Source organism: Ursus americanus, chromosome 3, assembly GCF_024610735.1.
Source record: "Ursus americanus isolate L20-20 chromosome 3, mUrsAme1.1.p, whole genome shotgun sequence".
Classification (NCBI taxonomy): domain Eukaryota; kingdom Metazoa; phylum Chordata; class Mammalia; order Carnivora; family Ursidae; genus Ursus; species Ursus americanus.
In genome coordinates, this window is record NC_142129.1 from 469,650 (window position 1) to 572,985 (window position 103,336).

At 42.5% G+C, this 103,336-nt stretch overlaps 1 protein-coding gene across 5 annotated transcripts; it reads left to right on the forward strand.

Moving 5' to 3' along the window:
- The first annotated feature begins 1,532 nt into the window (after positions 1-1,532).
- Positions 1,533-82,527, forward strand: ESYT2 (extended synaptotagmin 2). 5 transcript variants are annotated; one of them, XM_087860646.1, is made up of 24 exons: positions 1,533-1,936; positions 30,355-30,396; positions 31,291-31,425; positions 34,360-34,436; positions 38,272-38,344; positions 38,588-38,677; positions 45,446-45,501; positions 50,555-50,675; positions 53,915-54,091; positions 55,099-55,181; positions 56,557-56,605; positions 57,701-57,790; positions 58,457-58,552; positions 60,423-60,524; positions 64,170-64,232; positions 67,426-67,500; positions 68,274-68,360; positions 72,593-72,742; positions 73,964-74,349; positions 75,526-75,624; positions 76,956-77,087; positions 78,829-78,934; positions 79,637-79,686; positions 79,783-82,527. In XM_087860646.1, the coding sequence occupies exons 1-24, from the start codon at positions 1,625-1,627 to the stop codon at positions 79,826-79,828; spliced, it is 2,697 nt and encodes an 898-aa protein (XP_087716772.1). In that variant the 5' UTR covers positions 1,533-1,624; the 3' UTR covers positions 79,829-82,527. The 5 variants fall into 5 exon arrangements, with proteins under 5 accessions (XP_087716772.1, XP_045648160.1, XP_045648161.1 ...); XM_045792204.2 differs by lacking the exon at positions 64,170-64,232; XM_045792205.2 differs by lacking the exon at positions 60,423-60,524 and having other exon boundaries at positions 1,534-1,936.
- Positions 82,528-103,336: the final 20,809 nt, after the last annotated feature.

Here is a 103,336-nt window from a genome sequence, read left to right on the forward strand (position 1 = left end):
GCTTTCATTATCCTCAGTACATGTGTATATTTGCTAATAGAACCAGGCTGATGAGTCCGCCTGCCACTTCAGGAAGGCCATTGCCTCCTCCCTGGCGGGGAGGGATGATGTCTGTGGAACTTTTAAAGGGCAGGATTAAAGGGCTACCAGTCAAGTAAGAGATTTCTGTAATGGTCTGAGCAAGCAAGGAAGGACCAAGCCTTTTCTGATTCTTTTGGCTGCATAGCACAGAAACCCACTTGGGTGGCTCAGGTAAAGAATGTGGTTGTGTCACCAAAGGAGCATCTTAGAAAAGATAGGAGTCTTGGTGAGTTTGGGCAAAAAGAGTCCTGGTTAGTAGTATGAAAGGAAGAGAGGCAAAGTGTGGCTCCCATGGTCTACAATGAAACCTATGTAGAGGTGATACTGAAGGAGCTAGAACAGGAAGAGGTAGAAGAGGTGGACAAGGGAAGAAGTGTGACACGAGGTACACACACCAATCAAGAGCTTAAGAACATGTGACTGTGGCCTAAGTCCCTGCCCTTCCTAAAGATGATCAAGGTGGCCAGTAACAAAGATCTGAACAGTAAGAGGGGAAAAAAGCTCTATTGTTATTCACTGAATTAAAGTTTCCTTGGAATTCGGTATGCTCAAAAATGCTTAACTGGGAATTACTTTGAGTTTACTGGAAAATAATCACAGGGTGTGAGGTCTTCTCAGAAACCGCAAGCAGGGTCTAAACTAGTAAACATAGTCGGCCAGGACGTTCACACCTGTCAAAGAAGCTGCACGACATTATGCTTCGAAGTACGGGTGCTGGGTGCGAGGCGGAGTTGTCCGTGCTACACACACACGAAGCGGACGGACGCTGCTGTTTTCCGCCCCTCCGGAGCAGCACCGCCAGAACGGCGCCTTCTTTGCTCTATGGCGCCACGCGCGTTTGGCTTTTTAGCAGAGTCGAAGTACATCAAACAGTAACTTCTACGAGTGGGCACGTGTAACACACACGCGGGGACGTGCGCTTCTCGCTCCACGCGAGCCCTTCTAGCAAACACCCCCACGAGCCGGAGCGGCCCGCCCCTACGGAAGCGTAACGCAGTCGGGCGCGCTCACGCAGCGCAGCTTCGCGCGCTACACGCAGGGCCCGTCGGGCCGCCGCAGTGACGCACCCCGCCCCGCCTGCCCCACGTGACGACGCGCCCGGCCTCCTCAGCGGGCCCGCGCACGCTATCCTCCGTGTCGGCCCCACCCGCTCCCGCCTCCGAAGGCGCCCGCCTGCCCCCGCGAAGAGGTACAGTCCGGCCCCGCCCACCCGCCGTGAATCCGTGACTCGGGTCCAGGGCCACCCGGGGCCGCCTGAGTGGCGCCCCACCCCGCGTGATGACGTTTGCGTCGACTCCGCGCTTACTCCCGCCTCAGGTGGTGTCCGCACGATGGCGTCACCCATCAGCCCCCGCCCACCCTGCGTGGCGACCCAGGCTCAGGGCCGCGCCCGGCTGCTGCCCCGCCCGCCCTGCGTGCTGACGTCGCACGCCGCCCGCGGGCGGAAGCGCGGGCGGGCCGTAGCGCCGGCGCGGTCCCCTCAGAGGGGCGCTGGTGCGCGGGCTGAGCCTCCGCGGCTGGGTTGGGACGCGAACGCGAAGCGATGAGCGGCGCCGGGGACCGCGGCCCCGAGGCCGGCGCTGCCCGGGCCGAGCCCCAGGGCGCGGCGCTGAGCGTGGATGTAGCGGGGCTGCTGGCGCAGCTGGCGCGCAGCTTCGCGCTGCTGCTGCCGGTGTACGCGCTCGGCTACCTGGGCCTGAGCTTCAGCTGGGTGCTGCTGGCGCTCGGGCTGCTCGTGTGGTGCCGCAGGAGCCGCGGCCTCAAGGCGACCCGCCTGTGCCGCGCACTGGCGCTGCTGGAGGACGAGGAGCGCGCCGTGCGCCTGGGGGTGCGCGCCTGCGACCTGCCGGCCTGGGTGAGTGCGGGCTCCCCGCCCGGGCCGGGGTCGGCCAGGACCCCCGCCCGGGCCCGCGGTCCGCCCCGCCGTCAGTTTCCGCGGGCTCCGTGCCAGGTGTCCTGAGCGCCGCCGGGCTCCCTGGACTCTCCGCCCCCCTCACCTGTCAGATGTCCCCGCCGCCGGGGCCGCGCCCGCCCCCTGTCCCTGTCTGCAGAAGTACCCGCACCCTCCCGGAGGGGCGCCCTCCTCCCCCCCCCCCCCCGCGTCGGGCCCGCTCGGAACCGCACAGGTGAGGAGCGCGCTGCGGCTTTGGCCGCGCCGCGGGAGCCGGGCTTTTCCTCTGGCGCGCTGGCGTGACTCGCGCCTCAGGAATGTGCTCTGGGAGGCGGCGGTGGCGGGTTCCGCTCGCAGCGCGGGAGCCGACCCGGTGCCGCCGCCCCTGCCCAGGCCTGGGGACCGTCGGCGCTCGCTCGGGTTCCCGGGGAAAGGGAGCGGGCGGGCTTTTTCTTCTGACAGCCGGTGGGGGGAGAAGTTAGAGCTGCGTCCTCCTCCGCAGACGCTGTCGTCCCCGCACTGTCTGGCACAACTGGGCAGGGAGGGTCCCCCAGAGAGGCTGATGTGAAGATAGCCGACTGAAAGTTCGTTTCAGTTTTTTTCCATAGTAAGCTATGACTCAGTATAGGGTGAACTTGATTCCAACGTGAATTTGGGAGGAGGGGTCGAACTTTTGGAAGAGTTGCACTGACAGCGAGAGTCGTGATATTGATTATTTTATTTTTACCCAAGGCCGTTGTCTGCATAATTCATTTCTGCAGTAAGGAAATGAATGCAGTTGGTGTCCTCCTCTTTTCTCCTCACTCCCTGATTCCTTCTTAACCAGGAGTTGCTGTCACAGCTTCAGACCACAGGGAATAGTGCTCATTTTAAGATAAGTGATGTTCCCATTAGGCTTGTTGTGAACTTGGTGTGAAAATGGCCAGCCAGTGAGTTTCCCAAGGGTCATTTTCTCTTAGAGTAGAAAAGGGCTTGGAGAGTGATCGAAGTTTCCAGTCATAAGACACCTGTGAAGTCAGGCGTGGGGTGTAGGCACAGGAGGCAGACAGCCAGAGGTTGGGACGCGGGGGTACCCGAGGCCAACAGGAATCTAATGGTACTACTTCGTGAAGGCAAATACCCGTCTGTTACTTTTGTAATAAAACTGGTGAATTACAGTGTCTAGAAGTGTGCCTGCAACAGTAGAAGCAGCCTTGTATGGGAAAAGTTAGGATTTCTGTATTAGTAGTATTTTAACTTTTACTGTACAGACTTTGGTTTGGGGAGTTCCAAACTTTGGGGTGGTATCTTGCTGTAAATAAGATATATTTGTACATGTTATCACCGTGTCATTGACAGCTATGATTCATCGCAGGGTGAAAGCATAGGAAAACATGAACCAACGTGGTACCCACTTCCTAACCCCACTTGTGGATATGTTCACTGACAGTTTTTATCTGTAAAGTAACAATATTGGGTACGGAAGATGAGATAATATTACTACTTTGAGGAAGAATCTAGACCGTTTTAAATTAAGGCTACTAGGATATGAAAAATGGTTCTTACTTAACCATGTGCTAGTTCTATGAAATCTTGGTCCTGTAGCTTTTATATAAACCATATCATTGTTTGTTCTTCACTCTTTTTTCCCCATAAACAGGGAAAGGGCCTGACAGCTTTGGGTTGATGAATTGAGGACTGGCCTTTTGTTGTACCAGTGTCTCTCCACCCTGTGTTAATTGGGCCCTGTAAAATTAGACCATGGGTGAAGGAATATTCTTGATGAGTTTTTATAGAATTGAACAAGGACAGTTTTCCACTGCTATTTGTATATTTGAAATATTAAAACTTGAAGTCTGCCCCTTTCCTGCTTTTACGACTGCCAATAAATGCTGATTCTATGGCTGCAAATAAGTAGAGATCCAAATATGTCATATACAGCCCTACTTAACTGTTTTGACAGTTGGTCTTTTATTGCTCTCATACTTTAATGATTAAGATTTAAAGCAGTCAGCTTCCTTATTAGGTTGTTCTGTATTCTTATGTACAAGCTTTTCTTCAGGGAGAGCATTCTTCTTCCCGTAGTTCTTCTCGGAAGTCCAGGAGAATTTATGTCTAGCCAAAATTGAATATATATAGGCTAAGAACCAAATGAACAAGAAAAAAGAATACACTTTGGTCTCATGTGAAGGAAGGGCAAATATTATGTTAATTATGTTAATCTTTGACTTATACTTTAATAAAATTTGGTGAAGACTTGTAACAAAATAGTTCATGTAGCTAAATCGGGAACCATGGTTTAGTTATTTTAAACTGCGGTTGCAACTTTAGCATTTAGATCCTACAGGGATTATGTGTTTTGAGATGTTTAGAGACCTCCTCATGGCTGTGAAGGGGATGTGGATGCTGCTTTGGTTTTTTTAGTTATTACAGTGCTGCTGCTGTAATTCAAAGAGGAAGAGGACTGTGAATGTTGCATTGCTCTGAGTTGTGTGGTCTAAATGCTTCATTAAGTTAGAATAGAATGCCTCAAGTTGCTAGACATACAGCAGTAATGTCTGCTTTTTAGTTTAAATGGTTTTAGAGTTAGGATATATGCATTCATCAACTTGTATGCTGTGGTTTTAATAATACTTCTGTTTTAGATTAATATTAGTCTCACTTTACATTTTAAGACGGGAGACTATAGAGCTAGGACTGAACTATAAATTAAATATATGAATTAGAAATAAATTAATGTTATATTAAATATGTTTATGTAATACAGCTTTCGATCCTGCGAAGAACCAATTATGAAAAACTGACCAGTAATGCAGTGTTCTTTTTAGGCCCAGTGAATCTTTTATCTTTTCTGTAGGTTTTCATGATCTTTACATTGGTCACAACATTTAACTTAAAATAATACCACAGACATTGTGAATATGCTAAAAACCATTGAATTGTACATAAATGAGCAAATTATATGGTATGTGCAGTGTATCTCAATGCTGCTGTTTAAAAGTATTATAGACATTGAATTTCTTTTAAAAATAAATGAAAAAGGGAATTAGTTACAATACATAGAAAACCATACATATGTCCTTGCTTATGGAATTCCAGCTACAGCTTACTTTTTAAAAAATTTTATTAAGCTTTTTATTTTAATTCCAGTATAGTTAACATACAGCGTTAAATTAGTATCAAGTGTACAATATAGTGTAAAACTGCTACAACTTTTAAAAAATTATTGTTCCAACTTAACTTTTAAGGCATTTATGTTTTAGAGAATATTTAATGAAAAGTGTGTGCTTATGAATGAAAATCAGCAAGATAAATATTTTTTACCTTAACCCCATTACTGTAAACATTGATACCATAACGGCTAGAAAAACAAATTCTATTAAATGAGATAGAAATCATGCTTCAGAGATACAAATAGCTTAAATGTGTGTGTTTCTGTGAGTTATTAGAAACTCTTCCCTTTGATTCAAGGTATTGACACATAATTATGTATGTTTAAGAAGTTTAGGGTATAGATTGGTTTGTTTTATATTAGATTCATTTTATCAGCATAATTTTTGAATGTATTGTTGTCTTTTTTATGTTTTTTAATCTTTATTTAAATTCAGTTAATTAACATAGTATATCAGTTTCAGATTGTTATGGTCTTTTGCATTCTATTATATTTTTTAAGTTATTATCTGTTTTGGTTTCAATGACACAATGCTGCCTCAGATGAATTTTCTTTCTCCATTTAAAGATCTGAGGACCTACTATATGCAGAAGTAGAAGAGGTCATCCTGCCTTCATGTGTGTGCTGTCTTTCAGGTAGATACAAGGCAGGATGTGATGGCCCCATTGCCATGGTGGTCAAAACAGGATGGGAGGTGGTTAGTGGTGAGGGAATGCGTATAGACATATTTATGAACATTTAAGAGTGAAAGGACATGGCATTATACTCTATGGGGACAGTAGGATAAACATGCAGGAGCAGGAAATCAGGTATATCCTGTGGTGGGGCCATCAGAGCCCACCTGGACTGTCCCATCAGGAAGGAGCTATATGGAAGGTGATGAATTGAGGCTCAGGGGTGAGGAGTAGATGTACTCCATCCAGCTGGGGCCAGAGTTCTCAGGGCGTCTCTCCCAGTCCACAGGGATCTTTATACTGGGCATAAATATAAATACTACTCTTAAGACTCAGAGTGTTTTGGCATGGGAGGAAGGGGAGATAGTGATGTATTCAGAATTCAGCGTCTGAAATCAGAAAGTGGAAGCGCCTGTGCAGTGGAGTAGAGTTCTTGTCTTCTTCCCTCATCTGCCAAAAAACAAGCCAAAATTATTGCTGGATTGTTATGCTTTGTACCATGGAGGTAGCTGGAAGTACCCGCCCATCTTCCCTCAAATAGGCCATTCTCTTTCACTCTTAATAGTCTTACTGTGCTTAAATACTGAGTCACCTTGTGTTCTTTTGGAGTTGGGTGGGGCACAGTTCTTACATAAACAGTATCAGTGGTTTCTTTTGTGTGGAGTCATTTTTCCATTAAACATGTTTTATTTGAGAGTTTTCTTATGATCTTTCTGTGTGTCACTAACTTCATTTATTTTTCTTAACTGTTACAAAAGTCCTATTTTTTTTTTTAAGGATCCATTTATTTTTTTGAATTTTTCCTAGAGTAGATCACATTTTAAGGGAGTAGCTCAACTTACATGTAGGCATTAGAAATTAGCCTTTATGGATTCATCTGTTTACTCAACCCACATTTATTAGCATTTGCTGTTTGAGGTCTCCTGCTAAGTGCTAGAGATGAACATGTATAAGATAAGGCCTTAAAAATTCAGTAATTTACCAGCTGGTAAGAGCACACAGATCTATGTGTAAATCCTAGTTTTAGTCATTTGCAGTTTTTTTTTTAATAAAAGTAATACTCATTTTTTTTAATCCAGGAAAGAAATGTATTAAAAACATCATTCGTAATTGCAAACCACCCATAATAGTAGTTGGTGGAAAATTACAACAACCTTGAATGGAATTGTTATTGTTCTGTTTGTGATAAACCATACTAAAAATCATCTGTTCAGGAAAATGTGGTTTAGAATTTGTTTTCTTGACATTTAACTACGTATGGAAAAAGGAAAGGTAGACCTTTCTTAGGCCTTTCTGTTGGTGAAGTGGTATGTTCATTTTCTTAAAAATTATGCCATTTAGAGTATTTTGTACATTTACTAAGGTAACATCTAAAGTCTTTAAAATCAATCTATTTTAAAGCAAAGATTTTATTGATGAGGATTAAAACTATTCTGGGGTTTGTTGATCTAGCTATCCATAGAAGTCCAGTTTTATGCTCTGCTGTCTTTGCCTGCTTTGTGAAAGGCAGTTTTATGATTACTCCTGGTGAACATCTCTGTGACCCACAGTTCAGCCCCTGTCGGATTACAGCAGGGTGTGCAGACGAAAGTATCAGTGCAAAATAACAGCATACCTTGAGTGCACCCATGTGTCAGGAGCAGTGCTTTCCTGATGACTACGTGCAGGAATTGGTGACAGCCATACCATCAGCACACGTGGAAATACTAACCTAACAGGTCACACTATGCTTTCCTTTTTATTATTTGCAAAATTGTCATTGAAGTTGAATTTGAAGTTTTTTTGTTCACTCACCTAGTGAAGTTCCTCTTACCTATTTTTAATGAACACACAGTTGTGTTTTTCTTTATTTCCCAAAAACACATAATCTTTCTAGTATGACAAGAAAGCATCCTCACTGTAGAACATTCCAAGCTTTGGAGAAGAGTAATGAGGAAAAAGTCACCTGCATCCTGCTAACTAGCAATAACCATTATTAACTTTTTGACGATTTTCCGAATCTTTAATACATATGGATGTGTGTGTGTTGTATCCTCTTTCATTAAGCATTAAATTGTGGACATATGTCATTATTCAGAAATATGACTTTGGTTATTGCAATATTACCTATTTTATGGGGACACTTTAAATGATGTCTAATAGATTTCAAAAACAAGGTTGTTAGATATTATATGGTGAGAAAGATTAAAGCTAGAGTTTGAGATATATTTACTATTCTGCTCTTTTCAAGTTATGAAAGATTATTTGTTCGAGCTATATATCAGATCTGTTCCAGGATACATGAACTATTTTTGAACTCATGAGAGTAGCATGATAATTTTATAGACAAAAGTCTCACTCTGGAGGGCAATATTTCTTTTTGTATGGTGTTGATGTTCAAATGCACAGTTGATCCATCCAGATCTCCTCTTAAATAAATGACGTTGAGAAGGAGACCATTCCCCCCATAAGGAGTCACGACTTTTAAGTAGCTTTCCTCCTTCTGCTGTGTTGGGATATTAAAGTTTGGTAACAGGAGGAATGTTTTAAACTGAAGTTGCGGCTTCATGTAGTGCAGTGTTGTAAGGGCTACTTGGAGATTGCTAAGAAGACTCACTGGATCGTCACTGACTTTGTGTTCCTAGCCATGTGACCAGTTACTGTCATCTGTCAGCCCTTGGTCACTGAGTGGTGTGTGCCACGAGCAGATGAGTGGGCTGCCCTCCCGGTAACCAGGTGTTGCTGCTGAGGCGCACGCTCAAGAAGCAGGCTGTAGACCTGGTAGCTGTGAGTTCCTGTTCGGGTCCCATCCCTTCCTAACTCTGTGCATTTGGGCAGGTCAGTCACACCCTTTAGACCCTCAGTTTCCTCATCATTAGGTAAGCATTGAAATGAGCCATGAAATAAACATGGTGTGGTTATGAGGCTGGTATGAGGAAAGGCCAAGGGACATGCTGGGCCTGGGAGGGCAGTGGCAGCCAGTGGTGCCCTTGAGTTAGTGATCTGAGTGGCTCATGCTCCCTTTCAGTTGCCCTGGTGTTGCTGCCAGTTTCCTACTGCCTGCGTCATTTCTTTTACCCCCCCCCTTTACCTCTCCTCCCCCACTTCAACTAAGAGGGCAGATGAGACCTGGAGTTTCTCTTTGTTTCTGTTTCAGTGTGGTTGGTTTGTTTTGTTGCTAAGGGTTTATCTGCCTTAATGCTTTGTTTTTGTTCACAATCGAAAGTACTACTTATAATTTCTCTCTCTTCTCTGTATATCCCTAAAATGATAGCCAAGGAACCTACCTTATTAACTCTCGTCCTGTTGCTGCTTCCTTAAATGCTACCCTGAGGACATGGTTAATTTCCCCTGTTCTGCTTGAAGCAGCTGGCCTGATGCAGTAGATAACCATAGTTAGTTACATTCTGACAGTATCATGTTGTAAAATTTTTTCATTCTAACACTCCTTCCCTTCCTCTTGTGAATAAATAAGTGTTGGTTAATGACTAAAATGGGGGTTCGAAAATGCACTTCTATTTCTGAGTCAGTTGTAACAGTTTAACTTAACCTGTGTTATCTGTGGAGTCGTTTCCTTCTCTTTGCATCTGAGGGGTGGTATGTTTTAGATTTCCTCAAAATAAGGTAGAACTGTACAAGATAAATCCAGTGATGTGGGAAGAGAACATTGTCCGACTTGGTTCATGCTGTAAATACTGCACTGGATACGTGTTATATGGCTGGTTTTCCCTTAAGGTGCTTACATTCTGAGATACCAGCATCAGATTGCTACAATTAGTGACCTGAGCAATACTCTTATTTTCGATTTTCTTACTAAACTTTGCTTACGTATTCGTCAAAGCATTTAGTTAAATCTGCTTTGTCTTATACTTGTGTGTAGAATTAGGGGTTTGAAGCAAGGACTTTTAATATCCAGTATAACGTCTAGCAGAATGCATTTACATACAGTTTACCAGGTAAACCTAACAATTGCTTGTTTTATTAGGACTTCCTACACTCAGTTTGTTATGTAATGCCCATGTTGCCATTATTTTACATTTTTGAGGTGAACTGTCAAATGGGTTTGTTAATTTATTTCACTCGTGCTATAAATATTTAATGCCTGGCAAGTGAATACATAAAATCTGTTAATACTTTCTGAGTTAATGTCTGAGTCCTGGGTTTCTAAAAGCAAAAGCCCAAATGTAATTCAAACCATAAATGACAATATAATTTCTAGTTACTTTTTCACATGCATAAAGATCTTGAAATCTACCCAGTACCTAATACGTAGTGTTGATTTTATGTAATAGCTTGAGTCAGCCTGTGGTTTTACATTGGTAGAAATAAAGGAGTGAACGTTACTATGCTTATGAAGTAGTTTAAAAGGAATTACCTGTAGATTGTAATTTCGTAGTGAATGGAGCAAGTGGGAAAAAGTTACAGCGGATCTTTGCTTGCTGCCTGCCCTGGGACCACTATAACAAAATACTGCAAACTTGGTGGTTTAAAACAACCCAGGTTTATTTTTCACAAGTCTGGAGGCCAAAAGTCTAAAATCAGTTTCTTTGGGCTGAAACCAAGGGGTCAGCAGGTCTTTGCTCCCTCCAGAGGCCCTTCCCAGCTTTTAGAGCTGCATCCCCGAGCTCCTGGCCCCCTTTCCATCTTCAAAGCGAGTAGCTGTTTCCATCATCACGTTCCTTTCTGTTTTCTGTTTCAAATCTCCGTAGGCTCCCTCTCAAAGGGATGCTGTGATTGCATTATGGCCCACCTGGATTATCCAGGATAATCTCCCCAACTCAGGATCCCTAATTTGTCACTTCTGAAAGTCCTTTTTTGCTATATAAGGCAACATTCATAGGTTCTAGGGATTAGGACATAAATATCTTTTGGGGAGCCATTATGAGCTGTCCTATGTCGTGGGATACTTGGGAGCCAGGATGGCTAAACGACAGTAATTATGGCTCAGCCATATTTCATCAGTTCTGAAAGACACTCCCACCCCCCACCCCCACTTCATATCTGTGGTCTCCGATTCATCTCACAACCATGTGTCATTGTTGAGTTAGCATGCTCTTTCCTTCTTAGTGGCACAGAGAGTAATGGTGTGTTTTAAAATTGATCTCGTCTTGGATTCAGCACTGTGGCTGTTCCTCTTTCCCTCTGTCGCCCTAGTGCCTGAGAATTATGTGTGGTGTTGAAGAGATGGAATAAGCAGAAACAAACAGGAGAAATAGGAGCTGAGCCTTTGGAGGAAGGGCGGCCTACAGGTGGCAATGTTTTTGCATTTTTGCATTGTAGGTGAGGGGATAAGCACATGAAGCAGGGCCTTGCGCTGTGTAAGTGTAGGAGTTTGGGCTTGATCTAATAGACATTAGGGAAGCATCAAAATATTTAAAAGAGTGGTGTGTCCCAAGTTTAAAAAGAACACGTACTGGGTGATATATGAAAGTGTTGAATTGCTATATTGTACTCCTGAAACTAATATAATACTGCATGTTAATCAGTTGGAATTAAACTTAAAAATAATTAAAAATAGTAAAAAATAAATAAATAAAAATAAAAAGGTCATGTATAACAAGATAAATTTTGGAGTGATATCCAGACAGGCCGAGGGGACAAAGACTGTGGCCACTCTGAGCATAAGGAAGGAGTGCCTTGATCTCGCGGAATCACACTGGGAACCCAGGAAAGAAGGAAGGAAGGAAGGAAGGGAGGGAGGGAGGGAGGAAGGAAGGGGGAGGGGGAGGGGAGGGAAAAGTGAAAGATGACTCCAGGTTACTTGCCTGGGCTCCTGGGTAAGGAAATGATAGTGCCATATACCAAGTAGAAGACATAGGAGCAGCAGTTTGGAGGCCTAGGAGTAAGGATGGAAGCTTAGGAAGCCTAGGGGAGTTCCAAGAGGTATTATCCAAACAGCAGCCAGTGACACACATCAGTATGTGTTCAGTTCACAGGCGATGGGTAGCTGAAATCATGCTTGAAGTGGGAGATGGAGGAAGGGTATGTAGATAGCATAACAAGCGTGGGTGGCCGAGGGCAGACCCTTTATGTTTGTGGAGGAAATCAGGGGATGGGAAAATAAGAAAATGGTTAATATATTTAGTGCTTACTCTGTGCTTACTTACTCTGTACGTAGAACTCATTTGACCCCAACAGACGTGTTACCTTCTTCCTACAGATGAGGAACCTGACACCATGCTAACTCTTAAGAGGTTCTGTGACTTGCCTTTGGTCCCAGAATCGGAAGTGACAGGTAGAATTTCAACTGGGAAATCTGCTACTTGTTGAGCCATTGTTTCTCTGCTCTCCACCTTCTCTTGATGGTAGTGAAAAAAGAACTCGGGATTAGACATCGTCTTATCTAGTCATTTTGATAATTTCCACTTTCCAGAGGAAGAAGCTAAGGCCCTAGGGGTTCAGTAGTTACCCACAGTCACACAAGTACCAGAGGCGATGCTGGGTTGAGGTCAGGTGTCCTTGCCTGCCACGCCCTTTCCACTGCTCCTCAGTGCCGAGAGAGCTGGGCCCGGCCACAGTACCTGCAGGGTGGAGGAGGCATTGCTGCCAATAGGGCACACTAACACAAATTCATGGCCCATCTCAGTAGCAAAATAGATCTTCAGTTTATATTGCATTAACATTCTTGTTATGTTAGGGGTAACAACTGGACAGTGGCATGTATTTCATATGTTTTTGATCTATGTGAGTATTTGGGACAAGTAGTAGATGTTCTTTCTTGGTCTTTGTTCCTGCTTACATTTCCAAGTTTTTGTATGAGGTCATTTTCCTCCTGCCTGAAGAACTAACTTTGATATTTCTTTTGGTGCAAGTCAGCCAGCAATGAATTTTCTGTTTGTGTTTGTTTACAGAAAAAAATAAGCAAATAATGCAGAATTCCTATATTCCAACCCATTTACACTTTCTTATATTATTAACATATTGCATTAGTGTGGCGTATTTGTTACAATTACTGAAACAGTGTTGATTCATTTAGCTGAAGTCCACAGTTTATATTAGGAGTCTCTCCCTATTTTTTTTTTTTTTAAGATTTCTTTATTTATTTTGAGAGAGCACGTGTGTGCGTGGGGGGAGGGGGGAGGGGGGAGGGACAAGCAGACTCCCCACTGAGTGCGGAGCCAGATGCCAGGCTCAGTCCCAGGACCCTGAGATCACAGCCGCAGCTGAAACCAAGAATTGGATGCTCAACCTACTGAGTCACCCAGGCGCCCCAAGAGTCTCCTTATTTTATAGAATAGTATCAATGCCCTAAAAATCCCCCCATTATCTCCCTCTCCCAACCCCCTGGGTGGTTACTGATCTTTTTACTGTCCACAGTTTTGCCTTCTTCCAAATGACAGATACTTGGAATTACGTAGTAGGTGGCCTTGTCTCAGATTGGCTTCTTTAACTGTAGCAGTATGCATCTAAGGTTCTTCATTTTTCCTGGCTTGATAGTTCATATCTTTCTTTTATTTTTATTGCAGTAAAATTCAAATAACAAAATTAACTTTTAAAAAATGTGCAATTCAGTGTCATTTAGTTCCTTCACAGTGTTGTGCAACTATCACCTCTGTCTGGTTTCAAAACAACCTCATCACCCCAGAAGAAACCCTGTGCCTGTTAGCAGTCCCTCCCCACTTCACCCTCACCCTGCCCATGCAGCCACTAATCTGCTTTCTGTCTCTGTGATTTTCCTGAATATTTCATATAAATGGAATCACAATATGTGACCTTTTGTGTCTGGTTTATTTCACTTTGCATAATATTTTCAAGATTTTACCCTGCCGTATACATCATTTCTTTTTATGGTGAACAATACTCTGTTATGTGGATATACCACAATCTGTTTATCTGTTCACTTGTTTATCATTCCATTCATTGATGAACATTTTGGTTGTTTGTTTTGGCTATTGTGAATAGTGCTTTGAACATTTGTGTACAAATTTTTGTTTGAATACTTGTTTTTAGTTGGAGGGGGTTATATACCTAGAAGTGGAATTGCTGGGGTTGACTTTTTGAGGAACTGCCAAACTGTTCTCCACAATAGTGGGACTATTTTACATTCTCACCAACAATGCGGAAAAAGTTCCAAATCCTCTACGTGCCTCCCAACACTTGTTATTTTTTTAATCTTTATTCAACTTTTAACCATCACCAGTGGGCACTAACAAAGGTTTTTTTTTTTTTTTTTTTTTTTTAAGTAATCTCTCTGCCCAACGTAGGGCTCAACCTCAAGACCCCCAGATCGAGAATCGCTTGCTCTACTGACTGAGCCAGCCAGGTGCCCTGAACACTTGTTATTTTTTGTCTTTTTGATTACAGCCATCCTGGTGGATGTGAAGTGGTATCTCATTGTGGGTTTATTTACAGTTACATAATAACTAATATCACCTTCATGTGGTTATGTGCATTTCTTCCCAACTCTGCATTTAGTGAGTTGTTTTTTTTTGGGGGGGGGGTGATAGCTTTAAATTGACTGTGGGAATATTTGTATCCCAGAGCTGGCAATCTCAGAACTGGTTGTAAATGTGTACCAGCATATCACTGCTCTGAATGATGTTCCCCTCCTCCAGAGAGCGTTCACCCTGTCCTCTACGGCAGAATGAGACCAGATCACCTTAATCTAGTAAGGTTCTGAGTTAGACCTAGAGCAAGTTGCAGGGAAAAGCTCTATCTAGTCTGGTCTCACCCACTTTCAGGCCTGGCCCTCCAAATGTAACTGAAAACATGCAGTGTTGACTAAATACCTCTTCAGTCAATCTCAGGGTCCAGGTTATGCTTTCTCAATACAAGGGGCCTGCCAAAAGTTCTATTTTTCTTGTTAGAGGCTAGTTCCTTGTCATGAGTAACTTAAGAATTTGGCCGATACCTCAAGGGTAAAACTAAGAGTAAGTCCACTTCCCTCCCCCAAGGATCTTGGACCCTAGAGTCTGTTACTCAGCCGACCCCATCTCCCAATTCTTGTCTCTCTGGTTTTGTGAGATTTCCATTAATTCTATGGCTTCTCTGCTTCTTAGCTGCTTTCTCAACCTTTTTTTTTTTTTTTAAAGATTTTATTTTATTTATTCATTCAACAGAGATAGAGACAGCCAGCGAGAGAGGGAACACAAGCAGGGGGAGTGGGAGAGGAAGAAGCAGGCTCATAGCAGAAGAGCCTGATGTGGGGCTCAATTCCTGAACGCCGGGATCACGCCCTGAGCCGAAGGCAGACGCTTAACCGCTGTGCCACCCAGGCGCCCCTGCTTTCTCAACCTTTTATACCACACCCTTGGGGGAAAACAGCCTCAGAATGTCAGCTTACCACTCTAGTGCCTTCTCCCCTATATTTTAGCCCCTCTGGCCCTTCATGCCTTGGCAGATTTCCAGTGTCTTCAAATGTGTATATGCACGTGTGAGAGTGTGAGCACGTGTGAATGAGCGTGTTTCATCTGGCTTCTGTAATTCTCAGCAGCAGAATTGGTCTGCTGTGAGGTTCTCCTATCCTCATAGCTTGAAGCCAATGTTATTTTTAGGGAAAAATATACTCCTAGTATATTGCCCTGTGAAAGGTAGAAGAAAAAGTATTTTCTTTTGTTGACTGTTCGATTTGGCAAGGGGATGGGAAGATAGATTCAGGAGAAAGTGATTAGATGTCAAGTTTTATTTGTATAATTTTATTTCAAAATGTTTCCCTGGGTATTTTACATTTATTTGAGTTTAATGATACTTTCCCCCCCCAAGGTTCTGTTTAAATTCCAGTTAGTTAACATACAAGGTAATAGTAGTATCAGGTGTACAATTTAGTGATTCAGCACATCCATACACCACCCGGTGCTCATCACAACCAGTGCCCTCTTTAATCCCTATCACCTATTTAACCTGTGCCCTCACCCACCTCCCCTCTCGTAATTCAGTTTGTTCTCTATAATTAAGAATCTGTTTCTTGGTTTGCCTCTCTTCACCCCCACCCCAGCCCCCCACCATGTTCATTTGTTTTGTTTCTTAAATTCCACATGAGTGAAATCATACAGTGTTTGTCTTTCTCTGACTGACAGAGAGTTCCCCTTTCTCCACATCCTGGCCAACACCTGTTGTCTCCTGTGTTGTTTATTTTAGTCATTCTGACCAATGTGAGGTGATAGCTTATTGTAGTTCTGATTTGTGTTTCCCTGATGTTGAGTGATGTTGAGCATCTTTTCATGTGTCTGTTGGCCATTTGAATGTCTTCTTTGGAAAAATATCTATTTGTGTCTTCCGCCCATTTTTTTTTTTTAAGATTTTATTTATTTATTCAACAGAGATAGAGACAGCCAGCGAGAGAGGGAACACAAGCAGGGGGAGTGGGAGAGGAAGAAGCAGGCTCATAGCGGAGGAGCCTGATGTGGGGCTCGATCCCATAATGCGGGGATCACGCCCTGAGCCAAAGGCAGATGCTTAACCGCTGTGCCACCCAGGCGCCCCTTCCACCCATTTTTTAACTGGATTATTTGTGTTTTGGGTGTTGAGTTTTACAGGTTCTTTATATATTTTGGATACTACATGGTACTTTTCTTCTATTTTTTTAAGTAAGCTCCATGCCCAATGTGGGGCTTGAACTCATGACCCTGAGATCAAGAGTCATACGCTCTACCGACTGAGCCATCCAGGCACCCTGACATGGTATTTTTTTTTTTTTTAATGAAAATACTGTTACTATTACTGTTAGCACTAGGTGTGAGGTGACTTGTAAATTTTAAGCCGTAGAGCTTGAAGTAAACAGATACAGAAAAATTCCAGTTTGGGCTTCACTTATTTTCCTGTCAAATGGTACCTGACAAGTTTGGTAAACTTGGGAAGTACCTCTTAAACATGACCATTTTAGTGAATTTATGTTTTTATGAGTCCCGAGCACCGTTTCATTTATTTTATATTTTATAACTTCAGGAGAAGGACAGGCTGAAGACACTGGGAATGTGAATGATTAAGAGGAGAAAAATGGATTTTAAAACTTTCACAAGGGTCCCATTTGTGTGTAAGGAGGGGTGGAAAATCTGACTGCCCCACAGAACAGTTTGGCCAGCACTGCCTCAGGCAAGCTTGCCTGGTGTATGCTCTGGATGTGGAGTCAGGGTCAGAGGCCAGTCCTTCTTTGACCCCAGCTCCGTGGCTGCTGGCCAGCATCAACCTAATGGGGCTCAGATCCTTCACCTGCAAAGTGATGAAGTGCAGCCATTGGTCTGTCAGGCCCGTGCAGGCTCTTACTAACAAAAATGAGCCAGGAGCAAGCGATGGGAGTGAAAGGGTAAAGGCCTAAGGCAGTGAGGGAATGAGGGACTGAAGGGGTGAAGGAGTGGGGGGTGAGGAAGTGGAAGAGTAGGTTGTGCTGGGGAAGTGTAAGCATTGGTTGTTAAATACACAGCATATGATGTAGTAAAACCGTTTTTCATGTATCTTTATGGCCTCCCCAAGTATTTTAGTTCTGGCATATATACAGGTTTTTAACTAGCTTCAAAAATAATTTAGGGCCGTTAATGGCATGACTCTGTGTTCCTTCTTCACTAACGATTAGGCCAGGTGCCCTTTAAGGGCAAATAGATCACTAATGTGTCTTTGTTTGCTGGCTAATCCACTAACAGGGAGCTCTCACTCAGGCTACTAATTTATCTCTAAGCCTCTGGAGTTACTCATTTGGTTTTGATATTATTTTGGGAAATATCAGAATAAAATAAATGAAGTGTGGTAACACAGTGTGTATTTCAGGGAATGGTATTTTTGTTTCCCTTTTATTTTTTAACTGCTATGTTTGAGATATAATCCACATACCATACAATTCAGTCACTTAAAATATATAATTCATAGTTTTTCAGTAAAGCACAGCATTGTGGAACCATCAACAATACCTAATTTTAGAATGATTTTGTCCTCTGGTAAACTCCAGACCATGGGGCACCCAGGTGGCTCAGTCAGTTGAGCATCTGCCTTCAGCTCAGGTCCTAATCTCAGGATCCTGGAATAGGATTGAGCCCCGCACCAGGCTCCCTGCTCAGTGGGGAGTCTGCTTTTCCCTGTGCCTCTGTCCCCCCACTTGTTTCCCTCTCTCCCTCTCAAATAAATAAATGAAATCTTAAAACAAAACAAAACAAAAAAAAAAACTCCATACCCACTAACACTTACTCCCTGTTCCCTCCACATTTCTCCGGCTAGCCCTAGGCAACCACTGATCCATTTTCTGTCTCTATAGACTTACCTGTTCTGGACAGCCCATGTAAATAAAGTCAGACTATGTGGTTTTTGTGACTTTGACTATCTGCGTAATATAGAGGTAGGTCGGTGATAGAAAATGAGAGAGGGTGATGGGTGATTGATGGATAAGTGGTACATACCATGTCCACCTCCTGGTTTTGAGGGTGCACTGTAGTTGTGTAAGATACACCCATTGGGGAAACTGGGTGAAGTGCACATAGGGCCATTCGGTGCTTTATGCAATGTCTGTAATTATTTCAAAAGAAAAGAATAGAAATTCTTGAAGGTGATCTTGGGATCTAGTTATTATTTCTATATTTAGTTACACACATATAATGAATAAATTAGTGATCTAATTATCGTTTCTGTGTGAAGTGATGCACTTATAGTGAATAAGCTAGTGGGTTTTCTAGGGAGAATTGTGGAGGGCCCAGGATTTGATTAAGAGATGTACAAAAGTTTTTGTGACTTTTTCCCCCTGAGATTCCCTGTCATTAAGTCTCTTGTATGGAAAAGAAAGAATAGTAGAGTGAGCCATGGTGTTTCTCCCTGGGATATCACTGTAACACCAAAACTGAGGGTCTGGGTTTTTTGGTTTTTGGTTTTAAGTATTTCTATATTGCATGATCACAGTTGATGACAAACAGGCAAAATAGGGGGATGTATCAGAATCTTGGTCTCAAACATCCAGTAAAAATATTATATTTAAGAAAAAGCCCTAAAGTTTTCAGGTGCCTGATTATCTATTGTTCTTCATTGCATACCAATAAAGGAATAAAAAGAGTAAACAGGTAGATTGTGGGTTTGTAAATATCTTTGCCATCATTCAAAACGCTTCAAATACATACTGTTTGTGAGGGAGAATAAAATTAAGTTCTTAGAAATGTGTAAACCTGTTTCTTGAAAATGAAAAATTCATAGTAAAATTTCAAACATGAAGTGACTTCTGAGTCGGTGCAGATGTTTGGTATTGCTGTGGGTTCTGTGCTGCAGGGGTTTCACCCTGACTTCACGGTCTCCTATGGTTGTTGCTGCTGCTTTTTCTTCAAGAGTAGAACAAAGCTGGACCGATGCCACGTGGTCTACAGAACACGTGCAATTAATTCAGCGCTACAATTACGTATCTTCTGGTCCATTTTCAGTCAAAACATAAGCATATAAATATGAATAGTAGCATTTGATTTGAATTTAAGACCAAAAACAACCAGAATGTCTTAAGTGTTTGAGTGAGAGAGATGAGAAGACATGTTTGCTATTCTTGGACTCATTTTAATTTGTAAGATTGATGTAATTTATGCCAGAACCTCAACTCTAAATCAAGATTTGTCACAAAATTTGTATGACTTTTCTTTAGCAGTTGCAGAAGGAATGTCTAAATGACTAGAATTTTGTTAAAATATGCTTAAAGTCTTTGAAAAATATCCATGGATCTGCATCTATATGTAAGGCATTAAATAAATCTCTTGACATTAGTATTTTGATGAAGGGATATCTAATTGTTCTCCTGGATAGAAGTTATGAAGTATCCCTGTCTTGACTGTGCCATTGAATATTAGCCCTGGCTTAAATTCTCCTGTCATTCCATGCATGCACTGAAACTTAAGCCTCCCTTCCCCTTCCAAAATAAATGGATGAACAAATAGTACATCTAACATGGCAGATATACTACATGAAATTACAGAAGGCCTCATAGTAAAATTCCTTTAAAGTGTATATTCTTTTAGTGAATTAGAAATAAGAATTGGCTTTCAGATGATTCAGACAGCTTGGTTAGTTATAGAAGATGTGCTGGGATAAACCTAGCTTTTTAGTTTTTATTTTACTGTTTCCTGATCTACAAAAGTAGGTAGTGGTCATTCATATAACAAGAGTAATGAATTATTGAAGATAAACACGCTTTAAACAAACATTTGTAAGCAGTGTATGTAGGTACTTCCCCTCCCTGCCGTTGCTTGAGCGGGAAGAGTCTCGAGACCATGGAGCTGAGGTTTGGTCCAGGCCTGTGGCTTTCTGTTGGGGTTTTAGCCAGCCTTCTTTGGTCAGCAGCCAATTCTTATTTCTAACTATTAAGAGTTTGAGACCACAGAAGAAAGCAACAAATTTGCCCTGTTAGGTCTGTGGTGAGCATATAAAGAAGTGATTGTGATCACCCCCTTTGGTCTAAGGTAAACACTGCAGGAATATTAGTGCTTCTCAGAGTCCCCGGTGAAATTTCTTGTTAATGTAAAAAGCATCTAGAAGAGAGTTTTGAAAATGTTTCCCAGTAGAAGGCCTTTAAACAGGTGGATTTTCCAGCATCGTCGTTGTATTTTAATGTCTTTGTACTGTAGCGCTCTTTTTGGTGTATCAAATCACACTGTTCCGCAGTAGTCGAAGTCCACAGGAAGCAAACACAAACTCCTGAGAAGGGTATAACTGTGTGGATTTTGAAAAAGGTTAATTGCTTTATTTACTGTGTGAATTAGTTGATTGCTTACTTTTTATGTAGACTAAAAACAGGTAAACCCAATTATTTCGTGCAATTTCTTTTTACCATCCAAATGACTAATTTGACCATACTGTTAACATTTTATTACAAGATTGACAGGTTCTAAGATAAACATTCCTCTCATGTTTTTAACCTTGAATACTTTCTTTGTAGAAGTAGCTTTTAGGAGAAAGCATCCCAGTATCTTAGAAAAAATTATTGTCTTAAGATTTCTTGACTCTGGTTTTTCCAGTTTGCATGCATACTGAGCCTCTGGGGAAGGTGGGAGTAGGGCAAATTGGAATTGATCATTGTGAGGAAAGATAGAGGTAGTTTAAAATAACCCTTCTGGGAAGTAGGTAAAGAAGCTTAAATATAAAAAAATTGGAAGGCACAAATTTATGCTGGTACCAGTTTTCTTTTTTTTTTTTTTTCTTTTTTTTAAAAGATTTTATTTATTTATTTGACAGAGAGAGAGAGAGACAGCCAGCGAGAGAGGGAACACAAGCAGGGGGAGTGGGAGAGGAAGAAACAGGCTCCCAGCGGAACAGGGAGCCTGATGCGGAGCTTGATCCTAGAACACCAAGATCATGCCCTGAGCCGAAGGCAGACGCTTAACGACTGAGCCACCCAGGCACCCCTGGCACCAGTTTTCATCTGAGTTATTTTCTCGCTGATATGTTCAGCAGCCAATCTGTCAGAATGCTCAGAGCTCCTCGCTGATATGTTTACCAAGAGATAACATGTACACTGCAAGATACTGTTGACTTACAGTTTAAATTCTTTGAAATCCTTTCATTTGGAAGTTTGTCCAATGTCAGTACTTAATACCTTCCCTAATGCTTTTTTTTCTCATCATAATTATTCGAAGAAATTGTGATTTTTTTTTTCCTCCAGATCCCTTCACGTTATCTCAGCAGGCCATACATATGTTGTTGTTTGTGTCTGTCAGGTTGGAAAGCACCGACGTGGAGAATTGTAGATGTCCACTTGATCCAAGTTCAAGAGAGTGAGAACGATTTCTGACACTCTTGCATTGGTGTCCCATACTTCCACCTTCTTCGATAGCAGTTCCAAATCCTGGGTTCTCCCAAGTCCTTCTATACGCTGGAACCTTGGATTCCCTTTGGTTGATTTGTGAATTAACCAAAATTTTTCTGGGCAATTTTAACTTGCTGCAAGTCTTTTTCCATTTGCATTGGTTTTAGAATTAATCAGTATGCAGACAAAACAATATTAAACATTTGAAAATTTTTAGTTAGTATCTCCCCAGTTTGTGAACTGTTTGAATGCAGGTTAGATCTGTTTAAGTAAACCTGCTGTGTACTTCTGGGCAGAGGTATGTGTTGATTTCTTAAAGGTTTCCTGAAAACAGTTTCTCTTGTGATATAGTGAATGAAGTGTAGGCATCTCATGTTTTCTTAGAACCTATGGTTCTGTTTTCCTATTCTTGCCTCATTTGTGCTAATTTTTAGAGGTAAGTGTTAATTTTAGATAAGGAAATAAAACTCCTGCTTAGGTCTTTTCAATTTACAGACTTAGGTAGAACTCATTGCATGGTGTAGGAAGGTTGGTGTTTTGGGATAGCCGAGTGTGGGCGACGCTCACTCGTGCTGGGTGGCTGCTTGGGTTTGTGCTGGTGGGAAACACCCCCACCACCCCACCACCCCGGTTCCAAAGGCATGCTCAGAACAGCAGTACCAGAGGGATTGAATTCCTTTTTCCTTTCCCCCAAAGTAGTGAAAGAATTCTTTCACTGGAACGAGTTATTGCTCCAAGTACGAATTTGGTGAGTTTTTTGGTGTTGGGTGCATTTTTGCTGTTGGTTTTTATTTGTTTGTTTGTTTTTGAGATAGTGCCTAAAGGATGATGCAGAATTGAACAAAGCTCAAATCTCTTGGGATGAAGAAGAATATGATTAAGTGAACTTGATGAACTTAATCGGCCAGTTTCCTGTTTGAAGTTTAATGACATTTCGTTTCCAAAATAATCATTTTATTCATTTATCTTTTTATGAATTTTTTTAAAGATTTATTTATTTATTTATTTATTTATTTATTTATTTATTTATTCGACAGAGAGAGACAGCCAGTGAGAGAGGGAACACAAGCAGGGGGAGTGGGAGAGGAAGAAGCAGGTTCATAGAGGAAGAGCCTGATGTGGGGCTCGATCCCATAACGCCGGGATCACGCCCTGAGCTGAAGGCAGACGCTTAACCGCTGTGCCACCCAGGCGCCCCCATTTATCTTTTTAATTTTACTTAAAAATATTACATCAGTCATTCTTCCGGTGCCATAGATATGTTTCTTCATATTTTCCAGACAATGATTACCTTATTCTAGATTTTTTTGAAAAAGATACCGTGTCTTTTTCCTTTTATTTTTTTTAATTTTTTATTTGTTAGAGAGAGAGTGCTCAAGCGCACAGGTGGGGGCAGGGGCAGTCAGAGGGAGAAGGAGGAGCAGACTCCCCACTGAGCAGGACCCTGGGATCATGACCTGAGCCGAATGAGCCACCCAGGCACCCCTTGATTTTTTTTTTTTTTTTAAGTAAATGGAGGAGTCCCCAGCATTTGTACTGCATGTTTCAGTCCTGCTAACGAAAGTGGAATTTGAAAGGACTCCACACACTTGGCGTACTTCTGTGGAGTTGCAGGTGCCCAGTCCTCTGCCAGCGTTGGATTAAGCAGTGATGGCCCACACAAGTGCTGAGTGTTCACATTGTCTTCAAGGGGAGTGCTGTTTGAAGAAAAAATGCAGTCCTTTTATTTAACTTCATTTTTAACCATTAGCCCATATTTTTAATTTTCAGAAATGGGGAAAATGGATTTGATTAGAAAAGTTTGGCTGTGCTCCAACTTGCAGCACCCCTTGTACTTCAGCAGGTGTAATGGGGGAGGGTGGCGTTAGAACCCTCCAGTCTGGGTCTCCTCCCTCCAGCCTATTCCCCTGTGTCTTTGAACAAATTAGTCTTCCTTTATGAGTCTGTTTCATGACCTGTTGGTTGGAACCACTCATTGTTCAAAGTGTTGTGAGGATTAAACAAGATACTGTATGTTCCTGGCACACAATTAATGTTCTGCCTTGTATATTTGGTTTAATATTTTTTTATACAAAACAACTTTGTAGTATCAACATCATATTAGAATCCAAAATATGCCTTTGTTCTTTTTAAAGATAAGATGAAAAAGAGATTTATGTAGTGTTGACTTTTAAATATAATTCAAAACTTAAGTAATAATACAATGGTTCTTTCTAGTTTGTAGAGATAATATAAATAATAAATACGAAAACTTGTTTTTAATTGGACTTATAAAAGAGGTTTAAGTGGTTTTTGTGCTTTTTTTTTTAAGTTCAAAGGTAAGCTTTTGAAACCAAATGATATGTGTTCATGGACTCTTCTGTGATTTAGGAATGTGTTTTCTATCTTCTCTGTATATCCCAGTTTTTATCTTCGATGTTTTTGCTACTTTAAATTCTGTTTGGTGGAACATAAGCAAATGTTTATGAATATGTATTAGTGAGAAGCAGATTTTTTGACTTAGTAAACAGAATTAAAATTTGGTAACAGATTTCTTTCTTCAATTTTGATATATTTTTCTTTGGCACTTTGAAATAATCCCTTATAAATTAAAAACCTCAGAATTACTGAGTGCCTTGGGATTCTGCTACAAGGAGACGGCTTGACCTTCAGTGCCAGCAGGTTCACTTGTGTTGAGAGTTTATTTGTGCAGGTGGTTTCTCTCTGCCTTCTTCTTTCTGATTGTTTCAGAATAGAATGGGGTACTGCACAAGTGTTTCGTGGAATGCCAGTCTTCATCATTTCTCTGTTGAACACTCCAGCATTGACCCATTGCCTGTAGAATAAAAGCAGCACTCCTTTGCATGGTATAGAAACATTTCAGGCTGGGGCGCCTGGGTGGCTCAGTCGTTAAGCGTCTGCCTTCGGCTCTGGGCGTGATCCAGGCGTTCTGGGATCGAGTCCCACATCAGGCTCCTCCGCTGGGAGCCTGCTTCTTCCTCTCCCACTCTCCCTGCTTGTGTTCCCTTTCTCACTGGCTGTGTCTCTCTCTGTCAAATAAATAAATAAAATATTAAAAAAAAAAAAAAAAGAAAGAAACATTTCAGGCTGGTCTTGACCTGATTTTTCAGCTTCAGCATTTACCATTCTTCCCATCTCCAAATCCAGCCAGCATAAGTTGCATATACCGTTATTTTTGCTTAGAATAGTTTCTTCTTTGAATGGCATACCCCAACTAATTTTTCCAAACCCATCTCACACACTATATTCTTCCCAAATTTCTTAGGGCAGTTTGGCTGTGCTCACAGGGCAGCATCAGATCCTCTCCAGGTCTTCCCTCACTGACCAGTGATCACACCTTTCCACACCAGTCCACTCCACCAGCTGTGAGCTTCCCAAGGACAGGAGTGTGTCTAAGTGTGTGTCATATCCCTAGCTCTGAGGACAGAGCCAGAAGTAACTGCTCAAAAAATGGCTGCTTCAGTGTGTCCTTCAACAAGAACAGTCTACATGTGTACGGTAGATTAAGGAATAGCATAGTGACAAAAATGCAGTAACAAAATCAGAATTCACACTAATCAAACTGTATTTCTCTTCTGGTGCATGATGGTGAGTAGAGAAGCCTTATTACATAAATTTAAATTCTGTAGGTGATTTGTGGGACTGGTATGTATTTTGCAGGAAAGAGGCAATAGCTTTTTGGGTTACTCTGTCTTTAAGTATGACAGGATGAGTAGGAATTTGCTAGCATACCAGCCGACCTAATTTGAAAAATACCAGTGAACTTAGAGAATCCAAATAATGTTAGAGAAGGCACGTGTTTTCATTTGTAACCTTTTTTGCAGAAGTCATTTTATCATATTTAACCAATTGCTTAGAAATGGGATTGCTGGGTCACAGGGGGAATATATATGGAATTTTATCATCACTACTTAAATATCATAGCCCTTTCATGCAAATGTTAAGTAAAACCAGTCTTTAAATTGCTCTCTTCTTAGTCTTGGGTGAAATACTGGGTCTAGTAGTTGTGCTTCATTGTGAATTGCTGTCGTGCTTGCTGACTTCTGTTGCAGGACTTGTACTATATTTGACCTTTAGAGTCTAGATAAACAGATCACTATTTTTTTTTAAGATTTTATTTATTTATTTGACAGAGAGAGACAGCCAGCAAGAGAGGGAACACAGGCAGGGGGAGTGGGAGAGGAAGAAGCAGGCTCCTAGTGGAGGAGCCTGATGTGGGGCTCGATCCCAGAGCACTGGGATCACGCCCTGAGCCCAAGGCAGACGCTTAATGACTGCGCCACCCAGGCGCCCCTAAACAGATCACTATTAAACACAAAATTCTCTACTTCTGACTTAGTACTTCATACAATTTAAGGCCTATAACTTGAGTTTTGAGCTTTACTCTTTGATGGGAATCTGTTTGACTGATAACTCGATGGACTCTGTGGATTGACTGTCTCCACAGCACTTTTTCATCCCTCAGTAATGAAGTGGTCAACAGCAGGGGCAGACCAATCTGATTTTTCATCCCCATTCTGTCAGTTAGTAGTTATCCTGTAAATTGGGGATGTTAGTGGTTCCTCTTTGTAGATTTGTTGTTAAGAACTAGCTCAGATAGAGATTTAGAAGGAAGAGCTGACCAGGCAGGGTTAGGGAGTGCAGGAGAGGCAGTAGTAATGGTGACTCTGAGATTTCTGGTTTGCTCGACTGGGTGGATAGTTCAAAATAGTTCAGGTGCAATGTGGGGGAGAAAATTAACACAGGATCCATATGTGTGACTTGGGAGATGGAAAGTTTCTTGGCCTCATTGACATAATTCCTTTTCTACTTTGAAGGCAGATGGATGAGAAGGAGGAAGAAATACGATTTATGAAGTTGTGTTGACACACGTGCACATCTGCACAAATGCCTGGGGACAAAGGGTGTGGATCGGTGTCCTGGGTTGTGCAAGCTGGTTGTCTACCTTATTAAATTCAAGGTCTTTTATCCACAAAAAAGAGAAAAGAATGAGCTCAGAGAATGTGTGTTGATAGCTCACCACAGCACCGGCCACACACAAAGCAGCACATAATACTGCCCAGCAGTTACCAGTTACTTTTATTATGTCAACCAAGTATAATCTTCGAGGAACTCAGTTGGAGGGAGATTTGCTGTCTGTTCCTCAGTCATCCAAGGATGGGGTCTTCAGCATCTGTCTTCACTCAGGTTCTGCTTCTCCAAACCTTTTATATGAAGGGCTTTGAAGGGAGCTCAGGCTTATCGATCGCCTCATTATATATGTGATCTTAACCTTCTTGGTTTTGTGGACTCTGAAAATCTGATGATTTGTCTCTAAGTAAATTTGTATTCATACAACTTTGTGCGTATAGACTCCCAGACAGCACCCTAATCTTTGAGCCTTCCTTAAATTTGAAGTGGGCGGAAAATGTAGATTAGTCACAGCTTTCTCTGCGTGAGGCATTATACTTAGGATACCTGGTTATGGGCTTTTAGAACTTAGCAAGAATTCAGTTCTTCAAAGAAACGAAAGAATCTTAAAAAAAAAAAAAAAAAAAGAAAGAAAGAAAGAAAGAAAGAAAGAAAGAAAGAAAGAAAAGAAAAGAAAAGAAAACTACTGCAGACACATTTTACCCCTCAGTAGTAGAAGGAAAACCTTTGCACGTAAACTACAGAGAAAGTTTCTCTGAAGTATGTAGGATTAACAGGTGACTCTCTACCAGTTAGTGACAAGGAACTGACCACTTACCCCCTGCTCACTGGAAAAAGATGCAGCCCATCTGGCCCAGGTGTTTCTGGCAAGACCTCAGTCTGTCCTGTCTCTTGGTTACTGAGGAACATGGGATATCCATCTGTAGAGGTGCTGGTGCCAGCCCCCCAAGAGCCTGCTGTGTTCTCAGGGGGGTGGGCATTCTGATGTCTGCCTTGAGTGATGATTTGTGCCATCACAGACTAAAATCGCAACAGGCAAAGTCTTTGTTTTCACAGATGGTTTCAGTTGTTAACTGGGGCATATCCTGTCACTTCATAATGTTTGGGAGCAAAGAAAAGATCTGAAAACAGGTAAAAGGAAAACTTAAGTGACAGATTAAACTCATCTTGCTGTAATTTTATTAAAGGACACTTGACATTGGGAATATTTCTTCATGAAGCAGAGCAGCAGTTTAAGATTTCTAGAATTGAAGCCATGGATCACCTGTGTGGGCCCCTCTCACTCACGTCCTAGCATCATGTGTTCTTGCTGTCATCTGTAAGCCCACGTGGTCCTAAGGATTATCATGATGTGGATAGTTGTTATTTTTATTCAATGTGGAATGATACAGAATGTTAATCTAAGTCCAATACCATATTGAGGTTTTACACTTCACGTAACATTCTACATTAAAGTAGAACCCAAAGAACTTACAGTAAATTCAGTAATATTCTAAATAGTCACAAATATAGATGTCTCTGAAAAAGCAAAGTCCACACAAAGACTCAGGAGTAATGTTATTAGGTTGAGTGTTGAGCATTCTGTCAGCTCTGAGTAGCATCTCTTTAGAGCATCTCTCTAGAGACAGTTCATTCCTTTGTACAAGTATGTAGTGCACTGGGCGAGAGGGAGGTGTTGGGTACACAGAGCAGCTGAGGAGCCTTAACAGAGTTATGTGTGACGAATGCAGATTTCTGGAGAGAACCGGAGTGTGACTGCTGTGGGGCTGAGGAGTGATTGTGAATGGTGGCATGTTTGGGAAGTTGTCTAGAATGGAGGTGAGCTGATTGTAAGGAAGAACTGGCAGAGAGGGGAAGTTAAGAAAAAGGTAACCAGTAAATAAAGAAGAATATATTTCTGTGCAAAGGAGCCATTATTGTTCGGTTGAATTCCACAGGACTGTGATCAAGACAAGATTTGGGGGCGGTGAGTCAGAGAAGATATGATTTGAGGCAGGTATTTGATGTCGCATTTGATAAACATGTAGGAGTTTATGGCCTTGAGTGAGGTAACTAAAATGTGGCTCCTGTGTTCTAGAGTTCTAGAGCTAGACTTCGTGTGGCTGGGAAGCTGAGCAAGGCCTCCAGGTAAGCGAGTGTCGGCAGTCGTAGCGGCACCAGAAAAGGCAAGCCTGCGGAGAGAGTTGTCAGTTCTGTTGGTTACTCAAATTACAGGAGAAACACATCTACAGTGAAAGAGTTCTGGCTGTCCCCAAATAGGTACTCTGCTTGTGCTTCTGGTCCTTCCTGTCGCCGTTGTGGCTAGTTGGATTCAGAGGGGCAGGGGCAGAAGGGAAGACAATCTCACAATAAATCGCTTCCTGGGACCACAGCTGAACACCTTCTTTTTAAGGCCTGGTACCCTGGAGTGGCAACCACGCGTTGCATTCCTGATCTGATGTAGAGTACTGGCTACTTCACGATAATGTGGAGAAATAGCAGAATACAACCTGCAGGGGAGGTGCACGTGCTTCATTTTGCACCCTAGTCCAGCTGGTCTACCAAGCCCCCAAATGTCTCAAGTTCTTGGCAGAAAGTACAGTTCCACTCAGGTCAGATAGGCCTCTCCACAGTGATATGTCCTCTGGATTTAAGCACTCTTTGCCAGCAGTTCTCTTCCCCAGATCTTTGCCTCCTTGAGCATTATCCTTCCCAGCTCTTAAGCCTTTTCCTTAATTCTGGAAGGTTGCCATCCCTTTGCCTTTGTCCCTGAATGGATTCAAGCTGACTAACTTAGAACACATTATGTCCGTTCCCTCTGGCCCACCCTCATGATTCAGGCATGTTGAACCTGTGGTGTGAAGGAGTGGGCAGCTCAGGCACGTGGACACAGAGGAAAAGGAGGAAACTGCTGTGGCCTCTCTCATGGAGCAGTGTGGCTATGAGAGGGTTCAGTGACTGTGGCCTCCTACCAGGAACCAGCTGCTGCTGCTCATTTGTTCCTCAGGGCCAAGCTTGAGAGGTGGACTTGGTTCTTAAGAGAACCATCTTCTTGGAAACTTCCCTGCCCCCACCACCATAATATTCCCTGGCCAGCTCCTCTCAGCCAGAGTGTGGGGTAGGAGGCTTGTCTTTCACTGGTTGCTGTGCCTGTGTTATTTAGGAACATGAGTGTGGCAGTTCCAGAAATGAGAACATTTGCCTGACCATATCACAGTCACCCTTACAGAACTGCCTGTGACCCATTGTACATCTAAACCAAGAATACGCTTTTCAGAACATTAGTATGGCCTACATGCTGTTCTTTCTTTGAGGGAGTACATAGCATTTCTCAGAGGAAAACTCTCTGCCCAAAACAGCTTTAGCCTTCCTCTGCAAGGGGTTTTTATTTTAACAGTGAAGAACATACTTTTCCACCTTTTTTCTAAATAGGTTTGTTTGTTTCTCTGCAAACACTCATTTTCTCCAATATACAGGCCCTACTCATGGAGGACTATAATTATAATATTCATTTGGGAGATGGTGTGAGAGGAGCCAAATGCAGAAAAGCATTTGCCAGCTGGTTTGGGCCAAAAGAGGAAAGTAAGAGGGAAAAGTGGGTTCTTGAAGAGTCTAGATGTCTAGAGTACTGATGGCAATGCTGGACATGGAGTGGAGAAGCACATCTCTTAAAAAGGAAGAGCTCACAGTGGAATACTCTTCCCAGTGTTTCAGATGCCAGTGAGCTTTCCTCTGGACCTCAGAGATACAAAGAAGGGACTGTGGCATTGGTTGTCACTGGACTTTTCTGCCTCAAAGTGTTATTGGGATGTAAAGAGCCAGAACACCACACATTTCAGTTTCTCCTCAGAAGCCCTTGTGCAGAGCTTCAGGGCCCGGCATTGTAAAGAAGCGTTAGGTAAACAATTGGCATACAATAAGAATATTAAATAGCCTGCATGACATTTTATGTACAGTTGCTGGGAGTCCATAAGTCATGTGTATGTTTTTCTCTTAGGTTCATTTTCCAGACACTGAAAGAGCAGAATGGCTAAATAAGGTAAGAGTAGAATATACTAAATACCAGATTATCAGTGGGAGTTAGAGGATGAGATGCCCTCTTTCCATTTTTGGGAATTTGGATGTTGACAGTACGTGAACTCATTTGGACTTAGTGGGCTAGCTCCTGCTCTCAAAAAAAACTGAGTCATAACTGATACGTTACTTTCCTAAGTAGTGAAAACTGTGTCTTTAACATGAAAAAAATCGATGATATATTCATTGTTGTGTATTTGGCCTTGTGTCTACTTCCCTGGTTGGCTAATGCTCAAGTTAATTTTATAATAATTACATGCAAAATTTTTGAAAATATTATGAAAAGAGAAATAATTCCCAAGAAACCTAGTAATAGATGAATAATCATTTTTAATTTAAAAAAGGTTATTTTTTAAGATCATATGCTTTAAAGTAGATGTTTGTCCCCATACTTTATATACCCTTAACGCTATAGAGTAAAAACTAATGTAGAGTAAAGATTTGCCTTACAGCACCGGAAGTTAGTCCATCATTCAAGAGAACTTATTAATGTTTATTAAGATCTATACAGTTTTACGTTTTTAGAAATGGGCTAAAACCACAGGGTTTTCTGATTTTTTTTCCCTAAGGAACTTTAAATGTGCTGATATGCTTAAATGGAATGCTTAACCAAAATAACTAATTTCTGCAACATATTAGTTAATCCGTAGTTTATTGTCATAGTACATTTTTGAAATTCAGATCATGTTGATTTTGCGTAACAAAAAGGAGACCTCCCCCTTTTAATTTTCAAAAATTCTGGTAAACTGTAGAGGTGTAATTTTTCATGATGACGTAAATACATTCTTACGTGTTAGTGCGTCACACATTATTACTTATTACGGCATTTTGTTTGACGTGAGTTCGTTCTTCTCTACAGACTGTAAAACACATGTGGCCTTTTATTTGCCAGTTTATAGAGAAGTTGTTTCGAGAAACTATAGAGCCGGCTGTGCGGGGAGCAAACACCCACCTTAGCACATTCAGCTTCACAAAAGTTGACGTGGGTCAGCAGGTCAGTTTCTTCTTCTTCTTCTTCTTACTTGTGCGCACAGTGGAATTGGTGTGAAAATTTCAAAAAATATATGAAGGTACTTCAGATTACTTTCTAGAGAAAAAATTGCTCCTGGTGAGGGTCTAGCAGGCTGTCTCTGCAGCTCATCCTAGTTCTGCCTCATGTGAGACGCCTCCCCTTGCCTGTTGGGAGGTCCTCACGTTGCACTCTTTCTTCCCCTGTGGTCTTTGGCCCGTTCAGTTTCCTTCGGTGGTTTCTCTCAGTTCCTATCATGTCTTTCTACCCCACATCCTTCTGTCAGAATTACCTTTGTACAGTTTTTCACAGTCTGTCTAGTTGGAAAGGGAGTTTGATATGTGAATTCATACTAAAAGTATAGTAATTGACAACAAACTTAAAGGTGTTTACCCCCTCAAGATGTTTAAAAACAATAATTAAGGACTCCAGTTCCAGGCTTACAGAATCGCATTAATTACATAGATGAAGGGAAAGATATATTTTGTTATTAGAATCATATACCAAGAAAAACTGCTAATTCCTAATATTCCTTCTAGTGAAAGCCTCAAGACAACATCTAAATTAGTTGATTATGGTTAGGTGCTGCTTTTATTTTTTTAAGTCAGTGTTTACAGTGATTAGCAACAGTTCAGGGTAACGTTTTTTTTAATTGATGTATAATTGACATATAACATTGTATTACTTTCCAAGGTAACATTGTTTTGTATGCCTAATGAAAATTCAGAATTCAGTAGTACTTTAAATACACCTACACAGTTTACACACATTTAGTGCACGCACAGTAGAGCCACACAACATGCCATCACCATATGCTGCAGTTCACGTGTCCTTGCTTCAGACCATCAGGGTTTTAATAATGTGGCCAAGGAGTGTCTGACCTGGTTGCTGTGTTGTGTTTGTCCATGCCCCCGGGCTCATTCCCATCCTGTAATCCCAGAATGCTCCATTTTAGCTACAGTTACTCAAAATCTGGGGTCTCCACTGAAGACACATGTGCTGTACGTAGTCACTTTTCCTCTTAGCTGTGAGGTCTTCAGATCATCCTGTTGTTCAAGTGCCTGCACAAGACCCCTATGTAATACTTACCTTTCATATGTATTTTACCTTCTCTGACCTAAAATGATAACAGATAGGAAAACACAATTACAAGGTAGAATGCTATGTGAATATGAAGCAGGGGTTCACTTTTTCTGTAAAAAGCCAGGTACTATGTATTTTAGGCTTTGACAGCCCATAGGATCTTTGAGGTATATTCTCCTCCCGCCTCCATTTCTTTTATAATCATTTAAAAATGTAAAAACCATTCTTAGCCAAAGGCTAAATTTAACCTGCAGGCTATGTTTGCAGTCCCCTAATGTAAGATGATATGCTTGTGTTTGTGGAGATTTATAATTCTAACCCCAGCTGGATTTGTTTTAGGGAGAATTATGTTCACTTCCTATTACACGTTCTTTAAGTTTGATACTAAGATTATCCTTGGAGAACAGGAAGAATGTTAAGAGTAGTGCTGACTCAGCAAAGGCAGCTTGGCATCATTATTAACTGCACTGGTATCTTACAAGTACAGGCGAACTCGGGCTATCTGAGGAAGGAACAGGCCAGAAGAACATGCAGAGCCTTGAGCAGGATTCTTTGTACACACCCGATGTGCTGGCTGAATCCCTCAGTCAGCTGAGTTCTGTTGCCTTCAGGTGTTTGTCCTATGTTGGATAATGCTCGGTCATCTGGAGTGGGGTTGGCCTTGCTGCTTCTCCTAACCTCAGATGTCATGTTAAGTGGAGGAAGAGAATATTATCTAATGCAAACATTTAAACTAAAGGTCTTAAGCCACCTATACCCCATTTTCACTCAACATAGTGATTTGAACTGTGTTCTCTGTGATTCATAGTCTGTGCATGTCTGAGCCAGTATCAGGGAAAAGGCCAGGAACCTAGGATAGTAGGAAATGTGGATGCTCAAAGACTTAGAGTTTAGTTTTGTTTTTAAGATTTTATTTATTTATTTATTTATTTGTAAAAGAGAGCACAAGCAGGGGGAGCAGCAGGCAGAGGAAGAAGCAGACTTCCTGCTGAGCAAGGAGCCCCATATGGGGCTCAATCCCAGGACCCCAGGATCATGACCTGAGCCGAAGGCAGACACTGAACCAACTGAGCCAGCCAGGCGCCCCCAAAGACTTAGAGTTTAATCCTGCAGCTAGTTGAGGGGTAAGATGTTAGGGCACCTAAATGTCACAGTAAGCTGTAGTACTCCAAAGGTAAGGAATTTCTTCAGCTTGAGTGTTTGATGCTCAAATAAGAGGTTGAGAACATTCCTAGAAGCAATCTCAAAGTAATAAAATGGGAGGGTTTGAAATGGTGTTAACAGCTGGGTCCTTGAAACATGACATTTATTATAATCTGCCTTTTCTTTTTACAATCATGTTTCTATCATGTATCAGATTAAATTAAGATTAGATTAAAATTATACCTACAGCCAGTATTTTGATTTACTCAAAAGCCCTGTTTTTGTGAAAATTTTAAGAAATGAAAAATTATAAGACATAAAGGGAAAAAAAGGAAGTTATGTTTCAAACCATGTAAGAACAGAGTTAGAGGGAAAGGATCAAAGTAAATTGGAAGAAACAAAGGGCCACGGGGTTTGACCTTTAAGCGCTCACTGCACACCAGACACACTCCTTATGTCCTTCGATTTCACAGTAACGTCATTAGATAGATGCCATTATTATCCACACTTCACAGATGAGAACACTGGAGAACGAAGGCCTACTAACTTGCCCGAAGTGAAGCAGCTAGTATGCTGTGAAAGCAGTTTAGTCCCTGTAGCCTCGTGCTACGCTTGTTCTCATCCTATACTGTGTGTAAAGTTTGGGTTTATTTTTTAAATAAGTATTTTAAAATAAGCTGCCTCTTATTTCAGCCCCTTAGGATCAATGGTGTTAAAGTGTACACTGAAAATGTGGACAAAAGGCAAATTATTTTGGACCTTCAGATTAGGTAAGTTCTTATTTGTGTTATATTTGTGTCATAGTGAATGACCTGTAATGTCCTTTGGCTGTACCCATTAAAGTGGGAGATACAATGAGCATATTTCTTAGCTGATATTTGGTGGAATTTGACTAAATTGTTGAAGACCCACATTTATTTACTTTCTGTGTCTTGATTCCTGATAGCCTAGATAATTGCCAATCATAAGCATATTTAATTTAAAAAATTAAAGACACTACAAGAAAACTACAGACCCATATCTGTTATGAACACTGATGCCAAATTTCTCATCAAAATATTAGCAAACTGAATTCAGCAATGTATTAAAAGAATTATACACCATGACCAAGTGGGATTTATTCCCAGGATGCAAGGATCCTTCAACATAGACAAATGAATCAAGTGCCACGTTAACAGAATGGAGGGGAAAAAGCCACATGATCCTTTCAGTTGATGTAGAAAAAACATTTGACAAAATTCATTATTTTTCCATGATAAAAACACTCAGCAAACGGGAAACAGAAGAAAACTACTTCAGCATAATAAAAGGCATATGTGAGGGGCGCCTGGCTGGTTCAGTTGGAGGAGAGTGCGACTCTTGTCTCGGGGTCATGAGTTCAAGCCCCACATTGGGTATAGTGATTACTTAAATAAATAAATATTTTTTAAAAAGGCATATGTGAGAAACCCCAGCAAACATCATCCTCATTGGTGCAAGACTAGGCTTTTCTTCCAAGATTAGGAGCAGCCATGTCCACTTCAACCACTTCCATTTAACATGGCACTGGAAGTCCTAGCCAGAGCCTCTAGGCAGGAATAAAAAGACAAGGCATCCAGGTTGGAAAGGAGGAAGTAAAATTGTCTCTGTTCGCATGTGATATGATCTTATATGTAGAAAACCCTTAGGATTCCACAAAAAAAACTAGTAGAACTAATAAATACAGCAAAGTAGCAGAACATAAAGTCAGCACACACAAGATCATTTCCATTCTGTATGCTAATAATGCACAGTCCAAAAATGAAATCAAGAAAGCAGTCTCGTTTACAACAGAATCAGAAGGAATAAAACTCTTGGGAATTAACCAAGAAGGTGAAAGACTTGTACAAAGAAACTATAAAACACTGCTGAGAGTAACTATAGAAGACGTAAGTAGATGGAAGGCGTCCCACCCATGTTCTTCGTTTGGAAGACTTAATATTATTATATGTCAGCACTAAAAGCAATCTGTAGAATCAGCGCAATCCGTGTGATCACATGTCCAATGAGCGTTTAATATCTGAAGGTATAAAGAACTCCTGTACCTCAACAACACACAACCCAATTCAGATATGGACAAAAGGTCTTAAATAGACATTTCTCCCTAGAAGATGTACAAATGGGCAGCCAGCACATGAGAAGATGCTCCCCTCATCGGTAAGCAGGGAGCTGCGAATCAAAACAGTGAGCCACCACCTCATACCCATTAGGGCAGCTGCTGTGAAACGAGAAAGCAGCAAGTGTTGGCATGGACGTGGAGAAACTGAACCCCTTGTGCAGTGTTGTTGGGAATGTAAAACGGTGCAGTTGCTGTCAGAACAGAAAAGTTGTTCCTCAAAAAGTTAAACAGAATTACCATAAGACCCTGCAATTCTGCTTCTGGGTCTGTTCCCAAAAGAACTGAAAACAAAGTTTCAAAGAGATGTCTGTACACCTACATTCGTAACAGTTCACAATAGCTGAAATGTGGAAGCAACCCAAGTGTTCATCGACAAATGAATGGGTGAGGAAAATGTGGTCTGTACGTGCAGTGGAATTTTAGTCACCTTTAAAAAAAAAAAAGAATTCTTCATGGTGAGCATCAGGTGATTAAAATAAAAACTTAAAAAAAAAGGTGACTTTGGGATATAGCTGATTATCTAATACCATTCTAAAGCTAAAAAAAGAAAAGGCAGTTCTGATAGATGCTACAACATGGATGAACCGTAAGGATGTTATGCTGAGTGAGGTAAGCCTGTCACAAAAAGACAAATACTGTATGATTCCACTTACATGAGGTACTTAGAGTGGTCAGACTCAGAGAGAAAGAAATTGGGGTGCTCGGCACCAGGGCCTGGGGGAGGAGGAATGGTAAGTGGTTTCATGGGGACAGAGTTTCAGTTCTATAAGATGGACGAGTCCTGGAGACAGTGGTGGTGATGGTCGCACAACAGGGTGAATGTGCTCGATGGCACTGAACTACACACAAATGGTGCACATGGTCCACTTTACGTTCTGTATATTTTGCCACAATAAAAAATAATTGGGAAAAAGATTAATTGACAGTCTGCCAGGTACCACACCTGCAGATAAAGGTGGTTTTGTTTAGTTCCTGTCCTCATTCTTTGTGAACTTGCTCATGGCTTCCTGCATCTCTGCGAGGCCTAGTAACACAGCTGTGTAAGGGGCAACTGCTGAAGTGTGTCCACTGACAGACTGGGTTCATAGTTTTGTTTCCTATTTTGATCCTTGACTAAGGATCCTTTTATTTTATAATGTTGTGTTTGAGCTTCTGAAGTGTATAAATGTAGTAAATGTACAGAGTTGGTACCAATTACCTTTATTTTAAAAAGGAGCATTGACTGCCTCTAATGATATGATGGAAAATTCTGCATCTTTAAAATATCAGGCATTGCTGCGAACCTTGTTGTCATCAGTGGGATAAAAGGAAGCTCCACTGTGTCTTCAGCTCAGCTGTACCCTGGGACTGTCCACTAGTCTGATAATGAGCTTCATGAGGATGGAAACCATGTTCTCATTCCAGCACCAGGAGAGGATTTCATGCACATTTCTTAAATAAACATTTGAATGCGTCAGTTAATGGGTGGCATTGTGAAGACGCAGTCTGGCTTTCATGTTTTTAGCAGTCACAACAATGTATGCAGATTGTGCTGCTCAGATATTTAGGTCTCTAGAGTAAATCATTCCACTTTTTTATGTGTTCCAGACTGGGACTTTAATTAGGTTATAGGCGGTAGAGATGGGGAAGGAGTAGTTGGCATATATTAGGAAATAAAATGATCAGGTCTTAGGGTGAAGAAGAGGAAAGTTTTGAGCTGGTTTTTTAACAGCTAGATACAGAATCATGCTCCATAAGAATAATCTATAGGTGCTGGCTTTCGCACCAGGACGTAAATATTGGAAGAATTCATCCCAGATGCCCTTCATTAGTATTTTACTTGTGTGCTTAGACACTCTCTTTCCAGCATTCATCAGACTGCCCCCAGATGTTCTCGCTTTTGAGGGTGGGAGTCAAATCACGGAGACCCCGCACAAAACAGATGATGTTTCATGTCCGTATTAATAGATGTAAGCCTGACATTCGGCATCATACTATATTCTTGTTTCGTTTGTTTCATTTTGTATTAATGATTGAAATGGCTTAATCACTGAGTAAAATTGGTGCCCCCAAAACGCATCATTTCTAACCTTTGATGTCACAGCTCTGGGGCGCTGTTGTTAGTTTTCTCACAACCAGGGAGCGTGGGCGCAAAATTTACTTCTGGTGAGATATAATCTAAGCTTTTTTTTTTAATGTTTTAAACCAACACAGTTGTATATAAAACAAATAAAAACTACATTCCAACCAGAGACTGATGCAGAAGTTGCACTTTGAGAAGTGATATGTGTAATCTGTGTGGCAATGTCGAATCTGCTAGCCAGGGACATCTGCTATTCTGGACAGTAAAATACTCGGACATGGGGCTTAGGTTACAGTTTTGCCTACAGGCTGGTTTCGGTTGTTTTGCTTTCATTTTACTTAGATTATATACCTTGCAGGTCTGTGGTGATTAAGAGGCAGTAATACAGAACTTTTTTCTTTGCTAGTTTTGTGGGAAACTGTGAGATTGACTTGGAGATCAAGCGATATTTTTGTAGAGCCGGTGTGCAAAGTATACAGGTAAGGTTTTTAAAGTTTCATAGTCTTCTAAAATTCTTTATGCTCTATTCAAAAAGTAAAGTGAAGTTTTTATTAACTCAGAATTTCTTTGAAGTTAAGTTTTTTATTTGTAGGTTATACTTGAGAGAAACATGAAGTCAGATGCTCAGAAGTCACTAAGATGATCATGTGTCCTCCTTGCATCAGTAGATGGCCTGTGGAATTGTCTTCTATGACATGTTTTGGTTTCCCATTTGAATTTAGATTCATGGTACGATGCGGGTGATCCTGGAACCGTTGATTGGAGACATGCCCCTAGTGGGAGCCTTGTCTGTCTTCTTCCTTAGGAAACCAGTAAGTCAACATTAATTTCATTTTTCCCATTAACTGACAAGGATGTGTAAAGCAGAGAAACATAGTCTGTCCTTCTCTCACATTTCCCTTTTCTGATACATGAATCCTTTGAGTGTTTTTATACTTCTTATGCTCTTAATGGAGGGCTTCATCTCTTAATAGACAGCTTTTTTTTCCTGATTACGAAAAATAATATGTTTGTTACAGAAAATTGGAAAGCATAGACTTTTTTAAAAGTGTAGGTTGTAACTAACATTCAGCGCCTGTCACCAAGTGTGATTTATAGATATTTGCTCATCTAATCCTTATTAACTTTACAGTGAGTACTAACATAGTTTCCTTTTACTGACCAGGAACTGAGAGTCTAATTTGTCCAAATCACAAAACCAGTAAGTCGAGGAGCCTAGGCTGACAGAGTTGCTGTTCTCATACTAACCCGTAAGCCTCCTTGCAACCCCTGCCAACAAAGGCTGCTATCATTCGCATACAATGCCTCTCTGTCATGGTGTGTTTATATATGATTATTTATGGAATATATATATATTCCACATTTTCTTATAAGTAGTCAATACTTGTCATTATTAGCTCAAAAATAAGACAATAAAAATATCATTCCTACCTAGACTGACTCCTCACTTTAGCCCCTCCCCCTCCCTTTGACTCTTCCTAAGGTTCCCCCCTCACCTGGGTGGCTCCTTACCTACAAGCCTCTTCCTTGTGTGGATCCTACAGCCTCTGACTGGCTTCCTGCCTTGGCTCTGTCCTCAGTACGCTTCACCACTAGGGTTATCTTCCCAAGGTGCAAACTGACCCACTAGGGAGCATCTCTCCCTTGTAGACAGTCATCATGGTCTAGGTGGGCTCTCTCTCTAGCCTCATGTCCTGGCACTGCCCCTGATGAGCATACCGATTTCCAGCCACAGGGAGAAGTCATAATCCAAGGATAGTACCAACTGCCATCATCTCTCAACATCTCCCTTTGTCTTTTCCTGCTCCCAGAACACTGTCTTTGTCCCTTTGTGTAATCCCTTCCAAAGACACAGGTAGTTGGCTTCCCCTTGTGTTCCTGGTGCCATCCTGCCCCATATGTTGTGGCATACTTCTTGTTAACTCTTTGAAAGCCACAGCCATATCTGTCTCCATACAGTTCAATAAATGTCTGATGGATGAATTGACCTGCTTCTCAGTTATCTTTTCATGATATGCCATTTTTATAACTTTTGTGAGTCCTTTTCGGAGGTACCATTAACATTATGTATAGTTTAAAACAGGAATATTAATTCTTACGATTTGATTTAAATAACTTAATACAAATTATTGTTGTTGGGTTTTTTAAAATATGGGTTTATTTAGACCAGACTACACGTGGTATTTTTTCTGTGTAAAAATGAGAGAATTAAGTGTCTTCACTTTTTTACCCCTAAAAGTACTTCTCTGATTTGCTTTTTATTGCTTAAATAACAGGCTTATTTTGAATGTATTTTAACTACATAAAACAGTAAAATTAAAAAAGGCATTAAAGAATCTCTGTATTAAAATTTAATGTATTAAAATTTTGAAAAATGAAGAGCTCCATAAAAGATTTAAAATTCGTGTCTTTTTTTCCCACATACCAGTTGTTTAAAAGCCATTATATGCTTAAGAAACTTCCTTCATTAATGAATATTAAAAACTAATCTTTAGTAGATGGCTAAGTATTTTTGATTTACAGGAAACTTTTTCACAATTAAAGACTTTTTTTCTGTTCAGAAAATAAATCCAAATCTTTAAGTCTCCCTCAAAACTTAGTAGTACTCTTCCTTAGGTTGGATCTTCCATAGGTATATTTACTTTAAAAATAACAGGGGCGCCTGGGTGGCTCAGTCATTAAGTGTACGCCTTCGGCTCAGGTCATGATCCTGGGACCCTCAGATGGAGCCCCTGAGTTGGGCTCCCTGCTCAGCAGGAAGCCTGCTTCTCCCTCTCCCGCCCCCCCCCACCCGACTTGTGTTCCCTCTCTCGCTCTCTCTCTGTCAAATAAATAAAATCTTTAAAAAAAAAAAATTGTAATGTAACTTCCAAACAAAATCTTAGTGTCAGAAATGGATGAGGCTGTGAAAAGTTCGGAATCATTCATTTCCTTATATGGTGAGTAAAGTCGCCAAACATATGCTTTGGAGAGAAGGGAAATTTTTTTTTCCAGTTATTTTCGACTGGAAAATATGAGAACAGAACTCACTACTGGTTGCCAAGTAATTCTTCCTCACCCCTAAGGAAAAATATAGCTACAAAGATTTGGGGGTTTTTGGCTATCCAAATGATTTAGAAGAGTAGTGCCAGAGACTCTTTTTGAAACCTTTGCACATCTTTGTTCTTGTTGATTTGTTTCAGTTAGTTTTGATAATGTGCTACTTATTTAAAAAAAAAAAAATTTCTAAAGCAACAAATTTTCAGAGTACCGCGAAGGTGGTATGTATAATGGTTAAGTGACAGACTTGGGTTTCTCCAGTCTGGTCTTCCACACCTGGTTTTTGTCTTCTGACCGTATGCCTTGAACAGTTTTTTTAATCCTTCTGAGCCCAAGTCTCCCCGTCTGTGACACGGGGACTACTGCCTCGCAAGACGAAATGTCAGTAGATCTAAAAGAGTAGGTGCCTGGCTCATAGTAAGTCCTCAGAAATTAATTAAACCTACACATAGGTTTAGCATTCTGGTGGGTCTTAACACCAGAAGTCAAGTGTTGGTAAACACAAAAACTTGGGTGAAGGTTCTGGTAAGAGCCAGAACCAGCCAGTGTCTCCCCTTGGCTGTTTTGCAGGGAACTGGCCCACTCATGCTAACCTGACTGTTGAAACTGCCTCTGGCATACACTCGGAGGGGTGTTTCGGAATCCCCAGCTTTATTCCAAGAGCACAGATTAGCCTCAAGTAAATCTAGCAAGTTTCTTCCAGCGCTCATACAGAAGATGATCTGGGGCATGCCCACAGTGTGTTTATCCTAAGAGTGTCCTCCCCGCTAGCAGAGTCTTTGAACCACAGATTGCATTTCTCCATCTGTAAAAATGGAAATACCTTCCTTTTACAGTGACCATGAGAAGAACTTGAATCCTGTTAGCTATAGGTCCAGCAACCGAGATACCTTAATCAAAGGAAGGGAAGAAGGAAAGGCTGTACTTAAATGAAAATAGCATGTACTGCTCTCTCATGAAACCTACTGGAATGCAGAATTTAAACCCTGAGTGACTGTCACCCATGCCTGATGTGCCTTTGCTCCATTCTCTCTTCCCTCTGAGACTGGCTTCCTCTGTCCTCTAGTTCATATGCGGGAAACAGAACTGCCAGTGCACTCAAGAGGTAGGGAGTCTTCCTGCCTTCCCTTCTTTGTTCCATCTGTGTCAGGTATGGACCCCTAGACTGGCTGGGAGGAGGAAGCTTGCAGTGTTTGGATCAGGCTCCTGGAAGCCAATTCCTTCAACCCTGTGTAGAAGGCAGCAGTGAGGTGGAGAGGCAGACAGGTCCACCAGAGTGTACCAGATTGGAGAGGGTGCACACTTAGACCACACATCAAGCACCTGGGAGCTTCGGAGGGGCTATTTATCCTGCCAGGTGTTCTTGGAGTTTCCTGGATTGTGGTTTGATATCTTTCATTAGGGGCGCCTGGTTGGCACAGCGGTTAAGCGTCTGCCTTCGGCTCAGGGCGTGATCCCGGTGTTCTGGGATCGAGCCCCACATCAGGCTCTTCCGCTATGAGCCTGCTTCTTCCTCTCCCACTCCCCCTGCTTGTGTTCCCTCTCTCACCGGCTGTCTCTATCTCTGTCGAATAAATAAATTAAAAAAAAAAAAATCTTAAAAAAAAAAAAAGATATCTTTCATTATTTTGGATATTCTTGCCCTATCCCCATAGTTGGAACAGGGGAGCTCCCCACTGCTCTGACCTGTACTGGGTTTCAGGGCTAGCGCCCTTCCAAGTGACCTTGCCTTCTCCTTGTGCTTATGTCTTCGGTGGGTCTTAATGCAGGAGTGAGTCTGCATACCTGCCTCCAGGAATACAGGATCTAACAGGGCCTGGGATGGTGTCCTGCTCCCCCAGACTTAGAGGGTATTCTTCTCCTCTCCCCATCTGCAGTGAGCCTCCACCTATGTGTCCCTTTTCGCAGTGGCTTCTCTTCCTTACCATGGAAGGTGGAGTTTGGGTCTTTCCAGTAGCAGCTGCTCCCTCCCTGACCTCACCCCTGTAAGAAGTGTTTTCCCCAGTCTCTGTAGCACACACTGCTCAGCCCACCTACTGGGTTTCAGATGCCCTGTGACTGGATTTCAAAGGGCTTTCTCTGTCTCACCTGCACCTGGCCTTTAGCAATTAGGATTTAGCTAGAACCTCTCAGTTGCCCTGTGGTGGCCTTAGCCACTCTTGGAGCTGCCTCTGAGGAAGCATTTCAGGCTGGTGGCCCTGTCACCTCAGCTCTTTTTGTGCATTTGTGATGCTCTTGCCAGTTTTTTACATCCCAGCTGGAAGCTGGAAGTCCCAAGAGTTTCTTGGTCTTCACCACCAGTGAAAATTGACTGATTGAAAAACTCTGGAGAAGGGTGGGAGCCACCAGTCTGTATTTTTAGCAGACTTCCCAAGTGATTCGTGGTCTCTGCTGTACAATTTAACTCACCTAGAACACCTGGCATAGAGTAAGTGCCGAAATAAACAGTTGAACTCTACGTTTCACTACATACATCAGACCATGCATTCATGGAAAAGCAAAGAGGAGAAAGGCATGTCTGTTGTTTTCATGAAATACACAGATTCATTTGTGTTGTTCCAGTGCAAGTGTAACCACACTACTGATTCCATTTCTCCTAGGAGAACTGCAGCAGCCCAGAGAGGGGATTGGAAAACATCTGCATGCTCAGTTTCTCCCAGAGGTCTCCGTGGTCCCCGTGCAGTGGTTGGGGTGGGAACAGGGGACACTAAATTTAGTTGCTTTTCCCAAACACTGCCTTGCTCCCAGCCCTCTTGTGGCTTCTCCTTCTGTGTGCTCACTTTCCAGACCTCTCACACTTACTCATTCTCACATTCACACTCATTCTTCCTTGTGCTTTCACACTCACACTTGTTCTCACATACACTCACTTATTCTCATGTGCTCACGCTCACATGCTCACTTTCTCACACTCGTCCTCACACATGCTCTCACACTCACGCACTGGTTCACACACAAGCTCTCTCGCCCCTTTCTCGCCCCTCTTCCTGTCCCTGCTTCCCTTTGTTCAAGGACAGGCTAGCTCCTCCTTCAGGGCCTCCAATGGGTCCCTTCCCTGGGAACTTCTTTCTTGGCATTCACATCTCTTCTCAGACCCAGCTGAATCCTGTTCCTGCCTCCCTGGTGTCTGGTTTCTCTGAACTTGGGCGGCATTTAAATGTATCTCCTCATTTTGACAAGGGTCCTGAGAGTAAGCCCTCTGTCACCTGACACTTGATCATCTGTAGTTAAAGTCCCTTCCAGGGGACCCACCTTTGACAGGACCTCTCATTCATCTTTGAGTGTTTCCTGAGCTTTCTGATCCAACAAGATGCCACAGGTTCCTCTCGACAGTTTTTGCCCCAGTCCTGCAATCAGCCGCTTCTTCACAATCCCTTGGAAGATGTATTGAGAGGTCGTGATCAGGGTGCTGGCCAGTGCTGGTTGCCCCAGATTGCCATTGCTTCTACGGCTGTTCTTGGGGTGGGTGGGTATGAGGGCACCAGTAGGAGTTTTTACTGATATTTGCAATAAATTTGTATTTCATTTCTCTTATTCTAAAAAATCTTAGTCTTTCAGGACTTCTTTAAAAAAATTTTTTTCAGTTTTGGTTTATCCAGAAGAATCTTGACTCTTCTAGTTTGTATTTATTTATAACTATATACTTCCCAAAGGGATTTGAGCAGTTTTATTACTACAACTATATGGGTAATTGAGATCATGCAATTTCACTTAGCATTTCTTCTACAAATATAAAGTACAAGTAATTTTATTATGTGCAGTGTGCACTTTGATAAGAAAGCAGTTCTAATCAAGCTGTTTTTTTTTTTACCCGTTTATATCCACTAAATGGAACCTTACCTTAGCCAACTATGTAGGAATTATTCTAAGTAAATACCCAAATAGCCACTAGAAAATTGAGCAGATAAAATACAAATGTTGACTGAGTGAATAGAACATGTTCCACTGATATCAGGAAAATGTAAATTGAAACGGATAAAGTACCATGTTTAAACTACCAAACGGACTGATTTTCAGTATCTGTTTTGGGGGAGGTATAAAAAAGAGAAATTATAGATATTCTTGGTGTCCATGAATAAGAGCAAAGGTATATAAATCATTAGATTTTTACCGGAGGATGCATACTAGGAAAAACAACATAAAAAAAGAGATAGCTCTCCATTTACCAACAAAGGACAATGACTGGTAGTTTACAAAGTGAAAAGCAAGGTGTAGGACAGTATTATGAACTAACGTATTTTGCTTATAAAGAAACCTGTATGGGGGCGCCTGGGTGGCACAGTGGTTAAGCGTCTGCCTTCGGCTCAGGGCGTGATCCCAGTGTTATGGGATCAAGCCCCACATCAGGCTCCTCCGCTATGAGCCTGCTTCTTCCTCTCCCACTCCCCCTGCTTGTGTTCCCTCTCTCGCTGGCTGTCTCTGTCTCTGTCAAATAAATAAATAAAATTAAAAAAAAAAAAAAAAGAAAGAAACCTGTATGATTTGATTTGGTAATTGGAAATAATTTGGAAACTTAATATTTGCCCCTTTTTTTAAAACAGCTTATAGAAATAAACTGGACAGGACTGACTAATCTTCTTGATATCCCTGGATTAAAGTAAGTATGATGTCATGTCCTGTGGTTACTTGGTGGTGGTGTAATGTGCATTTCTGGTGTCATGAAAACAACACAGAACGGGTAAGGCCAGTGTCCACCAAGCAGAATCCGTGCCTCTCAGCAGGCTGTCGTGTGCTGATCAGGTGAAGACACTGGCTAGGCTCTGTTCTCCTGACTGCGTCTGAGACACTGGGACCAAGTGAGCAGAAGGAGAGTGGGTGAGGGTGTTAGAGTGGGTCACTCACCCTTCATTTTACTTTTCATTCATCATGAAGCATCTTTCCAGCTTTAGTGTTTTCTTTTTAACTTTTTATTTTTTTATTTTTATTTTTTTTAAGTAGGCTCCATGCCCAACATGGTGTTTGAACTCATGACCCTGAAATCAAGAGTCACATGCTCTGCCAACTGAGCCAGCCAATTATCCCAAGCTTTGGTGTTTTAGAAAAGTAGCAGCCTTTTAATATTCTGCAAGTTAATTTTTAAATTTGGTTTTTCTTATTTTCTCAGAAAAATAAAGAAAACTTTAAAAATAAATATATGTTTCAGAACTAGCTCTTTGGGTTCTTTTCACGCTGTGCTACTGCCTCCCATGCCTCCAGCAGCTCCTCCACAGGGGGGTAAATGTATGTCCTAGACCTAGGAATGTGTAGGGTCACCCCAGGGCCTGGGTGCGAGAGCTGAGAAGCCTACAGTTTCTGCCTCACATCACTGGGAGTCCATTCATTATTCTGTAGCAATCTCACATCTAAAACATGAGGAAATATGCCCATAGTAAGCTTATGAAGCCATGAACGGCACATCCCTGCTGTGAGGAAAGTGAAGTCTTCCTCAGGTCACAACCATCCATCTCACCTGATGGGAGGTGACTGTTTGCAAAGGACCTATTACTTGTTGCCAAGCAGGAAGTTCTGGAAACCTGCCTTTGCTGTTTACTTTTGTAGTATTTGAAGGTTGAAATGCATTACCTATTGGTTACGGTTATACATGTTCCTAGTAGATAATGTTCCTAATCTGGGTTTTTTTCCTAAAATAGTTCCGAAATTAAATTGGTCTGTTTTTTTTCTATTTCTGTGTGTTTATGTCCCTAAAATGGCCATTAGAAAGAACTTTATATTGTTTCATTATCAGGGAAAATTTAGGACTTTAATAAAATGAGGCATAGTCCTAATAATAAAAATCTTTTTTAGGCACTGTGATTTTAATGGATATAGAAAGTTCTGTTATCTTTAAAAGATCTTTACAAAGAAAGGAGAACTTAAAGAATTGTTTGAGTACTCATTAGGGTACTTAGTTGCAAGCAACAAGCCCAACACAAGTGGTCTTAAATAAGAAAGTAAATAAATGAGTAGGGGGTGTTTGGTTGGCTCAGTTGGAGGAGTGTGTGACTCTTGGTCTTGGGGTCTTGAGATCAAGACCCACATTGAGTGTAGAGATAGCTTAAATAAATAAACTTAAAAAAAAGTAAATGAGTAAATAAATAGTATTTTTTAAGACAGCTTATTCATTTAGCCAACAAATGGGTATTGTACGTGCTCTGAGCCAGCCACTGTTCTTAGTGCTGTGGTGTAGCTGTGCACAGAGCAGTCACACCTGCTGCCACGTAGCTCCCGCTCCTGTGGCTCATCCCGAGCTCATGTCGCTGAGCAGGCTGGAGCGTTGTCAGGGTGGAGTCATGCACAGGCTGGTGTTGGTGTTCAAATGACGCCCTAAGGGCTCTCTGTCTCGCTCTGGACTCTGCTGTTCTCTGCGTGGGTTGTTGTCAGGCGGGCCCTTGCTGCGGAGTAGCAGCTTCTAGCTTCTGTTCATGCCTAGTGACTTCAGTCTGAGAAGAACCTTATTCTGCTAGTTCCAGCAAAAGTTCCAGGGCTGACTTCTGTTTGTCCACCCATCCTTGGACAAACCCTGTGATTCTGATGATCATGTTTGGGTCTCTTGCCCACCCCCAGAGGAGGAACAGGGGGACCAGGGTAGGGATGTGGGAGAAGCAGAGGAAGAACTTTCACCAGTACTTTCTGTGGGAACGGATGCTGGTTAGCCAGCCAAATAACAAATCCCTGTTGCCATTTGGTGTAGAAAATGTGTTTGGGATGCGGGGGGAGAGGGTGGGCTTAGTCAGTTAGGGTTGATTGCAGCTTGGGTCATGATCTTGGGGTCATGGGATCAAGCCCTGCGTCAGGCTCTGTGCTCAGCGGGGAGCCTGCTTGAGGATTCTCTCTCTGAAATAAATAAATCTTTTTTTAAAAATGTGTTCTACTTTCCTCCTCTTGTATCACAGGAGGACTGAAATAAACACGGGCTTGTCAAGCAGCTACCCTGTAAATAGCATTGTATTAGTTCCCTTACAGGGTGAGCCAGAGGACATATGCTGCTTTTGGCAATCCTGCAGCTGGGGGAATCAGTTCTAAATCATTTATTTAAAAGAGAGGTACAGGGGGGCACCTGGGTGGCTCAGTCGGTGGAGCATGCGACTTTTTTTTAATTTTTTTTTATTATAATATGTTAGTCATCACACAGTACATCCCTGGTTTTTGATGTAAAGTTTGATGATTCATTAGTTGCGTATAACATCTAGGGTTTTTGAGTTCAAGCCCCATGTTGGGCATAGAGCCTACTAAAAAATAAAAATACGAAATAAAGTAAAAGGAATATATATATACACACACACACACACACATATGTCTATATACATTGAGATACATACATATATACACTCCATTTTATTTAATGATATTTAATGATAATGACAGGTTCTCTTTATATAGTAATAGCTTTTAGCTATTTTATATATAGATTTCTATGCAAGTAGTATATAAAATATATATTCTTATAGTTAGTATATAGAAAAATATACATATCATTTAAAATGTATTCTCATGTGTATTAGAAATATGGGGGGAAATACACACCAGTCAGAAACAAAGCTGTGGGGGCGCCTGTGTGGCTCAGTCGTTAAGCGTCTGCCTTCGGCTCAGGGCGTGATCCCGGCGTTGTGGGATCGAGCCTCGCATCAGGCTCTTCCACTGTGAGCCTGCTTCTTTCTCTCCCACTCCCCCTGCTTGTGTTCCCTCTCTCTGGCTGTCTCTCTGTCAAATAAATAAATAAAATCTTTAAAAAAAAAAAAAAGAAAAGAAACAAAGCTGTGGTATAAAAGGTATATATAAAAAAATCTCTTAAATGAAATTATATATTAATACAGGATATATATAATTTATACAAAATTATGTTAAATTTATATAACAATTTATGTAATAAAATATATACATATATACTTAACATAAAATTTGAGCAGTGCTTTCCTACTCAAAGACTTTCTATCAAATCACAGCTATGGCGAGTTTTATGTTATAAAGGTAAATATTCAGTAACTGTGAACCTAACAAATCTTGCCTTGAGCTTTGCAAAATGAACATCTACATGCTGTATTCATTGATAAAAAACGGAACCCAAAGTATTATAAAGTAGCAGTAATACCTGAATTACTGCACTTGACCATAAATTTTGGCATTCCCTATATGTTTCAATGAAGAACCCTAAACTGAGTGGTAAAAGTATAAGAAGGGGTGAGAATTATGATAGAAACAAAACTAAGGTGATGAGCAGGCAGTTCCGAAGGACAAAGAAGACTAGACCCAAGAGCCGCTCTAGACCATGACAGCAGCCAGGACAAACAGAGGGGCCAGCCATATGTCGATGCCCCAGGGAACGGTTAGGAGCAGCACTGCAGCCCTGGTAATTCAGGAGGAGACTGGGCATGTACACAATAGGATAGACAGGTGAGCAGGGATGAGGCACCAGAGTGGGCCTTCTGCTGCTTTCCTGGGTGTTAGGCCTCTCCGTCTGCATGGCTAGGGTTGGTGGTGAGGCAGTTGGCCTACCACCATAGCAGTTAAGGGATTCTTGAAAGCATATCATCAAAGGGTTTCCTGTTCCAGCAGATTTTTCAATGTAAACAAAACCAGTATTTGGGGGTGGGGGGAATAGCAAAGTAAGAATATGCTTAGTGACCATATATCCAGTGTCTGCCAGCTGAGACCCTGTCTCTTTAGGGTGTTAACATCTAATTCACTGACGTATTCATAAATAGAGCTGTGTTGTCTGTGGGGTTGTGGGTTTTTCAGTCTTTTTTCCATCTTGGACTGGGAAGTCCTAAGGTAAGACCCCTTCTCTTGTCATTGCATTTGGATACCCAGCTTTGAGCGAGTGTTCAGCTGTTAACGAATGATGGTGACTTTCACTCCTAGTGGGTATTTTTATATGTATGATTACTTTACGTATATCTATTAACAATTTTAACATCTGAGAAGTATTGGCAAGAAGTAAGATTCTCTTGAAACTTCTTAGTTCTGGTTAAAGGTGTTCTTCCACAGCAATGAAACTTCATTTAAGTATGCTTTCAAAAACATTGTCACATACATGTTACTTAATTCTCACATTTACCCCAAAGAATAGGCAAAATATGAAGTACATTTGTTTCTTTATCCTCCCCAATTTTATTCACATTACTGAGTTCTCTGTGCAGTGGTATATAGAATTTCAAAATTATTACAGTATTCAGTACGCAAATACAGTGTGAAGAGAGAATAAACTGTAAATTCTTTTACTTGATTGAAAGCTATGCAAAAATAATGAGAGAAATTTAATGTAAGGAACATGGAACGGGTAGATGGATGTTTGTTTCGGTATTCTTTGCACTTTTCTGGCTGTTTGAAATATGCTAAAAAAACAAAATGTAATGTGTCTTACATTACGTTGATATAAGTCAATGATGAAGTCACACAGGAACATATGAAACATTATTTAGAATATTATGAAATGTAGCCAGAATATTACCATGTATTCTCAGCTATACATATATCCCACATAGTAGTTACCATAGCTATATTGCAGCTAAAGTTTTGAACTGCTGTCTTAAATATTGTCTTTGAGAAATTAGACAATTCTGACTTTGTAAATGGGGTGTTGTATCATGTTTGTGGTAAGTTTGCTGTTAAAGCGATAACTAGTGTTGATACGCCTGATAGTTGGTTTGTTCTTTTTACCACCCACCTCATAGTGGTTTGTCGGATACAATCATTCTGGATATAATATCAAACTACCTGGTGCTTCCCAATCGGATCACCGTTCCTCTAGTCAGTGAAGTTCAAATAGCTCAACTGCGGTTTCCTATACCAAAGGTAAGTTGCCTGAGCACCCATTAACACTTCCATAGGGAGAAGCTTATCACATACTTGGATGTTGTGACTTCACGTGGTTCTCTTAACGGTGACTTTGCCATATGGATCTTTTTTTTTTTTTTTTTAAGATTTTATTTATTTATTTGACAGAGAGAGACAGCCAGCGAGAGAGGGAACACCAGCAGGGGGAGTGGGAGAGGAAGAAGCAGGCTCATAGCAGAGGAGCCTGATGTGGGGCTCGATCCCAGGACCCTGGGATCACGCCCTGAGCTGAAGGCAGATGCTTAACGACTGAGCCACCCAGACATCCCTGCCATATGGATCTTGATGTGGTAGTTTGTTTTATCACACTCCTTAGGAGATTGGCCATTGTGCATCACAGAGACTTCAGGGCTATTCTTAGACCTCAACCATGAATGTCCAGGGTGCTTATAAGGATTTAATTTTGCAAATATTATTGCAAGTCATAAAGGACTGCTGCGACAGCTTAGTTATCTCAGCACATACTGTTTGCATTATCAAAATGTAACAGCTTTATCTAGGTGATGGGCACTTTGTATAATGACTGGTACAGATTTTCTCTCAGCAGTGAGAGTGTGGTTACCTCTGGAGTCATTTCATAAGCACTGTGGCAGAAACAGTGCTGCTGTTAAAACTGCCCTGGATGGGATGGAAAGGGCAGGGCCTTGATCTCCGTCACGGCCCTGGGGTCTAACAGCAGCTTTGCTTTTTGGGCATATTACTTGGCTTGTGTGGACCTCAGTTTCTGTAAATTGGGGGTGATGCCTAGCACACAGAATTAGGTCACAGATACTGGAGTTACCTTCATTTGAGTAAACTATGTAACCTCAGCGGAAGACTGAGAAATGCTGGTCAAGGACATAGAATTCCCTCCACTGATCAGAGAAGAGGTGCTTGGAGTGGACGGGCCCTCACAGGTTAGTGAGAGCTGTTAACCTTAAAAATAAAATCCCCAGGGGTGCCTGGGTGGCTCAGTACATTAAGCATCCAACTCTTGATTTCAGCTCAGGTCATGATGCTAGGGGTTGTGGGATTGAACTCCACTTTAGGCTCCTCACTGGGTGTGGAGCCTGCTTAAGATTCTCTCTCCCTCTCCCTCTGCCCCGCCTGCCCCTCTCTCTCTCTCTCTCTCTCTCTCCCTCCTTTTCTCCCTTTCCACCCCACCCCACCCCCACCAAAAAAATAAAAATAAAACTGCCAGTTACTTTACCAGCAAAAATGGGTTTATTCGGGAATGGCCGAGAACTGCAATCTGGGACAATTAAGCTATGGCAAAACCATGGGTGATTCTGCAGAACAAAGGAGAGGAGGCTCTTCTACAGAGGAGAGGGGAGTTGGGAGGGGCTGCTATAAGCTGAAAGTCCATTGGCATAAACTGGGAGCTGGGAAGTGTAGTGGCCTCTCATTGGCTGAGCTGTTGCCAGGGCAGGAGGAAACCTTCCTTCCTCCTGCCGGGATAGTAAAATAGTACCCCTGGGAGATGCATCTCTTCCCGTTAGGTCTGCAGTGGACAAGGAAGTGGTAGAGCCTGCGCGCTGCCCCTGCTGGCCTACCGACTCCATTCCAAAGGGGGTTTCCTTTTACCCTCTTTCACAGAGCTTTTCGCACTGGGTCCTTCAACCCATTGCATGTGCGCACTCCAGAAGTGGAGCAGGCAGCCTTGTTGTGTGGTTTCTGTGATGAGTGTGACACTGACACGCACAGGACACTTCCTTTTATTAAACAGAAGATGTTGAGTTGGTCCTATTTCACTGAGCATGTTGTTTTTAGTTTGTTGGCTCAAGCGGAAGGAGACAACTTTCCTTGATGCTTGTTACTTTTTTGTGGTTAAGTTTGGTCTCAGTAACAGTGCACAAATCATCAGACATGTCTGAGCTTTCTTAATTTTTTTTTTAAAGTACCAACACCCCAGCTAATTGATGCCCAAACTAGTTATATTGTTGGCATTCAGATTTAATGGGACCGTGCATATGAGAAAGGCATATCTTTTTTCCTTCACTTAAGATTTTCATCTCTGAAAGCTCAAGAATTATTTTTCATGGAGAAATCCTCATGCTCCTTTGCCACTTACACTTTTTATTCTCTGAGCGTGGTGAGCACTTAGCCCAAATGCAACCTTCCTTAACCTTGTGGGGTTTAAAAGCCAGCACTACTTAAACATGTTGCCAGATTATCTAAACTTTAGACACATTTCCTGTAAACAGGAAATTCTCTAAGTTTTTTAAAGCGTATTTATCTGTAAAAGTGCATGTCTTCCTAGCTGATTGGGTCAGGACTGTTACCCAGTGATCTTAAAAGGGTTTGTAGAGAATGCTGCCCCATGCTAACTTACCAGCATTGTTTGCCTTGAAAGAAGTGTGAATGAACATTTTTTTATTTTACCAATTTAACAGTATTTTAGGAAAAGAAAACTGTGTTTAAAGTCTATGAGTAGTACGTATTTCAAAGTTTCAGTTTCCTATCTACAAAATAAATTTAATGACGGTATAGTTGACCCTCGAACAACATGGATTGAGCCGCCAACCCCCCGTGCAATAGAAAACCTGCATCTAACTTTTGATTCGCCCAGAACTTAAGTACTAATAGCCTTGTGTTGACCAGATGCCATACCAATGACATAAACCATTAACACGTATTTTATATGTTATATACTGTATTCTGTGTATTCTTACAATAAGGTAAGCTAGAGAAAAAATGTTACTAAGAAAATTAGAAGGAAGAGAAAATACATTTACAATACTGTTCTGTATGGAAAAAATCCGTATATAAGTGAATCCATGCAGTTCAAACCCATTTTGTGTCAAGGTCAGTTCTGTTTCATAGGATTGTTCAAAAAATTGAAGTAATGAGTGCCTGTCAAGGGCTTAGTGACATGTCTGAGACATCCTGTATTGGTGGTTCTCAGTTACTGTCGTACTAACAGAGGACTGTTTGGTGACTCACGAGACCAAGTCAGGCTCCTGAGGCTCCTGGAGCACACTTTCTGTAGGGCCTCACACCTCACTCTCCTCCCTGGTCTGGTCTCCCGACTAAAAGTAGTGATACTCAGACACTGTCATCCTGCCCTGTTTAGTTTTCCCTCCTCACTGCCGCCAGACAGCCCATGTTTCCTTTCTTTTTTGCTGCGCAAGAAGAGGGTCTTCGTGTTGACCACACAGCCGCTGTTCCACGTGTGTCAGAGGAACCAGTGAACAGTCCATGATGCTCCTTCTTTTCAGGGTGTTCTAAGGATACATTTTATTGAAGCTCAGGATCTTCAGGGGAAAGATACTTACCTTAAGGGACTCGTCAAGGGAAAGTCAGACCCCTATGGAATTATTCGAGTGGGCAACCAGATCTTCCAAAGCAAGGTCATCAAAGAGAATCTCAGTCCAAAATGGAATGAGGTATACGAGGTAAGATTTGTCCAGTGGCGTCAGTTGGCTTCTCCCCAACTTCTGATTCCACGCCTGTTCCACAGGAGTGTGGTTGGTTTAGAGAGTCATTTAAATCACTTTTCTTTAATTTCCCATCTTTAAAAGTATTGTACCTTCTGTCCCTACCTCACAGCATTCTTGTAAAGCCAACACATAAACAACACATAAATTTTAACTTTAATTACATTAAACTATCACAATAATTGACAATGATTTCTGTGGTTGCTAATGTATGTAACATTTACAAACATGAGATTAATTATGTACTGTTTTGTAAATTCTTATTTAATAAGTCTAGAATCTCTGTGTCAGTAAACATAGATGGATCTGATTTATACTTGCTATTCACTGAATAGATTCCATCATTTCTTTACCCAAAGAGATACTGGCTATTCATTTCAGCGTTAGAACCACTGCTATTACCCGTGTCATGTGCATGTATTTTTCTTCCCTTGACCAAGTTCTCTCCAGGTAAGCTCCTCAGAGTGGAATTGCTGCATCATCGATTATGCTTTTTTGAAAGGAATGATACAGTTGTGCAAAATTGTTCATCAGAACAGTGGTGCAGCCTGTGCTCCACCAGCTTCCCATCCTCCCAACCCAGTCTGTCGCCACATTGCTTAATCTCTGCTTGGTGGTAAATGGATCACTTGTCGGTGCCCCAAGAACAGCACATGAACAGAGCCGCTTCAGGACTAGAGAGATGTCCCAAGCCCTGCCAGTTTGTGGGTGCTGTCTTGTGCCTTCATTTTGGAGCAGTGGAACTTGACCCAGTGAGACGACTCCCAGACAACTGCAAACACAGTAGACTGTTACTGTGTGGGCAGATGGTTTGGAAGGGTCTCCCATGGGTTGACAATGACACAGCGTAAGTGCTTTCCGACCACTTACCGCGGGAGACGACGACAGGGTGCTGTTTACTACAATCATATTCAGCAGCTGCTGACATTAATAACACTGTAAGATAACTCTTCTTGTTTTTTCAGGCTTTAGTCTATGAACATCCTGGACAGGAATTAGAGATTGAGCTCTTTGATGAAGACCCAGACAAGGATGACTTCCTAGGAAGGTAAACCCTCAGGGAAGGAGAGCATAGGGTGCTCTTTCTTCTCAGTAGTGACACTTAGAACTAATGCAGCTTCAAAAAATAGGCTATTTATGCGTTACCTGTATTTTTAAGTGGATCTTAGACATAACGTTTCACCTTAGACTCCTTAAAGCATACTTTATTCCTATAAAGTTTCACATTTAAGTACAAGAAGGAAAAACTGTAGATCTGTGTTTGTCCCAGCAGTCACTGGCCACATGTAGCTATTTAAGTTAATCGGTTAAAACTAAACAAAATTTTAAATTCACTTTGCTGGTTGTACTTGCCCCCATTTTAAGTGCTCGTAAGCCGCGGGTGGAGTGTGGCCCCAGATGCCAGAGCAGCTGGTCGCTTTGACGCTGTGCAGGCTTCACTCTAGATTGATTGAGTTATTTAGGGAGCAGGGGGGATAGTAATTTCCATTGTGCCTACACTTTGGATAAATAAATATTGTCTTATTTACTTAAATTGAACAACCAGTACAGCTGAAAAACATGAGCTTTTAAAAAATACATCTACCAACCTTCATTATTTAACTGAATCTCTTGTGACAGAAAAGATACAGGGATAGATGACGTTGGACACATTTGGCCTCGTCAAGAATGGCCTGTGTATTATGCTGTGACTTTAGAAATCATTCATGTGATGGTTTAACAAGGAGTGACCGAAAGGTTGTAAGCAGGGCAGTGATAGATCAGATTTGCATTGTAGTAACCACTGTGTGGCTCAGAGTAGCAGGGACTGAGACTGGGGACTATGGTGGTAGACCAGGAGAAAGCTCTGAGGGTCTCACCTGGTGTAGGCGCAGGAGGAGGGGCAGCTGCAAGAGAAAATAGGAGTGCAGTCGTCCCAAGCTCGTCATCCCTGGCTTCTGCAGGAGGAAGTTCCATGCTTTGCAGTAGAGCAGGACTTTTAGGGGAAATGGAAGGGGCTCTCCGGTAGCTGAACCAGAAGCATCTGTGGGGACGCTCCAGAGCTGTGGAGCAAGGATGGGAAGGGGGCTTGGATGACTGAGCTGTAGTGACGGACAGCAGTGCTGAAGGAGAACATGTCAGACAAGAGGGCTTGAATATTTTTGAACATTTTCGTCACATTGTAAATAGCTTTACATTTTTTACAACTCTGATCCCGACTTTGCCTGTCCTGACCTCCCAGAGACTCACCCCTGGTTTTTTTTCCTTACTTCATAGTTTTGGGATAAGCCTGAGGAAGCTTCTGGAAGAAGTCTGTTTCTTGATAAACTGTAGCGTTTTGATGTATTTCTGGAGTACTTTTTCTTAGACGAATGTTTAAGGTTATTTCAGTTGTAAGAAGTGTGTTTCTATGTTCTAAAGTTGTTGTGTTGTTATTTCTATAGTCTTATGATTGATCTTATTGAAGTCGAAAAGGAGCGCCTTTTAGATGAAGTAAGTTTTCTTTGAGTATTATTCTATCTCATGAGCATTGACAGACCTGCTGCTCCCCTACACAATGTTCCGAGAACTTTGGCCTTTTGATAATAGCCAAGTGAATAGAACTAAGTTTAATAGCCCAGTCAGATACTGTGTATTGAGTGCCCAACACATGCTAGAAATTCATAAGCTACAAGCACAAACTGTTTCAGGTAGGCATGTGCTCTCCTTTGGGAGTCAGGGCAGAGGCCTCTGAGAAGCTCCCTAAAAGTGGGCTTTTTAAAGATAGCTGGAGTTGATAACAGAGCTAGCACAGTGCGGTTGATGAGAAATTGTCACGTGAAAACTGCCTATAAGTGCAGTGGGAATTGACAGCAAGCACACACTACTTCAAGGAGGATATTGCTATCAGAATAAAAAATATTAAAAAAAGGAAAATTTTGAGGTGGCTTCTAAAAGATGGGTATAATTGTGATAATAGGGCATAATTAACCAAATAAGTGTTGAGATTCACTGCTTTTAAGTAACACATTTTCCCTCTTATGCAGTCCTCGGGGCCGTCTCTTAACACCGAGTGTTTGGGGATTATCTCCGATGAATTGTTCTGTGGTTTTTAAGCTGAAACACTTGTATACTATTTCATTAAGTAGTACATAGTGGTGAATAAAGACAAACATGTTAACTTCTTTGATAATGAAATTCAGCATTTGGGATCAATGTTACATGATCTTCTGGCTCATGACTTCTGTTAAAGTCCATACATAGAAGCCTGACAGTACTGAACAGTACTAGAAGACATTTGAATCCTTGTGTGTAAGAGATGAAAATGGTATCGACTCCACAGTGGTTGTGTTCATGTAAGTGAAGCGCTCAGCACGTCCCCTGGACAGCAGGCAGTGCTGGGCAAGTTCCAGCCCACTGCTCTTGTCATCCTCTGGGGCCATCGGCTCATTCAGAGCGCAAAGCGAAATATGGTAGGACTTGGTCCTTCAGCATTAATCAGGAACTGTTGGTCCCTCACAGTGAGCAGCTTGTGACATTTGTGGAAACTGCTTGACTGGAAAGGTTGGCTCAGGAGAACCTTTGTGAACGTTCACCTTCTCTCTTCAGTGGTTTGCTCTGGACGAGGTTCCCAGAGGAAAGCTGCACTTGAAACTGGAGTGGCTCACGTTAATGCCAAATGCTTCAAACCTCGACAAGGTGCTGTGAAGTGTTTCCCATGACAACCACCACCCCTCACAGCTGAGATTAGTGTCTTTAGGTTGTGTTGCTACTTGGCTTAGAAAAATAACAGCAATAATTTTGATTATTATGCTGAAAGTCACTGCAGTCACATCAGGGGTAAATTAAAGATAATTTGTTTTGTTTTGTTTTTAAGAAAGATTTACAGGTCATTCTGCCTGGTTTATGAAATCTTCATATTTTGTACTTGATATAGAATGGAGGTTTGGAGAGCCACAGATCACCTCTGCTTTATTTAATTGAGTCATATAGATTCTTGTCATTAAAATATATTTATTTTTTTAATATTTTATTTATTTGACAGAGAGACAGCCAGCGAGAGAGGGAACACAAGCAGGGGGAGTGGGAGAGGGAGAAGCAGGCTCCCAGTGGAGGAGCCTGATGTGGGGCTCGATCCCAGGACCCTGGGATCACGCCCTGAGCCAAAGGCAGACGCTTAACGACTGAGCCACCCAGGCGCCCCTTAAAATATATTTATTGTGTTCGTTCTCTCTGTGTTGCACGTAGTGGGTGGTTTATTTCCCCACCCTTCTTCTTTTCTTGAGCATTACAGACCTAATCAAGTAGAAATAGTCAAGTCTTGTGGAAATACATCTGCTGAGGCTTTTCATCCTTTTTTCATAGGTGCTCACAGACATCAGGGCTGACAAAGACCAAGCCAATGATGGTCTTTCTTCTTCATTGCTGATCTTGTATTTGGATTCAGCAAGGAACCTTCCGGTAGGTAATGCCGTGGGAGCTCCCTTGGGTGCTCCTTTCCTGGTAGCAAATCTTGCTGCATTCAGCCACACTGTGTCACCTGTTACTGTTCCTCTGTCTTCACTTCACTCCCACCAGAGAGAGCCGCAAAGGGGAGGGAGGGATCAGTGTGTATTTGCTTCATGAGTATAATTTTTGTTTATACATCTTATGGATTTATCCAGGATGTTCAGAATTATTTTTATTCTGACATGTTTTATGAAGAAATCTCCATTACATAGGAAAAGAATGTGCCTGGTAGTTAGGGAAGAAAGTATCCTGTAGAAAATCACTAATTATTAAAAATAGAGTTGCCTAAAGATGGAAATTGTCTCTATTTGGCATGGGAATAAAACGAAGCAGCTCTGCCTACAGCCCAGAGTCCTTCCTGGCTGTAGCGTAGCAGGACGACAGACGGGCTGCCAGGAGAGCGGGGCTGCTGAGTGGAGCCTCTGGTGCTCCCGCCCCAGCTCGTGGTCACACTCGGCTCCTGCAGCCCAGAGCAGGTGATCCTCCTCATTCGCATCAGAACTGTTTTGCTCTTAGAAAAAACTGAAGTACGGCATTTATAGGTAAAGACTGTGACTGTGGGGAAGAAAAATCATGCCGTTTCCATTCACGTGAAACCTGATGTGACCCTCCAGCACCATACTTTAAACCCGCTACTTAGGGTAATGTGATCATTATAGACATATATACTGTTTTGGTCTTTTTTTTTTTTTTTTTTTTTAGTGCCAGTTCACTTATTCAAGAGTTGACCATTCTTTATTTCATTTGGTGAAAGAAAGACTACAGATACAGGCCGTTTTCCTCCCAAAATTATAATAAATTCTCATCCATCCAAGTGCATTTGCGTGTAGTCTCCCTGTGTCCTCCCCTTGTTGGCATCTACTTGGTGGAGACAGACAAGGAAGCCGAGTGTTCACTGACCTTCACAGTTTGCATCTGAGTGTCTCATGTTGGACTGTGCCTAGCCTCACCTCACCACAGCTAGACTGTTTCCTATATCCCATGAAATACACACTCTAGTTTCACTTAGTGCCTTTCAGGGTTTTTCAGTTGTGTTTTACTTGTACTTAACTCAAAAGCAAATAATGGTACTTTGTGCATCTCTATGTTTATAAGTTTTTAACAAAATGTAATTGATCTTGTTTTTATACTGGGAAGATATATTTGAACACTGTGTGTAATTATATATATTGTGCTCTTTCTTTCAGTGAAGGTTTCTTGACTGATTTTAACTTCACGAATTCTTACTTTTTCTTAAAGCATTACCTTAACCTTTTGGCCAGTCTTCCAGTTAGAACTCTGTGACTTTTTCTGTTATAATTTCAACTTGGAGAAAGTTGTTTTGTTATTGTTTAACCTTCCTACAGAATTTCTCATACACTAGAACTTTTTTGTTTTTAATCACAGTAATGTTTGTTATAAAGTCTTTTATAATTCCTGAAGGAAGTGAATTTGTTGTATATTTTAGGATACAAAGAATAGTATTAGTAAATTGGCAAAAAAGAATTAGGCCTCTTTCGAACTGTGTATTTTGTCACGTTAAAATGAAATTTAAATAACATCACGTAAGCAAAACAAAAGCAAAAAGTGAATTTATTAATCTATTAAAATGGCACTTTGTGCATGAAGTATGCTCTGGCTGTCAGAGGCAAAGGATCTTTGCAAAACCGCTGCCCTGTTGGGTGTTTATTTTAAATGGGAGCGTTTGCCAACCAGGTCTCCTGCGTTTCTGTGGGATGCTTTGACTCTGCCTTTTGCACTCCTATTTATTAGTGCTTCTTGTGCGTTCATTGACCGCAATCCACCATTCTTTGCTTTCTCCTCCTGTTTCCACTTTCCTAAGAGTATCTACGAGGGAAACTTTGGGTGTGGCTACTTAAAAGAGAGGCGAGCGTCGGGACTAGTGTTTTGTGAAAATACTACCTCAGTCTATAGAGCACTATTTGTGAGTTCTCCAGTGTTCTTTCTTCCTTTTGTTTTAATGGAGACTGCTAGAATGTGGGCTGGAACTTCTAATGCCATCTACTCAGTGGTGGAATGGTGTGGCATGCGTTTTTAACTTTCTTGCATGATTTCAGTACTGTGTGTGTGTTTCTTTTGTGCTTGTTTTGTAAAAGTAACACTGCTGTAACCAACTTTGGTGACTACGTCTGATGATGAGATGAACAAACCTGGTGAGTTATGAAGAAGCCTTACGTTCCTAAGCTGCTACTGGCCCGTAAAAAAATAAAGATAAAAATTCTTCTGAGGAAGAAATGAAGCCGTAATGATTAAAACTGATTTTCTTGTGGTTCATCTCAATGTGAGATGTAAATATTGATTTGCAAGCTTCCAAAAAACTTCCTTAAATCTACTTTTTCCTCCTGGTGAAACATGGAAGTGTCAGAACATGGCTTTCCTGAAAGAGCCAGCTGTGCCCATAGGGATGGTCAGTGAAGACAGAAGGCCACCTGTTAACCCTGGAACCTTACCTTCGCCCTCACATTTTAACCAGAGCCCCTGAGGGAGAAAAAATATTTCTAACCCTTACTTGGGAAGCTGATTCTGATCTCATTATGTCTGTTTCCTGGGGTTCTTGCTCTGGGGCCTTGATTCCTGGTACTGTTCTTGGTGCTTTTAGCAGGTAGTGATTTTTTTCTTGCTTTAAGGTCAGAGAAGGTCACCAATGGCCTAGTCATTAGTCTAGAAAGTTACTCTTTCTAGATGGATTTAACTCAGTAGCTAGTGAGACCCTTAAAGTTCTGTGGCCTTTGAATCCATTAGTGGTAGTGTTTTGCATTTTTTAAGAGTTTTCATTTCTATTTCCACGTGCATTTTCAGTTTATTCTTATTTTAAAAAAGAAGGGTGGGGCAAAACTTGAAGAATAGGTATTTTGTCCCATTTTAGAGTTGAGGGAAATCAAGACCCTGAAGGGTTTGGCGAGCTGTTGAGAGTCACACAGGTAGGAAATGATAACCATGGTCTCCTCACTCTTTGCTTTTTCCTGTTTAAAGTCATTTTAAAAGTCAAAATGAGGTCACTGGTGCATATTGGCAACCATTCTCTGTCACTTTTTCATGAAATGACTTTGTTTTAGGTGTTTCTTAGTGGTAGGTTGTACTGTAAGCTGCTGTCTGTAGACGACAGCTGCCGCATAAACTATTAGTCTGCGGTAGCTTTCCTAGTTACTTTTTCTCATTCTGTAACTGCTTTTTTTAAGGGAAATATCTCTGACCTTGTGTCAGGATTTTTTAATTGCTTTATAATATTTAGCTAAGACATTGCTAGGTTATCAAAACTAGCTTTCCTCCCGCATTATCAAAATCACATACTACTAGGGCTTAATGATTCAAGTATAGGCATCAACAAAATGTTTTACAAAATAAGTCTGAACGGATTTGATTGCCTTTTTTCTTTTTTAAACCCATTGGTTTTCAGTGTGAAGTTAAATCATTGCTTTCTCAGTTTTGCCCCAAAGGCCTGAGAGCGTTGGTATTTCTAATAAAGGCCAGGCACAATGGACTCTTAGCTTCTACCTACTCAGAATACTTAATTTCCAACCCTGTACATGCATTACCACCAGTGAGGCCATCTGCAAACCCTTAGCAGGCCAGGACTTTTTCTTGTACTGGAAACAGCCTCTTGACAATGTAGACTGTCAGTACTTTGCCCTCCTTTCGGTCAGATTTCGGGCTGAATTTGAAACTGGAATGCTGAGGGTGTTCTCTGGCTCCCAGTGGCTAGTTTTACAACCTGCGACTTACACAGCAGCATACATTTGCTGAGCACCTTCCAAGGGCTCTACCTGTATGCCTCATTTAGTCTCAGGCCCCCATAATCACTTTTCAGATAAGGAAACTGAGACAACACATAGACCGTGGGGGACTGGGGTTAGAGACCCAAGATCACAGCTAGTCAGTAGCAGAGCTGGAATTTGAACTAAGCTGTCTACTCCATCCTAGTTTAAAGTGAATTTGTTATCACTTCAAGTTTGTAAGTTCATGGAGTTTATCTGAGATGACTGTTCATACCATCGCCTACTTTATACATAAAAATGCTAGCTCTGTAATGTGAAGACCGTTGGGTTTGATGATGCTAGGTGCCATCTCACTTTTAAAAAGTACAGGTGGCATTACTTAAAAGTCTTTAAAAACAAATTGGGGGCACCCGGCTGGCTCAGTTGGGAGCGCATGCAAGTCTTGATCTCGGGTTGTAAGTTAAAGTTCCATGCTGGGTATAGAGACTACTTAAAGGTAAAAATCTTTAAAAAGTACAGGTAGCTTTACTGCCTCCAGTGACGGTGAAGAGCCCAAGGGTGGAAGGTGCAGTCACATCCAGGGCTCACAGTGGGCTCCTACTCGTGCACTGCTGTGATCTGGCCTGTCTCTCCTTCAAGCCTGTGCAGCTTCCCACAGTCTCACAGTGCTCCTCTAGCACCCTGACCCACACCATGGCCTCTCTCCTTGTTTTGCTTTCACTGATGCATGTTAGGATAATATGTACACTTAGCCTCGATCACATCTATCCAAAGTGAGCTTCAGAGAAGGGTCTTAGGACACCTGAGGATTGTCAGTCCTCACACCTCGGGGTAGTGGTTCCCAGCCTCACCTGTCCAGGCTCCTGCTAGAGGCCAATCTGGTGGGTCCCATAGTTTTAAAGCTCCACAGGCCACCTCAGTGATCTGGCCTTCATATCACATTAATTCCTTTTGGCCAGATGTTTTTATCTTCTCATCTGGCCTAACCTGCCATGGCCACAGGAGGCAGGGAAGCTAGTTGTCCATCTTTCTTCATTATGAAATCATCTGTTTAATGAAAACATAGTAAAAACCAGTTTGTCATATGAAAATAATTACAACTAACATGATAAAATCTTTAATCTTAAATGTTAGTCCTTGAAGGAGCTTGTAAAACAACTCAGTCTTGCCCTCTTGAAGGCAAGAAAGTAATGGATTTTTTAAAAAGTGAATAAAAGTAGAACATAAAACCCATAATAATAGAACTTTAAAGCCAGGACAGACTTTTGAAATGATGTGATCAGCTTCTGCATTTGATGCTCGGGAGAAAATGGGAGTGAAGTGGAGAAGGCCCACTCCTGCTGTGGTTTTGCGCGGAGAGGGTAAATTTCAGAAGGAAGTAAAGTAACATCTGCTAGGCTAGGATACGATCTGACTTGAGAGCAATTTGAGCATGTACAGCCCATTTGTTTGTAGTTTTTCCTGTAGTGTATTTATGGTTGATATTTTAGGGGTTTATTCAAGTAAAGGATAGGAAATAGAATCCTTTCTTAAAGTGTCACTCCTGGGTTTTTCAAATCCCAAAGACAAGAGGGCTGGGAGTATAAAAAGAACAATAATCCTAAAGGAACATAGTAATCATAGAAGAAATGTGTTTTGATATTTATAAAGGCTTATTCTAAGATAAAATCTTGGGTGTAAAGAATTGTATGTGCTAAAAATGAGTTTTACTGGTTTTTTGTGTCATTCTTGTTGGTGGTTTTCATTTAAAGATTTTTTTGTTCTCATAAATTTTCGTGTCATTAACCTTACATAAACTCCTCGTTGCATGTTTTATTAACCCTTGGTATATTCATTTTCTTCTGACTTGAAAGAGTAACCCATTAGAATTTAACCCTGATGTCTTGAAGAAGTCTGCAGTTCAGAAAGCTTTAAAGGTAAACTAATAGCTTCCCTTTGAAAAGTTAATTGAAACATATTGAAAGAGATGATGCTTTTTAACTCTCATGGGTCTATTGACAAATTGCCTGCCTACTAATGTAGTAATTAGTTGTCTAGTTAGAGAGATCCTTTTTTGTTACCTGAGAATTAGTAGTTAGAAGAATTTGTCAACTTTGAAGATAAATTTTATAAAGTACCAGTATGATAAATTAGACTTCTCGCCTCTTGGCCTTAGGCAGCAGTATCTACGATGGTTTTAAATCATCTGCATTTTAATTGGATTTGAATTTGTGAAAATGGTGAAATAGAAGGTCTATTTAAAAACTTAACCAATTTTTAGATTATGATTTCAAGGTATTCCTTCCTTGTGCACTGTGACTATCCATTTAGAAATCACCTCTTCCAATATGCTAAGTTAGGGCCATTTCTGAGTTGGTGACCTCATGGCTTTTGGTGCTGCTGGGTTTGGGTGACAGATCTTTCGAGAAGCTTTAAATTTCATTAAATGAGGTATATTGAAAACTAAGCTCCACTCCCTAAAACAACATGAACATGTATTTTCTGGCTAAATTGTTAACTTTTCTATGACTTACAGTGTTTTTTTATTTTTTCTCTGATTTCTTGAACATTTTAGTCTTAAATATTTGGGTTGGGGGGTAGATCAAGTGTAATTGTTTTAAGAAAATTCTATCCAAAGGAATCAGGAATGGTTTTTAATCAACTTCATCTAGGAAAATAAGTTCAGTTTTAAAAGTGAGCAAGACAAATAGTTTCTGCTTTCTGACACAGGATTTATTAAGCCCTTACCTACCCTGAGATGAAGTGTGGCCTAGCAGTGAATTACTCCTTTGCAGTACTAGTTAGCACAGCCGTTGAAGTAACTGTTCTCAGAACACTGGAAGGAATGAGATCAACAGTCTCTCCTCACCATTTCTTTGAAATCTGAGGATCATTGACCAGCAAGACATTATGGTTGGGAATGAAGGCTCTAAGTCAGACTGTCTGGGTTTGAACTGCAGCCTGGCCCACTCATCAGTGTGACCTATAGCAAGATTTTTAATCCTCTGTTATTTATAGACTGGAAGTGATATGATATTTTTTGGAGTTATCAAGTAAATAAGATCATGCATGTAAAAGAGCTCAGTGTAGCAATTAATTGTTATGACATCATTTCATTTAAACCTAACAAGGTTTGTTTGGAAATGGTTTTGTGTCCATTTTTCAGACATGAAAACCAAGTTTCAAATAGATGAAATATGTAAGTCTCAGTAATCAATTGCAAACAGCTGAAATTTAATTCAAGACAGTCTAACTTAACTCATATTTTTGGAGTGCCTGGCTGGCTCAGTCAGTAGAGCATGTGACTCTTAATCTCAGGGTCATGAGTTCAAGCCCCACACTGGGCGTGGAGCCTACTTAAAATGTTAAAAAAATAAATGAAAACTCATGTTTTCATTATGCCCATATGTCCGACTTGTGCTCATGCATTTTGAATATAGCAGCATGGTAGAAGACTTAGTGGTTTTACCTTATTTCATGAAGTGTAAAACATCATTCATTTAAAAATACACCACTAATTTATGTACCACTAAGAAAGAAAAAAAAAAATTCCAGTTAGGGCTTGATAGTGTTTGTTTATTAGAAGAATTTTTAGGCTTAGGATAAATACAGATTTTTATTACATCACACACAACAAAAGGAAAATGGAAGCAAAATAAATCAGTTAAAGCAAGAACAACTGTCTCACAATTGGGACCTGCCTAAAAACCAATTGTAAGTTTCATTCTGTTTTCAAGAGATGTTAGAAAGTTTAAAAAAAAAAAAGTGTCTCAGAATTGATAAGATACAGTAACTCTAGGAATGAATGGCTACTTTTTCGGAGATGAAGTGACTTATATTAGCCAAGAAACAGTTTTTGTATCAATGCAGTTGCTGTATCAGAAGCTGCTATAGCTTAAGACAATTTTATTTCCCTAGAATGTAACGGAATCCTGGTCCGTGGCTCTGCCGTTCAAATTCCTCCAGCCAAAAATGGCATCGCAAAGGGAGGACACCACTCCTTGAAGGCCAGACTGTTAACCTGGCCACACCCAAGTACAAGGGAAATTCAGAAATGGAATTTTCTTGTACAGAGGACTTGTGTTCAGCTGGACCTCCGGGCTTCCAGTATTAAAGGAAGGATTTAGGGGAAAAGTTAGTATTCTCTGCCACAGTAGTCTATAGCCTTGGATATTTTTTTAACAATATTTATTTCATTTTGCAGAATTTATTTTCATCAGAAAGATGAACCAGAAAATAAATTGTCACAGTATGTTTGGGCTAGTAATATTTTATTCTGATAAGCATATGAATTTGATGCCTATCTCTGTCATTGCTGCAGTGTTGAGGATTGACTTTGAAATTGTTTAACTAAAAAACACTTTTGTGACCTTCTAATTCCCACTAACACAGATATTTAACTGCATCTTCTTGTGGGGCTAAGTTATAAATAAACCTCATGTCCCATATATGTTGTGTTTTACTACGTTCTATCACCCGTCTGCTAAAGTATGCCTCTTACCATTTTTTTCTTATTCCTGAATTTTTTTCATATTTATATCTGCTTAATTTAATGCAATTCTAGATTGATGTTTATTCTTCCAGTGAGAATTACTTAGGAGCTGGTAAGCAAGATTCGATATCTGATAGCTACATGTTTGCACAGAAGGTACTAAGTTAAAAACATGAAGACGTCTCTGATACTTTGTAGTATCTTTATTATTTCAACCAGGGGACTGTTCTGAGTTGTACACTCCTACCTTTGCCCTTCCTCATGCTTTCTGTTTCCATTCGCTGCACATTCATCTTCTTATGCGAGAAAGATAAGTTCTGAAAGCTGGAATTAGCATTAAAGATTTTCGGAAGATTCCATTTTTCCAAAATAACTTGCTTTAAAAATAAAAGACCTTAGCATTTAAAAATCATATGCAAACAGGAATTTTCTTAATTTTTCACACAGTAGATACAATTTTGCTTTGGGATATGCTCAGCAATTATTTTCCAATTAAATTGTTCCCAGATATTCCCTGTAACTGAAGTATCAGAAATAAATAGAAGTGACTATTAATATGAGCCAATAATCTCATTTTTAGTAAGCCCCATTTCAAGATGTATGCTTACTTATTTTTTCTGTTTTTTGTTTTTGGATAGTCAGGGAAGAAAATAAACAGCAATCCAAACCCTCTTGTCCAGATGTCAGTTGGACACAAGGCCCAGGAGAGCAAGGTAAGATTCTGACTAGTTTCCTGTGATGTCACTGTCACAAGTCTTAGATGAGAATGGTCAGCTGGCTGATGGTGTAGGCGTGAGATTGTTGATTTCCATATCTTTCTCTTGTTTTCTCAAATCAACTCATAGATAACTATTTCTTTATAGGGTAACAAATATATTGTTCGTTTTTTTAAAATAACATTAAAAATATAATATGCTTTTTGCTTGATTTCATAGATAAATGACATGCGATAAATTTCTAAGTTTCCTTTGAATGCGCTATAAATATTTTGTTTGAAAGATAACCAACAGTCCTTAAAATTCAACAAACGCAATTCTATTTAAAAATTGAGAGGTCATTGCTGTTGCTATAATGTCTTCTGCTTTCTTAATGTAAGAAAAGCATTTCAGGAATTATTTAAAGTTATAGGCCATTGTTCACTTTTAAATGTTCACAATTTAAGAAGCTTCCTGACTTACCAGCATTATGTAGAGGAAGAGGTAGAACAGAGGCCAGACAGAGCAGATGACGTCTTGTCATTGAGATGGGCACGCAGTTGGGATTTCATAACAGTTCATTTCCCTGACGCACTCTAAAAGCTTTGGACCATTTCCGTCTGTGAACACTTTTCACAAGTAATATATAGTAGCACTGCTCAGTAAATAAATGACTTGGAACTTAATTAAAGTCATCCTAAGCTTCCAAACACAGTAAATGAATAAACACAGTGTTGGTGGCGTTTTCCACAGAAAATGTCAGAGAGCTGATATTTGGTTCTTTCTTTCAGATTCGGTACAAAACCAATGAGCCTGTGTGGGAGGAAAACTTCACCTTCTTCATTCACAATCCCAAGCGCCAGGACCTCGAAGTAGAGGTATTTTATTTGAATTTCTTAATAGAACCGTAGAAATAGAGCCAACATACAAATTGCTGCACGGATTTAAAGAGTACAGTTTATGGGACCCATCATCATAATCAATACATCTTCGTCAGACTTATCCCTAAGTAATTCATACTTTTCGATATGTAATTTTTTTTCAATTTTCAACTTTTGATGCTTGTTTCTAGTATCAAGAAATGCAACTGACTTTTGTATATTGATATTGTACTTGGTTATTGTCAGCTTTTTGTGGATACTTTAGGATTGCTTTCTATGTGGCAGTCATGTTTTCTCTAATAATGTCACTTCTACTTCCGTGTTTCCAGTCTGGGTACCTTTCACTCCCTTTTCTTGTCTTGTTCCCCTGCTGTGGCCCTCCCACCTCTGGAGTGAGGAGACATCTTCGCCTCCTTCCCAGTCTTAAGGGGAGAGCCTCAGAGTTTCATCATTAAATCTGTTGTTTTCGGAAGTTTCCTTCTACTCCAGCTACTAACTAGTTTGCTCAGTGTTTTTTTCATGAATGGATGTTGAATTTTCTCAAAGGCTTTTCTGCAGTTATTGAGATGATTATATGGTTTTTCCTTTTATGTTTGTAAATATGGTAAAACATATTGTTGATTTTCAATATTAAACCTTGCAAACCTTTATTTGGGGATAAACTCCACTTGGTCATGATGTAATATCCTTTTTATGTATTCAGTTTAACTTGCTAAAATTTTGTGATGAATTTTTGTATCTTAGTCATGAAAGATACTAATCTGTAAGTTTGTTTTCTTGTAATGCTAGTTTTTGTATCAGGGTAATGCAGTCCTCATAGAATGAGTTGGGGAGTGTTCTCTCCTGGGCATTTTTCTAGAAGAGTTTATGTAGAGTTGGGTTTTTTCCTCACAGGCTTGGAGAATTCCACCAGTGAGGCCATCTTGGCCTTTAGTTTTGTAAGAAAGCATTTAAATACAAATTAATTTCCATTAATAGATATAGACCTATTATCTGTTTTTTCTTAATGATTTTTTATATTTATGCCTTTCAAGGAATTCATCCATTTCATCTAAATTGTTGAATTTCTTGGCACAACATTATTCAGAATATCCCTTTACTGTCCTTTTAATGTCCTAGAAAGATGTCCCCTTTCTTGTTCCTGATACTGGTAATTTTCATGTTCCCTCTCTTTCCCCTGATCAGTTTGGTAAGAGGTCTATCAGTTTTATTTTCTTAAAGGACCATCATGCATTGTTACTGATGAAAAGTCTGCTGCTGTTAAAGTTTGGAAAATTTTTGGCCAATATTTTCCTCAGATTTTTCCCTGCCTCAAGTGTCTCTTCTGTTGTCAATCCCATCCTGTGTGTTTTTCATCTCAGAAGTAAACACTTGGGTCTTTTTCTCTTCCGTGTCTTTCCTGTACCTTCTTGTGTTTACTATGTGAGAGTTTTTGGTGCCTTGTTACTCATTCTGTCGTCTGTATAATTGCTGGATCTGCTTCTACGAATTATTTTCCCTCATTATGGGTCATATATTCCTGCTGCTTTGGTTGCCTAGTCATTTTTCATTGTGAATTTTATATTATTGAGTGCTGGGGGAGGTTTTTATTCCTTTAAATATTTTGGAGCTTTGTTCTCATTTGCAAGTAAGTAACTTGGAAACACTGAGCCTTTCACGGTTTGATTTAAGTTTTGATAGGCAGGCCCAACAGCCTTTAATCTTGGGATCATGTGGCCTCACTCATCTGATGCCCTAGTGTTACGGGATTTCTCATCACTGCTGGAATGGGTACTGTCCGTAGCCCTTTGTGCTCTGGGAATTGTCCCCTGCTCCTCTTGGGGACATCTTTCCTGGCCTCAGGTAGTTTGCTCCCTCCTGTGCTGATTGGCTGAAGATGAGGGGTCTTCAGAGGCCTCTAGCTCTCTCTGGAACCTCCTGCTTCCTGATTTCTTCACCCTGTGTCCTCAACTCAGGGCAGCCACTCACATCTCTCTGGGGTCCTTATGCCAGAACCATGGCCTGGACACTGTCCGGGCAGGGAATACTTGTCAGGCTCACCTCAGTTGGTTTCCATGCTCTCAGGGCACTCCTGTGTCCAGTGTCTCATGTTGTCCAGCCCAGACCCCATCGTCCCATACATTTTGTCTGGTTCTTAAGCTAACGTGGGATGATAAATTTAGGTCTGGCTACTCCATCATGGCCAGAAGTGAAGTCCTCCACATGTTTGAACATACATAATATATATAAGTTATATTCTCGGGAGGAGTCCGAGGTTCTTGAATGTACACCTGTTACTCTCAGTGGTCGTATATTCTGCCCTCCTCTCACATTAGCTCAGCTCCAAGGAAAGTGCCAGGTGGGTCACACAGCTCATGTGCTCATTTCCGTTGCCGGCATACTGAACATGCTAGTCTAAACAAACCTAGTTCTCCCCCCTTTTTTTCTGGTTATGACCTATTTCCCAGCGTGCAATCTTTGAGAAGCTTAACGGCCTCCATTTTCTGTTTGCGTGTACAACTCTGACTTCGTTCCTCAGCCCCTTCAGATCGTGAGGACTGAGAGGGGATGTCCCGCCATGGTGTGGTCATAGCTCCTTGACTGTCGGTCGTGCCCAACCTGTTTCATTATTCTGTGTTTGCTGTTTTATATTTCTGCATTCTGTTTTATACAAAATGTACATGTTTAGCTAATTGTTGTATTTTGTATTTTTCTAGCTAATTTTTTCTTCATAAATCACACTATTTTTCAAATAATCTATAATTACAGAATCTTTAATTTTATTTATTTTTTTTAAGATTTTATTTATGCGAGGGACTCCTGGGTGGCTCAGTCAGTTAAGCGTCTTGCCTTCAGCTCAGGTCATGATCTCGGGGTCCTGGGATCAAGCCTCATGGCTGGCTCCCTGATCAGCAGAGAGTCTGCTTGTTCTCTGCCCCACCCCCTGCTTGTGCGTGCTCACTCGCTCTCTCTGTCTCTCTCTCTCAAAAAATAAATCTTTTTAAAAATGCTTTTGTGATTACAGTTTAAGGAGAAATAAGCAATCAGGCTTTTAAGTGTTCATATTTAGTTAGCGTCTTTGACCACTTACTTTCAAATAGTCTGTGAAATCTCTAATGTTCTTACTGTATTCAGTTAAACTATTTTGTGTTACTGGGACACCTGGATGGTTCAGTCGGTAGAGCATGCAATTCTTGATCTCAGGATCATGCATTCAAGCCCCACATTGTGTGTGGGGCCTACTTTTAAAAAATAATATATTTCTTAAAAAAACAAAAAACTATTTTGTATTACAACGGTCTAACAGGAATAGTACCTGTTAGAGAAGTAATGCTGAAGGGTATAATTCAGGAGACAGAAATTGCCATACATTTAAAGTGGATGCTACGAATTTTCAAAACAACCAGGTAGATTTTGAATAGGGAATGCTTAAAAGGTACTTAGAAGGGGCGCCTGGATGGCTCAGTTGGTTAAGCGTCTGCCTTTGGTTCAGGTCATGATTCCAAGGTCCTAGGATTGAGCCCCATGTCAGCCTCCCTGCTCAGCGGGGAGTCTGCTTCTCCCTCTCCCCCTGCTGCTCCCCCTACTTGTGCTCCCTCTCTCTGTCAAATAAATAAATGAAATTAAAAAAAAAAATAAGGCATTTAGAAATGTTTTTCTCCATAAACAAGTATCACCAGTAGAAACTTAATAAGACACATCACCGTGAATGTGTATTGTCACCATTTTCACAGAATTTAAGGTATTTCGGGGCGCCTGGTTGGCTCAGTTATTAAGCGTCTGCCTTCGGTTCAGGTCATGATCCCAGCGTTCTGGAATTGAGCCCCACGTCAGGCTCCGTGCTCAGCGGGAGGCCTGCTTCTCCCTCTCACACTCCCCCTGCTTGTGTTCCCTTTCTTGCTGCCTCTTTCTCTGTCAAATAAATAAAATCTTTAAAAAAAAGAATTTAAGACATTTCTTCCTAATCTTCAGATTTGTGTGGACTGCTCCCTCTTAACTCATGGTTCTAATTACATTTGCATTTTACAATTACATTACAACTCATTACAACTATGTGATGAGGAGGTGACAGGCACATGGGGCTTAGACACAGTGTAACCTCACTCATCACAGCATTCTGAGGGTGTCAGTCATTTATGAGAACCCTACCTAGAGATGGTGGAAGTGTTTTTTTAAAGACTGGATTTTGGACATTTATATGGTTTGTCTTTGCCTTCAGAGCTAAGTGTGTTCTGTTGTGTATCCCTCAGGTGAAAGATGAACAGCATCAGTGTTCTCTGGGCCATCTGAAGATCCCTCTCAGTCAGCTGCTTACCAGCGATGACATGACCATGAACCAGCGATTCCAACTCAGTAATTCAGGTCCCAACAGCACTCTGAAGATGAAGATCGCCCTCAGGGTACTGTAGTCTTCTGCAGCAGGTGCAGGAGTGGACGGGGTAATGGGCAACACTGCTGACGCTTGTGGGCACTGCTCCAGAGTGTGGCAGAGGGCACGGGGCACTCATCTGGGGAGCGAGGAAGCCACTGCTGATGGATTCCAGGTGCCCAAGGGAGAGATAATTGAGGCTTGGACTCAGACATCTGCCCAAGTTGGCGTTCCAGATTGCTTGAGCAGGCCAAGTTAAATTTTCAAAGGCCATTCAGGAGAGAAAATTTAATAAAATTCTACAAGATGGTAGAAATTACAAACAAAAAATTTTTGTCTGAAGTAGACAGTGATTCTTGTGAGTGCCTAAGGAAATGTTCAAAATTAATAAAGTTGGCAAACAGATGAAAAATGCTAAAACTCACTAATTTTTAAAATGGAAATTAAAAGGAACCCACTTTTTAAAAAATTGAAGCACACTTAGTCTCTGGAGCATGCAGTGTACATGGTCTCTTTGCACTTGGTCCCAACTCTGGGGATCAGCACAGTTTCTCCAGAAAGGCCTACAGTGTCTCCAGGCCATAAACGAAAAAGCCCATGAGCCAAGAATCCTTTTTCTGCAAATCTGACTTTCAGTAAGAAGGCAGAATGCAGAGAGATCATGAACATGAAGATATTTTCTGCAGCCTTATTTTATAAACACGGGAAGAGGTGACACTGTCACTAACCCCAGGGTGCAGGGTTTGTGGGGTACAGGCTCTGCTCGGTGGAGTATTGCACACCTGGACACAACAGATGAAAGCCAGCAAAGCAAAGGGTCCACATGCTCACGCAAGCTGAGGAGCGTGAGGCCTGCTCCTGCATTGAGGCTGTGTGTGTGGTGGCCCCCTGGGGAGGGTGTCCTTGCCTCTCATCCTTTCTTGGGGGCTCTCGGCTCAGACTCGCCCAGCAGTGACATCACCCCACAACTGTGCAGGAATGTGTGCAAATGGAAGAGGCTGAGGAGAAACGCAGAAGTGACATTTACATCACGGAAGTGATACTTTAATTCGTTAGACTTTCCTTTTCCTAAACTGACTGTAATATGGTGTTACTTTAATAATAGAGTAGCTGAACATACAGACTAGATTGTTTACACTGTTTTGTGCCAACTTTTAAAGAAACATTTGGAAGTGAATCTATCTGAAGCCATTCAGGTATCCGGCTGTTCTAGTGTCACTGATTTTAATTTCATGTTTACTTCCACCTGTAGGTACTCCACCTCGAAAAGCAAGAAAGGTCTCCAGACCACCAACACTCAGCTCAAGTAAAGCGACCCTCTGTTTCTAAAGAAGGGAGGAAAATCTCTGTCAGATCTCAGATGTCTGCATCGCCAGGCTCTGGTGATAGCAGCACAGCCCCATGCACGCCCGTCATTGGGAGCGGCGATAAGCCTGGTGGGGAAGAGAGAGCCCAGCCTGTGGAGGCCAGCCCCCAGGGACCACGAGACCTGGGCAGAAGCTCCTCCAGCCTCCAGGCTGTTGCCACCTGCTCCCCGAGCCATGTCTCCGTCAAGGAGCCCACCCCAAGCATAGCCTCAGACATATCACTGCCCATTGCCACCCAGGAGCTTCGGCAGAGACTGCGGCAGCTGGAGAAGTAACTAGACGTCCCCTTTGTTCTTGTCAAATCAGAACACATCTTTTCATGCTGCAGAGAGGGGATATCATCTTAAGTTAGTTAAAAGAACTTAAGGTGGCTTTGGCCGTTTACTCATTGAGTCTTTGACTTTGAAAATAAATCTGCCATTTTCTAGGGCCTAATGTTTGGCTCATTTAAAGATCAGGAAGCAGTGGGTAACGGGTTCCGTGACTAGGAAAGGGTCTGAAGCCACGGTGTGCCTGTCCTCAGACCAGAAAGGCGGGTTCTAGAGCTGAGGTGCGCTCTTAGCACAATAGTTGTGTCTGCTATAAGAACAGGTCCTGTGTGCTCAGTGTTATGACCACTGGCCATTGTTGTCGAGTGTTTGGATTCATAGATGTGCCCCTGGGTTCTTGAGAGAAGGAGGAAAACAGCTTACAGTTATCGCAAGCTTCAGATGTTAGCCTTTTCCTCTCAGAGGAAGGAATAAGCTTGCCCTTTGAAGCTGTTCTTCCTGTCTGCTGTTCTCAGAGGTGTGTTGAGGAATCAGAAGTGGAGGCAGAGATGAGATGAGTGCTCCTGGGGGTAGAGGAAGGGTGCAGCTCTGTGACCCACACCCAGCATACTTTTCTCCTTCGTGCTTCCTCACGTCCGCTATTTTGGGAAAAAAAAAAGAAGAAACCAGTCCCTTCCTCTCTTGCTCTAAAAGGAAATAGAATTTTAAATAAGAAAGTACTTTTTCACAGGAGCCAAATTTGGGGAGTAGCTGGACTGGTCTTGGGGGACGTTGCACTGGAGCAGCTGTTGGTGGTCTTGGGAGTCTGTGCTTCAAGCCTGTCAGAGCGAGCCAAGGGGTAGTGTTGTGTCAGACAGGCTGCCAGTAAAAGCAAGCCAATGTGTGTGGGGCTTTGAGAAAGCATGTGTAGGTTAGGGTAGTGACAGAATTGATGTTTGCAATTAGGAGACCTCCAAGTCTCATTTTTACCATGGACCCTAACTGAAAAAGCTGTCAGTTCTGAATGATTAAGTTATGTTGAAACCTTATTTGAAATATGAGTTCAGCTGGTTGATTAAGAGTCCAGAGTTCAAATTTTGTTCAAGTCCATGGGTAATGAATTTGGTTCCTTCTTGTACCAGTGACGCACAGCCCTTCAGTTCTGAGGAGAGCTGTAACTTCCTGCTTTGCTTCCCCAGTGGGACAACGCTGGGGCAGTCGCCCCTGGGGCAGATCCAGCTGACCATCCGGCATAGCTCACAGAGAAACAAGCTCGTGGTGGTCGTGCACTCCTGCAGGTGAGCTGGGCACCCTGGGGCCCCAGGGTAGCCATTACATGGGGAGCAAAACACTGAGTTGTAGCCTCACCAAACATCTTTGAAGAACAAAGTCATGAGATTGTACCATAATCCTAGTATTCAGTGTTGTATTCTTGCTTTGTTCTCGACATTGTTTCGTAAGTATCTTCTCTTCATAGCCGTTTTGGTGGCTTTGTAGTACACTCTTGAGCTGCCATCCTGGATGTTTAGATTGTCCGTATTACATGTAGCGTAGTGACGAACATATCTTCCTTTTCTTGAAGTGTCTTCTTGGGATTAAATTTCCAGGAGCAAAGTTATATCAATTCAGAGAATCCAAAGAAGTTTATGGGATTGTGATAGGTATTATCAATAGTCTTTCAAGACCATTTCTGGAGCATACTGTTTGATATTGGCACCCAAGGGTACAGGTGTGCCTTTCCCACCCCCCCATCGGGAACAGTTTATTGTCAGTGTACTAATTTAGTAAGTGTAACATGAGATGACAGTGTTGCTTTAATTTGTATTTGATTAGTGATGATAGTATGCAGCCAGCTAATTATTTCCCTTTTAGGTAACTTGTCCATCTCAGTAGAAGTTATGATATAAACGTATGACATAAATATTTGAATCTTTTAAAAGACTGTTAGAAACATAGGAAGCTAAAATTAGTGACATTTAGAAATATTATAGAAGTGTAGGGTTCAGTTTCATACCTGTTTATTGAGCGCTCTGTGGATTCTCGCTGTGAGATGATTACTGTCACACAGGACTCTCCCCAAGTAATCCCCGAACTAGGTTTTCAGGTTGATCAGCACGTGCATAATTTGAAGTAGGTGCATGTAGTTAAATGCCAGACTGTGCTTGGCTCTCTTCTCCCGGGGGAAGAGCCGCAGGGCTGCACAGAGGGGTGAAAGGTTCATCAACGAAGGGCAGAGAGTGGAGTGAGCAGCCTGAGCTGGCGCCGAGGAGGGCGGGGGGCCTCGCTGGGGTCTCCCGGAGGGCTGCTTCCCTTGGCTGTAGGGCCGACCACACTTCCTCACTGGGAAAAGACAGACAGTGTAAGTACTGTGGAAAGATACACCAGCAGTTGCCATTTTCAAAGCAGAACAAGGTATCAGAATGTCCCCCAAATACTGGGCTCAAGAAATGGAGGCAGAAGTCATCTCCACCAACAAGTGAGCACGGGATGAAGACAGAAGCACACTTTGCTCCTTTGTGCTTCTCAGTGGTTCAGATGAATGGGAAATCAGAATAGTGAGTTTGAACATGACGCTAATGGTCATTTTCCTAGATTCTAATGTCTCGTGTCCTCTGGTTTGCGTCATAAGAAATCTCATTGCGTTCTCTGAAGACGGCTCTGACCCCTACGTCCGCGTGTATTTGTTACCAGACAAGAGGAGGTCGGGACGGAGGAAAACACACGTGTCGAAGAGAACACTGAACCCCGTGTTTGACCAGAGGTATGTGTCTACTCGGGGGGGAGCAGATTACTGAATCATCAAATGAGGAAGGCTCGATCAGTACCTTTGACTGACTGATGCATTCAAACCAACACTCTTGTTGGGTGGTATCAGTGAAGAATTTGAGATGAGCACCCACAGACTTGCCAACATAAATAGATAAACATTTTGGATTTCATCTAGAAGCGCTAAGCATAGTAAGTCCAAGTTGTGAACATTGTGGAAGAGAGACTCATGATTGAGGACCTTAAAGAACTTTCATTTTGTGGGGTTGTAAAAACAGAATTTAAAATAAGTATATTTTAATTTTTTTCTTCAAATTTTTATTTAAATTCTAGTTAGTGAACATACAATGTAATATTGGTTTCAGGAATAGAATTCAGTGGTTCGTCACTTACAACACCCAATGCTTGATTTTAAATTTTATTTTAAATAATAATAAGTCTATAACATCTTAAAATATTCTCCTGAAAAAGAAAAGTAGTTTCCAAAACAATTATATATATATATGGCATTTTTGTTTAACATTTTTACAGATCTCTATAGTGGTTTGTCTTAATAAAGGTCCTACTGCTTCTGCTCTCAGTCTGATGTGCTCATCTCCAGAGAGGGTCTCGGGTGGCCTCCAGGGGCCTCAAGCCACATTGAAATGAGCCTCAGTCTAGGGGTGCCTGGTGGCTCAGCCGTTAAGCGTCTGCCTTCGGCTCAGGTCATGATCCCAGGGTCCTGGGATCCAGCCCCGCATCGGGCTCCCTGCTTGGCGGGAACCCTGCTTCTCCCTCTCACACTCCCCCTGCTTGTGTTCCCTCTCTCGCTATCTCTGTCAAATAAATAAGTAAAATCTTTTAATAAATAAGCCTCAGTCTGTGCAAACTGGGTGCCTTACGTTACGGTCTCTATAGCTAAAAATCCACCAGCATTTTGGGAAATAATAAAGTCAAATGGTGTCAAAATATCTGTCACTTCTGTTTACATGTATCTTCAGAGGGACTGGTCGTTCTATGATAACTTCATGCCAATAGCTCTGTTTAAACCACGGTCATAAACTGACAGGCATGCCGCAGATCCTGGTGGGGGTGTGTTTTGACAGTGTTCTCACTTAGCCCCCAGCATTTAAGGATTCAGAGACCCCACCTGCAAGGCTGGGTTTCTAGCTGCTCCAGCTGCTTGGAAAGGCAGGTGGCCTTCCAGCCACATCCCTGCAGGGCCTCAGCGCTCTGTTCTCTGGTTTACCAGAGACCCTGCCTCACAATGGCAGGACACCAGCCAGCTTTGAGGACTTGGTGCCCTGGAGGCATTTTGGGTTGCGGTGTCTGACCTCAGCCATTAGAAAGTGCCCTGCAGATCTGTTTGCTTCCATGAGGCTGTTATCACTTAGTTCGCTAACCCGGTCATTGTAATTACTGTTCTTTAGTCTTTAGGCCTGGATGAGTGAACTGATCTGGACTCCCGGCTGTGTTCTACAAATGTCCCCAGTCCCCCATCATTCTAACTATTATAAATACAACATCCCATACTTAGGGTGCAAGAGTCAGCACGCATGTTTGGAAAATAATGGGAAAAAATTGTTTTTGAGTCTTCATGAAATGCCAGATCCAAACACTGAAAAGAACTCAATTGTGTAATAAAAAATCAATGTAGCATTTGGACCTGTCTCATAAGCAGAAATGTCTTTTTTTAGTTATAAAATACAATAAAATTAGGGGGAAATTTAAGGAAGGTCCTCTTTTCTCCATGTCAGCTTTGATTTCAGCGTTTCATTACCAGAAGTACAGAGGAGAACGTTGGATGTAGCAGTGAAGAACAGTGGCGGCTTCCTGTCCAAAGATAAAGGGCTTCTTGGCAAAGTAAGTTTGAAAAATATCTTTGGTCAGGTCCTGTATTGTATAAACATGAAACACTTACCCAAAGTGCATTTTTCTTTAGACCATACTTAAATAAGTGGAAAGAGGTGAACGTCCTCTGTGATTACGCTTATCTATAAAATAGTGGACTATAAAAGACCGTGTTGTCTAAAACCTGAGTACATTTTGAAGATTATTTTTAAATTATTTTCATTGATTTTATGTATTCATATTGTTGGTATATGATTCATCTAACAAATTAGTGGCTTTATTTCTGAATTTATTCTAGTCTTTGTGTAAATTCACATGGAACTCTTGCATAAGATTGTATATTCTTTAATATTGAATGTACACAAAGGTCAAGTTAGGGAAGAGGAGTTTTCAGTTATAGGTACCAGTTACTGGTGATCCCTACCAGCTGTGCTGCCGTTTATGGCGCGTGAGCCAATATCCTTGTAAATTATCTGCACTGATTCTTGTTAATAACTGAATTTTGAGACTGCTGGGTACAGGGTGGAGCTCTTGGATGTGACCCACTATATCATTCATGGGGGGTCATCAGAGCCCAAAACACTGACAGGGAGAGACTCAAGATAATAGAGAGTGAGTTCCAGACTGGGGCAGGAGGAGGTTCGAGAGGCTGGGAGGATTGTGGGGGGTGAGCAGGGGCTGCTGCACCCACTGTAACAAATGTTCCACCCACAGGTGTTGGTTGGTCTGGCGTCCGAAGAACTAGCCAAGGGTTGGACCCAGTGGTGAGTGTCCTACCACAGATGAGCCCTGTGTGTTTACCTCACAACACTCTCTCCAGTTGACCTCACGTCTGTCCTCCTCTCCGTGTGCACCCCCAGGTATGACCTCACGGAAGATGGCACGAGACCACACGTGGTGACGTAGTCCATGCCGGGCGCGAGGAGCCCACCCTTGTGTGCTCAGAGCACGCCTTCCCGCACATGTACCAATACTGTTTTTATAATTTCAGTGTATTTAGTTATATAAATCTTAATAGTTTTATAAACCATGTTGACATTTTAGGCATATTTGGCCAATATTATCATTAGATTTCGTATGTTTAATTTTCTGTAGTGTTTCACCAGTTATTACAGTGTGTAATAGGGTAGCAGATAGTTACCATGTCACGTAAAGCTGTATGTCAGTTGTATCTACTAGGAAGCAGATGTATGTATATGCTTTACTATTGCCTTGTTTTGTACACACTGAGGTACACTATGCCATGTAAATAGACTATTTTTTATAATCTCTACATGCTGGTTTAAATTCTGAAGAAAATGGATTAAGGAAATATATTTTTTTTCTTCTAAAATGTATTAAATTCTTATGACAGATAATCATTTTGTCTTTGCAGGGTAAAGTTCTCAGTGACCAATTTTATGGTGTTTCTTTTTAAAAAGAAAGGCTGAAAGATTAAATATTAGTATACTTCTGCCCATCATGAATGACGAAAGTATGCAAAATATTACCAGTTTCATAACTATAAAGATGTATTATTGAGTTAGTTGAAGTGCTTATAAGGAAAAGTGTGTAACTGAGTAATACAAAATACTAAGAGCATTGTCATGATTCATAAATCATGGTGCACTAATTTGAAATTTCTTACGTAAAATGAAATGTCTTAAGTTTATTTTTAATTGCCTGATATAACTTATTTATGAAGTAGTACACAGATACACAGTTATACGCCCTAAAATATAATACAAGTTTTCAGTGTTAGCAGTTAGGCTCTTGTGAAACCGTCGGTCATGAGCTTTGTTAATTTCCAGTGTTTTCCCAGCCTGTGAAGACAGGCTCACGTGGTCACCATAAAGTTTGGGATAGATCTGGGTAAGTAGGTAGGAAGTTGTTTTAAAAACCAACAGCTCGTTCATCATCGGACGCCCTGTGCAAGGCCACGTGCTGCTGGGCCACAGGGTTCCAGCACGGCGGCTGTGGACTGTAAATAACCATTTCCTGAGTCTCCTCACTTATGCCGTGGCTGACCTCAGTACTGGGATATTGTTATACAGTTTTTATTTTGGAATATTTTTCTTCTGGGATTATTGTAGCATGTTTTGTGTACTCGAGTCCCAAGCCTCCTGGGGGATGAGGCTCTGCAGCAGTGTCCTTTGCTCTGCATGTCTCTGGGGAACGTGTGATGCAGGTGACTTCCTTAGCCATAGAACATTCTGAATCACGTATGCAGATCCTGGGGGGCTAGAGCTTTGTGACCGAAATTGGAGAGCTTACCGGAAATCCGTCTCGTGGACTCAAGGACTGCTCATGTGACCAAAATACCAAAGTGCCTGTGGTGGACGCCGATTGCTACTTCTGCACACTTCTGCCTTCCCGCAGATTTCACGTTTGTTTTACTGACAGTCGGAACCTGGGTTTGTTTCTGATGGAGTCTGTAGTTCACAGCACATTTCATGTAATCTTAAAGACGGTATAATCTCACTGTTTCCTGCTTAGTGAAACTTCTCTATAAACCATGTCCAGCATTCGTGTCCAGGAGGAATTTATTCATACGTTGATGCACACATGAACATATATGCACACATGAAATTTAACTGTGGTATTTTAGTAGCATGATAAAGGCAGGTAGTTACTTATTAAATCTAGTTGCCTGCCCATGGTATTAGATTTATTGAAGACTTGTTTTTTTAATTCGGTCTGTTGAAGGGCTTCTGGCATAATCTATAAGAAGAGAACCACTCACTGAAATGCATCATAACCGTAATTTTTACCAGCATCCTAAACATTTGGGTTTTGCAATCATGTGCTCACCTATTTGGTATATGTTTACTTTATGGAATGCTTTAAGCAATGAGGCAAAATAAATACAATGAAAGGGAGAAAGCCAGTTAGCAGCATGACGCACGCCTTGTGATGCAGGGACTGGGGAGCCTGGAGACAGACCCATCTGCAGGTTCTGAGGCCCCGGCAGCAGGCTTCATTCTGCTGAAAAGGAAAGAAAGAAAGGAAAGGGACGACTCTAAAGACATTAAACGTTTCCCAATGTGACTCTTCTCTTCTGGCAAGATGAGCCCTCAGTGGGAAGCTCTTATATTCTGTGGGGGAGGGGTGAGAATCACTGTCAAGGCCAGACTCGGCACTCCAGGGTTCTGTGATGGAGAACACTTGAGTTCTCAAAATGTTCGTCACTGGTTCTTAATAACTGATTCATCTAGGAAAAGGGAACGTTAACTTTTCTATATTGAGCCAAACCAATGGGAGGAAAATTAAATGAATTTGAATTGTTAGTTTGTACTACATTCTGTTAGTGGGTTGCTTATCCTGTGCCTTAAAATATGGAAGTGTGGCGGTGTTGTTTTCAAGTTTCAGATCGTAGCTGTAGTCACCGCGACTCATATTCTGTACTAGGAGAATTCATTTCGCAGCTACGCTTCATCAGGAGGCCAGCCCTTCTTCAAGAACCTAAGCTCAATGCAGACCAGTTTGTATGTGCGTTTACACTCTGGTCGTCACCCACTGCAAATGGAAAACAGAGCGTTTTTTAATTATTATAGAGTGTCCTTTTTGATCAACTAATTTTACATGACAATGCATGTATTTATTCAATAAACTTTTATGTTAGCTAACTTGTGATTTGTTTTTCCGTTGTCTTTTGAAATGAAGCTTTTAGTGTGGGGTCAAATAATTTGAAAAGTAGATATAATACATTATTTATAAATGCTATGTGTGAATTCTTTTATTTCCAAAAAGAGCTTGAGACCATTGATACTAATCTTGTTCCCATCTTCTTTTTTTTTCTTTTTTTTTTTCTTTTTAGTAGTCTTTATGCCCAAGGTGGGCCTTAAACCCACAACCCTGAGATCAAGAGTCAGATGCTCTGCCAACTGAGCCAGCCAGGTGCCCCTCTCTTGTTCCCATCTTAATTTGACTCTGCCTGCGTTAGACTTGGAGTCTTGAAAACAGCTCTTATGAAAGACAATCACAAGTAGAAAAAAATAGTCTTTGAGGGTCTTTTGTACACAGAGCCCTGAGAAGTGGTGACCCAGAGGCTGGCTGGAACAGGTGGGTAAGCACTAGGCCGGGCCCTGCTGGTGCCCGAGGCCACTGCATCACCCCGCCCCCTCCCTCTGTGCTGCCTGCCACTAATCAGCCTCCTTTACCATCTTCAACCAGACGGTAAATGTGGACACACGCCAGTTTTCTTTCCGGTCCCTGTTTTAGTATTTACTCAGCATTCTGCTTGATAGCAGTGACACACCATGGTTTCCAAATTTTTATCTGGAGTACAGACTCTGCTTCTGGCTGAAGACCCGTTAACCCAGTGCCTCCTTGTTGGCACTCTGCACTGGGAGGCCTCGTGGTGTTTCTGTCCATCGGTCAGCGTCTGCTGAGGAGCTTGAGATGGAGACCGAGACGGTCCCTCTGCCTCCCTCTGCCTCTCCCCCCATGTGAAGATAGCAGGTCCCTTAGTCCCGCCCCAGAATACATCCAGTTGGCTGTTGTCTTGAGTCCAAGCCACTGCCTTTCCCGTCTGTCAGCTCCCAGCGTTGGCACTTTGGCCTCCTCCCCCTGCATTCTCCATGCAGTGACCAAAGGGATCTTTGAAAACACACCTCTGACTCATTACTGCTCTCCATGCCCTTAGAAGAAAAACCAAGAGCGTATCAAGCTGTGAGACCCTCCTAACCGATTTCCTTCTACAGTGCTCCTGTGATGCTTCCTCTCTGTTCCGGAAACTTCCCCCGCCCCTCCTTCCCACCTCCGTGCCCAGCCTGCTCTTCCCCTGACACGGGCCTGGCTAACTCCCTCTGCCCTTCGCTTCTCAGCGGAGTGCATTTCCTCGGCTGTCCCTGACCAACACTCTCCCTGTCACAAGCTCTCTTAGCACCGTGCTGCTTTCATTCATAGACTAAACGTAATTGCGGTTTTGCTTTGTTTAAAATCACATCCCAGCTGCACTCTAAGCTCCCAAGGGCAGCTTATGTGGGTTTTAATTAAAACTTTTTCCAGTGGCTTATCACTACTCTTGGCCCGGGGTAAACAAGTAACTGCTGGATGTTTGGCAGGCCTTAACGTTAATTTGTCTCACGTTTCCATTTAAAGAAAGACACCTGTCGACAGTTCTTAGTAAAGTCTAAAGAGAAAGGTAGTGATGAACATAAAAAATACTGTTGCAACAAAAAGCCAACAGTGTAATTCTCTGAGAAACAGCTGAGCACAAACGTGGGAAAGGAGGAAGTCTGCCTTTATTTGGTGTTATTCTGGAAATCCTGGGCAATATGATATGAAAAGAAAAAAGATTGATAAATTTTGTTTGGAAGAAGTCATTTTCAAAATATGAGATTGCCTACCTGTAAAATCTAAGAAAACGGGGACCCTGGGTGGCTCAGTCGGTTAAGCGGGCAGAGCTGTGTCTGGCCTGAGCAGGCCAGGTCCTGATGACTCACTGCTGGCCGTCCTCATCCGAGGAAATCTGTCCGATCCTTAGCTGACCAAGACAGCGCGCTGAGCAGACTTCAGAGGCAGCACATGACAAGGCAGCTTTTAGAGAAGTAGCCCAAGAAATGTGCTAAACCAGAAACAACAAAGTCAAGGCGGAGGGAATCTTACCTACGGAGTTGCCATACTATTACTTTAAATGTCCAGTTTTCAACGAAAAGCCGTAAGATGTGCAAAGCAGCAGTAAAGGGTGGGCTGTACGGGGAGAAAGCAGTCAGTGGAAAATGTCCCTACGGAGCCTAGATGTTGGGCATACGTGGACAAAGACCTTGAATCAGCTGTTGTAAATACGTTCGAAGAAATGAATTCAAGACAAGTGTGAGAATAATAAAGAGAGAAATAATCAAAAGGATGAAAAGAAATTCTGGAGTTTATAATAAGTGAAATAGAAAATTTACTAAAAGAGTTCCACAGATTTGAGCTGACAGAAATAAGAACAAACAGGGGCGCCTGCGTAGCGCAGTCGTTAAAGCGTCTGCCTTCGGCTCAGGGCGTGATCCTGGCGTTCCGGGATCGAGTCCCACATCAGGCTCCTCTGCTATGAGCCTGCTTCTTCCTCTCCCACTCCCCTGCTGTGTTCCCTCTCTCGCTGGCTGTCTCTGTCAAATAAATAAATAAATCTTTAAAAAAAAAAAAAAAGAACAAACAGGAGGCAGGTCAGTGAGATCTCTGACAAACAGAGATACTACACTCACGCATCGGAGTCCTGGAGGGAGACGGGGCGCAGGGCCAGAAAGGACGGGACAGGATGCCAGCCCAGCACAGGCCGGGTGGGTTCCACATAGAGAGTCTGCCCTAGGCACATCGTGGTCAGAGTGGTGGAAGTCCAGGACAGTCTGAAAGCAGCAAGAGAGACCGTCTCACCCTGGACTCCTCCATAAGATAGCCACTGCCCCTCACCCGAAGCCATGGAGGCCAGCGCAGGGCACGGTGGGGGGGGGGGGGTGACGATTCCGATGCTGGAAGAAAGACTGTCAGCCAAACGTCCTATGTCCAACGAAACAGTCCTTCAGAAATGATGGAGAAACAGCCATCCCCAGATTTACAAAAACAAACAAACAAACAAAAAAAAAAACTGTCGCTAGCCCACTTGCTCTCCAAGAAGCACTAAAGGAGCTAATGTCACTTTTCTGTGTGTGTACACATTTATTCACGACTGCTCTGTAATTTGATGTATCTCTTCGTACTTGGAGTACGGGAGTCTGGGAAGGAATGTAGCCCACTGGTTAAGAGTGTGGCTCTGAGTCAGACTGCCGGTGTTCAGACCCCAGTCCTGGCCCTGTGTGACCTAGAGCAAGTCTCAGACCGTCTCTGTGCTTCCGGCTGCCCATCTGTCAGCAGGAACAGCCTTAGGACTTGTGCACAAGGTGGTCTAGAGGAAAACATGAGATGGTACCCGCCGATATTTAGGCCAGCGCCTGGCAGGCGCGTGCGATGCTGCCCCGTGTCTTACTCCCCTTCAAGCCAGGACGGGGCGCCCCCTCCGCTCCTCGCCCCTCAGTTCAGGACTGCCACAGCTTTGCCACGCGCTTCTGCGCACACGTCCCCTCCCTCCACCCTGGCTCTCTGCCTCTGGCATGTTGCCACACGTCTGTCCAAGAACAAGAGCCTCAACACCTTCCCCACCGCCGTGGCCGTGGCCTCCGTGGCCGCCAGCCGCCCGCAGTGGTGTCTGTCAGGCCTTCCTCTGAGGGGTGCCTCCAGCAGGCTCCCCGTGGCCGCGGTGAGAAGGCACCAGCCCCCTTATCCACCACAGCACAAGGAGTTTGTTGTTACTTCCGTTCGTTGTGGCGTCAAAGGTACAGAAATGTGTACAGACCCTAGCTGTAGAGACCCAGCTGTACAGACCCAGAATCTTCACAAACAGCATCCTGTGTGACCAGCACTACCATGCAGAGTGCCCCCCTCGATGCCGCCCCCCACGGGGCAGCTCCCACTCCGATGCCCAGCCCACAGATGGGCGTCGTCAGACTCTGAGCTGTGTAGAAGCGGAGTTATTCCGTGGGCGTGTGTTTGGCTGCTACCACTGAGTGGTCTGTTTGTGAGGGATACGTGATGTCTCGTACGATAGTTTGGTGAAGCCTTGGGGACCGGAGAAGCACACACACAGTGGGCTAACACGTGGTCAGCTGGGAGCTTCGCACACAGCCTGCCACGGATTCGTCCAGCACCTTCTGCCCGAGGGTCCAGGCCCGTGGGAGGGAGGGACAGGGCTTCTAGATGCAAAGAGCCACCCTCCCTCCTTCCAAGACACTTCTCGGAGGGAACCTCTGATCCACCAGCACCCAGCACACACATTTCCCAAAGCCTGCCTCGATCTGCCTTAAATGACTGTGTGTGAAGACACTGCAGACCAGCCAGGTTACGCCATCGCCCTCTCAGCCCACGTTTTCCTCCAACATGATGGCCTTGCCGGGGGCAGTTTCCAGTCTTGTGAGGACAGCACACACAGCACACGCTTTCCTAGAACCTATACCCAACTGGATAAAATGGGGAAGGTCAATCCTCTCACATTTTGGATCAGTTCACTGCCTCGACCTGCCAAAGTTGGATTTGTCTCCAGAATGAAAGGCAGAGTTATTCCTGGCAGTTTTCTCCGTAAAAAAAAAAAAAAAAAAAAAAAAATTATAAAGCTGCAGCTCCCTGTTCCATGTGTAACCTCATCTCAGTTTGACAGAGACTTGGTTCTCTCTTGTTGAATTATCTTTTCCCTTTCTTACTACTATTTAATATCAAGTCACCTCTCTGTCTTGGCCAAGATTCACTTGTCCGTGGTTTTGCAAGCTGCCTCAGCTCTCAGTTGAGAGCCCAAGCTTTACACATAAATAAAACATACACCCGAAGTTTCTTGGATCATTCTTTATGCAACAGTTCTTCCAAAATCGTGCCCAGAGACCGTGTGGTGAAAGTATCCATCACACCACTCCTAATGTGTGAACGCCCTTGTCCAAAACCAGACTGCGTGCTGAACAAAACAAGCAGGAGGAAGAGCTGATGGCAAGGCTTTTGCCCTGTGAGCTGGGAAACTCAAGGCTACGGGAACGACGAGTTTCACGTCGCTCACGGACTGCGGGGTTTGACCAGGTAAACGCGCAAAAGTTATTTGGCTTTTTCAGCAGACTGGTAGCCCAGTGGTCTTCTCTCTTTTTTGTATCAGGGAAGCTGAGTCAGGGGCAAGGAAGCACAGACATGGTGTGGACAGGCTCGCGCTTGGGAATTGGTTGGTGTCGTCTTCTGGTTTCTGAACAGAGCTGTAAATCCCTGTACGGTCAGGCGAGGTTTCTTGTATGTGCCTGTGCTGACCGTCTCCGTTTTGCCCCTGACATGAGGGACCCCAGTTTAGTTCGGTTCTACACCCTGAACGTGAGGGTCTGGGACTGGCAAAGTAGCTTTCAGGGCTGAACAGCTAGTAAAGTGTGTTCATTATTTCTGGTCAAGTGTAGGAAACAGCTTTGGGAAATTTTTTGTTATGCACGCGTATCTTCCTCTTCTTTGAAAATGTAAACCTATGACACATCTTGTTGACTTTCTCAAAATACAAAATAAAGGCCAAAGCTGGATACTGCTGTCCCTCCAGTGACGTTTAAATCACACACGCGCTCTGTACAAGGTAGTGCACAGGGCAGAAAAGGGGCAGCACCTGTCTTCGTGGACCGAATGTATATGCACGTGCGTGTGTGTGCGTGTGTGCAAGTATTGTGCAAACGTGTGTGTGCGTGCAAAGTGTGCGACACAGGTGTGTGCATTGTGCACGTATGTGTGAGTGAGCACACATGTGTTGTGTGGGCACTGTGAGTGCACGGGTATGTGGGTATGTGTGTTGTGCGTGCAAATGTGTATATTATTTGTGCATTGTGCCTGTGACTGCACACATGTATGCCTATGTGTTGTGTGTGTGTACATACGTGTGCATGCACATTGTGCATGAGTGTATCTACGTGTGTGTTGTGTTTGCACTTACGCACATGTGGGGGTGTCCCTGTATATGTGCATGATTGTGAGTGGACATGTGTGCGTGTGTGGGAGGTGTCTGTATGTGTATTGTGTGTGTGTTTGCATACATGTGTGTGGGTATGCGTGCGTTTAGCTCTTCCAAGATCATCTGCTCACACTGAGTCTGAGCTTAGGTTCCACCGAAAGCACAGCCTGAGGCAAGGCTTACGTGCATGTGGTTTATTTGGGAACATGGTCCCGTGAGGTGAGTCTTGGTTCATTCTCTGAAACAATTTGTATAAGATGGTGACCATCTGTTTCTTGAAAATCCGGTGGAACTTGCCTATAAAATTTTCTGAGCCATTACCCTTTGAATAGGGAGAGTTCAGTTACACATTTGTTTTAAAATTGTGTATCAGTTTATGTGTTTTCAGGTTTCTATCAATTTTGAAAATTATGCATTTTATGCTTTCAAATTTATTGGAAAAGTATTTCTTATGAATTTAATATTCCTATTATATTTATAGTTGCATCTTCTTTTAATTTCCTTATATTGGTTATTTGTATCCTCTATTTTTTTCTTGATTATGGAATCCTACTAGAAGTTGATTTATTTTATTGGCTTTAGAAAGACCTTGATTTTTATTTTATTTTATTTTTTTAAGATTTTATTTATTTGAGAGAGCGAGAGAGAGCAAGTGGAGGAGGAGGAGAGAGACAGACTCTGCACTGAGCATGGAGCCCAATGCTGGGCTTGACCCCATGATCATGACCTGAGCCAAAATCAAGAGTTGGACGCTTAACTGACTAAGCCACCTAGGCGCCCCTTCATTTTTATCAATTGTTTCTCATTTTTGTATTAAAATCTGCTCATTTCCTTTTACTCTGTTGCTCTTCTTCTAGCTTCTAGAGTTAACATCAAACTTATTTTCAATATTTCTTTTAAAAAATTAAATTTATTGGGGCACCTGGGTGGCTCAGTTGGTGAAGCGTCTGCCTTCAGCTCAGGTCATGATCTCAGGGTCCTGGGATTGAGCCCCAGGTCAGGCTCCCTGCTCAGCAGCGAGCCTGCCTCTCCCTCTCCCTGTGCCCCTCCCCCCTGCTCGAGCTCGCACACTCTATCTCTCTGTGGCTCTCTCTCTTGGTCTCTCTCTCAAATAAATAAAATCTTTAAAAGAAATTAAATTTATTCATGGCCACACATTTTACCCTACACCCCGCATTAGCTTCCCCTCGAAAGTTTGGGTAAGTACTTCCGTTGCCGTTTAGATGTAAGTATGTTCTTTTTTTTTAATTTTTAATTTTTTTTTTGATGTAAAGTTCGATGCTTCATTAGTTGCGTATAACACCCAGTGCACCATGCAATACGTGCCCTCCTTACTACCCATCACCGGTCTATCCCATTCCCCCACCCCCCTCCCCTCTGAAGCCCTCAGTTTGTTTCTCAGAGTCCATAGTCTCTCATGCTTCATTCCCCCTTCTGATTACCCCCTCTTTCTTTATCCCTTTCTTCCCCTACCGATCACCCTAGTTCTTATGTTCCATAGATGAGAGAAATCATATGATAATTGTCTTTCTCTGCTTGACTTCTTTCACTTAGCATTATCTCCTCCAGTGCCGTCCATGTTGTAGCAAATGTTGAGAACTCATTCTTTCTGATGGCTGAGTAATATTCCATTGTATATATGGACCACAGTTTCTTAATCCAGTCATCTGTTGAAGGGCATCTCGGTTCCTTCCATGCTTTGGCTATTGTGGACAATGCTGCTATGAACATTGGGGTGCATATGGCCCTTCTCTTCACTACGTCTGTCTCTTTGGGGTAAATACCCAGTAGTGCAATGGCTGGATCATAGGGTAGCTCAATTTTTAACTTTTTAAGGGACCTCCACACTGTTTTCCAGAGTGGCTGTACCAACTTGCATTCCCACCAACAATGTAGGAGGGATCCCCTTTCTCTACATCCTCTCCAGCAATTGTTGTTTCTTGCCTTGTCAATTTTTGCCATTCTAACTGGCGTAAGGTGGTATCTTAGTGTGGTTTTGATTTGAATTTCCCTGCTGGCTAATGATTTTGAACATTTTTTCATGTGTCTGTTAGCCATTTGTATGTCTTCATTGGAAAAGTGTCTGTTCATATCTTCTGCCCATTTTTTGATTTGTTTATTTGTTTCTCGTGTATTGAGTTTGAGAAGTTCTTTGTAGATCTTGGATACCAGTCTTTTTTTTTTTTTTTTAAGATTTTGTTTATTTATTTGACAGAGAGACAGCCAGTGAGAGAGGGAACACAGCAGGGGGAGTGGGAGAGGAAGAAGCAGGCTCCTAGCAGAGGAGCCCGATGTGGGGCTCGATCCTGGAACGCCAGGATCACGCCCTGAGCCGAAGGCAGACGCCTAACAACTGTGCCACCCAGGCGCCCCACGGATACCAGTCTTTTATCTGTAGTGTCATTTGCAAATATATTCTCTCATTCTGTGGGCTGCCTCTTAGTTTTTTTGACTGTTTCCTTGGCTGTGCAGAAGCTTTTTATCTTGATGAAGTCCCACAAGTTCATTTTATCTTTTGTTTCTCTTGCCTTTGGAGATGTGTCATGAAAAAGGTTGCTGTGGCCAATGCTGCCTATGTAAAGGTTGCTGCCTATGCTCTCCTCTAGGATTTTGATGGATTCCTGTAGATGTAAGTATGTTCTAATTTCCACTGGGACTTACTCTTTATTCCATGAGTTATTCAGAACGTTAGAAAGTGTCATAGAGTGTTCTCCCTACCGTTTCGATGTTGGTTTCTCATTTAAATGCACTGAGGTCAGAGAAGATGGTCCAGGAATATTGATTCTTTTGAGGGAAATTGAGCTCATCCCACTCCCTCCCCAGTCTTTGTCCTCCTATCACCGGATCTTCCAGAGCGGGTCTTTTGTTTTTTTGTTTTTTTTTAATGTGGGCTCCACGCCCAGTGTGGAGCCCAATGCAGGGCCTGAACTCATGACCCTGATATCAAGACCTGAGCTGAGATCAAGAGTGGAATGGTGAACCAACTGAGCCACCGAGGCGCCCCAGAGCAGGTCTTAAAGGACATCTGAGACCCCATTCCTCGGTGATATTTGAGATTTTTGAGACAACAGCTCCTACATCCAAGTGAGAGAGGACTTGATGCACTTGTTGGCCCTGAGCTTAGGTCTTGGCCCGTGGCTCCCTATGAACTGTGCCACAGGCACTGGGTTCATGATTTTCAGCTTCTTTCCCTGGGCACACAGTTCACCTGACCCTTGGCTGCAAGCAGTGAGCCCAGACCTGGTTTCTGTTCCGGATGGCGCACGCTCAGCCCTTTTGCACTCTAGACTCAGCAGCCTGTCCGCTGCCTGCAAACCTATGACCTCAGGATCCTTGTTCTGTATTCCTGTTCCATGTATGTTCCATGGGGGAACAGCTACCCATTTTTTGTTCTGTCCAATCTCGACTTACATGGCGGTTTGGAGCAGAGGAAGTGAGTAGAAGCATGCGTTCCCTACACACCGTCGCTAAAATCGGCCTTTCTGTGTGTGCCTGCGTGTGCGAAAGGGACTGTGTGGTGGGAGTCGGAAGGAGCTGCTGGCCATCTTAGCTCCACCTCTCGGGGGCCAGGAGAAGACCCACGCTCTCAAAGATAGTGATTTGCCCAAGGTCTCAGGGCTGGTTATGAAGCCAGCGTGGCCAGAATACAGGCAAATCCCACCAGCTTGTTTTATGGATGCTGGACTCTGTATGACGAGTTCACGGAGCACAGCTACATCTAAATACAGCAAAGTCGTTACATTTAAATCATTCTTACTAAGGGGTACCTGGGCGGCTCAGTCACTTAAGCATCCAACTCTTGGTTTCGGCCCAGGTCATGATCTCAGGGTCCTGAGATTGAGCCCTGAGTCAGGCTCTGCACTCGGGATGGGGGTGGGGGGCCAAGTCTGCTAAGTCTCTCCAAAATAATGAATAAACAAGTCTTTAAAATAAATAAGGGAATCATTCTTATTAAGATGAAATGCACTGATGGCCCATTACTTCAGTTATTATTTACTGAACTGTTCTACTCTCCCAGAAATATTTGGACCATCCTTTGAACTTAATTATTCAGTAACAGCCAGTAAGATTATAGTTTCTTTTCTAGCTCATAAATGGACTTACAGGAAATTTTCTAGAAGAATACAGGACAGAATCTATGACATCAAGTGATTTAACAAGCTAGCATTTATTTGGATAAAACAAGACTAGTCTCTGCGCCACGTGTAACTGCTCTGAAATTTGTGTTCCTGGAAATGTTAGGAAAGGCCACATTTCATGTAAACAGGACATTGGAAAAGGCATCGACTCCTGACCAAGAGGTCAGGGGCCACATGTTTAATAGAGGTTGCCCGTAGATTTAGTGTGAATGACATCCTGGGGAGGCTCAGAATGCCTTTCCTCCTGCGCACTGGACACCGTGGGTGTCTGCTTCCTCCTTCAGCTCCACAGGGGACGGGACGCTCACTGAGTTCACCGTCAAGCCCAGCGGACGCTCATTCTTCGATGCATTCAGTGAGTGCCTTCTGTATGCTGTGGCTGTGGGGAACACGTGTGTGGGCCCAGCCCAGGGAGGGGAAGCACAGCAGTCAAACTCATCAGCTATCAGGAACTCTAATCAAAGTGCTTGGCGGGGTTCAGGGCTCTCTGGGAGGCGTGGGCGGGAGCACTGCATCTGGGGATCCAGCATCTAGAAGGAACTTACACTGCAGCTGAACTCTGGAGGGCCTGTGAGGTGTGTGTAGTGAGGGAGAGGGGAGGGGAGGGGAGGTGGAGTGAAGGGATGGAAGGAGGGAGCTCTGGGCGAATGAGAAGGCGCGCAGCCGAGGCTGAGGAGGTGCACAGGGCTGGGCTCCCTGTTATTTATCCTAAAACAGGGAGAGAGCACCGAAGGCTTGCCCGCAAAGGGTTGACGACGGTCAGGTTCTCCTGAAGAACAAATCATTCCAGGGACATTACTGAAAAGGAAGAGGGAAGACACATACATTTTATGGTTTTAGCTTTAATAGCAGTCTCTGATGCACTTTGAGTTAATATTTGTGAATGGTGTGAGGTAGGGGTTCCTGGATGCAGCACCTGAGGCGTGTAAGACAGCCATCCAGGCTTCTCCTCTCTACCCCCAGTGCTTCCGTAAGGGCTCACTCAGTCCGGATGCGGCAGGTGTCCCGTTGGCCCAGTTCCCAGCGGATAGAGGGCAAGGGTGGGCCTTGAGCTTCCAATTACTTCTGCTTTTTCTTTAATTGTTGTTCAAATACATCTACATGCACATTTCCCAAGTTCCACTTTTACTTTTAGAGACGCTACAATATAAAGCCATAAAATGAAGGAGAGTTTCCGCAGCTGGCTCTTGAGTAGTCGTGACCCCTCCCTCTTGCTGGGAATCAGTGACTCAGGGGCTGGGTGGCGCCCTGGTTTGCGCTGACCGCCAGCCCTGTGCCTCGCTCCACCCTGTTTGTTGGCCCAGAACGCCTGTGAAATGCTCCTTGTCCTCGGCACCATGTGAAAGTTGCTGGCCAGTGACCTCCTCTTTAGCTTATTTTCCCAGTTATAAATGTTATGATGAAATGACAAATTTTGTGTTTTCTTATTAGGCAGAGAATATTTCTGGAAGGATCGTCAGGAAACTGGTAATGGTGGTTTCCTTTGAATTTGAACAACGTGATTTGTGTTATTTGCCCAATACAAAACGAATTTTTAAAAAACCTGAGTTTTACAGTTGGTCCTTTATCAAAGATATTATTTTAGCCTCTATGTTCCATCCCAAACAGCTTCAGCCTTAGTTTATACTGCCTTGCCATGGGGTCCAATTTTAATTCTGTCAACCTTTTCTCATTACCCCGTGGTAAGGTTCTAAGAAGAGAGATCACCTCAAATCTCATTCATTCATTTATTCAGAAAACATTTTCTTCAGGGGAGGGAGTTAAGATGGCGGAGGAGTAGGAGACACCGTTTTCAGCCGGTCCTCCGAGTCGAGCTGGATAGGTACCAGACCAGCCTAAACAACCACGGAACCAGCCTGAGACGCAGGAAGACGCATCTGGATCTCTACAAATGAACATCTCCAGCGCTGAGTATTGAGGTACGAAGCGGGGAGCCATGAAACTGTGCACAGATATCGGAAGATAAACGGAAGGGGGAGGGAGCCGCCGTGTTTGGGCGCCGGGAAGTGGTAGCCACTTGCACGGGAGAGCGGGCGGGGCTCGCGGACGGCACCCGCGAAACAGCAGACTGAGACCGTGAGCCGGGTGCGCGCGCCACCAGGCATCTCGCGGAACACCGGAATCCCGGTGCGCTCACTGGATCCAGACTGAGACCTGGAGATCCGGGAGCGCGCGCGCTCGGGGCGGCTGGCGGCTGGCGGCATTAGAAACACAAAGGACAGAGATGCGCCGGCCCTGGAAGTGAGGGCTGGGACGCCGGGTGTGGGGCGCACATCCCGGACGCTGCAGGGTTGAGCAGCACCAACAGAAACAGAGTTAAAGTGGCCAGAACATTAGTAGAGAACAGGCCGCAATCCCTCTGTTCTGTGACAGAGGCTGAAATTTGGCCGCTGCTGCTCTGACTCTCAGAAGAGGCACAGCAAACCGCCAGGGAAAGCCGCCAGAGAACAAAAGCCTGGAAAAACCGGCTCGGGGAGTGCCCATCCCCATCCCCCCTCGCAGGGGACGCCGAGACTCTACCCAAACATGGCTGCCTGAGTATCGGCGCGGCAGGCCCCTCCCCCAGAACACAGAAGGCAGGCTGAAAAATCAAGAAGCCCACAACCCGGGTGCCTGGGTGGCGCAGTCATTGAGCGCCTGCCTTCGGCTTAGGGCGTGATCCCGGCGTTCCGGAAAGGAGTCCCTCATCGGGCTCCTCCGCTGGGAGCCTGCTTCTTCCTCTCCCACTCCCCTGCTTCTATTCCCTCTCTCGCTGGTTGGCTGCCACATAAATAAATAAATAAAATCTTTAAAGAAGAAGCCCACATCCCTAAGATCCCTATAAAACAAGGGGCACGGCCTGGGACCCAGTCAATAATTTGGGCTCTGGAAACCCCGCAACCTCTCTTCATCAGAATGACAAGAAGGAGAAGCCCCCCCCAGCAAAGAAAAGACAGTGATTCTGTGGCCTCTGCCACAGAAATAATGGATATGGATGTAACCAAATTATCAGAAATGGAATTCAGAGTAACGATGGTCAAAATGATGAGTAGAATTGAAAAAACTATTAACGAAAAGGTTACTGAGAATGTAGAATCCCTAAGGACACAAATGAGAGCGAATCTGACAGAAATTAAAAATTCTATGAGCCAAATGCAGGCAAAACTAGAGGCTCTGACGGCCAGGGTCGCAGAAGCAGAGGAACGGGTTAGTGAATTGGAGGATGGGTTAATAGAGGAAAAAATGAAAATAGAAGATGGTCTTAAAAAAATCCACACCCACGAATGTAGGTTACGGGAGATTACTGACTCAATGAAACGATCCAATGTTAGAATCATCGGCATCCCCGAGGGGGTGGAGAAAAACAGAGGTCTAGAAGAGATATTTGAACAAATTGTAGCTGAAAACTTCCCTAATCTAGCAAGGGAAACAAACATTCGTGTCCAAGAGGCAGAGAGGACCCCTCCCAAGCTCAACCATGACAAACCTACGCCACGTCACGTCATAGTGCAATTCGCAAATATTAGATGCAAGGATACAGTATTGAAAGCGGCCAGGGCAAAGAAATTTCTCACGTACCAAGGCAAAAGCATCAGAATTACGTCAGACCTGTCTACACAGACCTGGAATGAGAGAAAGGGTTGGGGGAGCATATTTAAAGCTCTTTCAGAGAAAAACATGCAGCCAAGGATCCTTTATCCAGCAAGGCTCTCATTCAGAATTGATGGAGAAATAAAGACATTTCAGAATCGCCAGTCACTAACCAATTTTGTAACCACGAAACCAGCCCTACAGGAGATATTACGGGGGGTTCTATAAAAGTAAAAAGGCCCCAAGAGTGATACAGAACAGAAAGTCACAGCCAATACAAACAAAGACTTTACTGGCAACATGGCAACATTAAAATCATATCTCTCAGTAATCAGTCTTAATGTAAATGGTTTGAACCATCCCATAAAGCGCCACAGGGTTGCAGATTGGATAAAAAGAAATGACCCATCCATTTGCTGTCTACAAGAGACTCATTTCAAACCCAAAGATGCATTCAGACTGAGAGTAAGGGGATGGAGTACCATCTTTCACGCAAATGGACCTCAAAAGAAAGCTGGGGTAGCAATTCTCATATCAGATAAATTGGATTTTAAACTACAGACTATAGTTAGAGATGCAGAAGGGCACTATATTATTCTTAAGGGAAGTATTCAACAAGTGGATATGACAATTATAAATATATATGCCCCCAACAGGGGAGCAGCAAGATACACAAGCCAACTCTTAACCAGAATAAAGAGACATATAAATAAAAATACATTAATAGTAGGGGACCTCAACACTCCACTATCAGAAATAGACAGAACACCCTGGCAAAAACTAAGCAAAGAATCAAAGGCTTTGAATGCCATACTCGACGAGTTGGACCTCATAGATATATATAGAACACTACACCCCAGAACCAAAGAATACTCATTCTATTCTAATGCCCATGGAACATTCTCAAGAATAGACCATGTTCTGGGACACAAAACAGGTCTCAACCGATACCAAAAGATTGAAATTATCCCCTGCATATTCTCAGACCACAACGCTCTGAAATTGGAACTCAACCACAAGGAAAAATTTGGAAGAAACTCAAACACTTGGAGACTAAGAACCATCCTGCTCAGGAATGACTCGATAAACCAGGAAATCAAAAATCAAATAAAACAATTTATGGAGACCAATGAGAATGAAAATACAACAGTCCAAAACCTATGGGATACTGCAAAGGCAGTCCTAAGGGGGAAATACATAGCCATCCAAGCCTCACTCAAAAGAATAGAAAAATCTAAAATGCAGTTTTTATATTCTCACCTCAAGAAGCTGGAACAGCAACAGAGGGACAGGCCTGATCCACGCACGAGGAAGCAGTTGACCAAAATTAGAGCTGAAATCAATCAAGCAGAAACCAGAAGTACAGTAGAGCAGATCAACAGGACTAGAAGCTGGTTCTTTGAGAGAATCAATAAAATTGACAGACCACTGGCAAGACTTATCCAAAAGAAAAGAGAAAGGACCCAGATTATTAAAATTATGAATGAAAAAGGAGAGGTCACGACGAGCACCATTGAAATTGGAAGGATTATTAGAAATTTTTATCAACAGCTATATGCCAATAAACTAAGCAATCTGGAAGAGATGGAATCCTTCCTGGAAACCTATAAACTACCAAGATTGAAACCGGAAGAAATTGATTCCTTAAACAGGCCAATTAATTATGAAGAAATTGAGTCAGTGATAAACAACCTTCCAAATAACAAAACTCCAGGCCCGGACGGTTTTCCTGGGGAATTCTACCAAACATTCAAAGAAGAAATAATACCTATTCTCCTAAAGCTATTTCAAAAAATAGAAACAGAAGGAAAGCTACCAAACTCATTCTATGAGGCCAATATTACCTTGATCCCCAAACCAGGCAAAGACCCCATCAAAAAGGAGAATTACAGACCGATTTCCCTAATGAATATGGATGCCAAAATCCTCAACAAGATACTTGCTAATAGAATCCAACAGTTCATTAAAAGGATTATCCACCACGATCAAGTGGGATTCATACCTGGAATGCAAGCGTGGTTCAATATTCGCAAATCAATCAGCGTGATACATCATATCAACAAGAAAAGACTCAGGAACCATATGATCCTCTCAATCGATGCCGAAAAAGCATTTGACAAAATACAGCATCCTTTCCTGATTAAAACCCTTCAGAGTGTAGGAATAGAAGGTACATTTCTCAATCTCATAAAAGCCATCTATGAAAAGCCTACTGCAAATATTATTCTCAATGGGGAAAAGCTGGAAGCCTTTCCCTTAAGATCAGGAACTCGACAAGGATGCCCACTCTCGCCACTATTATTCAACATAGTACTAGAAGTCCTTGCAACAGCAATCAGACGACAAAAAGGGATCAAAGGTATTCAAATTGGCAAAGAAGAAGTCAAAATGTCTCTCTTTGCAGATGACATGATACTCTATATGGAAAACCCAAAAGAAGCCACTCCCAAACTATTAGAAGTTATAGAGGAATTCAGTAACGTGGCAGGATACAAAATCAATGCTCAGAAATCAGTTGCATTTCTATACACGAATAACGAGACCGAAGAAAGAGAAATTAGTGAATCCATCCCATTTACAATAGCACCAAAAACCATACGTTACCTTGGAATTAACTTAACCAGAGACGTAAAGGACCTATATTCTAGAAACTATAAATCACTCTTAAAAGACATTGAGGAAGACATAAAAAGATGGAAAGATATTCCATGCTCATGGATCGGAAGAATTAACATAGTTAAAATGTCCATGCTACCCAGAGCAATCTACACTTTCAATGCTATCCCGATCAAAATACCAAGGACATTTTTCAAAGAACTGGAACAAACAGTCCTTAAATTTGTATGGAAACAGAAAAGGCCCCGAATCTCCAAGGAACTGTTGAAAAGGAAAAACAAAGCTGGGGGCATCACAATGCCGGATTTCGAGCTGTACTACAAAGCTGTGATCACAAAGACAGCATGGTACTGGCACAAAAACAGACACATAGACCAATGGAACAGAATAGAGAGCCCAGAAATGGACCCTCGGCTCTTTGGGCAACTAATCTTTGATAAAGCAGGAAAAAACATCCGGTGGGAAAAAGACAGTCTCTTCAATAAATGGTGCTGGGAAAATTGGACAGCTACATGCAAGAGAATGAAACTTGACCACTATCTCACACCATACACAAAAATAAACTCCAAATGGATGAAAGACCTCGATGTGAGACAGGAATCCATCAAAATTCTAGAGGAGAACATAGGCAACAACCTCTACGACATCGGCCAAAGCAACCTTTTTCATGACACATCCCCAAAGGCAAGAGAAACAAAAGATAAAATGAATTTATGGGACTTCATCAAGATTAAAAGTTTCTGCACATCCAAGGAAACAGTCAGAAAAACTAAGAGGCAGCCCACGGAATGGGAGAATATATTTGCAAATGACACTACAGATAAAGGACTGGTATCCAAGATCTACAAAGAACTTCTCAAACTCAATACACGAGAAACAAATAAACAAATCAAAAAATGGGCAGAAGATATGAACAGACACTTTTCCAATGAAGACATACAAATGGCTAACAGACACATGAAAAAATGTTCAAAATCATTAGCCATCAAGGAAATTCAAATCAAAACCACACTGAGATACCACCTTACGCCAGTTAGAATGGCAAAAATAGACAAGGCAAGAAACAACAATTGTTGGAGAGGATGTGGAGAAAGGGGATCCCTCCTACATTGTTGGTGGGAATGCAAGTTGGTACAGCCACTCTGGAAAACAGTGTGGAGGTCCCTTAAAAAGTTAAAAATTGAGCTACCCTATGATCCAGCCATTGCACTACTGGGTATTTACCCCAAAGATACAGACGTAGTGAAGAGAAGGGCCATATGCACCCCAATGTTCATAGCAGCAATGTCCACAATAGCTAAATCGTGGAAGGAGCCGAGATGCCCTGCAACAGATGACTGGATTAAGAAGTTGTGGTCCATATATACAATGGAATATTACTCAGCTATCAGAAAGAACGAGTTCTCAACATTTGCTACAACATGGACAGCACTGGAGGAGATAATGCTAAGTGAAATAAGTCAAGCAGAGAAAGACAACTATCATATGATTTCTCTCATCTATGGAACATAAGAACTAGGGTGATCGGTAGGGGAAGAAAGGGATAAAGAAAGGGGGGGTAATCAGAAGGGGGAATGAAACATGAGAGACTATGGACTATGAGAAACAAACTGAGGACTTCAGAGGGGAGGGGGGTGGGGGAATGGGATAGACCGGTGATGGGTAGTAAGGAGGGCACGTATTGCATGGTGCACTGGGTGTTATACACAACTAATGAATCATCGAGCCTTACATCGGAAACCGGGGATGTACTGTATGGTGACTAACATAATATAATAAAAAATCATTTAAAAAAAAAAAAAAAAAAAAGAAAACATTTTCTTCAGCATCTAAAATGTGCCAGGGGGAGCCTGACAGGCCCAGCAAAGCATGACTCCTAGTCTTGGGTGGTGAGCGCAGCCCCATGTTGGGCATTGAGGGGCTGGCCTGTGGTGCTTCACTCGCTCGGACTCTTCTGCCCGCACTGCACGTATGAGGAAGCCGACGGTGGCGTCGCTGCGTGGCCTGTCCCAGCTCACACGGACGGCTGGAGAGTCGCAGAGCCCAGTGCACAGACAGTGAGGGTCCAGAACCCACCCTGTTTTGTCAGCGCGTTCTTGGGAGGCAGAGCCACCAGAAAGGTAAAGGGGTGCTGCAGGGACAGAGTGAGGATGGGGATAAGGGCTCAGTGGATGGGTGGGGCAGCTGGATTTCAGTCCAGGGTGTGTGTGCGGGTAGCCCATGGCATGTGCGGTGAGCTGGGGGAGGTGCCCAGGATGGGGGAGACGGCACTCAGGAAGGAGTCCAGCGTGACGGACTGAGGGGAGTGCTGCCATGCAATGGGAGGAGCGGGCAGAGGGGTTGGTGCCTCACGGTGAAATGGGGAGGTGGCTACATGGAACTTCCCATGCTGTCGTGGGGCCCCCTCTGCTTGCCTTGCTGCCACAAACTTCCTAACAGACCAGTACCCTGCCCCCCCAAAGGCTATGATTTTATATTGCTAGGTGCAATGGTAATATTTTTGATTTGTTGGGTTTAATAAAACACATGATTAAAATTTGCTTCACTATGTTTATTCTTTTTAGTGTGGTAACTAGAGGTCTACAGTTACATATGTGACTCAAGTGGTATTTCCATGAGACAGCACTGGGTCAGGACGGCAGTGACCACCCCGCCTCACAGAGTGGGTGTAGCTGGCTTGGGTGCAGTCAGGAGAGCAGAATCCACTCTGGACATGTCAAGCACGAAGGCCTGTAGCTGCAGGGACCATGTCCTCACGCAGGAAGGCCCGTTATATCGACTGCAGGTGGGGCTGACGGGGGCCTGAGTGTTCCTGCCCGCAGTGGGAGGGTTTTCAGACATCGGGGTGAGAGGGAGAAGGGAAGAATGAGGGATGCAGCAGAGCCTGGCAGGGTCTAGAGTATGGAAGATGAGGGGTGTGTGGTGACTGCATGAGCAGGGTCCAGGTACACTGTCGAGACAGATAGGGCTGCGGGTTTCTGGGGCTCCGCATCCCCCTCACGAAGAGAGCCAACGCGTGATGAGATGGGCCCATAGCCTGGTAAGCTGCTTCATGATGGACTCCTCAGGGGCAGTCTCCTTCCAGATCCCGACTGCAGCAGAGGGGCAGGGGGAGCCCAGAGGGGGCCTATGGTGTGTTGGTGACCTGAGGGGGCCCATGGGCCCAGATCCTAGGAGAGGTGTGCATTATTTCTCCGTAGTTCATAAACACTCTCCCAGACTTTCAGACAGTTAATTCTGATTTGGCTGATTGGTTTGACAGTGAGGCCTGGACTTACCGTTTGGATTGTTTAGAAGATATTTTCCATAAGTTGACTGAGTAGGATCTGTAGTGCTCCAAGGTGTGGGAAAAGCATATGTAAATTAAGAGACAAAAGCTTTTATCATTTCTTAAATCTTTAAAAAAATGTTTTATTTATTTATTTGACAGAGAGAGAGAGAGAGAGAGCAGGGCAGAGGAAGAGGGAGAAGCAGGCTCCCCGCTGAGCAGGGAGCCCTATACAGGGACTCCGTCCCAGGAGTCCAGGATCATGACCTGAGCCGAAGGCAGATGCTTCACCGACTGAGCCCCCCAGGCGCCCAAAAGCTTTTATTTTTTTATTAAAAAAACGGTATTGACAAAAGTGCCTTAAATGAAAGAGTAAACAATATACCGTAATTAATAGTAATTCACTGTATCTGGGCAAAGGTTTGGTAAACTTCCTAAGAACTGAGAAAGTGAGTGATTCCAAGTGACTGGATAAAAAAAATCTTTTTGAAGTTCAGGTGGTTTCCAAGTTTGTGCTTTCAACAAAAATTGAAGGAAAGCTCAATCAAGTTATTGGCAGATACAAATTAAATTAAAAGAATTGATGGGGTGGAGCGCTGGGTCTGTGATGGGGACAAGACCAAAGGTGCAGGAGAGTGGACAGTGAGGGAAGGAGAGACGGAAGGATCTGGGACTGACCACGGTTGACAAGAAGACAAGTGGCCGTCTCAGGATGCCGCGATGCCGCTGGCTTAGCTTCTTGAGCCTGGACAGGACCACAGCATCTGTTACAGAGCAAGAAAGGACGGGGACCCACCTAGACTTACGGGACCTCCACCAGAACCTAACCTCTACGGGCGGCTGACACCGGCCTCCTTCTCCATGGACGGATTTTTAAAAATACACAGATAGAAAATGTAAAAAAAAAAAAAAAAAAAAAAAATCGATGATAGATCCATATGTGATTTTTGGCATTTAACTAAAATGTGTTCACAGAGTTGAGTGACATCACTATCGTTTCTTCTCATTTCTGTTTATGTGAACAAATTTTCTCAGTATTTACGTATACAAACACGAAGAATCAGAATAGAATACTCATCCTTGGAAACATGAATGGATTGAAAAAATAATCTTAATCATAGCATTGAGGTGTTTAAACAAAATTTTAGTTTTATAAATACTTATCAAAATCTGCAATTGATTGATGTGGTTTTGACCTATTTGTATCTCTAATAAACGTGGACGCTTTAAACTCTAGAGCATTGTGGTCACGAGATATTTAAGGAGTCTGTCTGTCCTGCTGGGGACAGGACCGTCGGACACCGCGTAGCAGAAGCAGATCGACGCGAGGACTGCGTTTCGCGGAGGCCGGGCGCCCGGTTGTC

What these genes read in the sequence shown, in the direction of transcription:
- ESYT2 (XM_087860646.1), top strand. Translation starts at nt 1,625, where the DNA reads ATGAGCGGCGCCGGGGACCGCGGCCCCGAGGCCGGCGCTGCCCGGGCC. An exon ending in CCTGCGACCTGCCGGCCTGG is followed by an intron (nt 1,937 to 30,354) that starts GTGAGTGCGGGC and finishes TTTTTCTCTTAG; the next exon opens with GTTCATTTTCCAGACACTGA. An exon ending in GCCAGGACCTCGAAGTAGAG is followed by an intron (nt 68,361 to 72,592) that starts GTATTTTATTTG and finishes TGTATCCCTCAG; the next exon opens with GTGAAAGATGAACAGCATCA.